We start from the raw sequence: 128,507 nt of genomic DNA, 5'->3' as shown, positions 1-128,507 counted from the left end.
GTTAGTTAGTTAGTTAGTTAGTAGTTAGTAGTGGTTAGTTAGTTAGTTAGTTAGTAGTATATATTTGTTATATTATATATTGGATCCGAAGAAGTACGTCACTATTTGTTATTCCAGTATTCGATCCAATTCTAAATCTTTCATATAAAGAAATCGTCTTTTCCTTACACGCTCGTCTAATCTGTAGTCTTCATTTATAAAAAAACTTCATAAATTTTCTTTTCAAATTATGAAAATGTTCTGTATTTTCTTTGTCAGTCTTTTCTTCCACCGTTCTTCGTGCAAATTCAATTTGTTGTTACAAATTGACTATCATTTGATTTACATATTTTACATAATTTTTACATATTGTCAAGATTTACATTTACATGTGTTTGCAAGCATGTAATACGAGCATAAACAAGAACACAATCGCACTTCTCATATTTAGATATACAGGATGCAAAACGTTTGTTGCAATTGTTTACTGTTGTCGTATCAAAGCGATACTGAACAATGTAGATTTAAACCGTAGGGAAAGAGAAAAAATAGAAGGCCTTTCAGTGGGCCAAATGTGGCTCGTTTTTTGCAATACTTTCTTATAGTATAATATCTGGGCAAACTTAAAGCAACATTTTGTATAGGGGCTGGATGAATTCGTTGATCCACATTGCCTATCTTCAATACCAACGCTATTGTGCTTTCAACAGATCGTTTGAAAATCTTATAAGAACCCAGGCAGTAAAGGCCTTGACTATACTATACCTTGTTGATATCTATACTCATACACGTTGGGTTTACTAAACAAAAAAGTGATAGATAAAAAACTGTATATAATAATGTTGCCATATAGTTTTTTACAATTGTTAAGTGTCTGCCGAAAAGTATGCAATACTATTTTTTCATATTTAAACTGTAAAACAGTGGGACAAATATAAAAAAAAATAAACATTAAAAATTTACTTTTATATTTTTTAATAGTCTTGTTTACACTATTTTCATAGTGTAAACAAAATGTAAAATATGTATAAATTGAAAAAAATTTCAGTTGCATTTTATTTAAGTAAACGACCACTGTTCTTATGCAAAAATGCAATAAAATATGAATTTACAATATGAATAACACGACAAAAACATTGACACAATCAAAAATAGTAAAAAAACGGAACGAAACAACAATTTAAAGATGTAAAAAATGTGTTTATAAAAACCATGCCACAAGTGTCAAATGGAAAAATAACAAATTTTGTAACAAGAAAATAAAAGTATTTAGAATGACCAGCAAAATGTTTAATTCAAAATGTAATAAAGTTAAAATCTGTTGAATATTTAAGTAAAAACGGTAAATGAAAAAGATCCTAGTGTAGATCTTAAGAGGAGCTACGAATTATAATCCTAGTACAGTTACCCAAACTAATTTAACACTCTGAGGTATTTAGTCCCATTGTGATAACCTCAAAATGTTCTCTAATATACCTATAAGAATCATTTCCTTAAGAAACAGGGTCAAAGTAATGCAATCAGTAATCGTGGAAAATCTGAGTTCGTCTTTCACTCCTTCGGCGATCGTTTCAGACACCGCTGATAGGGAAATAAAACTATTGCATTGCGCAAAAACAATTACATAACTGTTTTTAAATCCCCTTGAACTCGACAAAGTGTCGCCTGAGTTGACATAGGGAGTAAATACGATCGAGAACAAAAATGTCGACCATTATACGTTGAAGTTGTTAGATGCAAAACTGTCCTCGTATATATCGAGATGTATTACTGAGATACTCCTCGATGGAGTAAAGCCGACAATTTTTTAACCCCGGTATGCCAAAGTATACTTTTCCAAAGAATTGAGTCACGCTGAATCTCAGAACCTCAGCCTGTGTTGTCAAGATTGTAAAACAGGAGAACAAGTTCACCGCTTCGAAAAAAAGTGTGAGGTGTATAATCCATATGCTGATCTAAAGTAGTGCAACCAACCAATCGTCTGGAAACCAATCATGAGATCAATCCCAATACATACACCAACAAGGAAAAGGCAATCACTGGTTTAGAGCCAATAGTTAGAAGGGGCGTAACCAACATCAGGTTAAAACACCTTATTGATGCTATGAGCAATGCTCCATCTCTAAAACATTCTCATCATCTAAAGACTCACCCCAGTGCATTTCTTAACCTCCTAAAGTCGCACAACTAGACTACAAATATGGCTCTGTTGTTTCGGCGACAGCACCTAGGGACGTAATTGGTGACAAGGTCCTACTGTGATAAGTTGAGCATGTTTTAGAGTAAACACTTAACACACTCAACCATAAAGGAATATCACCGATAAATTAAAGATTAAGATACACCCAGCTCTATCAACCATCTCAAAACCATCAACTCCAGGGCCACACCGCAATTTCAACACAGAAATATCCTCATCCATCGCATATATGTATCCGATGCTACATCAACTAATACCCAATATTTGCATTATCAGCTCAAATCCAACATTTTATTAATCCGCAGCCATACACTTATTCCGAAAAGCTATAATCTCACCGTGCATCCTGAATTTGGAATATAACCACAGCCACTACATGGATCCCGAACGATCCTTAACTAACTGACCAGCAGGCACCTGGCCAACATTAGTACCAGATTGTCTGTTGTTCTGGTTCGAACCCATGTCAAATCCTTCTAAGGTATTAAACTATTTTCCCCGGCATTGCAATAACACCAAGATGTGAAGGGTCATCCAGGTAACAAGCCCCCAGGGGAAATGCTGTAAATCAAGAATGTCTAAGTGCTTAACGTGCCTTTTGTGCTGGTCCGTGTACAAGTACTAAAATACTCGAGCTAGAGAAGTGCTGGTCGAATCATAAACGAGGGTATGGAAGTGCTGGTCGAATCATAAATGAGGGTATGGAAAATCCAATAGATGCACCCGATAAATCCATAATCTCGATGTAACACTGAGATGGCTAATGGTCCATCTTAAGCGTTGTCATGAGCTACGCCGTAGCATCCCCATCCTTTAACGATCCATTCAGGCAGATTTCTCGTAACTTAGTCCCACAACCACATCACAAGCACCTAGAGACGTATTTTGTAGTCCGAAATATCCAGCCAAAAAATCAGGATCCCTCTGTATGTTAAGATAATATGAAAAAGGATGTAGGAATTTCCAATGTCATATTGAACCCAATAATTGCCTCGACAAGTTGAGTTGATGTGGTTCTCAACCATAAGTGGCGTAGCATGAAACATCATGCATCCTGTTGAGATATCAACAGCAACGAGAACTTCCCTGAAGTAAAAGGTCTACTAGATTCGTACTAGCCTTCTGTCGGACAGAGGAGTCTTTTTCGATCGTTCACCAACTTGAGGTGGGTCTCAACCATAAGTCGCGTATCATGAAACAACAAGCATTCTGTTGAGATGGCAACGGCAACGAGAACTTACCTGAAGTAAAAGGTCTACTAGATCAGTACTACCCTCCTGTTGGACAGAGGAGTCTTTCTCGATCGCTCACCAACTTACAACAGTTACATTCTCAGATCATAAAGAACGATCTACAGGCAACTACCAAGGGTCAACCTGAAAATACCCCAACCTAAATACCCTACTGCGCGAAGAGTAAGAGATACTCTATGGGTTCAGGAATCCAGCATAAGTTGCTCTGTCTGAAATTACCGTAATTTGGGTCCCTGCGCATAGGAACTACTATGAAAATGAACAGACAGATGAACTAGCAAGAACGGGATCTGCTCTGGATATCTTCAACGCCGTTTCATTAGCAACTCCTTTAGGTTTTATCCAATATGTTCCCTCAGGCTTTTTCTTTAAAAGGCTGAAAATATATGGAACACTTTAGACACATGTAGATGTGCTAATTTAATGAGGCCTTCTTTCAATGAGAAATGTATTAGGACACCTTTAACCCGCAATATATATCTCCCGATATAGGAGGGATATATGCATGTTACATACTACTGTTGGCAGTAATCACTGAATGCTAGACAGACTTAAAAGGCGGCTTTGTATCTCCTTCAGCTTTGTATCTTCCATCTTTTCTGCGAATGCACTGGTTGTAAACTGAACGACCTCCTGAGATTTCTAACAGCTACATGCTCGATCTGAGGAATCCTGTCAAAATGGAGTATTTTCGAAAATTTTTGCCAAAAAAGAATGCGATGACAATTTTGCTGGGTTATAACTAAAGTTTAATAGTTGTTTTATACAATTTGTATTGTTGTTGTTTTTTTAAGTTAAGCTGCAACTAAAATTTTCTTATTTATTTACAATTTACAATATGACATGGACATGGCAGAGATAGTAAATAAGAAAAATAAAGAAATATATTTACAATACCAACGACATTTGATAGTTGTAAAACTGTATAAAAGATAAACTTTCATATTTTTGCATTATAGAGTTTTTTTCCAAATTATTTTTTGTATATACCCTACAGTAAGTAGCGAAAGAAGGTTAATATTTTAAAGAGTTTAGAGTGCAGATGTAAAAATTAAAGTAGCGTGTTGAAAATAATCGTTAATGATCAATTTTATTTAGCACTTCCTGTTTTTCCTCTATTTTCCATTAATTTTATTTGTATTTTTCTTTATATATTTGCTTATTTTCTAATAAAGCATATCTTTGAGTAACAATAAATTAAAGTATAGTTTAAGGGATTTCCTTTGTTACGTATAAAAATTTATTGATTGCACTTTTATAATAAAATATGTGTTTATCTGTAAGCAATTATTTATTAGCTTTTTTTGTTGAGGGAAAAATTATAAATAATTAATTTATTATTAATTGTTGTGTTTAATTAAGTTATATCTGACCTATGATAAAATATGGTATAGTCATAAATATGTATGTAGTAATTCAATTAACTGTGACTAACTTATTACTTACCACTTAACATTTCTTCGTATTGACCGACAAATTATCTTGATTATATTTTAATGATTAATTGCGGGGAAAATAGGTGTTTAATAGGGATGGAATATTTAGTACTATTGTCATCGAAAAATTCCTCAGTAACACCGCAAATGACTATGTACATCTTCTATTGCAAAAGTTTTTCTAAGTAGTTCATGAATTAGTACATATTCTGGTATATAGATTAGTTGAGAGTTGATTTGGGAATAGAGTTGTCAACCGATTAGTCCATAGACTAGACTTGCCTTATAAATGGGCTAGACCTGAGGCACCGCTAAGGAAGTGCACAACAGGATCGGTGCTAACTAACTAAGTAAGTAAGTAACTAAATAACTAACTAACTACTAACTAACTAACTAACTAACTAACTAACTAACTAACTAACTAACTAACTAACTAACTAACTAACTAACTAACTAACTAACTAACTAACTAACTAACTAACTAACTAACTAACTAACTAACTAACTAACTAACTAACTAACTAACTAACTAACTAACTAACTAACTAACTAACTAACTAACTAACTAACTAACTAACTAACTAACTAACTAACTAACTAACTAACTAACTAACTACTAACTAACTAACTAACTAACTAACTAACTAACTAACTAACTAACTAACTAACTAACTAACTAACTAACTAACTAACTAACTAACTAACTAACTAACTAACTAACTAACTAACTAACTAACTAACTACTAACTAACTAACTAACTAACTAACTAACTAACTAACTACTAACTAACTACTAACTAACTAACTAACTAACTAACTAACTAACTAACTAACTAACTAACTAACTAACTAACTAACTAACTAACTAACTAACTAACTAACTAACTAACTAACTAACTAACTAACTAACTAACTAACTAACTAACTAACTAACTAACTAACTAACTAACTAACTAACTAACTAACTAACTAACTAACTAACTAACTAACTAACTAACTAACTAACTAACTAACTAACTAACTAACTAACTAACTAACTAACTAACTAACTACTAACTAACTAACTAACTAACTAACTACTAACTAACTAACTAACTAACTAACTAACTAACTAACTAACTAACTAACTAACTAACTAACTAACTAACTAACTAACTAACTAACTAACTAACTAACTAACTAACTAACTAACTAACTAACTAACTAACTAACTAACTAACTAACTAACTAACTAACTAACTAACTAACTAACTAACTAACTAACTAACTAACTAACTAACTAACTAACTAACTAACTAACTAACTAACTAACTAACTAACTACTAACTAACTAACTAACTACTAACTAACTAACTAACTAACTAACTAACTAACTAACTAACTAACTAACTAACTAACTAACTAACTAACTAACTAACTAACTAACTACTAACTAACTAACTAACTAACTAACTAACTAACTAACTAACTAACTAACTAACTAACTAACTAACTAACTAACTAACTAACTAACTAACTAACTAACTAACTACTAACTAACTAATAACTAACTAACTAACTAACTAACTAACTAACTAACTAACTAACTAACTAACTAACTAACTAACTAACTAACTAACTAACTAAACTAACTAACTAACTAACTAACTACTAACTACTAACTAACTAACTAACTAACTAACTAACTAACTAACTAACTAACTAACTAACTAACTACTAACTAACTAACTAACTAACTAACTAACTAACTAACTAACTAACTAACTAACTAACTAACTAACTAACTAACTAACTAACTAACTACTACTAACTAACTAACTAACTGACTAACTAACTAACTAACTAACTAACTAACAACTAACTAACAACTAACTAACTAACTAACTGAGGATGCTCTTCATCCTGTTGTCGTTGAGGTCACTTCAGAGGATTTTAGTACTCCTACCTACCATTCCACTGTCCATCAGGTTAAGTTAACCTCCTTATACCACCTTATAACAAGTACATTCGCTTTTATTTCCGAGTGACTTAATACTCATATGATCCGGAGCTTAACGCTAAGAATTCAATTATAGATGTCTGGAAGCTAGTGATTAGGAGGACGGATATATATTTCGATGTAGATCACCAGACTTCTTTTCCCAATTTAAAACTATCCGTGTATTAATATATTCCCATAAGGGTTTGCCCTAATGTTCCACGATCTCTTATCTTTAATCATGGTCCCGCTTACGCCCAAGAAACATGTAAGCTGATGTCTTTGTCCACCATATTAAAACTGACTTTTTGTCTTATAGTTTAACTAAGAACTAACTTCATGCCTATGGTTCTCCTACATCGATATTTAGATAGTCGTTTCCGATCATGGAATGCGCCTAGGAATTTAAACCTGTCGGTCACAGATATTTTCCTACCAGCTTTTTATGGTGTTAAGCAGAAAGGATTTATGCGTCGATAAAACGTTGGTGTCGCGTAACTTTTTTGAATTTGGGAAACCGAGTTACACGAGCAAAAAACCATTAAGAATAACACTTTCTGAGACTTCTGCGAAATTTGAACTGAATATTCAAAGTACCAAGAAAAGCCCGAATAACAAGCAAACTTTCAAAATATTTTCTAGACTAAACTTTTTTTTTAAATCAATAGAACTTACTAAAAGTTTCAATTTCTTTGTAAATTTTATAATAAATTCACACTAAAATTTTTTACTTCTTTTTATTATTTTTCCAGATATACACTATTTACATAAAACATTTACGACATCTGTGAATTTATCGATGAGGAGACCAAAGATGGTGGAAATATTGTATAAATTCTTTGATTATATTCATAAAAGTCACGAACATCTTCGTCATCTATTTCATCACTGCAATCAACACCCTCATCCTTATCATTATTGGTAGCTTGACCACCTACCGACTCCTCCTTAGAATGATTTTCATTTTCATACGGTACGGAATGTGTATGGACTTTGTATTTGTGTTCAGTCTTCAAATGAGGTTGATAGCAACTCAAAGAGGCACGTAGAAAACCACTGCAACCGCAAAGATATTCACAACAATGTATTTTCGCATGCCAGGGTTCTTTTACATTTTCCATGTGTATATTGGAATGACATTCATCGGGGTTGGGAGGAAAGCTAGCTGAAGAAGTTGTTTCCTTGTGGGCACCATATTTGACACGATAACAACAGCAGCAGAGTTGCGAATAGCAACAGCAGAGCAGTGAAGAAACTTTGGCTTTAAAAATTAAGGTATATTGTATAGTTTCGGTGAGGAATGTATAAAATAAAGGATTTAAAACGGAACTGGCTAAATTCATTAAACCAAAGACAAAATATAAAATCCAATGTCCAGGTTTTGTATAGCTGCCATACATGCGCATCAGTAGAAAGATCCAGGCGGGCAAACGTAGGAAAACGAAGACAGCCATCATTAGGAGTATAATGGTAAACATTCTCAAATGTCTAGCTTCTCGAGAATTATTAGCGGTAACATTAGAAGTGTTGTTAGTTGTTGCACTGGCACTAGTTGCTGTTGTCACCTTACCACCCAAAGTATTAGTCAAACTACTAGGCAATGTAGAACTGGAGGTGTGAACCGATTTACAATTACAGTTTTTCGTTGAGAGAAAAGAACATTTGGGTTGTTCTGTTTTAGGTGTTTCGATCGTGCAGGGTGCATCGCTACATTTAGCTTGATTTTTTGTTTTCGCCTTAAGAGTTCTCTTTTTAGTAATGGCAGCAATATGTCGACGTTTCCATAATTTTCGGGCTATTATAGAGTTGAACCAAAAGAATGCTCCAATACAGGGTATGAAGATTATAACGAACACAATGGCATAATAGAGAGCGACGTTATTCTGAAAAGTGAAAATGTAATAGAATTGTTTCAGTTATCAGGTGGTAGATATTTCAATATAATACATTATTCGGCTATAAAAGTTTATTGTATAATAAAATCTAATTTATATACATAACATGATAAATCAGGAGATTAGTGTGACAAACATTTTAACAATCGATCGAAGGTCGTGAAGACTTGACTTGCCTTATCCGCTTCACTTCGAAAGGGTAACTGACATTGAAGACGGACAGATATTCTGGCGGCGAATCCATATGATCCATTGGTCGGGAATATAGAACCATGTAAGACTGGCTTGATAGATTCCTCGTATGATTCCTCGGATGACTAGATCTATATTGTATTGTCGACCAGTAGATATAATAACATTCTAGCCTGAAGATTTGTATGGGTCGAAGGTGTTGATTGCCGATTTAATAACATCCTCGCCAATTTGAGTTCCGGCGGATGTTGATAATAGATGTATGGTCTAGCCAATGAGCTGTTCAATGGGACGTTACCAGGAAAATGAGTGTTCATCAATTCTATTAGTAATTCAGGTGCTCTCGTCATCCGTGCTTTTGAATAAAGCTTTTGACAGGATTTTTCGCAAGCGACTGGTCTCACCACTAGAGAAGCTCTTCGAAGATCTACTCTTACCGTTCCTAACCTGGTTTTTAAACCTATTCAAAGAGTACATGTAGAAAAACTATTTCTGGGGATTACTATGATAATTTCCTTTCCTCTTTGGTATAAAGAGGTTCTCAGGTTTGATTGAAGGAGACAATTCAGGATTCAACTTTGTTCAATCCAATTTGTTTCCCTTCTGCTTAGAAAGGTTGGATTTCTTTTCTTTATTCTCTCTATTGAGAATTAAAGATAACCATGATCTGAAAAAGAACATTCGTGCTAAACTTTTCAGTTAAGAACTAAATGAGTACGGTTTTCGATATATCCAATCGATTTGCAATTACAAAATTAGGTTCTGAATCTCTATTTACGAACTGATTATCTCCTAGTATTGTTGTTGTTGTAGCACTGACACGTGTAAAGTCGGTGTAGCTGGTAATATAGGAAGGAATTGGGGTCTGCAACCAGATATGGTAATTTGGATTTACACATTGGCTCTCAGGCCTATTCTAACTTATGGTTGCATTATCTGGTGGGAGGCCTTGATAAAGAACAGTTGTGGGAAAATTATCAATAAAGCTTAAAGGTGTGATTTTATTGGTATTTCTGGTGCCATTAGATGCATTGCACAAGCGACCTTTCTGTTCATTCTGTACCTGTCACCTATGGAAAATTTTGTAGCAGGCGTGGCGGCTAGGAATCTGCTAAGACTCTACGAGACTTCGTTAGTCAAACCTTCACGCGACGACCATACAAAAATACTCTACGATGTAGGTCTGTCTTAATAACAGATTACGAGATTACCACTCTGGACTTCGGGACTTCTCATAGAATTTCCAACTAGGGATGATTGGCTTGTTTCCGATAGACTGTGTGGTGGGTGTGCAGTTTTCACTGATGGGTCCAAGATGATATCAAGATGAAACGATCCTTCAGTCTACCTGTCGAATGCAGTGTCTTCCAAGCAGAGATCATAGCGACCTGGAAAGCGAAGGAACTGAGTCTGTTGTGACAATTTATGTTGATGGTCAAACTGCTCTTAGAGCATAGGCTTGTCACTCGGTACATTCGCGCCTGGTTATAGATTGTAGAAATGCCATTAGGGACATTATGAGACGGTTTACCACTAGGAGTCAGGACATTGCAATCTGCATGTTCTGTTCGAAACTTGATATAAATGGCACAGAAAGGATGGTAAAACCACCCATTTGTCACTATTATAGGCTGATATTCGAGAGAATCTGTGACATAATAAACCAGTCCTAGAAGAACAGATTGGATTGCAAAGTATCAAAGGCCCTATGACCAAAACTTGTTATGGGGACTACCAAAATACTTATAGCACTGTATAAACGCACTCTAAGGATTCTGATGAGAAGAAACATGGTCGATCGAGCATATAATTTGCTTCTGTCCTAAGATCTCAGGCTGGAATGGCTAAGGAATAGGTTCCATGACGAAATGGGGGATATTGCGGTTCTTGACCCTCGCAGTCTACTAGGTTTTATCAAGAGAATTAGTCACTTCTTTGACTGGGCTACCACATCTCTCATCAATAATATTTCTATTTGTGATCGACTGGCCACTCGGCAATACAACACATTTTATAGAAATGCGAAACAGAAGTACTGATATTAGTAGCAGTTTTCCTGGTTACAACACAACGCACCAAGGGTCGGAACCCAAGGGGTCATCACCGGAGTGCTGGTTCAAGGAAATATATAATTAGTCTGGTTTCGTTCACACAGGTCATAAAACAATCGATCTCTTAGTGGTTAGTATTCTAGTCTGGTGACCGAAGGTGTTGGGTTCGATTCCTACCTGAGGCACTGGTAAAAGAGCGTACAATAGACCCCATAGACCCCGTATTTTTCGGATTTGCTATATATACATCCTCCTTTCAAACTAACTTACTAACTCACTATCTTTACATGACTTTGAGGATTATAGAAACTTTTAAAACTGCCTTCGGAACTAATAGTTTCCAGTAAAAGATGTATGAACCTAAAAACATTAAAAAAGTACTAAATAAATACTCACTTGATCCGATACGCACATGTTAACAAGTTTTTGTTCACGCACCAAAGTATAGGATAAATCCTCTAGTGCTGCTTCTATTTCCCAAGGCGATTTAGTTCCTGTTGCTGTTCCTACTGTTGGTAGTAATGATGTTACTGTTGTTGGTGTTGTTTTAGGTGTCTGCGTATTTGTTGTCACGGTAATATTTGGTTTCTTTGGCGTCATAATCACATGACCATTTTCCGTTGGCAACAATGATGAAGTGGTAGTTGTATTTGTAGCTACTGCTTCCGTTGCTGTTGTTGTTGACCAACCTGTCGCATTCATCGTTTCATGTTCTTCCGTCAAAATGTACACCGGTATTAAATCGTAAATAGTGAATACGGGACAAGCAATACCAATGGAAGCCAACCAAATGCATAACATACAGACAATGCAGCTAATTACACTTGGATTCCAAAAACCGATTACGGCCTTCATCACCGCAAAATAACGATCTACGGCAATGCCAACTAAAGTCATGCTGCTGGCTAAAATGGCAGACGTTGTGGCAAAAGGTACAAAACTGCACATCAAATTTCCTAAACGCTGAATGTACAAACAGTAGTAGAGAACAAGTATAATAAAAAAAAGTACAAAATTAGTTATCACACCCACACATACATATGCAGTACACATCCAATCAATTCCATTCAAAGATGTCCTTAATAGGATTCTATGCAAATGTATACATACATATATTTCAATATTTACCCAGATCTGAACGTATTCGGCCGTAAACTGTGACAAATAGGCTGTGGTCAGAAACACTGTATTCATCAAGTCACTGAATGCCAACGATATGAGACATGCCCGAAAGAACGGACGTATTTTACGGCGAAAATTTACAAAGAGCGTACACATATTACCACATAGCGACAGTAAACAGAGTATGGTCAGTGTCACTATAAAGATGTTTCGCTGTGCGGTTGTCAGGGATGTTAACTCTGTATCCAATACACCAGGATAATTAGCTTCTGTATATTCATTACTATTATTATTGTCATCATCCGTTGTGGGTCTGCTGTCGACACTATTGCTGGTGTCGTCATTATTCAATGACGTTCCTCCTAATTGCTGTTGGTGTGCTGTGCCTAAATTCGATTTTCCATGGGTGATTTTTGTGATATGACTAATGTAGGCACCAGCGAATGCCATGAGCTGTGTTTAAAGTGTTAAATTATAAAAAATTTTAATGTTAATTGTTAAGGAAATTTTATATTAAAAAAATTATTAAAAATCAAGATAAAGTTCAATACGTTTTAACTATACGAGGGAAAGTCAATAAGTCCGAAACTTTTTTGGTTTTGGGGCAACTATCTTGTGGAAAGTTTTCTCATACCCAAGCGAACTTTCATATTTGAAACCTTTGTGTTACGTAAGATAACGATCGGACAACTTCATATCGTAAATTGTTTCAATTGCTTCGAGTGTAGAGACTTCAACTATGTGGTTCTTTCCATGATCCTAAAATAACCATTAGATAAGGTTAAATGGGAAATTATGCCAAAATTGGTGGTAATACATTTGATCCATTAAGAAACCCTTAAAATAATCCCTCATGCATTTGGGCGATCTTGTAAAACCAATGGTTATCAATTGAAATAACCGGTATTTCGAACAAATTTGAGTCCTTTCATGGACCTGAACAGGGTCTGAAACACTGGACCATAGCATTTTAGTTGCAAATTGGATACAGTGGACCACGTGAGTTCTGTTTCTTATGTTAATCATTTAGCGTTATCAGCCATATATACTTTAGCGAAGCAGTTTAGAACCGTTCGATCCATTAATTCCGCATTCTTTGGTACATTCAGTTCCTCGAACGCCTTCATGTCTTAGAAGTCATATTAACTGCCATCTGAGTTGACAAGGAGAGCTAATGGCTCCATTAAGCCCTGATAGATGATCGAAATTTTTGTGAAGATTCTTATGTTGTCCATTTGCCGATCAGGCTTCATATCGGCCAGGGGGATATTAATATCAATAACTTTGCGAAACAGTTTCGAATCAATTCCATTTGTTAATTAAGTATTCGTTGAAACTTTCAGTTCTCCGAAAGTCCTCATGCCTTAGAACTCATATGAACTCCCATCTGAGTTAACAAAGAGAGCGAATGTTTCATATCCAGAAACATATATTAACTCGAAATGTCGTCTGATTTGTGAATGCAATTGGAGGTCGGTTTAAATTAGAAGTTCCGAAGTTCTTGTGAAGATTTTATTGGTCAACGTCTCGAGATTGAATTCTCAGATTGTTCTAGCGGCAATATTAGGCGTAAATTTTAGCCGAAAAACGGTCTTTGTCTTTGAATGGTGGACAAAAAGTGTAATAGCAAACTACTACAGGGAGTTCAGCGTAGATGCTGCTTGGGTAAATGTGATGCCATAAGTCAACCAAGGCTCTGGAAACGTTGCGAGATATTCCACCCATTGGAACATATTTAAGATATGAGGCAGTACTTACAGCTCATAACTTTAGGTGAACTGGCCAAAAGCGGTTATACGACACGTCATCAATGTATGCTAGACACATCGGAAGGTTATACACAATCATCGGACGTGCCTGATCGCATACCAGACGCAGAATATGTGGGAAACTTTATCTTTATTATACTGATCCCAGATAGAATGTTTTGGTCAAGCGGAACAATGGCGCAAATCCCCGTAGGAATCCGTTGCTACACGGATGGCTCTAAATTGGGGGACAAAGTGGTACTGGTGTTCTATACTGAAGGCCCGGAAACAGAAATATACCACCGTTTACCTAATCACAAAACCAGCAACCCAATACGTAAATTGTATACGAATAAATATAGCGCCTACAGGGCTTAACATATTTACCGACAGCCAGAAGGCCATTAGGGTAATGATAATGATAATGATAAAGATTTACATTATATGGGTACCAGGCCACTCGTGAGTAGTCGTCAACGAAAGGGCGAATGTATTAGCTTTAAAGAGAAGGGAGCTCGAGGTAGTTAACCTGACGAACGCAAAACCATTCGACGGAACGAAGGTTGAATTAAGGAAAATGGGTCTAATGGAATAATGAAACTGTGGGTAGAACCACAGGGATCCTAATAAGAGCAACAGTAGAAATCTCCTCAAAATAAGCAAGTCTGAGCATAGTATGATGGTACGTATTCTGTAATTTACTTTCATGAAAAGGAGCGCACAACAGGACCAATAGCGGCCCAGGTGTATTTCTTCGGATTTTATGTAAAACCTATCAACATAACCTAAGTATAGCCCAGTCTTTTTGATGGCATTGAAAGTAATTAACAATTTCCTATTAAAGCCTGATGTATTTAGTATACAATTCGCCTGCAACCTCATAATCGGTCTGCTTACTGTTTGAAGGATGATGGCATGATCAATGCAATCTTGTCTTAATGTGCACGATTTCCTAATTCTTACAGCCGATTTAGCAGAAATAATCTTGTAGGTTACGGGAGGGAGAATAGAGGGAGTAGTTTTTCTGGATATTCGATTTTAACCTACTCCCATTGCAAGTAAGAGAAAAGACATTTAGGGGGAAGTTTGTTTCACATGCGGACAGTACGACTCTGTAGTACATTATGCGAACCTCTGGCCAATCGATCACAAATGGATTTAATATTGCTGAAAGACATGTGTTACGTATAAATATGTGAGTTTCGGAAACAAGTTACCTAATTTCAGAAGAACACATTCTATTGTAGTATCGATAGAATATTGGAACACACCACACATTGCGACGGTGCTCCAGAGAATCAATAGAGTTAGATGCCCTACGGTCACCAATAAGTACCTCAGCCCTCTCCTTTACACGGTCGAGTAGCCCCAAAATAGACTTTGAATCACTGACCCATACCTTATTCTTTGTGCAACTTTTAAGGTCTATAGAGGATTGTTAAAAGCCCTCTCAACTAGACATTGTTGCAGTTTTTCCTTTGTAAACACAGTATCTCAACTTTAGAAGTAAATATTATGAAATATTCTCGTAAATATTATTACCAACTTCTAAACAATTCTCTACTTTTTGTATTTACACCACAAATTATTAAAAATTCCGTTTTATTATTAGATTTCTTTTTATTACTTGAATAACACTTTGCCCGTTAATATAAATAATATTCTATTGCCTAACAATATGCTATATTGTTATTTAAATATTACCGCTTAAATGTTGTGCTATTATATCCACCGTCAATTATCAACTAAATTGTGCAATATGTCATTAAGTTCACAAGTTAATTATGGTACGGATGTAGTATGTTAAAAACAATTTAGTTGCTCATTTTGGTTTCTTTTTTTTTTTTGCCATTTATTGTCATTAAATTCATTCACTCACCAGAGGTGGTCTTTATCACATTACGAGTATCTATCAGTTTTTCTATATCTGTAACATTATTTGTTGTGGAACAGTTTGAAAATAATGAAGAAAAGATAATGCGTATATTCCATAATTTTTGTTATATGATAAAAAGTGTTATTGGTTTTAGGTTCCATAGGTTTGGTAGAATATCATGGTCGCTAGACAAAACCATGGTCAACAATATGTTTTTGGAACTATTAGAGAAACAGTTAGGTTAGAATCAGATCCAATATGATAGAGCCTGTATTATGCTTCTTTTCATTGATAAAGTATTATATAGTTTAGGTAGCCAAATAGATCGCCAAAGTAGGCCGATCCAAGGCAGGACAATCAATGTCAAGGCAGGACAATCACAGAAAAGATGAGATATAATCTCTCCTTCATCCTCATTTTGAACGGAAAGCCAATGCATCTAGCATGGCTACCAAATTTACAGTGTCCAGTAACAATCGATACCAGCCTATCTAGTTGTGGTTTTTGGAGATCAAGGAGATATTTAGACCTGCATGGATCTATATGTGGTCACAGCGCTCTAGCTATTGAACACATGAGCAATAGAGTGGCAGTTTTCAGTAACCTGCCTCTTTATTACAAGAAGTGGGGCACCGAAAAACTGATCTATTTTCAGTACGCTAAGTATGGTGCCAGCTTTTGCCAAGATGTCAGCAGTATTATTGCCATAAGAACTCCCGAGTTTTCTGACCCAAACAATTCTAGATTTGGAAAACACACCAATTAGGAAATTTTGATATCCCTGTTAGATATCCGATAGTACTTTAGCCAATTCGACGGCTTCTTTATCTCTGATATTTCAGTTTGAAGGATACTACAGTCATCATTGAGTCGGAAAGAGATTTTCAAACCAAAATTCCTCAATGAATATGCCACCATCAACTCCTTTCGGAGGCAATTATTTGGCGGAAGGAGAGATTTTTGAGACTCCGTAGAGATATAATACTAGAATTGTCTCATTAGGGAGGATTCTGGAATACAATAATCATCAGCATACTGATGACTCGAAATCCTGATATCCCTCTTAGATATCCCATAGTACCTTAGCCAATTCGACGACCTCTTTATCGCAGATATTTCAGCTTGACGGATAGTACAGTCATCATTGAGTCATACCAAATTCCTCAAGGAATATGCGACCATCAACGTCGCCGTCTTGGATCCGTCTGTGTACACACGGAAGCAATTGTTTGGCGGTAGGACAGATGTGGTATCATAGATGTAGTTTCTTAGAATCTTCCCAATCAGTATTCCTGAGGTTTGTAAAATCTGGAATAAAATCTTTACTAAGATATTTGGATCTATTTGGCAATGATTCACAGTTATCCCGTATGCTCTACATTCGTCTGAATCTGTTCATCCCTCAAACACTATTATGGGTACCGACGGACATGAGAATTTTCTTCGAAGAGCTTTGGTCTTCATCAGATCGTATCTCCAGATTGGCATATTTCAAGGCATAACAACCTTCATTTTTATTTCCTTGCCAATTTAAGTACAAATATTATAAGTAACTGAAACTACCAACCAACTAATTGTACATTCCTTTAGTTATTTTCAAATTGTTATCATTATATTTTTGGCGTCAATTTGGATTGAACTATTTATTTCGCCCATCAGTCTTGTGGTAAAACTGTGTTATCGACTTAAGTACATAGTTCTATTTTTTGTTTGAGTTTTATCACAATTATTGTTTAACGTTCTGACAGTTTTTGTTGGTTTTTATCTCAAGTATCTTTGTTTTTCCCATTTTGTTAAATGCCTATCAATTCCTATATGTACTGTAATATGTTTCACGTTGATTTTTTTTATTGCTAACTTTTATTTGCATATGTTAAGGCTTGTTTGTAATTGAATACCTTTAATACGCCTAATTGTTTTCGATTTGTTACCAAAATTTTACTTTTTATATAACAAAATAACAATTTATACGAATAATTAAGTTATAATTGAATACAAATTATTCTGCTACATACATACATATGTATGTATGCATTTGTATTAAATATGATATCAGGTTTAAGATAATAATTATTATGTTATTTGTTTATGTGTAATTTTCATATAAAAAACATATTTTTTTTGTTGCATTACATATGCAATGTATTGACATGTAATTAATATTTTAACTTTTATTATAAAACGATATCTTGTTCGCTTTAAATCTACTATCACAGTTAAAATATATAAACTATTTTGTATTAAATACTTTTATTAAAGAGGGTTGCCATGTTTTCCTAGTAGAATAGAAAACAAGTAAGAAATTATAGTCGGTCGAGGCCGACCATATAATACCCTACACCTTTGACAAAAATATAATGTGATTTAGTTGCCATAATAAAGCATTTAAATTGAATTGTACCTTGCCTCAGATATACATACTTAAGCCGTTTATTGTTGAATAAAATTGTGGACATTTAAGTGAAATTTTGATGGGGGCTTTTCATAGGAGCTAGGGTCATATGAGGACCTATTATTATGGAATTCGTGAGGGTCATAAAATCTTGTATAGAACTTGGTTTTTGCAGCTTTTTGTCGAGATATGAGTATATTAAACATAATTATGAACTTACAAGCCCTATTCGGCGGGTTCAGTTGTATGGGGGCTAGGTGAAATAATGAACCGATGTAAACCATTTTCAACAGGCTTCATTTACGGTACCATAAAAGATCCTGTGCCAAATTTCATTGAATTATCTCCAAAATTGCGACCTGTAGTTTGATTACAAAGTTTAAAAGCCCTATTCGGGGGGTTCAGTCGTATGGGGGCTAGGTGAAATAATAGACCGATGTTAACCATTTTCAATAGACTTTGTCTACAGTACCATAAAAAATCATGTGCCAAATTTCATTGAATTATCTCCAAAATTGCGACTTGTAGTTTGATTACAAGGTTTACAAGCCCTATTGGGAGGTTCAGTTGTATGGGGGCTAGGTGAAATAATGCGATCTTAACCATTTTCAATAGGCTTCGTCCCTGGGACAAAATTCATACCAAATTTCATTGAATTATCTTCAAAATTGCGACCTGTAGTTTGATTACAAGGTTTACATGGACGGACGGACAGACGGAATGATTCTGAGCCGATTGGTATGCTTTAAGGTCGGTATAGGACCAATATTATTGTGCGTTACAAACATCAGCACAAACCCAATATACCCTCCCCACTGAAGTGGTGTAGGGTATAAAAAGTAAAAAATTATACTCCGACCATATAAAGTATATATATTCTGGATCCTTATAGAAAGCGGAATCCATTATGCCATGTATGTCTATTGAAATCAATTTTCTGAAGATATCTTTGGGTTCCAAATTTGCAATAATTCTATCACACATGCTTTCAAGAAGTTCCCTATTTAAAATCAGTGAAATACGTCCACAAATAATAGAGATATGATATTTTATCAAAAAAAAAAAAAAAAAAAAAAAAAAAAAAGAAGTAGGAAAGTACAGTCGGGCATGGCCGACCATATGATACCCTACACCACTGAGTATGTTAAAAATGTGGATTATTTTTAATAACAAAGCATTTAAGTTGTTTACCTAAATTCCGTAATATTTTAACAATTTGTTGAAAAAATTGATTTTCTGAAAGTGGAGGCAAGTGTAAATATGGGCCTATCCTTATAAATGTTGGTACATGGCTTTACGTTTACATTAGAGTTACGTGAATATATTATTGACCTTCAAGTCATTTTCTGAAGGGGACTTTGTATAGGGTCAAATACAGTCCGATAATTACGAAAATCGGTAGTATTATTAAGACGTATGTAGAGCTAAGTTTTGCCGATTTTTCTAGAGATACTACAATATTTAACATAATAAATCGAAAGCCCTTGTTGTAGGGGGCTAGGTGACATAATGGACCGATTTCAACCATTTTCAATAGGCTTCGTCGTATGGTTTAAATTTCATCAAAATATCTTGAAAATCATCAGCACAAACGTATAATACCCTCCCCACTATGGTGGGGTTAGTTAGTTAGTTAGTTAGTTAGTTAGTTAGTTAGTTAGTTAGTTAGTTAGTTAGTTAGTTAGTTAGTTAGTTAGTTAGTTAGTTAGTTAGTTAAGTTAGTTAGTTAGTTAGTTAGTTAGTTAGTTAGTTAGTTAGTTAGTTAGTTAGTTAGTTAGTTAGTTAGTTAGTAGTTAGTTAGTTAGTTAGTTAGTTAGTTAGTTAGTTAGTTAGTTAGTTAGTTAGTTAGTTTAGTTAGTTAGTTAGTTAGTAGTTAGTTAGTTAGTTAGTTAGTTAGTTAGTTAGTTAGTTAGTTAGTTAGTTAGTAGTTAGTTAGTTAGTTAGTTAGTTAGTTAGTTAGTTAGTTAGTTAGTTAGTTAGTTAGTTAGTTAGTTAGTTAGTTAGTTAGTTAGTTAGTTAGTTAGTTAGTTAGTAGTTAGTTAGTTAGTTAGTTAGTTAGTTAGTTAGTTAGTTAGTTAGTTAGTTAGTTAGTTAGTAGTTAGTTAGTTAGTTAGTTAGTTAGTTAGTAGTTAGTTAGTTAGTTAGTTAGTTAGTTAGTTAGTTAGTTAGTTAGTTAGTTAGTTAGTTAGTTAGTTAGTTAGTTAGTTAGTTAGTAGTTAGTTAGTTAGTTAGTTAGTTAGTTAGTTAGTTAGTTAGTTAGTTAGTTAGTTAGTTAGTTAGTAGTTAGTTAGTTAGTTAGTTAGTTAGTTAGTTAGTAGTTAGTTAGTTAGTAGTTAGTTAGTTAGTTAGTTAGTAGTAGTTAGTTAGTTAGTTAGTTAGTTAGTTAGTTAGTTAGTAGTTAGTTAGTTAGTTAGTTAGTTAGTTAGTAGTTAGTTAGTTAGTTAGTTAGTTAGTTAGTTAGTTAGTTAGTTAGTTAGTTAGTTAGTTAGTTAGTTAGTTAGTTAGTTAGTAGTTAGTTAGTTAGTTAGTTAGTTAGTTAGTAGTTAGTTAGTTAGTTAGTTAGTTAGTTAGTTAGTTAGTTAGTTAGTTAGTTAGTTAGTTAGTTAGTTAGTTAGTTAGTTAGTTAGTTAGTTAGTTAGTTAGTTAGTTAGTTAGTTAGTTAGTTAGTTAGTTAGTAGTTAGTTAGTTAGTAGTTAGTTAGTTAGTTAGTAGTTAGTTAGTTAGTTAGTTAGTTAGTTAGTTAGTTAGTTAGTTAGGTTAGTTAGTTAGTTAGTTAGTTAGTTAGTAGTGTTAGTTAGTAGTAGTTAGTTAGTTAGTTAGTTAGTTAGTTAGTTAGTTAGTTAGTTAGTTACTTCGTAGTTAGTTAGTTATTTAGAGAAAGATACTCTTCCATATAGACCTGGTAACTCTGCAGTATCATCCTTACATTTTTACTAGTGCTTAATTATTATGCCAATTTGTCAATTCCAACAATATGACAACTACAATATTTTAAATATGACGTTAGAGAAAAAATCTGACTAAAATGAAAGCCTATTTTAAGGCTCTAAAACATGTTTTTAACAGCCCCACACATTTAAAAGTGCATAAATAATAGACATGTGGCATTTTGTCGTAACTTTTTTTACTGCAATTTTTTTAAACGAACAACGACAGAAAACTAATTTTCTATACGATAAAACTGTTAATTTAAAATGTTGATGATGCACAACAAATTATCACACCAATTTTCAAATATTCGTTCATTTAACTGTACACATGCCTACACATTGCAATTGGGTATTAGGTTGGTACAATTTCTACAGGACTGGAATTCTTATGAATGTACAAACGGAAGATGAAAGCGTGATAATATTGTCCATCTGTTCATGAAGTTTGTTTTGCATTGTAGATCGAATCCTTGGTTTCTTCCTCTCTTGTTTTTAATTTCATATATTAATATTGCATATATTGTTTGCGCAATTTGACGCTTCAAATACGTACGTTCTGAGCTTCTTATTGTAGGTACTAGTCCCTGTATAACAAAAGTTTTAGTTTTTTATGGAATGCTTGTCTAAGGGAGCTAAAAACCTAAATTTTACCATATTTTTATGAAGAAGTCTAATGCATTTAACTAACCGTTTGTGTGTTTTTACAATATCTGGTTAGTTAACTAGTCAGTCATTTAGTTGGTTAGTTCGTTGGCCGGCTATTTGGGCAGTGTTCTTTGGTAATCGCAATTACTCTATGAATAGTGAAAATATATATGGGAATTTCCCTGAAAATGTTAACCACCGATTGCAGGTATCAATACAAGTAGCCCATCGGGTCAAAGTATAAAGAGTAAAAAAACATAATTAAAATTTTTTAGAAGTTAATTTTAAGTACCAAGAAGAAAATATTACATCTATGCGACTTAGAATTTTATAAGGACAAATATCCGTACCATTCTATATAATGGCATGGAAATGCCCATATACTTATATTTTAGTTTGTGAATAAAATTAAACTATTTAGTTTTAATATCCTTTTCCTTTTAATTTTATCATCATGCCTAAAAATTTAGAGTATATTTTAGGGAGTTCATTTGAACAATGGGGAAATATAATTTGAAAAACACCAAAAATCTCTTTATGGTACTTTCCTATGTTCCTCAGCAGTTAAATACTCTTGAGGTATTATACCTCTTTAAGCGAGATATTCTTAAGAATAAACCGTTTTGTACTCCCCGAAATTCAAAATCGTAATACCCTAAAAAAACGTATTCGTTCTACTGTTAATGTACAATTTTCCTATGATAAATTTGCAAAAAAATTTACCAAGTTTTTTTCGCAATTGTTTTGTTATTGTTGTTTTCTGGGTTTGTTTTAAATAAAATATTTGTCACACAATTTTACATGTAAATTTTGTTGTAAAAGGACAAATTCATTTCTCATTAATCAACAAATGTTTCAAGTTGTCGTATTGTATTTTATTTCTCTTGTATTGTGTGCGATTGTAATAAAAAATAAATAAATTTTACAAATTTTTTTTGTTGTATAAAATTGTATATGTAATACATGCATACGTGTTTTTTTGCAATTGTGTGAATTTTTATAATAAATAAAAAAGGAAACATATGTATATTTTCACCTGTAAAAAAAACAATTTTTTTTAATATCACTTACGAAATATTTGTGTTATGTTGTGTGTGTGTATGTGTAAGTATGGTGATGATTTATTTGAAAATAATTGTTAAATATTTATGCAGCAATTGAATGATTTTTAATCTGTGTTTGTTTCTAATAAATAATGTTTATCGGTAAGAGAGATTTAGCAAATAACATGTTTGAAATTAGTTAAAATACATAAACAATTTTATAAATATGTCAAAGGATATACCATACGGGTATAAGATTAGCAAATGTTTGCACTTTATACAATTTCAAGGGGTTAGAATTTCAATCAGGGAGAAACGCAGAGACCACAAAAGGGGGGAAGAGAAAGAGAAGAAAGCGCGGCCGGCCGGAACGAACGGACGAACGAAAGAACGAACGAACGAACGAACGAACGAAAACGAAACGAACGAACGAACGAACGAACGAACGAAGAACGAACGAAACGAACGAACGAACGAACGAACGAACGAAGAACGAACGAACGAAACGAAACGAACGAACGAACGAACGAACGAACGAACGAACGAACGAACGAACGAACGAACGAACGAACGAAGAACGAACGAACGAACGAACGAACGAAACGAACGAACGAACGAAGAACGAACGAACGAACGAACGAACGAACGAACGAAACGAACGAAACGAACGAACGAACGAAACGAACGAACGAACGAACGAACGAACGAACGAACGAAACGAACGAACGAACGAACGAACGAACGAACGAACGAAGAACGAACGAACGAACGAACGAACGAACGAACGAACGAACGAACGAAACGAACGAAACGAACGAAAAACGAACGAACGAACGAACGAACGAACGAACGAACGAACGAACGAACGAAGACGAACGAACGAACGAACGAACGAACGAACGAACGAACGAACGAACGAACGAACGAACGAACGAACGAAACGAACGAACGAACGAACGAACGAACGAACGAACGAACGAACAAACGAACGAACGAACGAACAACGAACGAACGAACGAAGAACGAACGAACGAACGAACGAACGAACGAACGAACTACGAACGAAGAACGACGAACGAACGAACGAACGAACGAAACGAACGAACGAACGAACGAACGAACGAACGAACGAACAACGAACGAACGAACGAACGAAACGAACGAACGAACGAACTAAACGAACGAACGAACGAACGAACTAACTACTACTAACTAACGAACTAACTAACACTAACTACAACTACCTAACTAACAACTAAAACTAACTAACTAACTAACTAACTAACTAACTAATGACTAACTAACAACTAACTAACTAAGTAACTAACTTATTACTTTTTAATACAGACGATAGTCCGAAAGAAGTACAGAGTGTCATGTCCCGGTGTATTACAAACGGAATGACGAAAACCACATTGACTAGAGGAGGAAACGTAATGTTGAGAGTCAAAAGCCCAAGACGTCTTTGAAAACTTTTGGAATGAGATGGAACCTTACATTGTACACTAGATGTACAAAGCGCCAAGAACTCAACTCAACAGGTCAGACCTAAGACAATACAAATCTGTTTAGTCAACACCAAGGCTCAAAGTGTTGGGTGTGTTAAAACAAGATCGAACCGTTTACAAAAAGGTTGATATGAAGATTTTTCCCAACTTCACATCAAATTCAGATCCTCTACATTTACTGTTCTTAAACTGTTGATTATCTTGTCGAGTAGTCGATTCTGTAGTGATGACACAACGTAACTTGATCGATACATGCTTATACAGTATTAGTATAAGTATAGTTCCATATAGCTCACTGAGGGCGGATATAGCGTAGTGCATTCAAAGATTTTTTTATGGAAATGTACGGTCTCATGAGATATATAGAACGGGATCTGCTCTTGATATATCCAAAGCTGTTTCAGTTTCAATGAACTAATAGAGAGGCCTAGTTAATGGGATCTTCTTTCAATGAAAAACAAGAAAGCTCATAACCATGAATAGGCGAAATAACTGTATACTAAGCTGATATTGGATTCCCCTTTAATTAAAACCATCACATCTGGGTCTAAGCTTAATGACCTCCGGCTACAGGCAGGATCTAATATTATTGAATACTACATCTGTTGAGTGGGGTAGTTGTGGCAAAATGGAGTCCTTTTGACTCTCCCTGTTCTTGCGAAGTGAACTACTACGATAACCAACCATCATTGTCCCATTCCTGATGAGTCTGAGGATAGTACTTTTAATAGATCCCAGCGCAATTGCAACTAAAGTTGCACTGAAAATATTCAAAGTAGATCTAGTTTTGGTTGGATAGCCTTGACTGATTCCTTAATACTTAATAAAGAGTTTTTTGAATAGGGAATTTTTAGAAATGTTCGCGAGATATCAGACATTCTTTATACATGTTAATAGTAGAAGGTTCAAGGTTTAATGCATAGATTCTACTGAGGCAATATTGACGAAGTAAATTTTAACCTAAAATACGGTGCAAACGTTAGGCAATCTGATGAAGACCTTGAACTGTAATAGTAATGTTATGAGTACAATATTTTAGGAATTTTAATTCTGAGGGTTTCTAGAACCCCTATTATGGCCTTATGGATTTAGAATATCCCAATATTTTACTCTTACTTATTTATAATACAATTTGTATATTACTTACCTGTTTTAGGTAAATTAAATAAGTAAATATGTTTTATATACTGAATATATATGTATTTATATCTGTTTATTTATTTAATTGTATACAATGAGCCATAAAGTAAGTAATTAAATAATCAATGTTTATTTATTTAGTTTTATAACTTAATTTGCAATACTAGCTAATTTTTTGTAATCATTTTCAATTCTATTACATTTTCATTATAGTATTTAAGTCTTGGTAATGATAAGGAATATTTGTATATTTATTATTTGTTAAATATGTTCACAAGATTAATCGATGGTTAGATAGTAAATACATTATTTAGGAAATCTGTAGAATATAAACTTACATATGATTTTATAAAATATATCAGATAAAATAAATTTCTCAATTTTGGCTCATAATTTTAGATTTATTTTTGATAGTTAAACAATATTTCGGAAGCCTTAATTATGTCTTGAAAACATACTTTTAGCATTAAAAAATATTACATATTTATATAGGTTATTGTCCATTTTTATAATTTATTTATATTATTTTTATTATTATCATTTTATTTGACGGTAGGCAATTTTGTTGTTGTTCAACTTTAAATTTTCTTATTAAAAATATTGTATTTAAAATGTAATTTAAATATAAACTGAAAAGATTAAACGCTAACTAAATTTACATTAATATTATCAGTTTATTTCAACAATGAACGTTTAACGAAATACATTTCTGAAGTATCAGTGAATCCGAGGAAAACTGATCTAGTTGTATTCTCCAAGAGATACAAGATTTCTCATTCCTTATCGAAGTTGAATTAACTCTCTCTGATAGTGTAACAGATGTGACCATTGTACTAAGTATATACTAAAATGAAACTTGAAAGTCCAGGTAAAAAATTTAGGGAGGACCTGGGTCATTAGGAAGAAGATTGCGAAATAGTTATTCGACATGTCTAGTGGACAGTGGAACCCTCAAAAAATCAACCTACAGCAATAGTATTTAAAACATTATTATATTGGTTGCTTGACGACCTTATCGCCAAACCATTGGCCCTCAGACTTGACGCTACTGGCATCTGGATGTCTAACCATATCGGTCATGCTTTTATTTTGGAATATATGACATATGTATATTCCCTTCAATATTTGTACGATATTACAATTTTTACCTGTTATTAGATGAGTATCTAATGTCTACACGACAGACATCTGGACTTGAGATGTCGAAGCATAAGAACCTAAAACTGCTCCTCATACTATGTCATTCAAATGTACCTGAAAATAATATAACGGACGATATGGAGAAACCTCGGCTCTAGCATAAACAAAAGGGGAAACCATACTCCTATCTTCTGCTATAAATTTCTTATGTATCGAAAACAAATAGTCAAAACTGATCACTTCCTTAATATCGAAACAGAACTGATCTCTCAATTATGGTCGCTAAACTTCAGCTCTACAGGGCACGAAATAGTTGGTGCACATGAAGAATAGATCTTCCCATTAAGGAGTAACTTAGGAGTTGCCATAACAAGGACGAAGAAGAGACATTTGTGAATTTTCCTTGACATCCAATTAGTCTTCTTCCTCTTTACTTCTATTCAACATCTTAGAAAAGACTACTCGACTTATATATTAGGCAACGACTAGACGATCTTAATGGTCGTTTTACAGATACAGCTCTACAAAGGGTTTTCCGAGTTGTATTTCAACTCAAGACATTGGAAAGTCTCATTGACTTACATATTAGGCAACGATTAGGTTTGTCAAGTAGTTAACATGCCTACCATATGATCGATCTACAGTGGCAGCACTTAACTTTGTCCGAGATATGGAAAATCGCCTGAACTTAAACTGTTAGACATAGAAGTTGCTTACAACAAGGTCTTACTAATCTGGGCGTTGAAGAGAATATCAACAACAATGTAGATATCTAGAATAGTTATAGCTAGTCTTGGTAGCAGCATTAAGTCCAAGCACGTGAACGAAGCATAACTGGATACTTATAGAGAGATACAAGTTATTGGTTATGCGAACGATGTTGTAAAACTGGTATCAGTAAGGTTTTCAGGCGTGATTGATTAACGCTTTGTTGCTATTCAATAACTGGACCATAAACAGTAGTCTATATAAGCAAAGCATAACTGGTACCAAAACCAAGCTTCGATTCGCCGCGATTATAGAACGACCAATTTCCCTTATGAAATAATGTTTAATATCTGGGAATTATCATAAATCATGGAAACTGAACATTCAAAACAGAGTCAAAAAAGCAACAGTTGCCTACGGTACCTTTCGTAAGGCATTCGTACATGACGTTGTCTGAACTATAGAGAAGGCACTTGACATAAAGGAGTATGTTATGGCATCTTTCTAGGACATATTCGTCGCATATGCTGACGACGTTGTGCTTCTTATTCAAGGGAAATTTCTTCGCACAATAAGTGAACTCAAGGAATCAGCCCTCAGCGTTCAATTATCAAGTGCCAGGGAAAACAGTCTGGGTGTCAACCAGGCGAAAACCAACAAAGTAGGATTGGGCCGCGAACACTATCCTAAGGGATGATTTGATCTCAATCTATCGCTCAAAGACAGAAAGGGGAATCTTCTCCGAAAAACTGAATCGGGAACTAAATTACGAAAATTCGACTATACATATAAATATACTTGGACAGCCTTGCATCAATCAAGGCTCTTAACTCCAATGTTATTAAGTCGAAATGTCTTCTCAATTGTATTCAATCATTGGCACAACTGACACAACATCATGTTGAGTTGATATGGGTTCCAGGACATGAGGGCATCCGGGGAAATGATATATCTGATGAATGCGCAACCAAAGTGTCATCCTTAGACTTAACCCTTGCACAAAGGGATATTCACACTCCCCTGGTGACCCCATTAAAAATAGATAGATGACTGGGCTTTGAGTAAGATGGAACTCAGGTGGTCAAATATCGAGACTGCTCTGGCCCACTCTGACAACGTATAGGACTAGAACTCTCTTGTCTCTTAGTAAAAACTCGATTAGGCTTCTAACGGGAATAATTACTGGGTACTGTATGATTGTATATATGTCAGAACGTATGGGCTACACACGTTATAGCTACTATAGATCTGTTTTGGACAACTTTAACGTTGTTGCAGTAGCAACTCCAGTGTACTAACTTTAGATTCTTTCTTCAAAATGCTGAAAATAGATGAAGTAATCTAGAATAGAGTAGAGGTGTCAAGTTGTTTCAATGAGTAATGCAGTAGGTAACTTATAGAGCGATATAGGCGGTATATATCGGAGTTGCTGGCAGTAGTTACTAGTTACTGGCGGCTTGCTCTCCACTTTAAACAGTTGCAATGACAGGGATGAAGATGTAATGGTTTTCCACCTTATCTGTAAAAGTCTGTCTTAGCTGTCAAGAAGATCTTGCTTAACTATGTGGTTCCAGACTTAATGACCTTTTTAAATACCTCACAGTAGTTCGTCCATGCCTTGGGATGGATCGATTTTATATTGAACTTTTACATGTTATCTCCCGCTTATGGCTAGAGACAGAATCCATTTCTTGGGTAATACAGTGTGAATAGCTTATGGATGTAAATGTCGTGCAAGTGGGTTGATACAGGATCCATTTTTGGCTTATACTAGTGGAACTTGTTATGTCCCGCTAGAGGGGAAGACATAGGGCCCAAATGCCGGCATATGATAACGATCGAAATCTCAATAGATTCTAAATGGCCCCGGATCCATTTTTGAGTATACAGTAGGACTAAATTATGGATTCAAGTGATTACTTATTCAAGTAGTTCTACTGCCTCTTCAATCTTAAGTACTTATATATTAAGCTGGGCAATTTGACAATGATTTTCAGTTAAAAGTGTAGAGCAGTTTAAAGCAGTTTTCACATTAGGAATCAGAGAGTCTAAATGTTTGTCTAGTGGCTTTCAAATTTTTTTTGTTGAAATAAAAAAATTAAAATTTTTAAATATATTTACAACATTATATTTAGTTTTATTAAGTTTTTAAAGCAAATTATTTAATAATATACAAAACTTAAAAATGTTATAAACTTAGATTTAATAGTTTTAGTTACGTTTTACTTCTCTTAAACTTAAAGTAGAAAATTATAAAAAACGAACCTAATTAAAGCTTAAGATTAAAACTTATAGTTTTAAAAAGCTTAAAGCTTAGTAAAAATTAATGTTATATTAATATTACTTACTTAATATATTTAAAAATAAATTTTAGTTTAAAACAAATGGAAAAAATGTTTTTTTTGCTAATGTTTTTAAAAAAGCTTACAAGGAAACAAATAGAAACAAAATGCTTTTTTTATTCTTTTAAGGTAAAAGCTTTTTTAAACTTAGTTGTAATTAGTTATATAATCAAGTGTAGTTATAATGTAGTATTTTCATGTAATTAATGTATGTAAAGTATGTATATAATTGATGTTGGTAAATGTATTTATGTAAATAGGCAAGTTTATAGTTTTTTTATTTGGAATTTCATTTAAATTTAATAGTTAATCACGAGTTTAAACTCAATGCTATTTTCAGTAGTAAGTAAGTGGATCTCTTGAATCGATGCCCAAATTTTCATCGGGACAATTTTTAAACATTTTCACTTTTAATGATTGATAGGGCAGTGGTTTACCTTCACTTAAATTGGCAGTTACATAAATTAAATATGTCTCTCCGGGCGTTAAATTGAACACAGTATCAGTTTCCAAAGGTAGGGGACTGCAAACAGGGTTTTATAAATAAAACAAATTCAGCAATAAATAACAAATAAAATTTGATTTCAAAAATTTATAATATTTATTTAAATGTTTAAAAATTTTAGAAAAACTATTTATTTCTTCCACATTTATACCCTCAACTGCTTTTGTCATATTTATTTAACAAATACTTACTTTTTAGCTTTTTTAGGACATTTTATCGAATGAAATTGTTCATGTTTCATAATACGTTTGCCAAAATCCATACAATAATTTGTATAATCGATCGAACTGCGATTACGTTGCGGTAAATTTAGCACAATTATGCAGTAACTGTTCCCATACACACGTAAGCATTTATTTATGCACAAGCATTGTTGCAAATCCAGGCCACACACATATGGATAGAGTACATTACACACGAACACACACACACACAGTTTAGTCAGAATAGTTAAAATTTGTCATCAATATCCGAGGAACGACATCATTGAATTTTCATAAATTTCATATTCACATTTTAAAATGTGTATGCCACATATTGTTGTTGTTGTTGTTTTTTATGATACATGTAAGAAGAGAGAAAGAGAGAGAGAGAAAAATATTTGAAACTTTATTGTAGATTTCGGTACCCTACACCATATAGTTTAGCTGAGAAATAATAGTCCTACACCCACTCTGTTAGAATACTATTCTATTCAGAAACAATATTTTCAAGGCCCAATAGGGTTAAGGTCCTTCTCTACATCTTCAGAACATTTCGAAAACCTAGGTTCTATTTTTCTTTTCATCGATCATGTTGGATAATGTGTCCAGGACCATCGCTTAGTTAGTATTTTTATTTCTCTGAATGGCTTCATGCTCTGGAACCGATATCAGTATCGTCTGAGTTCTGACAGGTACTAATAATGCTTCTTAAAAGATGTTTCGATTTCAAGTAATAGTAGTCTGATGTAGATCAAAAGGAAACCCCTAATCCAGTACACTTAAATAGTTTCATCCCAGAAGTTAGTGATTGCATCCCCGTCTTTTCTAACAGATGTGTAAGGTCCTGTCAAAGCCTGGCTTATAAATACTAAATTTAAACCTAAATAGATTTTGTAATAAGAATCGGACTCAGAGTGTCTTGTTAACAATGACGTCGACTATTATGTCCAGGCTGGCAAGAGGGTGTCGAGTTCATATAATAAGTTAGTCACCATTTCTATGAGAATAATATAAGATACCAAGCGTCTTAATCATTCGACTCTCCACATTACGTTATGTTAAGAAGTTTGATGGAACAAATTGGCGAAATTCCACTCGGTGTACACTGAGGTCCCTTGTGATTCCTTTCAAAGAAATCGAAGAATCAAGACTAGAGAAGAAGTAAGAAAACGTAGAGAACAGAACCAGGCTGAGCCCCAAGTAATTCTACCTGGATCCTGAAAATAAATTGTCTGAGACTCCGAATGAAGAAAAAAATAAGTCGAAGAAACGGGTAATTCGTGCTCTGAAACCGATATCAATGTCGTCTGATATGATATCGATGTGAAAAAACGTTTAAATCTCAGATAATAAGTAGTCCGATATAGGTTAAAAGGAAATACTCGAACCAGTACACTAAAATATAGATCGATTCATCCCAACACTAGCTTGGGCGTCCCAATATTTTCTTACTGATGTCGAAGGTCTTGTCAAAGCTTCCCGTTAGAACTATATACATAATCCGTCTGTTACCTCAAATAAAGCCTTATCGGTACCATAACCAACGCTGTTATATCATGAAACATCGGGCAATCTGAGTCTGTCCAGACTGGCTAGAGGCGTCGACCTTATAGATTAAGTTGGTTACCATATCTTTGCGAAGAACAAAGAGGGTAATGAACGAAAGTGCTGTAACTCCACACGGAGTTCACAGAGGTCTATTGTGATTTCATTCAAAGAAATAAAAGAGTCAAGAATAGAGAATAATTATCTGAAAAGACGTCTCAATCTCAGATAATAAGTAGTCAGCATCCCAATCTTTTCTTGCTGATGTGAAAGGTCCTGTCAAAGCTTGTCGTAAGAACTACAAACATAATCTCAAATAAAGCCTTATCGGTACTATAACCAACAGCGTTCATATCATAATTAGCAAATACATAGAGTATTATGTCCAGACTGGCTAGAGGCGTCGACCTTATAGATTAAGTTGGTTACCATATCTTTGCGAAGAACAAAGAGGGTTATGAACGAAAGTGCTGTAACTCCACACGGAGTTCACAGAGGTCTATTGTGATTTCATTCAAAGAAATAAAAGAGTCAAGAATAGAGAATAATTATCTGAAAAGACGTCTCAATCTCAGATAATAAGTAGTCAGCATCCCAATCTTTTCTTACTGATGTGGAAGATCCTGTCAAACCTTGTCGTAAGAACTATAAACATAATATCAAATAAAGCCTTATCGGTACCATAACCAAACAGCGTTTATATCATAAAACATCGGGCAATCTGAGTCTAATTAGAAAATACGTCGAGTATTATGTTCAGACTCGCAAGTGGGCGTCGATCTCATAGATTAAGTTGATCTATCCGAAGAACAGAATGTATAAATCGTCTTTATCATTCGTCTTTCCACACTACGTTAAAAGGGTATCAGAGGGTATCAGAGGGTATCAGAGGGTTAGAGTTATAAGACTACTTCTATCTAGTCCAATAAGTATCCTGGTTTCTTTCGCATCAAGATACTGTTCAATACATTCTACTATTCCAGGACTGATTGATAATATTGCGGTATATTTCCGTTATACACCGTATATCAATCGTCGAGAATCTGATGGACCCTTCTATGTATGTCGAGAGCATAAAGGACCGGAGTCTACGGTCACTATCCACCTAGGATCCATCGGTAAATACTGCACTCGATTCCAACAGTTAATCAAATCCAAGCTAATCGTCCCTAGTTGGAAATTCTAGTAATGTTGTAATCCCCAAATCGAAAGTCGTTTTATTACTTGATCTGTGTATATGGGATATAACATCGTGCAAATATATGCGACCATTTCTGTGATGATTGGTCCACAATTTCCTCTAATTTTTATACAAAAAATTAATCATTTTTTTAATTTCTTCACAATTTGCTTTATATCTAATCTGATGCCCCATTTAGGGCTTTCTACTGGTTTAACTAGTGTTCTGGTCTATCAGGTAAAGAAGCATACAGCAGGCTCGATATTGGCCTAGGTGCATATCTTCGGATCTGATGTAGATTACTTTCATATTAGTTTTCAGACCCGATCATTTTATGACCTGTTAGGTGTGGGCTATTACATTGGGCCCGATTTTAATTTCTCATTTGGTTCAACTAAAATTTTTTACCTCATAGTTCGAATTTCCGGTGCGCTAAACCAGGCGATTTTTGTTGATCGACATCTTGTTCGTACTTCGAACACGGTAATATTTTCAGGTAATTCAGGTAATTGACTAAATACTTTATTTGTAGTAACAGCGAGCTGGAGTAATAAATTAAAAGTACAAATTATTTCAAATGAAATGGTTCGGAAAATTAGAACAAGTGAGAATAGGAAATATTTCACCGATTATAGTTCATTTTTACAAACGTAATTATCACTTACCGCAACTTTGTTTGCTCGTAAAACTTCATCATCATTACTGGGCTTAAAACGAATCATATAACGTTCGCCTTCGCTCACCGGAGACATTGTTAAATAGGTCGGTCTATAGATGTTACTAAAGGTACCCACTAGTTTTCGTTGTTTTAAAATTTTGGCATCTACTTCACTGCCACCGCAGGGTAAAACTAAATAGCGCAAATTTTGATTTGGCTCATAGGAGGGAATCTGTAAATAATAAATAATCTGAAAGTTAGTTTAGGAAAGGAAACTATATCTTTCGAAAGCATGCATAATTTCAATTCCAAAACAATAACATTAATAGTTAACTAAAACAATAGAAATATGTGTATTTGTGTTTTTGAGAAGTAAAGAAAATTTTTTAAAATTTTTATTTGCAATTCCATACCAAGCCAATAGCCAACAAATTATAAACTCAAAAACTGTATTTACCTTAAAACTAAATACCTGAACACCATGCATTCCCGAAATTTTCACTATATTTAAATTGTTAGCTCTCAGAACGGCTGGGTGTGTGCGATTAAAGTGCATGGTCGAGGATGCAATGTGAAATGTGAGATTTTGTCGTTTCGTATGAACACCAAAGATATCTAAATAGTAAATGTAGTTGGGAGCCAAGCCTCGTATTAATTGTTGAGTACGACTGCCAGTGCAAATTACATTTGTTATGTGGGGTGCTAAAATGGTTTAAGGGATGAGAGTGAGAGAGTAAAGATATACATTTTAATAGAATTAGTGAATACATATTTTGGACTGATTGGTATCAATTCGTGGAGAATTTTTAACATTTGCTCCCACGCTTAATTAGTTTAGGTTACTCGGAACGCTCGAAATTTTGCTAGCAGGCCATTTGGCCTATCGTGAATTCCGTGTTCCCCAAGGACTTCATACTTACTTATTCGTTGAGATTTATGAACGAATTTCCTATGGAGGCACTCGCCTAATATGTAAAGTACGACAATCAACAAACTAACTAACTAACTAACTAACTAACTAACTAACTACTAACTAACTAACTAACTAACTAACTAACTAACTAACTAACTAACTAACTAACTAACTAACTAACTAACTAACTAACTAACTAACTAACTAACTAACTAACTAACTAACTAACTAACTAACTAACTAACTAACTAACTAACTAACTAACTAACTAACTAACTACTAACTAACTAACTACTAACTAACTAACTAACTAACTAACTAACTAACTAACTAACTAACTAACTAACTAACTAACTAACTAACTAACTAACTAACTAACTAACTAACTACTAACTAACTACTAACTAACTAACTAACTAACTAACTAACTAACTAACTAACTAACTAACTAACTAACTAACTAACTACTAACTAACTAACTAACTAACTAACTAACTAACTAACTAACTAACTACTAACTAACTAACTAACTAACTAACTAACTAACTACTAACTAACTAACTAACTAACTAACTAACTAACTACTAACTAACTACTAACTAACTAACTAACTAACTAACTAACTAACTAACTAACTAACTAACTAACTACTAACTAACTAACTAACTAACTAACTAACTAACTAACTAACTAACTAACTAACTAACTAACTAACTAACTAACTAACTACTAACTAACTAACTAACTAACTAACTAACTAACTAACTACTAACTAACTAACTAACTAACTAACTAACTAACTAACTAACTAACTAACTAACTAACTAACTAACTAACTAACTAACTAACTAACTAACTACTAACTAACTAACTAACTAACTAACTAACTAACTAACTAACTAACTAACTAACTAACTAACTAACTAACTAACTAACTAACTAACTAACTAACTAACTAACTAACTAACTAACTAACTAACTACTAACTAACTACTAACTAACTAACTAACTAACTAACTAACTACTAACTAACTAACTAACTAACTAACTACTACTAACTACTAACTAACTAACTAACTAACTAACTAACTAACTAACTAACTAACGAACTACTAACTAACTAACTAACTAACTACTAACTAACTAACTAACTAACTAACTAACTAACTAACTAACTAACTAACTAACTAACTACTAACTAACTAACTAACTAACTAACTAACTAACTAACTACTAACTAACTAACTAACTAACTACTAACTAACTAACTAACTAACTAACTAACTAACTAACTAACTAACTAACTAACTAACTAACTAACTAACTAACTAACTAACTAACTAACTAACTAACTAACTAACTAACTAACTAACTAACTAACTAACTAACTAACTAACTAACTAACTAACTAACTAACTAACTAACTAACTAACTAACTAACTACTAACTACTAACTAACTAACTAACTAACTAACTAACTAACTAACTAACTAACTAACTAACTAACTAACTAACTAACTAACTAACTAACTAACTAACTACTAACTAACTAACTAACTAACTAACTAACTAACTAACTAACTAACTAACTAACTAACTAACTAACTAACTAACTAACTTACTAACTAACTAACTAACTAACTACTAACTAACTAACTAACTAACTACTAACAACTAACTAACTAACTAACTAACTAACTAACTAACTAACTAACTAACTAACTAACTAAACTAACTAACTAACTAACTAACTAACTAACTAACTAACTAACTAACTAACTAACTATACTAACTACTACTAACTACTAACTAACTATAACTAACTAACTAACTAACTAACTAACTAACTAACTACTAACTAACTTACTAACTAACTAACTAACTACTAACTAACTAAACAAACTAACTAACTAACTAACTAACTAACTAACTAACTAACTAACTAACTAACTACTAACTAACTAACTAACTACTAACTAACTAACTAACTAACTAACTAACTAACTAACTAACTATAACTAACTACTAACTAACTAACTAACTACTAACTAACTAACTAACGTAACTAACGAACAAACTAACTAACTACTAACAAACTAACAAACTACTAACTAACTTACACTAAACTAACTAACTAACTAACGAACTAACCTAACTAACTAACTACTAACTAACTAACTAACTAACTAACTACTAACTAACTAAGTAACTAAACTAACTAACTAACTAACTAACTAACTAACTACTACAACTAACTACTAACTAACTAACTAACTACTAACTACTAACTAACTAACTAACTAACTAACTAACTAACTAACTACTAACTAACTAACTAACTAACTAACTACTAACTAACACTAACTACTAACTAACTAACTAACTAACTAACTAACTACTAACTAACTACTAACAAACAACTAACTAACTAACAAACTAACAACTAACTAACTAACTAACTAACTAACTAACTAACTACTAACTAACTAACTAACTAACTAACTAACTAACTAACTAACTACTAACTAACTAAGTAACTAACTAACTAACTAACTACTAACTAACTAACTAACTAACTACTAACTAACTACTAACTAACTACTAACTAACTAACTAACTAACTAACTAACTAACTAAGTAACTAACTAACTAACTAACTAACTAACTTTTACTTAGTCTTTTAATGGATACCACTAGATGGCCGTCTCTACAAGGAGTGGTCAAAAAAAGTGAGAAAGAGGCAACTTTTCCAGGTCTAGGAATAACATATTTTTTTCTTGTAGGCTACTACACTCTTACCATAAGGACCCACGTTACGCTAGATCTTAACCTGGTACCAATACGCTCCATATTTTGACTTGCAGGTAAAACCTAATTATATAACACTTTGGAATGTCAGTCATGGCTTTCGTGATTCGGATTGAGATCAATAACATATATTTCTTAGTAACATTGAGCTCTTAAACGACGTTTGTAAAGATAGGTCTACTATAGATACGGGTTCATAATACAATCTGCCATAGTTTTTATAACTGTCGATATCGTGGGATTCGATTCATATTTATCTCAAGATCAAAATAATTTGTATAGCTAATCATATGGTCTGACTATCTTACCAATCTTTTTAGCCCTTTCCGGGGGTCTAGAAAATATCGTCTCTATTGTAGCTGCCGGCTGACAATTTGCTGTTAAACTGCGGCGATTTGTAAAGGGTGAAGACATTGAGGTTAGATACTCCTCAACCGCTTGACAGAAATCCAAATGAGCATTTTTCGTACTGACTACCAAACAATAATTGACGGCATGAAAATCAAATTTACTAAAAACGCAAATAAAGAAAATAAATAAAAATATTTGTCATAAACAAATTGCAGTTAAATTAAAGCCAGACCCACCTTTTATCCCATTTAACAATCATTTGTCGTTTTCTTACACGATTTTGACTACGTATACTAATACGATGTGTACGATTCAATAGTGGCCAATTGGCCTGAGGATGTAAAGCTGTAGCCTCTATTTTTACAGAACCTCTATGGCGTGCTTGCACAAAAATATCATATTGGCCTCGTAGAGCACAAGTCAAGACCACAGAACGTTGGTCGATTTTAACGGCTCGCAATAAATTTGCTGTTTAAAGCAAAAATTTTGAACGATATTATAATGAAGTCATTCATTCGTTATAGTCATTTATTTGTTCATTTAAGTTTTTCCCATTAAGTATGCCAGTCGTAATTATCCAGAATGAAAAAAAATAATGCAAAAATGGGGAAACAATTTGTTTGGGTTTTATAAAGTTGTAGTTAATATTTTATATTATTTTTTGTATAATTATTTCAATTTGGACTTCTTTGGCCAATAAATGTTTGAGTGAATGGCTACTTACCCGTTTGATTAAAATATATTTTACGTGCCACAATTTGTGAGAAATTTATATTTAAGGGAGCCGATGAATTCAAATGTAATACAAATCTGAAAATAAAACGAAAGAAAATTATGATTTTTATTTAAGAATTTATTTACTGGAAATAATGCTATAAAATGGTCGGTAGGAATATTTTTAATATAAAATGTTTGTTAGACATTTCCATCTATATCTAGGAGGCCTGTTGTGATTGCCCTAAAATAATCCCTTCCCTATTTTGTTCTGTATTATAATTACCCTCAACTCGTCCTTTTAAAGCAACTGCCTCTTATTCCTATCGGCCTTACTGCTTTAACCAATCTTTATTGCCTGTATAATTCATCAAAAGAAAGCCCAAAAAACCAGGATATTATTACTCATGTTGTAAATTATAAAATATAGTATATTTTTAACCACTTAATTATACCGGAAATTTGTATGCCTTAATGCATTTCTACTTATGACTGCAGCCAATTAACTTGTTGAATTTCGTTCTTTTATTCTTGTTATGAAAAGAAAACTCATTTTTTTTACAATAATTTTTCAAATAATTTATGCCCCACATAATTTATTCAAATGAATTATTGTGAAGAAAATTTAAGAAAATATTGCGTAAAATTTTAACTCCAGCCACACTTTTAAATGCAGATACAAGTAGGTATTGACATTGCACTATGGCAAGTGGTTGGGGAAATTTAAAAATGTATGCTGTTAGCTTAAAAGGAAAGTCCTTGCAGCTTAAATCTAATAATGCTTAGATTAATCTTAACGCTAATTATAACACAACATCAAAAATATGTTTATATGTATATGTAGTACCTATATCGAAACATTACTATTATACTCTCATCTAAGTATGTTTTCTCGTCTATAGTTTAGATTAGTTACCTGGTCTCGCTTAAGTCTAGCCTACAGTCAATGGAAGTTTATTGTTTAGTTTACAACTAGTTTGTAGTCTAGTCTATAGTCCAGTTTATAACTAGTTTATAGTCTATTCTATAGTCTATTCTTAGTCCTTCTTTAGTCATCTTGTTAGTCTATTCTTAGTTCTATTCTGTAGTTCTATTCTGTAGTCTCTTCTCTAGTCTAGTCTATAGTCTAGTCTATAGTTGTCTATAGTCTAGTCTATAGTCTAGTCTATAGTAGTCATAGTCTGTATAGTCTAGGTCTATAGTCTAGTCTATAGTCTAGCTCTATAGGTCTAGTCTATAGTCTAGTTATAGTCTAGGTCTATAGTCTAGTCTATAGTCTTAGTCTATAGTCTAGTCTGTAGTCTAGTTCTATGCGTTAGTCTAAGTTTAGTCTAGGTAGTATAGTCTAGTCTCTAGTCTAGTCTATAGTCTAGTTTATAGCTTAGTCTTATAGTCTAGTCTATAGTCTAGTCTATAGTCTAGTCTATAGTCTAGTCTATAGTTCAGTCTATAGTCTAGTCTATCGTCTAGTCTAAGTTAGTCTAGTCTATAGTCTAGTCTATAAGTCTAGGTCTATAGTCTAGTCTATAGTATCTAGTCTATAGTCTAGTCTATAGTCTAGTCTATAGTCTAGTCTATAGTCTAGTCTATAGTCTAGTCTATAGTCTAGTCTATAGTCTAGTCTATAGTCTAGTCTATAGTCTAGTCTATAGTCTAGTCTATAGTCTAGTCTATAGTCTAGTCTATAGTCTAGTCTATAGTCTAGTCTATAGTCTAGTCTATAGTCTAGTCTATAGTCTAGTCTATAGTCTAGTCTATAGTCTAGTCTATAGTCTAGTCAATAGTCTAGTCTATAGTCTAGTCTATAGTCTAGTCTATAGTCTAGTCTAGTCTATAGTCTAGTCTATAGTCTAGTCTATAGTCTAGTCTATAGTCTAGTCTATAGTCTAGTCTATAGTCTAGTCTATAGTCTAGTCTATAGTCTAGTCTATAGACTAGTGTATAGTCTAGTCTATAGTCTAGTCTATAGTCTAGTCTATAGTCTAGTCTATAGTCTAGTCTATAGTCTAGTCTATAGTCTAGTCTATAGTCTAGTCTATAGTCTAGTCTATAGTCTAGTCTATAGTCTAGTCTATAGTCTAGTCTATAGTCTAGTCTATAGTCTAGTCTATAGTCTAGTCTATAGTCTAGTCTATAGTCTAGTCTATAGTCTAGTCTATAGTCTAGTCTATAGTCTAGTCTATAGTCTAGTCTATAGTCTAGTCTATAGTCTAGTCTATAGTCTAGTCTATAGTCTAGTCTATAGTCTAGTCTATAGTCTAGTCTATAGTCTAGTCTATAGTCTAGTCTATAGTCTAGTCTATAGTCTAGTCTATAGTCTAGTCTATAGTCTAGTCTATAGTCTAGTCTATAGTCTAGTCTATAGTCTAGTCTATAGTCTAGTCTATAGTCTAGTCTATAGTCTAGTCTATAGTCTAGTCTATAGTCTAGTCTATAGTCTAGTCTATAGTCTAGTCTATAGTCTAGTCTATAGTCTAGTCTATAGTCTAGTCTATAGTCTAGTCTATAGTCTAGTCTATAGTCTAGTCTAGTCTAGTCTATAGTCTAGTCTATAGTCTAGCCTATAGTCTAGTCTATAGTCTAGTCTATAGTCTAGTCTATAGTCTAGTCTATAGTGTAGTCATATCTAGTCTATAGTCTAGTCTATAGTCTAGTCTATAGTCTAGCCTATAGTCTAGTCTATAGTCTAGCCTATAGTCTAGTCTATAGTCTAGTCTATAGTCTAGTCTATAGTCTAGTCTATAGTCTAGTCTATAGTCTAGTCAATAGTCTAGTCTATAGTCTAGTCTATAGTCTAGTCTATAGTCTAGTCTATAGTCTAGTCTATAGTCTAGTCTATAGTCTAGTCTATAGACTAGTCTATAGTCTAGTCTATAGTCTAGTCTATAGTCTAGTCTATAGTCTAGTCTATAGTCTAGTCTATAGACTAGTCTATAGTCTAGTCTATAGTCTAGTCTATAGTCTAGTCTATAGTCTAGTCTATAGTCTAGTCTATAGTCTAGTCTATAGTCTAGTCTATAGTCTAGTCTATAGTCTAGTCTATAGTCTAGTCTATAGTCTAGTCTATAGTCTAGTCTATAGTCTAGTCTATAGTCTAGTCTATAGTCTAGTCTATAGTCTAGTCTATAGTCTAGTCAATAGTCTAGTCTATAGTCTAGTCTATAGTCTAGTCTATAGTCTAGTCTAGTCTAGTCTAGTCTAGTCTATAGTCTAGTCTATAGTCTAGTCTATAGTCTAGTCTATAGTCTAGTCTATAGTCTAGTCTATAGTCTAGTCTATAGACTAGTGTATAGTCTAGTCTATAGTCTAGTCTATAGTCTAGTCTATAGTCTAGTCTATAGTCTAGTCTATAGTCTAGTCTATAGTCTAGTCTATAGTCTAGTCTATAGTCTAGTCTATAGTCTAGTCTATAGTCTAGTCTATAGTCTAGTCTATAGTCTAGTCTATAGTCTAGTCTATAGTCTAGTCTATAGTCTAGTCTATAGTCTAGTCTATAGTCTAGTCTATAGTCTAGTCTATAGTCTAGTCTATAGTCTAGTCTATAGTCTAGTCTATAGTCTAGTCTATAGTCTAGTCTATAGTCTAGTCTAGTCTAGTCTATAGTCTAGTCTATAGTCTAGTCTATAGTCTAGTCTATAGTCTAGTCTATAGTCTAGTCTATAGTCTAGTCTATAGTCTAGTCTATAGTCTAGTCTATAGTCTAGTCTATAGTCTAGTCTATAGTCTAGTCTATAGTCTAGTCTATAGTCTAGTCTATAGTCTAGTCTATAGTCTAGTCTATAGTCTAGTCTATAGTCTAGTCTATAGTCTAGTCTAGTCTAGTCTATAGTCTAGTCTATAGTCTAGTCTAGTCTAGTCTATAGTCTAGTCTATAGTCTAGCCTATAGTCTAGTCTATAGTCTAGTCTATAGTCTAGTCTATAGTCTAGTCTATAGTCTAGTCTTAGTCTAGTCTATAGTCTAGTCTATAGTCTAGTCTATAGTCTAGTCTATAGTCTAGTCTATAGTCTAGTCTATAGTCTAGTCTATAGTCTAGTCTATAGTCTAGTCTATAGTCTAGTCTATAGTCTAGTCTATAGTCTAGTCTATAGTCTAGTCTATAGTCTAGTCTATAGTCTAGTCTATAGTCTAGTCTATAGTCTAGTCTATAGTCTAGTCTATAGACTAGTCTATAGTCTAGTCTATAGTCTAGTCTATAGTCTAGTCTATAGTCTAGTCTATAGTCTAGTCTATAGTCTAGTCTATAGTCTAGTCTATAGACTAGTCTATAGTCTAGTCTATAGTCTAGTCTATAGTCTAGTCTATAGTCTAGTCTATAGTCTAGTCTATAGTCTAGTCTATAGTCTAGTCTATAGTCTAGTCTATAGTCTAGTCTATAGTCTAGTCTATAGTCTAGTCTATAGATAGTGTATAGTCTAGTCTATAGTCTAGTCTATAGTCTAGTCTATAGTCTAGTCTATAGTCTAGTCTATAGTCTAGTTTATAGTCTAGTCTATAGTCTAGTCTATAGTCTAGTCTATAGTCTAGTCTATAGTCTAGTCTATAGTCTAGTCTATAGACTAGTGTATAGTCTAGTCTATAGTCTAGTCTATAGTCTAGTCTATAGTCTAGTCTATAGTCTAGTCTATAGTCTAGTCTATAGTCTAGTCTATAGACTAGTCTACAGTCTAGTCTATAGTCTAGTCTATAGTCTAGTCTATAGTCTAGTCTATAGTCTAGTCTATAGTCTAGTCTATAGTCTAGTCTATAGTCTAGTCTATAGTCTAGTCTATAGTCTAGTCTATAGTCGAGTCTATAGACTAGTGTATAGTCTAGTCTATAGTCTAGTGTATAGTCTAGTCTATAGTCTAGTCTATAGTCTAGTCTATAGTCTAGTGTATAGTCTAGTCTATAGTCTAGTCTATAGTCTAGTCTATAGTCTAGTCTATAGTCTAGTCTATAGTCTAGTCTATAGTCTAGTCTATAGTCTAGTCTATAGTCTAGCCTATAGTCTAGTCTATAGTCTAGTCTATAGTCTAGTCTATAGTCTAGTCTATAGTCTAGTCTATAGTCTAGTCTATAGTCTAGTCTATAGACTAGTGTATAGTCTAGTCTATAGTCTAGTCTATAGTCTAGTCTATAGTCTAGTGTATAGTCTAGTCTATAGTCTAGTGTATAGTCTAGTCTATAGTCTAGTCTATAGTCTAGTCTATAGTCTAGTCTATAGTCTAGTCTATAGTCTAGTCTATAGTCTAGTCTATAGTCTAGTCTATAGTCTAGTCTATAGTCTAGTCTATAGTCTAGTCTATAGTCTAGTCTAGTCTATAGTCTAGTCTATAGTCTAGTCTAGTCTATAGTCTAGTCTATAGTCTAGTCTATAGTCTAGCCTATAGTCTAGTCTATAGTCTAGTCTATAGTCTAGTCTATAGTCTAGTCTATAGTGTAGTCTATAGTCTAGTCTATAGTCTAGTCTATAGTCTAGTCTATAGTCTAGTCTATAGTCTAGTCTATAGTCTAGTCTATAGTCTAGTCTATAGTCTAGTCTATAGTCTAGTCTATAGTCTAGTCTATAGTCTAGTCTATAGTAGTCTATAGTCTAGTCTATAGTCTAGTCTATAGTCTAGTCTATAGTCTAGTCTATAGTCTAGTCTATAGTCTAGTCTATAGTCTAGTCTATAGTCTAGTCTATAGTCTAGTCTATAGTCTAGTCTATAGTCTAGTCTATAGTCTAGTCTATAGTCTAGTCTATAGTCTAGTCTATAGTCTAGTATAGTCTAGTCTATAGTCTAGTCTATAGTCTAGTCTATAGTCTAGTCTATAGTCTAGTCTATAGTCTAGTCTATAGTCTAGTCTATAGTCTAGTCTATAGTCTAGTCTATAGTCTAGTCTATAGTCTAGTCTATAGTCTAGTCTATAGTCTAGTCTATAGTCTAGTCTATAGTCTAGTCTATAGTCTAGTCTATAGTCTAGTCTATAGTCTAGTCTATAGTCTAGTCTATAGTCTAGTCTATAGTCTAGTCTATAGTCTAGTCTATAGTCTAGTCTATAGTCTAGTCTATAGTCTAGTCTATAGTCTAGTCTATAGTTTAGTCTATAGTCTAGTCTATAGTCTAGTCTATAGTCTAGTCTATAGTCTAGTCTATAGTCGAGTCTATAGTCGAGTCCATAGTCGAGTCCATAGTCTAGTCTATAGTCGAGTCTATAGTCTAGTATATAGTCTAGTCTATAGTCTAGTCTCTAGTCTAGTCTATAGTCTAGTCTATAGTCTAGTCTATAATCTAGTCTATAGTCTAGTCTATAGTCTAGTCTATAGTCTAGTCTATAGTCTAGTCTATAATCTAGTCTATAGTATAGTCTATAGTCTAGTCTATAGTCTAGTCTATAGTCTAGTCTATAGTCTAGTCTATAGTCTAGTCTATAGTCTAGTCTATAGTCTAGTCTATAGTCTAGTCTATAGTCTAGTCTATAGTCTAGTCTATAGTCTAGTCTATAGTCTAGTCTATAGTCTAGTCTATAGTCTAGTCTATAGTCTAGTCTATAGTCTAGTCTATAGTCTAGTCTATAGTCTAGTCTATAGTCTAGTCTATAGTCTAGTCTATAGTCTAGTCTATAGTCTAGTCTAGTCTATGGTCTAGTCTATAGTCTAGTCTATAGTCTAGTATAGTCTAGTCTATAGTCTAGTCTATAGTCTAGTCTATAGTCTAGTCTATAGTCTAGTCTATAGTCTAGTCTATAGTCTAGTCTATAGTAGTCTAGTCTATAGTCTAGTCTATAGTCTAGTCTATAGTCTAGTCTATAGTCTAGTCTATAGTCTAGTCTATAGTCTAGTCTATAGTCTAGTCTATAGTCTAGTCTATAGTCTAGTCTATAGTCTAGTCTATAGTCTAGTCTATAGTCTAGTCTATAGTATAGTCTATAGTCTAGTCTATAGTCTAGTCTATAGTCTAGTCTATAGTCTAGTCTATAGTCTATTCTATAGTCTAGTCTATAGTCTAGTCTATAGTCTAGTCTATAGTCGAGTCTATAATCGAATCTATAGTCTAGTCTATAGTCTAGTCTATAGTCGAGTCTATAGTCTAGTCTATAGTCTAGTCTATAGTCGAGTCTATAGTCGAGTCTATAGTCTAGTCTATAGTCTAGTCTATAGTCGAGTCTATAATCGAATCTATAGTCTAGTCTATAGTCTAGTCTATAGTCGAGTCTATAGTATAGTCTAAAGTCTAGTCTATAGTCTAGTCTATAGTCTAGTCTATAGTCTAGTCTATAGTCTAGTCTCTAGTCGATTCTATAGTCGAGTCTATAATCTAGTCTAGTCTATAGTCTAGTCTATAGTCTAGTCTATAGTCTAGTCTATAGTCTAGTCTATAGTCTAGTCTATAGTCTAGTCTATAGACTAGTGTATAGTCTAGTCTATAGTCTAGTCTATAGTCTAGTCTATAGTCTAGTGTATAGTCTAGTCTATAGTCTAGTCTATAGTCTAGTCTATAGTCTAGTCTATAGTCTAGACTATAGTCTAGACTATAGTCTAGTCTATAGTCTAGTTTATAGACTAGACTATAGACTGTGTGTACGGTATTTTTTTTTTTACAAATTTGGTTCTTTTTAGCAGTAAACGGGTAAAAACCATATTTTGGTACTTTCGTGGACCTTTATCTTTCTAAATTTAGAAGTAAAATATATGTCACGTTCGTACTATATTGAGAAATTACGATTATATAATTGTTACTTTGAAATATACGAGCGTTTAAAAGGTAAAAATCGTACTTATTTTTGGTACTTTTTAAACAACATTTTTTATTCATTTATGACTGCCACTACGATATTGCAGTTTTTGGAATAAGTACAAAAAATGCATAAAAATGTGAAATTGAAATTTATTCAAACTCATTGAGCCAATTTCGATTAAATTTTACACTAAGCCTACTTAGAACCAAATTCGGGCGAATAATATGGTGCTTTTTTTAAACGTACTTTTGTACGTCAAAAGCAGAAATTACAAGAATTTTAAAATATTTGGTGCCGATTGAATGAGGGTATACACTTTTTTGATGTTTTCCTAAAGATATCTATTAAAACTAAATAGAAAACATTATTTTAACGTCATTTATACAGTATGTGCATAAAAATGAATGCACTAGTACTTATGTTAGTAGTTTTTTCTATTTCTTTGTCGAAATAAATAAATTATTATTTATATGTACATGCATATGTATGTAAGTATATCAATGTCTGTATGTCTTGGTCGCATTATTTTTATATTCCATAGAAAAAATAAAATAAAACTTACACAGAATATAAATAATGTGTCTTCTAAAACAAGGAGACAAAAAAGTAGCATTTGTAGAAACAAACATGGTAATAATCTTTCCTGGCTAGACATTGAAAGCAATTTAGTTGAAAAATAATGACTATAAATAAACAAAATTATAGCTGGGTAATGAAAATGTGAGTACAAGTGTAATTCAAAAACAAACAAAAAATGGTCGTAAAACTAAAACAACAACAAAAAAAAAAACAAAGATCCAACCCATTCAACAACGCCAACGCTCAAAAATTAAAAGCGAAAACAACAGAAAACTATGAATAAATGTCCATTAAAATTATTTATTTTGTTTCTAAACAATGGCGGCAAGAGTTATTTTTATTTATTTATTTAAACCTTCTGTTGTCTTAAGAAATGAAGGAAAAGAAAAACCCATAATTTTAATAATAAACTCGTGACATATGGCAGTTGATTGTGGCGTAAAAACTTTGGAGAACCAATGAGCTTGCTGTTTCAAAACAAATGTTTTCTAAATTTAATTATAATAATAAAGTTATTTAGATAAGACTTTAGACAAATGTCACTTTAAAATCCTAAAGATACCAAAACTAACCCTTAGTTCTGACTAAGGGCAAATACTCTTTATCGTATAAGTACGTACAATGTACATTATGGTTGACCCGTTTTGCAAATAAGGTACCGATGTTGGCACCTAAAATGAAAGCTTGGTTCATTCCAAGATATTGATTATAATTAAAAATTTTGCTCTATAGTTTAGTCTATAGTCTAGTCTATAGTCTAGTCTATAGTCTAGTCTATAGTCTAGTCCGATAGACTAGACTATAGACTAGACTATAGACTAGACTATAGACTAGACTATAGACTAGACTATAGACTAGACTATAGACTAGACTATAGACTAGACTATAGACTAGACTATAGACTAACTATAGACTAGACTATAGACTAGACTATAGACTAGACTATAGACTAGACTATAGACTAGACTATAGACTAGACTATCGACTAGACTATAGACTAGACTATAGACTAGACTATAGACTAGACTATAGACTAGACTATAGACTAGACTATAGACTAGACTATAGACTAGACTATAGACCTAGACTATAGACTAGACTATAGACTAGACTATAGACTAGACTATAGACTAGACATAGACTAGACTATAGACTAGACTATAGACTAGACTATAGACTAGACTATAGACTAGACTAATAGACTAGACTATAGACTAGAACTATAGACTAGACTATAGACTAGACTATAGACTAGACTATAGACTAGACTATAGACTAGACTATAGACTAGACTATAGAATAGACTATAGACTAGACTATAGACTAGACTATAGACTAGACTATAGACTAGACTATAGACTAGACTATAGACTAGACTATAGACTAGACTATAGACTAGACTATAGACTAGACTATAGACTAGACTATAGACTCGACTATAGACTAGACTATAGACTAGACTATAGACTAGACTATAGACTAGACTATAGACTAGACTATAAACTAGACTATAGACTAGACTATAGACTAGACTATAGACTAGACTATAGACTAGACTATAGACTAGACTATAGACTAGACTATAGACTAGACTATAGACTAGACTATAGACTAGACTATAGACTAGACTATAGACTAGACTATAGACTAGACTATAGACTAGACTATAGACTAGACTATAGACTAACCTATAGACTGGACTATACACTAGACTATAGACTAGACTGTAGACTATACCATAGGCCAGGCAATAGACTGAGTTATAGATTAGACTATAGACTGGACTATAGACTAGACTATAAACTAGACTATATACTAGACTATACACTAGATTATAGACTAGAATATAGACTAGACAACATTACTGTTTTGTATGTACATATATATGTATTTATACCAGAAGAAGAAAAATATATATCCTTATAATAGGAACTTAGTTTGATTCTAACTTGAACCTTGATTAATTAAGTTTTTTCTTATACAAACTAATTTAGGTTATTTAAGTAAAAACTCTTTCAATTGCATATATCTACTAAAAAAAGGCATTAATTAATTTCATAAATCCTGTTTAAAATTTAATTTAAATTTATATTCTGTATCCTGAAATTACAGTATAAGGTTGCATGTTGAAAAGAAAACACCTTACCACCACAACAATAACAATATTAAAATCTATGAAGAGTGCTGGTTGTTGGCTTAAAGTGCTCTTTTTTTATGTAACAGAAAGGTCAGGTCAAAATTTATATCCTACTCATTTTATTTAATGTTATCCACACCTTTTTACCCCATTTCAACAAATACACACACACAGAAACATTGAAAGGACGGCCTTAGTGTTTGTCTAATGTCATTTTTATCTGTGTGTATGTGTTGCAAACAGAAACAAAACGTTGCAAAATAGAAATGTTGAAAAGAATAAAATAAAAAGCAGCTTAGTTAAGTCACTCTATGGCAACAATTTAATTCAATCCATTTAGGTTTTTGTGTGTTTTTACCATTTCTTCTGTTAGTACTTTAACTTTAACATTTTTAGCAAATAAAATGAAGTAAAAGGGCTAAATGTCCTTTATTTTTGTTGTTGTTGTTGTTGTTATATAAGACCACAATAATAATGGTAAAGTTTTATGCCACTTGTTATAAAATACTTATACACATAGAGTAGAATGAAACAAAATATTTCAAGTTAAAATTAATAACACTAGACCTTACAGTGGGACTAATGAGGTGGGTTACAAATGTGTCTAATTATACTCAACATCAACACATGAAGCGCACTCTCTGGAATTGAGCAGTAATTTTAGATAAGTAATAGCAGTTAAATAGCGCTACAGGAAATCCGGGATAAGTGTGGGGATCCTGGTAGTATCTAAGGTTTTCGACTAGACCTTTCAGATAAAGTGGATATGGGTTCGATACATGACACAATGAAAATGTATTTCCTAAAGCAGTATGTGATCCAATTGCCTTGTGAATTTTTCAAATAATTTCTAAGCCAAATATAAATTTTGTTTTGTTTATTGCATGCATAAACATGCACCAACAATAATATTCTCTTTTTTAAATTATCTTAAAACAATGACCTATTAAATTACACAGATTATAGTTGTTGATTTGCCAACATTTAAAAAAAGGGGTTAAAAATTTGCAACAATGTTGTACAAATTAACGAAATAGTACGGAACAAAAAATCTGAAATTTTTTTTAAAGATTTGCATATTTTGTTGGCTTGCAAATGACGACTGACACTTAAGTGAAAACTAAAATTGAAAAAAAAAAAACACAAGAAAACTGTCAAAATATTGAATGACATTTTGTCAGCTAAACAACAAAAACTACAACAGCAGCAGCAATGTGTATCATCATCATCATCATTTTAAAAGCACATGATATGCGACAAATTTCACAAAATCTGTTATAAGAGACAAAAAACGCCTTGTAAAACATGACAAGAACAAGATAAACAATTTGGACCGTGAGCGTTTTTAATGACGAGCCAGAAATTAAGATCTCGGTCATGTCCAACTCTGTAGGACCTTACATTATATATGAAAGGAATTCAATTGCTATTTTGCATTAATTATGAAAATTTCTATTTTAATTGCAAATCTCTCGGAAGCCACTCTGAGGTGATCAGTATTTGTCATTCAATTTCTAACTCGTCGAAATATTGTTCGTAGACCACATGTCCGTCTGTCCATGTTTCTGTGGAACACACAATCGGTAACTGAGAAATGTCGTTCATAATTGGCTAAAATACAGAATAACAAAATTTTATAGGAAGATAAATTTGTTATTCTGTATACGCATATAAAAACCCCCAACTTAATTTTTTGAAGCTCGGACCGTACTTGAACCTGACCTTCATATTAGATCCCCTTAAGAGAACGCTTATAACTGGCTTAAAATTAACGGTATAGGAATATAACTATATACGAACGAGTGTTAATGGAAACAATTAATTTAATAAGGAGAGCTCCATCATGGACCCTAATCCCCATATAAATCACCCAGATGATTTACAACTAGCTTTTAATGTCCCAACTTTATTTGATAATCATCGGTCCATAGTTTAATCTACCGTCCGTATAAGGTTTCTTTCAGAAAAAGATGTTAATGCTTTTAACAATTTTTTAGTCAGTTAGTTAGTTAGTTAGTTACTTAGTTAGTCAGTTAGTTACTTAGTTAGTTAGTTAGTTAGTTAGTTAGTTAGTTAGTCAGTTAGTTACTTAGTTAGTTAGTTAGTTAGTTAGTAGTTAGTTAGTAGTAGTAGTTAGTTAGTTAGTTAGTAGTTAGTTAGTTAGTTAGTTGTTAGTTAGTTAGTTAGTTAGTTAGTTAGTTAGTTAGTGTTAGTTAGTTAGTTAGTAGTTAGTTAGTAGTTAGTTAGTTAGTTAGTTAGTTAGTTAGTTAGTTAGTTAGTTAGTTAGTTAGTTAGTTAGTTAGTTAGTTAGTTAGTTAGTTAGTAGTTAGTAGTTAGTTAGTTAGTTAGTTAGTTAGTTTAGTTAGTTTAGTTAGTTAGTTAGTTAGTTAGTTAGTTAGTTAGTTAGTAGTTAGTTAGTTAGTAGTCAGTTAGTTAGTTAGTTGGTTAGTTAGTTAGTTAGTTAGTTAGTTAGTTAGTTAGTTAGTTAGTTAGTTAGTAGTGTAGTTAGTTAGTTAGTTAGTTAGTTAGTTAGTAGTTAGTTAGTTAGTTAGTTAGTTAGTTAGTTAGTTAGTAGTTAGTTAGTTAGTTAGTAGTTAGTTAGTTAGTTAGTTAGTTAGTTAGTTAGTTAGTTAGTAGTTAGTTAGTTAGTAGTTAGTTAGTAGTTAGTTAGAGTTAGTTAGTTAGTTAGTTAGTAGTTAGTTAGTAGTTAGTTAGTTAGTTAGTTAGTAGTTAGTTAGTTAGTAGTTAGTTAGTAGTTAGTAGTAGTTAGTGAGTTAGTTAGTTAGTTAGTTAGTTAGTTAGTTAGTTAGTTAGTTAGTTAGGTAGTTAGTTAGTTAGTTAGTTAGTTAGTTAGTTAGTTAGTTAGTTAGTTAGTTAGTTAGTTAGTTAGTTAGTTAGTTAGTAGTTAGTTAGTTAGTTAGTTAGTTAGTTAGTTAGTTAGGTAGTTAGTTAGTTAGTAGTTAGTTAGTTAGTTAGTTAGTTAGTTAGTTAGTTAGTTAGTTAGTTAGTTAGTTAGTTAGTAGTTAGTTAGTTAGTTAGTTAGTTAGTAGTAGTTAGTTAGTAGTTAGTTAGTTAGTTAGTTAGTTAGTAGTTAGTTAGTTAGTTAGTTAGTAGTTAGTTAGTTAGTTAGTTAGTTAGTTAGTTAGTTAGTTAGTAGGTAGTTAGGTTAGTTAGTTAGTTAGTTAGTTAGTTAGTAGTTAGTTAGTTAGTTAGTTAGTTAGTAGTAGTAGTTAGTTAGTTAGTTAGTTAGTAGTTAGTTAGTTAGTTAGTTAGTAGTTAGTTAGTTAGTTAGGTAGTTAGTTAGTTAGTTAGTTAGTTAGTTAGTTAGTTAGTTAGTTAGTTAGTTAGTTAGTAGTTAGTTAGTTAGTTAGTTAGTTAGTAGTTAGTAGTTAGTTAGTTAGTTAGTGTTAGTTAGTTAGTTAGTTAGTTAGTTAGTTAGTTAGTAGGTAGTTAGTTAGTTAGTTAGTTAGTTAGTTAGGTAGTTAGTTAGTAGTTAGTAGTTAGTTAGTTAGTTAGTTAGTTAGTTAGTTAGTTAGTTAGTTAGTTAGTTAGTTAGTTAGTTAGTTAGTTAGTTAGTTAGTAGTTAGTTAGTTAGTTAGTTAGTTAGTTAGTCGTTAGTTAGTAGTTAGTTAGTTAGTTAGTAGTTAGTTAGTTAGTAGTTAGTTAGTTAGTTAGTTAGTTAGTTAGTTAGTTAGTGTTAGTTAGTTAGTTAGTAGTTAGTTAGTTAGTTAGTTAGTTAGTTAGTTAGTTAGTAGTTAGTTAGTTAGTTAGTTAGTTAGTAGTTAGTTAGTTAGTTAGTTAGTTAGTTAGTTAGTTAGTTAGTAGTTAGTTAGTTAGTTAGTTAGTTAGTTAGTTAGTTAGTTAGTGTAGTTAGTAGTTAGTTAGTTAGTTAGTTAGTTAGTAGTTAGTTAGTAGTTAGTTAGTTAGTTAGTTAGTAGTTAGTTAGTTAGTTAGTTAGTTAGTTAGTAGTTAGTTAGTTAGTTAGTTAGTAGTTAGTAGTTAGTTAGTTAGTAGTTAGTTAGTTAGTTAGTAGTAGTTAGTAGTTAGTTAGTTAGTTAGTAGTTAGTAGTTAGTTAGTTAGTTAGTTAGTTAGTTTAGTTAGTTAGTAGTTAGTTAGTTAGTTAGTTTTAGTTAGTTAGTTAGTAGTTAGTTAGTTAGTAGTTAGTTAGTTAGTAGTAGTAGTTAGTTAGTTAGTTAGTTAGTTAGTTAGTTAGTTAGTTAGTTAGTTAGTTAGTTAGTTAGTTAGTTAGTAGTTAGTTAGGTAGTAGTTAGTTAGTTAGTGTAGTAGTTAGTTAGTTTAGTTAGTTGTTAGTAGTTAGTTAGTTAGTTAGTTAGTTAGTTAGTTAGTTAGTTAGTTAGTTAGTTAGTTAGTTAGTTAGGTAGTTAGTTAGTTAGTTAGTTAGTTAGTAGTTAGTTAGTTAGTTAGTAGTAAGTTAGACGTAAGTTAGTAGTAAGTTAGTAAGTAAGTTAGTAAGTAGCTCTTTACGAGATTGCCTAGGAATGGTCCATAATTCGGCGCTCCTTTCTGTTAACAGTACTTTTTGCTCTGATTAGTTAAAATTAATCGCCTTGACATTATTTAATTTCTATAAAATTTTACATAATAGAATTACTAAAAATGTATAAATGTTGCTTTTTATAATGCACATATTTTTAATAAAATAATTTGCAATTTTCAATTATCTTTATACTTAATCTGAGAAATAAAACATCTTCAAATTATTGCAGTAAGTAGCTGAATAAAATATGCCACCAACGCAAAATTCAATTTTATTTTGCATTGGCCTGCGAACAAGGAAGCTACATAACCAACAGAATAACATTTAAGGATGTGGAAAAAGACCCACTCCCATCGAATTATACAAACTAAAAACCATTGAAGCAAATCCTTAATAAACTAAACAAAATAATCAGCATATTAATATAAATTCTTGTTTAAAAATGGTATGAGTAAATACATTTATCCATAAGTTTGTAGAGGAATAACGAAAATAATAATATTATGAAAAAGAAAGAAACTAAATATAACTAAAGATGTTGTAAATTGTAAATAATTTAACATTTAACACCCACTACTCTAATCATACTGGAAATAGCTAGAGCTTAAGCATTATCCTTGAGAATGGCGACGACGATGGCTGCCGACCAACAGAGGAAGTCGGGAAACAAAAACTAAATAAATTGAAAATAAGGAAACCACTGCAGCAGCTTCTGTTTGTTTTCTTAGAATTCTAGTCTTTAGGAATGTAAATTTGTTTAAGGAATGTTTTGCAAGGAATGTTGTGTGTGTCTTTAAAATGTCAGCAGCTTTTTGTTGGCAAACATAACTACATTTTCCTTCTGTACGTTTAATTTTAAATAAATAACGATAAGAATTTATGAGCAACAAACATAAATTAGCATTTGTATTTGAAATTATTGCAAATTATTAAACTAGACAGCGGGTGGTGTTAGAGGAACCAGTTGTTTGATGATGATCTACGAATATTATTTAAAATCTTTAAAATAATAGACTATAGACTGAACTATAGACTAGACTATAGACTAGACTATAGACTAGACTATAGACTAGAATATAGACTAGACTATAGACTAGAATATAGACTAGACTATAGACTAGACTATGGACTAGACTATAGACTAGACTATAGGCTAGACTATAGACTAGACTATAGACTAGACTATAGGCTAGACTATAGACTAGACTATAGACTAGACTATAGACTAGACTATAGACTAGACTATAGACTAGACTATAGGCTAGACTATAGACTAGACTATAGACTAGACTATAGGCTAGACTATAGACTAGACTATAGACTAGACTATAGGCTAGACTATAGACTAGACTATAGACTACACTATAGCCTAGACTATAGACTAGACTATAGACAAAGACTAGACTACAGACTAGACTACAGACTAGACTATAGACTAGACTAGACTATAGACTAGACTAGACTATAGACTAGACTAGACTATAGACTAGACTATAGACTAGACTAATAGACTAGACTAGACTAGACTAGACTAGACTAGACTAGACTATAGACTAGACTATAGACTAGACTATAGACTAGACTATAGACTAGACTATAGACTAAGACTATAGACTAGACTATAGACTAGACTATAGACTAGACTATAGACTAGACTATAGACTAGACTATAGACTAGACTATAGACTAGACAATAGACTAGACTATAGGCTAGACTATAGACTAGACTATAGACTAGACTATAGGCTAGACTATAGACTAGACTATAGACTAGACTATAGACTAGACTATAGACTAGAATATAGGCTAGACTATAGACTAGACTATAGACTAGACCATAGGCTAGACTATAGACTAGACTATAGACTACACTATAGACTAGACTATAGGCTAGACTATAGACTAGACTATAGACTAGACTATAGGCTAGACTATAGACTAGACTATAGACTACACTATAGACTAGACTATAGACTAGACTATAGACTAGACTACAGACTAGACTATAGACTAGACTATAGACTAGACTATAGACTAGAGATAGATAGACTATAGACCAGACTATAGACTAGACTATAGACTAGACTATAGACTAGACTATAGACTAGACTATAGACTAGTCTATAGACTAGACTATAGACTAGACTAGACTATAGACTAGACTATAGACTAGACTATAGACTAGGACTATAGACTAGACTATAGACTAGACTATAGACTAGACTATAGACTAGACTATAGACTAGACTATAGACCTAGACTATAGACTAGACTATAGACTAGACTATAGACTAGACTATAGACTAGACTATAGACTAGACTATAACTAGACTATAGACATACATAGACTAGACTATAGACTAACTATAGACTAGACTATAGACTAGACTATAGACTAACTATAGACTAGACTATAGACTAGACTATAGACTAACTATAGACTAGACTATGACTAGACTATAGACTAGACTATAGACTAGACTATAGACTAGACTATAGACTAGACTATAGACTAGACTATAGACTAGACTATAGACTAGACTATAGACTAGACTATAGACTAGACTATAGACTAGACTATAGACTAGACTATAGACTAGACTTTATACTAGACTATAGCCTAGACTATAGACTAGACTATAGACTAGACTATAACTAGACTATAGACTAGACTATAGACTAGACTATAGACTAGACTATAGACTAGACTATAGACTAGACTATAGACTAGACTTTATACTAGAATATAGACTAGACTATAGACTAGACTATAGACTAGACTATAGACTAGACTATAGACTAGACTATAGACTAGACTATAGACTAGACTATAGACTAGACTATAGACTAGACTATAGACTAGACTATAGACTAGACTATAGACTAGACTATAGACTAGACTATAGACTAGACTATAGACTAGACTATAGACTAGACTATAGACTAGACTATAGACTAGACTATAGACTAGACTATAGACTAGACTATAGACTAGACTATAGACTAGACTATAGACTAGACTATAGACTAGACTATAGACTAGACTATAGACTAGACTATAGACTAGACTATAGACTAGACTATAGACTAGACTATAGACTAGACTATAGACTAGACTATAGACTAGACTATAGACTAGACTATAGACTAGACTATAGACTAGACTATAGACTAGACTATAGACTAGACTATAGACTAGACTATAGACTAGACTATAGACTAGACTATAGACTAGACTATAGACTAGACTATAGACTAGACTATAGACTAGACTATAGACTAGACTATAGACTAGACTATAGACTAGACTATAGACTAGACTATAGACTAGACTATAGACTAGACTATAGACTAGACTAGACTAGACTATAGACTAGACTATAGACTAGACTATAGACTAGACTATAGACTAGACTATAGACTAGACTATAGACTAGACTATAGACTAGACTATAGACTAGACTATAGACTAGACTATAGACTAGACTATAGACTAGACTATAGACTAGACTATAGACTAGACTATAGACTAGACTATAGACTAGACTATAGACTAGACTATAGACTAGACTATAGACTAGACTATAGACTAGACTATAGAATAGACTATAGACTAGACTATAGACTAGACTATAGAATAGACTATAGACTAGACTATAGACTAGACTATAGACCAGACTATAGACTAGACTATAGATAGACTATAGACTAGACTATAGACTAGACTATAGAATAGACTATAGAATAGCTAGACTAGACTATAGACTGACTATAGACTAGACTATAGACTAGACTATAGACTAGACTATAGACTGACTTATAAACTAGACTATAGACTAGACTATTAGACTAGACTATAGACTAGACTATAGACTAGACTATAGACTAGACTATAGACTAGACTATAGACTAGACTATAGACTAGACTATAGACTAGACTATAGACTAGACTATAGACTAGACTATAGACTAGACTATAGACTAGACTATAGACTAGACTATAGACTAGACTATAGACTAGATATAGACTAGACTATAGACTAGACTATAGACTAGACTATAGACTAGACTATAGACTAGACTATAGACTAGACTATAGACCTAGACTATAGACTAGACTATAGACTAGGACTATAGACTAGACTATAGACTAGACTATAGACTAGACTATAGACTAGACTATAGACTAGACTATAGACTAGACTATAGACTAGACTATAGACTAGACTATAGACTAGACTATAGACTAGACTCTAGACATAACTATAACTATACTATAAGACTAGACTGAGACTAGAACTATAGACTAGACTATAGACTAGACTATAGACTAGACTATAGACTAGACTAAGACTAGACTATATACTAGACTATAGACTAGACTATAGACTGACTATAGACTAGACTAATATACTAAACTATAGACTAGACTTAGACTAAACTATAGACTAGACTTAGACTAGACTATAAGACAGACTAGAGACTAGAACGATAGACGAGAACTATAGACTAGACTATAGACTATACTTATAGACTAGACTTATAGACTAGACTATAGACTAGACGATAGACGAGACTATAGACAGAACTGACTAAGACTAGACTATAGACTAGACTATAGACTAGACTATAGACTAGACTATAGACTGAGACTATAGACTAGACTATAGACTAGAGCTATAGACTAGACTATAGACTAGACATATAGACTAGACTATAGACTAGAGCTATAGACTAGACTATAGACTAGACTATAGACTAGACTATAGACTAGACTATAGACTAGACTATAGACTAGACTATAGACTAGACTATAGACTAGACTAGACTATAGGTCCCCTGGTATTTGAGTATTTGGCACTCTGGTTTGACTCCCGGTCAAATCATTACAAGAAAAGTCCGAGGCTAGATTTGATATATAGTTTACTGATAAAGTATATATACATATATTTATTCCGAGACCTTATTGATCTGTCAGTATGTTTCAATCTGCTTTTAGAATACCTTAGATAACAGCCAGTAATTCTATCAGATATGCTTTCGTTAAGTTTCCTTTTTATAATCAACAAAATCGGTCCAATAATGAAGTAATTTCTTAAATTCATGGGACATATAAAAGTCATACTGAACAGATATACTTAACTAAAATAAACTTATTAATAAATAATTAGGTAGGTACAAATTATAACAGAATAAATATACTGATGTGTTATTAGTATAAGATATACTGCGGATCTTTTAGTACAAGGTTTTTTAAAAGTATATGTTAAAAGAAATGTCGAGAAATGCTAACTACTTGTTTGTCTTTGGAATAACTAGATGATATGAGGAACTATGTTATGGTCCCACAATAGCAAAAACCTTGCTTTGTAGCAATTACTTAACAACTCTTATATGAAGAACCCTTTCTATAAGGTAAATATTTATATAAATGTTACATAGTCCTTTTTCATTAATTTTTCAGACAACACACACGAACAACAAATTCATTCACCCTGACGTGATTTTTAGTTTTGTGGAATTCTGCGTCAACTTTAATTATCTCAAGTAAATATTGTAACTTTTTTTACTTTTGCATTTTTTTTTGTATATAACGAACGACCAAACAAATAACGGCGTTAACAAGCCCACCAGGTCAAAGGCAGGCAAAAGTAAACAATGAGGCATGCACCTAAAAACAACAACGACGACGACAAAAATGTTCATACAACCGGAGGCAACCACAAAGGAAACGAAATGAAATTGCATTATAAAAGTCTATAAAACACAGAGAATCAATTTAGTATCCTGCGACAGCGGAAGAGTGTAAATATTGTGGTTGATTTGCAGAACAACAACTTCAGAGCATCATAATGATGTTGATGAAATCAATTGAAATTTTACTATATTTGCTGGTTTTAGTGAAAATGGTGGAGAGTATTGTAAATCCGGATAATGAAACTGCTCGCATGGTTATTTATTTGCAAAAACCCACTGATTTGGGTCCACGCACTTGGCTGGCGGGGATAAGTTGTTTGGATCGCTTTACCGCCATTTACTTTAAGAAACGTGAAGTTATGACTCGCCCACCGAACATAGTCTTGACCAGTGTTTTTAATATGTCCACACCAGCTGCCCAAATACAAGAGGGTTTCTTAAAACTTATGATGGAGGCCATCAGTGAAACTCCACCTAAACACAAGCATTATCAATTTCGCATAGTATCGGATTCTTTGATATATTTACGCATACCCATGTCTCAGAGAGAACTAGTACTGGCAGATTATTATATAATTGTTGTGGATTCTGTAACACGTTTGAAGGCTTTAATGCGCAATAATGTGAGTAATATGTTGTCCTGGAATCCGGGTGCCCGATTTATTATACTCTATAATAATGTCAATAATTATCACAAAGAAATGGAAACAGCACGTCTTATTTTCGAAGAAATGTTATATAATTTCTATGTTCATCGTGTGGCTTTGATGTATGCCACTTCGTCAATTAAGTATTCGGTGCTGTTAATGGATTATTATAATGAGACATCGTGTCGACACTTGGAAATAAAATCATTTGCTACGTGTCAAGAGGGACGTTTTAAACCGGAGAATATAGCTTTATTAGATTTACAATTGCAAAAGTTTGTGAACAGTATTACACTGAATAATTGTACATTTTATATGTGTGCTTCCATAGCGGCCCCGTTTATTGAGGCCGATTGTTTGTCTGGATTGGAGTTGAGAATTATTGGTTTCATAAAGAGTCGCCTGAAGTTTAATGTGAGTATTAAATGCAATATTGTGTATTTATTAAGGAGGGTGGCCCATGATTATGTTATAGAACTATTAATACACTAAATGCCTTTACTATTGCGGATATTGTAGAATTAGATATGTATGTATTCAAAACTTTTAGTGCCGCAAGTTTCAGTTTTATTATCAAGCCGTTGCATAAATATCATTGAATAGTAGGAATGCAGGGCCAACGCTGAACATCCAAAATCAGGATGATTCAATATACCTAGTGGCTCTAATCTCTCAAGATTACATCACCTTAAATTATGTTCGACCTGCAGTGATGGTCTGTTTTCATCTCTTTGGAGTTTGAAAAAGTGGGATGTGAGGGTTGTTACCATGAGTCTCCGGATTCTGAAAACAATGCACTTACCACACTGCAAATATAATAGTAGGAGTTTCAAAGCTAATGCTTAATCTAGGAATGACTAATATCATACCGGGATACTGCGCTTTTGACTAATGAAAAAGAGCTTGAGGCACAAATATAACTTTAGCATATTTGTCTAACCATACAAAGGAAAATCTGATCGAGGGAAGGTATGCGAACTCCACAAAACTTGGATCGTAAGCTAATACCGGATCGATTAAAACCCAAAAAGGTTATTAAGTATAATACCAAGAACACAGCTTACGATTTTCTATACTAGTTGATCTTCGAGCTGCTTAGGGTACTGAAACTCTGCCTAATATAGCTACAAGTAGCTATCATAGAGAGTAGTTTCTAGTAACTAGTTTTTGCGAGTTAACGAACTCGTACGTAGTGAGTATGATAACTCTGATGCATGGTTTTACACTTTTGAACGATATCCTGAGATTTGGTTCGAAATCCCACCGTATCGCACGTCCCTCTCAACATGATTTTGATCCAAAGTCTTTGGCTTGTAGGCGATTAATTTCGAGGCATTAGATTACAAAACTGTTTGCATTCTTTTCAATCAATGAAGATAGAATAAGGAGATGTATTTTAGGGCACCAACACTCATATAAATATCGGATTATTTAACTCACGATGAGTAAGATCCATCCTTAAAGGTCATAAATTGAAGTGCTTTACGTGAAGAACTGCTGTGTTGGCCTTATTCCACGGTGTAACTTTTACAGACACAGGGTGTGCTAATTACACGCCAGTCGAAATTTTTGTACATGGTTCAGTCGAGCTATCTAATCTCTGACCATTACTGCCCCCTGGTATCATTTGTATAAGACACCTTACATCCATCACCACTCAACCCAGCACTGATCTCATTCATCCGACATACGAACTCTAAGTATGCAGTTGGGTGAGGCCCTCATAACTCTACATCCATCCCTATTATATACACTTGACACCAACTCATTTCCAATGCTTAATCCCACAAACACTCCTCTGAGGGGTATCCGTGCAGCCGAAGCGGCCTCTACAATAATCCGGACAAGACAAAGTCCGAAACGCTACCCTGAGGTCTCAAATCATTCCAAGGAAATTATAGTCCCGAGAGACTATCTGTATTGATAGCACATCTTCTTTGCGATAACACCGAGTACAAGTGTCTTGAATACTCTTTTTCCACCATCTTGAAGATCCTGCGGGCTTGATAAACTCATATATATTGTGAATAATAACATCGATGCCGAATCATACTTAAAAATTAAATAACAGCCGAAGAGTTAACTTAAAATCCCTGTGTCTCTTAGTTCCCCATCATCATGGACCAGTTTGGAGACATTCGGACATGAAATTTATACATCTTTCTCAAACCAATTTAAACAGAGAAATGGGGATATATTTTGGGATACCGACATATAGTTGTAGTATATAACTCACGATGAGGAGCATCCATTCTTAACATTAACTCAGTTCTCCACTGGAGAGTATGTCTTGAATCAGGGCTTTGAATTCCATAGCTCGCATTGAATATCGTCTGATATTCCTTGATATTGCTTTGAAGGTAAAGGTTTAACTTTGATGAGATAAATAAACTATATTCTGGTCTAAAGGTTTGAAATCAGAGTAATTGCCACAACGAAATATTAGACTGCTGGGATTGATATATATATATATATTTTGGGCCACCAAATATAATTTTATCCATTTTTATGAAAAATTCTTACAATTACTAAATTTTGTTAATTTACTCCCCAGATCAATCAAACATGCGAAAGAGAAAGTCGTGGTGTTGAAGAGAAAGACGGCAATTGGTCTGGTCTATTGGGTCGTCTTAATGAAAGATCTTGCGATTTTATAGTGGGAGGTTTTTATCCCGATAACGATGTTATACAAAGTTTTTGGGTATCCGATACATATCTAGATGATTCCTATACATGGTTTATTAAACTTGCCGATCCGCGACCTCCCTGGATGGCTCTATATGCCATCTTTAAGAATATGACTTGGTTAGCATGTATATTAATGCTTATACTGACCTGGATCACTTGGTTTATACTTGTAAATTTCCTACCAGAACCTTTGTATGCCAGAGAATTATCATTGACGGGCATTAATAATTTGGCAGTAACAATATGTGTTTCGGCCAATGAGCGACCAATATGTGGAGCATCACGTATTTTCTTTATATTTTTGGCTTTATATGGTTTAAATCTTACCTCGACATATACCTCGAAACTGATAGCGGTGTTTGCGAATCCAGGGTTTCTGCATCAAATTGATAATTTACAAGAAGTTAAAGAGGCGGGCATACCTTATGGTAAGTTAAGAAAACTATATATATTAGACAAATCCATAATGCTTATCTGTTACAGGTGGCTTAGAAGAGAGCCGTGATTGGTTTGAAAACGATGAGGATATGTGGATTTTCGACGATTATAATGATACATCTGACTTTGAACCGACCACTGTGAATTTGGAAGGCGTTAAAATTGGTGAACGCGTTCTTTTAAGTAGCCGCATGTACATACTACAGAATGCTTTATCCGACGATATCTATGCCTTTCCCTATAATGTTTTCTCCAGTCCCATGCAAATGATTATGAAACCAGGATTCCCTTTTCTATATGATTTCAATAGAATGATACGTTATATGAGAGATTTTGGTATATTTAAAAAAATACAAACCGATTTTATATACAACAACACATATCTAAATCGTATTAACAAAATGCGACCAGATTTTCAAGGTAATTGCTAATGGCTCTTAAAGACTCAAACAGTTCAAAATAAATTATCTCTATAATTTACAGAAATTGTTATTGTTCTAACAACACAACATCTTCAGGGACCATTTGCTATTTTAATACTAGGCATTATGATAAGTACAGTACTATTTCTGGGGGAATTATTGACATTCTATATTATTCAACCTTGTTGGCAAAAACATCAAAATAGTACTTTAAATACTGATAAGACTATGGGGGCGAATTCAAAGAAAAAGAAACGTGAAAAGAGGAAACAAAAGAAAACACAAAAATCGAAGAAAATTAAATTAAAGAAACCTTATGAAAGATTGGAAGATGAAATTGTTATACCCTGGAGTGCTGCTATCAGTTATGATGTTCAAATATCGAAAGGCATACGTTTTACACCGTTAAAACGAAGAATTATAGATAATCGTGAAAATATTGTAAAAAGTGATTGAGTTTTAAAAATAATTCTTTTTTGGTTTTATATATTAAATGAAAATAAATTAACTTTAACATCACTTTTATTGCAACATGAACAAATTTGTTTAAAAGGCTTTTGCAAGGACTAAATTTCCTCGATTCCATAAATAAACTGTTATTCTATCAAAATATCAGTTTTTTAAACACAAGTCCTTTTTCTTTGTCCTTTTTTCTTTGTTTGGCAAATAGAAAAAAAACTTAATTTCGTTGTCAGATTTTTGCATGACATTTGCGTGCCAAAAATAGAATGAAAGTTACGAAAAAATAAAGTAAACAAGAATATTAAACCAAAAGGAATTGTATTTTTATGATAACCCTCCATTTAGAGATTTTTTTTTGCATTTTCGTCCTCCAATACATTGTGTTGTTTAGTGGTCATGTTAGCGTACAGTACAGAATATCATAAAGGAAAAGGGGACTAACGAAACATGTCATATCTTGACATAATAGACAATCAGCGAAAAATTGCGAAAATACATTTAATGTTGGGTTTTTGGTAAATAGTTTTTGGCTGGAAAGAAAATACTCCATTTTGTGTTGAGTTGAGTTTGGATGGAATGGTGGAGAATGGGTTGGTAAAGGGTTAGAAATTTAAAGTTGTGTTTAGGGTTGACACTGGCCAGTGAATGTAATATGTAGTTAGTTAGTTAGTTAGTTAGTTAGTTAGTTAGTTAGTTAGTTAGTTAGTTAGTTAGTTAGTTAGTTAGTTAGTTAGTTAGTTAGTTAGTTAGTTAGTTAGTTAGTTAGTTAGTTAGTTAGTTAGTTAGTTAGTTAGTTAGTTAGTTAGTTAGTTAGTTAGTTAGTTAGTTAGTTAGTTAGTTAGTTAGTAAGTTAGTTAGTTAGTTAGTTAGTTAGTTAGTTAGTTAGTTAGTTAGTTAGTTAGTTAGTAGTTAGTTAGTTAGTTAGTTAGTTAGTTAGTTAGTTAGTTAGTTAGTTAGTTAGTTAGTTAGTTAGTTAGTTAGTTAGTTAGTTAGTTAGTTAGTTAGTTAGTTAGTTAGTAGTTAGTTAGTTAGTTAGTTAGTTAGTTAGTTAGTTAGTTAGTAGTTAGTTAGTTAGTTAGTTAGTTAGTTAGTTAGTTAGTTAGTTAGTTAGTAGTAGTTAGTTAGTTAGTTAGTTAGTTAGTTAGTAGTTAGTTAGTTGTAGTAGTTAGTTAGTAGTTAGTTAGTTAGTTAGTTGTTATTAGTTAGTTAGTTAGTTAGTTAGTTAGTTAGTTAGTTAGTTAGTTAGTTAGTTAGTTAGTTAGGTAGTTAGTTAGTAGTTAGTTAGTTAGTTAGTTAGTTAGTTAGTTAGTTAGTTAGTTAGTTAGTTAGTTAGTTAGTTAGTTAGTTAGTTAGTTAGTTAGTTAGTTAGTTAGTTAGTTAGTTAGTTAGTTAGTTAGTTAGTTAGTTAGTTAGTTAGTTAGTTAGTTAGTTAGTTAGTTAGTTAGTTAGTTAGTTAGTTAGTTAGTTAGTTAGTTAGTAGTTAGTTAGTTAGTTAGTTAGTTAGTTAGTTAGTTAGTTAGTTAGTAGTTAGTTAGTAGTTAGTTAGTTAGTTAGTTAGTTAGTAGTTAGTTAGTTAGTTAGTTAGTTAGTTAGTTAGTTAGTAGTTAGTTAGTTAGTTAGTTAGTTAGTTAGTTAGTTAGTTAGTTAGTTAGTTAGTTAGTTAGTTAGTTAGTTAGTTAGTTAGTTAGTTAGTTAGTTAGTTAGTTAGTTAGTTAGTTAGTTAGTTAGTTAGTTAGTTAGTTAGTTAGTTAGTTAGTTAGTAGTTAGTTAGTTAGTTAGTTAGTTAGTTAGTTAGTTAGTTAGTTAGTTAGTTAGTTAGTTAGTTAGTTAGTTAGTTAGTTAGTTAGTTAGTTAGTTAGTTAGTTAGTTAGTTAGTTAGTTAGTTAGTTAGTTAGTTAGTTAGTTAGTTAGTTAGTTAGTTAGTTAGTTAGTTAGTTAGTTAGTTAGTTAGTTAGTTAGTTAGTTAGTTAGTTAGTTAGTTAGTTAGTTAGTTAGTTAGTTAGTTAGTTAGTTAGTTAGTTAGTTAGTTAGTTAGTTAGTTAGTTAGTTAGTTAGTTAGTTAGTTAGTTAGTTAGTTAGTTAGTTAGTTAGTTAGTTAGTTAGTTAGTTAGTTAGTTAGTTAGTTAGTTAGTTAGTTAGTTAGTTAGTTAGTTAGTTAGTTAGTTAGTTAGTTAGTTAGTTAGTTAGTTAGTTAGTTAGTTAGTTAGTTAGTTAGTTAGTTAGTTAGTTAGTTAGTTAGTTAGTTAGTTAGTTAGTTAGTTAGTTAGTTAGTTAGTTAGTTAGTTAGTTAGTTAGTTAGTTAGTTAGTTAGTTAGTTAGTTAGATCGTTACGGGAGGAGTAGCATTAAAAACTCAAACCTACTTTTTGAAGGTTCCCCGCTTCTCATGTGAAAACTTCAACGACTTATTTTAAACCAATCCTCTGGCGTCTGGCTTAAGAGCTCAGCCATTTACTTGGATAATTCTTCTTTTCAGAATGAAGAATGCGTGGAAAATGATAAGATCGTGATGATACCCGGTAATAGTAGGGTATTAAAATTTGGCCAATATATATTGTTTACATTTGCAATACATTGATGTAACCCCACTCAAAGAATGTGCTGCTTTACCCAGCATTAATATTCGATGTTTACACTTTTCTAAAGTACTACAACCACTTCGGGTCATTAAATTTGTTTGCAAAAATAAACAAATCTTCGAGAGCAAAAAAATAAAATAAATAAGAAAATGTAAACAATTCTAAGAAACGTGATATTTTTTTATCGTGACATACGGACTTCTAAGAAATACAAAAACATATAAAATTTCCCCTTCTACTCACTACTCAGTCCGTCTGTCTTACATTCGCTCATACGACAAGTCATAAAATTATAACAACAATAACTTGACTAAATCGTAGACTCAATGAAAGATATACAGACGGACGGACGGCCCACTGCTGTGCTAGTGTTTACGAATGAAAAAAATCAAAACAAAATAAAAATTTACTCGACCATTCACACAACAAAAACACAATCATGCAGGCAGCAACATGTAGCTGCAAGAAAATACGCAAAAACTTAATACTCGTGTTGTGCACACGTTGGAAAAACAAACAGGATCCTCTAATGGATGCCTGCAGCATAATTTCAAGAAAATACTACTATCGCCTCAAGATAGACATGGAAGATATGGAAGGCCTGAACATTTTTATTTTCGTTCATTGGAATAGTAGAACTCAATAAAAAAAATATAAAATCAAAACAAAACCGAAACTAAGCTATTTCGCCTTTTTGTTTTTGAAGTATGAAAAATAATTAAAACGAAACAAATAAAAATGCGAATAACACAAACAAAAACCCAAATAATAATATTCACAATTCACAGCAAATTTTTGTAAACAAATCGTAAATTAAAATTTTACGACTTAATTCGGCATTTAGTGCAAAACTTTAAATGCTAAAGAATTGCGGGGTATGAGAATCGGTAATATACTTGTAGTAAAGTGGTTTGTGTTTTGAAATAACAACAACAATAACAAACCGTTCCATAATTAACCCAATTGATCAATTTCTAAGAAAACATTGTGTAATTTAAGAAATTATGTTGTTCTGTTGGGAACTAGGTGGTTCAATTTTGTTTATAAAAACTTATATCGTCTGACCCGACTTTGCAGCAGAAATTTCGCAAGACTTTGTTGATAGTTTTTGCTTCAATTTCACGACTATATTATGGGATGTTTCTGGATTATACGTTAGTTATTGCTTCGGTCTGTAACTGCTTCTTACAAGAGAAAGTTTTGACTCCTTTCATTCTTTCATTCTCCTCCATAGGGGGGCACGTCCGGAGTTATTTAACACGAATCACTGAAGTCTACTGCCTGATATTCAATATTTCATATAGAGAATATCAGGCAGTAGAGAGAGTAGTGTCAAAATAACGTATGATTTACAAGGTTATTCGACCACATACTAGTATTATAGGACCATTATGTGCCATTTAAAATCTGTGGCCAAGTGGTATACGGAATGTTGCGTATACAAATGAAAGTTCTCGTGTTGGAGTAGCAGAAGTAATTGTTTGAAAGAACAGTTACATCAACTTAAATAGTTACTATGAAAAGTTCGAAATAAACCTCAAAGATCTGAAAATATATTATAAGAATCAACTAATAAGGTCTAACAAGGGCGAGTTATTGTAGACACGCTGCAATATCCATTACTGATGACAATTCAACGTGACAAGTTTTGCAACCTTTCCAACAGATTCATTTCGTAAAAAGTCGTACAGGAAATTTCACACCGACGAAGAACACAAGATCTCAAACTGATTTGAATTTGATGAATTTGGACTCGCTTCCGGACAAAACAGTACATCATCACTTGTTCGTTTATTGGATTTTTGCATATTGGGAAAAGGAAGATTTTGGTCCGGAGATATCATTGCTTAGTATTTTGCCACTATTTTAGCTCAATTGATATACGATCGAGGACTTACATGTTAAATGAAAACCAGAAAAACAACATTAATTGATATAATGGACCACCGTAAAAGTAAAAGCTAGGACCTATCCTATAATGGAAGCAACCGCTTGTTGATTCTGTCTAGAAACAATTCACTTTTATTTATGCCCTAAAAACTGTTTCCTTTACAACTTTCCACGACCGGAATCGGGGAATGTTGCTTTAGTGAATTCTTCCATCACTTTAATGTTCAACCCGATTTTCTAGTCTGCCACGACTAAAACTAGATGTTACAAACAATGGGGTCATTTGAATTGCAATTCGACCAGAACACCTATCACCTACCGAAGTCAGGACCTGCTACTTTTGTCAATTCTTCCATTATTTTAATGTGCTACCAGAATCTCTAGTCTGCCGGGGCTAGAAATAGATGAGAAAAATGACTCATCGGGGTCATTTCACTTGCAGTTCTACCAGAACATATATAGACGGGCTTTACTGGCTATTGGTGAGTTGAACTCCAAATCGGGAGTTAAAATGCTAATGCACTATAAACCTAATATTTCGGTATAAATTACTTCGGATGTTGCCAACTTAAGATGTACCATCATGGATGGAGTAACTGTGGGACTATTTGGAGAAGAATCAATTAATATTGCAATAACAGATACTTGTTATGGATGCTGGTGTGTGAGAAGAAGACATGATGATGGAGTGACTGTGGAACTACCTGGAGGAAAATGAGTTGATATTATAAAGACCCATCTTATCTAGAATTACGGAAACCAGTTGCCCGCAAGATTGTTGCCTTTACAAATTTCCACATCCAAAGTCAGAACCTGTTAGTATCGTGAATTCTACCATAACTTTAATGTAATACTAGAAACTTTGAATGTTGTCGACTCAACATATACCATCATGGATGGAGTAACTGTGGGACTATTTGGAGAAGAATCAGTTGATATTGAAAAGACCTGATAATGTGCTTGCAATGGATGCTGGTGTGTGAGAAGGATACATGATGATAGAGTGACTGTGGAACTACCTGGAAGGAAATGAGTTGATATTATAAAGGCCCATCTTATCTAGAACTATGGAACCCAGTTGCCAGAAAGATTATTCCCTTTAGTATTTTCCACGTCCAAAGTCAGGACCTTCTAGTTTCGTGAATTCTTTCATCACTTTAATGTGATACTAGAATCTCTAGTCTGCTGGGGCTAGAAATCCTTCCACGTCCGAAGTCAGTATCTTCACTTTATAGTGCTTCCAGAGTTGATATTATAAAAACCTATCTTATCTGGAACTACTAAAACCAGTTGCCCGCAAGATTGTTCGCCTTACAAATTACCACGTCCGAAGTCAGGACCTGTTATCTTTGTGAATTCTTCCATCACTTTAATGTTCTACCAAATTCGCTAGTCTGCCAAGGCTTAAAATAGATGAGAAAAACGACTGGCTATTGGTGAGTTGGAATCCAAAACTATGAAGCTACAATTTCATTATAAGTTGCCTGAAAAGTTCCGGACTCAACATATGCGATCATGTATGGAGTAACTGTGGGACTATTTGTAGAGAAATCAGTTCATATTGCAAAGACCCGACAAACGTGCTTGTTATAGATGCTGGTAAAGGATACGTGGTGATGGAGTGACTGTGGGACTATATGGAGGGAAATGAGTTGATATTGTAAAGACAAGATATAGTGCAATGGGGTTTAATTATAGGAGCATAGGTGGTTTCTGTCGGAGATTCATCTGAATGACCTTGGTCTTGATCTTTGTTCTATGAAATAACTTCTTCTTTTTAGTCCGCGTGTGTGGAGATTAGTTAAATTCAAAGAGTTCATGGGATTAGACCAATATGTAAAATACTTCAGCAATTGCGTTCCTCATACCCTGCATTACTTTGTCTAATGGATTTACGGTGAGAAGACAAGAAATGTGAAGTTTTCACTTACACTAGTGCTATTTTCATGATCATATCTGTTAAGATATGCTTTCATATATTAATTCTGAAAAGTGTATATAACATGTAAACATGTCTATTTGCGTATTTTTGTTTCATCGGTTTTTAATGGCAAATGGTAAAAAATAATAACACAAACAACCAAAGCGTCGGTGGCGATCATCAATGATGTTGTTGACGGTGATGATGACGATGATCATGTTGTTGATATTTTCACGATGCACTACTGAACGAGTTTATTTTAGTATGTCTATGTTTATCAGAGTGTGCAAAGAGTAAAATCAGAAAGTACTTGTATATGAAAGCATTGGTTCCTGTTTCAATACAATTATGTTAACATCTGGGTTATAATTGAAGCTGTTCTTGTGGAGATCCGGTATTACACTCTGAAGGTGAAATGAGATTTTCTATGCCACTAATTCCATAAGAACATCATCATCAGATTGTAGAGTTTGAAATCAGATAAAACTTTCACAATCAACATTGAGAGTTATAGGGAATTTCATCTTCCCTGAAAGCTTACAATGTTATGATAATTAAAGAAATTTGACGTGATCAAACGGAGATGAAATCATAAATTCAACATTGATTGTTGATGAATTATGTAAAGTTAGGTTATAAGGTTAAATATAAGATCGTATTCGAGCCATAACCGAATACTCTTTCAGAGATATTGTACAGTAAAATGGACATAACCGAATACTTTTCCAGCGGTGAGTTTCACAACATAGGGGTACCATTCCACTCGAGATTATCGTACATAAAAGAGCAAATGTATATACTATAAAGGAAATGGAACTCGAGGAAGTTAACCTGACGAAGTCAAAACCATTCGACTTAACGAGGCCTTAATTAAAAACATGGACGCAAGAATGTCGCTTAAAATTATGAAATGCTGTTTAGAACCACAACGATCATAAAGAGCAAGTCCGATGGTACGTATTCTGAGTGGACACACGAGCGCAACTTTACAAAATTGGATGAACAGATTCCGACATGGTAGAGTATAAAGAGAGAATGGTGAAACTCTGGAACTGAAAGAACTTCAGTCTAAATTAGATCCAAATATACTGAAAGCGGTGTTATTCCAGATAAGTATTACATACCTCATGAACACTAAATCGAAAATTCTAAGGAACTACTAGTTTCGACGAGTATTTCATTATCTTCCCTACATGCTCCACATTGGTCCGAATCATTTGGTCAAAGAAACTCAGTTTCCTAGGCTGCAGAACCTGGTGCGTAGAACAAGAAAGATCCTATAGGGTAATCTAAGCAAGTATGTATGCACAGGATTTAATTGGACGAACGTATTCAGACGAATGTAGAGCATGCAGAAAGAATATGAAACTGAATATGAATATGATCCAAATATCTTAGATAATTCGAAAATTCTAAGAAACTACTAGTTTTAACGAAAGTCTTCTCTGTTCCAATATTTCACTATCTTCTCTGCATGCTCCATATTAGTCCGAATCATTTTGTCCAGGAAACTCAGTTTTCTAGGCTGTAGAACAACAAAGATCCTATATGGTAATCTGATCAAGTCCGGTGGTATGTATTCTGAGTGAACACTCACGATTTCGTTCAGAACCATTCATAATCGGTCGAACGGATTCAGATGAATGTAAAGAATGCATAGAGGAGAGTAAAACTATGGAACTGAGAGGACTTTCTTCAAAATGTGGTTCAAATATCTTGGAAGTAATATCATTCAAGATATTACATTCCTCAGGAACACTAAAATTCTAAGGAACAACGGAAACTGAGTTTCCTAAACGGTAGAATCTGGTGGGTAGAAGTACAAAGATACTATAGGGTTATGTGCGCAAGTCCGATGGTATGTATTCTGAGTGAACACACAGGATTACGGCTACAACTATATAAAATTGAACGAATGGATTCAGACGAATGTCGGGTACGAATAGAGGATTGTTTAACTCTGGAACAGACCTTCGTCGAAATTAGATCCAAGAATCCTATTAACCATGCAATTCCAAATATAACATTCCTGAGGAATGCTAATTTCATCGAATTTAGATCCAGATATCTTGAGGACGATGTTATTAAGATATTAAGTCTCTCAGGAACAATAACTAATTGGAAAATTCTAGAGAACTACGTTCCAAAATCTGATTTTCTAATCATCGAATGATAATATCTTGATAGAGCACTATATGAGGTTGTTTCCACCAACAGTTTCCTCGTAAAGAAGCGAACAGCAAGCCCCATAGTAAAGCATCAGTAATAACCTATTATTTGATGTCGCCATTCCTTTGAGTAACTGCCAGTAGTAACTAGCAGTCGTAGTAGTATTTTATTGTAATGATCGTCAGACTTTAGAACCGAACACGGCGTGTGGTTGGCGTTTGTTATTGTAAATTTGAGAATTTGTTTGTTTATGTTGTTATTCTTGTATAAGTAGTATGCGGTTTGTTATTATTGCTATTTTTTTTTGTTGTGTTGCCTCCATCCATACTCGTACAAATGTCATTCATTCATGTTTTCCTTATGATTCTTACGATCTGATTTTTATTTTCGGTTTGTTTTTGTAGCTGGTGGCGGCAATAACACTATTTTTTTTTTTTTTAATTACTTCGACCCGTTTTAACGATATACAAAATTTCCAAGTGTATTTGCAACTGTGTTTGTCAGAGTGTATGCTAGAGTGTTTATGTTTATCATTTGAAAATATGGCAACACTACCTTTTACGAGCAGATTGTTGAATGTAAAATGTTGCTGCTATTTTGGTTGTTGCAAAGTGCATTAATATTTTTATGGCTTAAATTCGTGTTGTTTTGTGTGAAAAGTTATGTTTTCAATAATCTTGAATGTGTGTTTTTTTTTGTTGTTGTTATCGTTTTGTTTATTTTTATGTTGTTTGTATTTTTGGCGGAATTATTTTTCGTATGGTTGGTGGGTTGAGTGTCTAACCGTCCGGCTGCTGTAATTATGTGTATTATGTATTTAATTTAAGCATTTATTGCAATTGTAAACAAGAACAACAACAACATTTAAACGGATTTTATTTTTATTATTGTATAATTATGTATACTTTAAGCTTTTTCTAGAAAATATTAACAAATTGTGTTTTAATTTGAATTTAAAATTATGTGTTAAGGACAGCAGTCAATGAAATTTTTGATGTAAAATTAAAAGTCTGTAAATATTTTTAGTAATTGACTGACATTGATGTAGTCTAGATCCCGAAAGGAGGTCATACATATATATAAATGTTAGACTTCTATACATTTGTAGAATCCAAATTTGTTTTGGTACTTTTTGGTCAATATTCTTAATGTCGTTTTAACCTAATATTGACAAAGGCTTGGTAATGACCGATAAAGTTTTCTGGTCGAATCTGGTCAAATGTTATTGTTGTTTCCGTAGTCCTATAACAATCCCAGTTAGAAAACGAACCATAAAACTAACTTCGGACTTGCTTCCACTGAGGAGAATCCTTGTTCTTTTTCAAAGCTTTATAGTCCGCTCTGTTTGCCTCGAAGGGTTTTTCATTGGTGATGTTAACTTCTTTAAGATCCGTGCCCATATAATACAGTCTTACAGTATAAATATAGTTACACTTAACATGAACTTTTGCTATAGGAAAATTTGTTTACATGTGAGCAGATGTAGATTTACAATTAAGCCCATATCAGTTTATCCGGTGATAGAGGTGCTGCAAGTAACTCTGATCTGTCGGGACCTTAAACTACTTGAGTAGTCTATTATGATCTGAACAGAGTATTTTCCTCCTCAACCTGATGTTCGGTAAGTTAATATAACGGGATAAGTTTCCCATGCTGTAGCGGACTTAAGAGATACCACTATAGATGGATTAACTGTGGTATTATATGGAGGGAAGTGGGTTGATATTGGAAATATCAGCAGAAGTGTGCTGGTTTGATGTATGATGACGGACACTGAATAATGGAGTAGATAATGTCAAATAATTTATGGATGTCGTACAAGTGAGGTTTTTTTCCCGGGGGAAAGCCTTGATGAAACCCCCATTTTGGTGTATTATAATCGCGGAGAAAAGATGTACTACCAATAACTCTAGTCTGCCGAGGCTATAAACGGGAGATGATAAAACATATCCTCGATCTTTCCTTGGAATGTTTTGACATGAGGTCAGACTAGAGAACTACATGATCTGGTACCATGGCAACCGGTAGCACACAAGGTAGAGTTTCGGACTTTGTCTCGCCCCGGTTATTGGAGAAACCCAAACTCGCGGGAAGAGAATGTCATTTAAAAGACTGATAAACGGTAATGTCTATAATTCGGGATAAGTTCGGTGCTGTTGACGGGTCAACAGATACCCCGCAAAGAAGTGACTGCGATACTAAGCGTTGGAAATGAGTTGGTGTCAAGTATATATGATACGAGATGGATGTATGGGGAATGCGGGCCTCACCTATTCGGATATCTAGAGAGAATTTTTTCTAAGTGAGTGTGTCGGATGAGTGAGAAGTGTACTGGGTTGGATATAACATATCTTATACATTGAATTTTTCTTCATTGCCCGGGTATGTTCAGGGCTTACTCTGTTTATATCAGAGGCATCGGATTATTTGATCGATTCGTAATTCGATCTACCGATTACTTCCCTAAATGTTGTTGTCGAATCAACAGAGATCATCACATCTGTGTGGTTGTAAACGGAAGTTGAGCAACGGGGCAGCAATGGTCAGCGATTAGATAGCTCGAGTTCTTAAGCAGAGATAATGATCGATAATTCCAGTTATTGCACAAAACACATCATCTAAAGCAAGAGAATATGTATATAGTTCTAGCACTTGGGTATGGTGCTTATGTTTTGAAAAACACCACCGTTAATGCAACACGATAGGTACACACGTAAAGGACTCCGGAAACTATTATGTAATAGTGTGGAAACTTGCATTGACATTTTTGGTTTCTGCGATGGCTTGATGTGAACGTTTGGGAAACCAATTTTTTTAAACATTTTACATTTTGACGATTTTTTTCGGCATTTTTAAAAGTATGTTCTGAAGTTAGATACCCCTTAACCAAAGTTATCAAAAAAATAATAAAGATTTTCATAAGTGTGATCCAGATGCACTCAAATTAAATCAATAACTGCATCACAATAAACTCAAAATATTAATAATCATTTTAATATTTTAATGATGTTTGCTTAAGAATGTTAAAAATATACAAACACTTTTTTCTTTATAAATAAAATTTGCATAAATATGCATAATTATAATTTTAATTGTTTTGTTTTTCTCAAAGTTATTTAATTAATAAAACTAACTTTTATTAAAGTTATTTTAACTGGTTAACATAAGTAGTATTTGCACCACAGGTGGTCATCTTAAACAATGAAATCTTAATGTAATTTTGTTTACAAATATTTAATTTAATGTAAGAAAAACAAAATGAGTCAGAAATTGTAAACAGATTTTATGACTTGTGACATTAACAACCTGCAGCATAATTTGTTAATGACACTAAATTGATTAGGAAATTCCTAAAATTGTTTAAAATGTAAATTATATTAATAAATTACCATAAATGTACTTTATTATATAGTTTGAATTTTATGTTACTTAGTATAATGGTAAAACTAGACTATAGAATATACTATAGCCTAGACTATAGAACAGTCTATAGGCTAGACTAAAGAATAGTGTATTGGCTAGACTATAGAAAAATTAAAGAATAGTCTATAGGCTAGACTATAGAATAGTTTATAGGCTAGACTATAGAATAGTTTATAGGCTAGACTATAGAATAGTCTATAGGCTTGACTATAGAATAGTATATAAGCTAGACTATAGAATATTCTATAAGCTAAACCATAGCACGTTCTATAGGTTAGATTACAGAATGTTCTATAGGTTATACTATAGAATAATCCATAGGATAGACTATAAGATAGTCTATAGGCTATATTATAGAATAGTGTATAGGCTAGACAATAGAATAGTCCATAGGCTAGACTATGGAATAGTCTATAGGCTAGACTATAGAATAGTTTATAGACTTGACTATAGAAAAGTCTATTGGCTAGATTATTGATTATGTAAAAATACAGAACAGTCTATAGGCTAGACTATAGAACAATTTGTAGGCTAGACTATAGAATAGTGTATATGCCAGACTATAAAATAGTCTATATGCTAGACTATAGAATGGTATATAGGCTAGACTAGATAATAGTACATAGGTTAGATTATTGATTATGTAAAAATACAGAACAGTCTATAGGCTAGACTATAGAACAGTTTGTAGGCTAGACTATAGAATAGTGTATAGGCTGGACTATAAAATAGTCTATATGCTAGACTATTGAATAGTCGATAGGTTAGACTATACAATAGACTGTAGGCTAGACCATAGAATAGTCTATAGGCTAGACTATAGAACAGTCTATAGCCTAGACTATAGAATAATCTACAGGCTAGACTTTAGAATAGTCTATATGCTAGACTATAGAATAATCTATAGGCTAGAATATAGAATAGTCTATAGGCTAGACTATAGAATAATCTATAGGCTAGACTATGGAATAGTCTATAGGCGAGACTATAGAATAGTCTATAAGCTAAACTATAGAATATTCTCTAAACTAGACTATAGAATATTCTCTAGGATAGACTTTAATATGTATAGCTATAGATTAGACTATAGAACATCTAACGATTAGATGTAAAGGCTACACTACAGAATGAGTGTATAGGCTGGACTATAGAATAGTCTATAGGCTCGACTATAGAATAGTCTATAGGATAGGCCATAGAATATTCTATAGGCTAGACTATAGAACAGACTATTAAATATGCTATAGGCTAGACAGTAGAATGTGCTATAGGCTACACTATAGAATAGAATAGTCTACAGGCTAGACTATGGAATAGTCTACAGGCTAGACTATAGAATAGTCTATAGGCTAGACCACAGAATAGCCTATAGGCTAGACTAAAGAATAGTCTATAGGCCAGACTATAGAATAGTCTATAGGCTAGACTATAGAATAGTCTATAGGCTAGACTATTGAATAGTCTATAGGCTGGACTATAGAATAGTCTATAGTCTATACTGGAGAATACTCTATAGGCTAGACTATAGAATAGTCTATAGGCTAGACTATAGAATAGCCTATAGGCTAGACTATAGAATAGTCTATAGGCTATAGAATAGTCTATAGACTATAGAATAGTCTATAGGCTAGACTATAGAATAGTCTATAGGAAAGACCATAGAATAGTCTATAGGCTACTATAGAATATGCTATATGCTAGACTATAGAATATGCTGTAGACTAGACTATAGAATAGAATAGTCTATTGGCTAGACTATAGAATAGCCTATAGGCTAGATTATAGAATGGTATATATGCTAGACTATAGAATAATCTATAAGCTGGTCTGTAGAATAGTCTATAGGATAGACTACAGAATAGTCTATAGACTAGACTGTAGAATAGTCTATAGGCTAGACTATAGAATAGTCTATAGGCTAGACTATAGAATAGTCTATAGGCTAGACTAAAGAATAGTCTAAATGGTAGACTATAGAATAATCTATAAGCTAGACTATAGAATAATCTATAGGCTAGACTATAGAATAATCTATACGCTAGACTATAGAATAGTCTATAGGCTAGACTATAGAATAGTCTATAGGCTAGTCTATAGGCTAGACTATAGAATAGTCTATGGGCTGGACTATAGAATAGTCTATAGGCTAGACTATAGAATAGTCTATAGGCTAGACTATAGAATAGTCTATAGGCAAGACTATAGAATAGTCTATAGGCTAGACTATAGAATAGTCTATAGGCTAGACTATAGAATAGTCTATAGGCTAAACTATAGAATAGTCTATAGGCTAGACTATAGAATAGTCTATAGGCTAGACTATAGAATAGTCTATAGGCTAGACTATAGAATATTCTATAGGCTAGACTATAAAATAGTCTATATGCTAGACCATAAAATATAGTATAGGCTAGACTATAGAATAGTTTATAGGATAGACTATAGAATAGTTTATAGGCTAGACTATAGAATAGTCTAGACTATAGAATAGTCTAGACTATAGCGATTGCTTACAATTGTCATCCCTAGCTTTGTCTTTATAGAAGTAAATTTTTCAACCCCTATTAAGCTTGACAGTTCCAATGTTGATTTGCATTGTACCTGCCTATTCTCAGACACATGTCATTGGGATAGTTGAGACTTTCAAGATATTAGAGTCAAATATAGAGTATTTACACACCATATACTTTATTAAATCATCAATATATATTTTTTCCGAGTCATTTGGTTGGCATAGGACCGTTATCTTTATGCACTACAAATATCAGCAACATATTGTACTGAGTAACAATATAGTGTATTTTTCCTTCGGGGTGAGGGCAAATGTTTGTCTAAGAATATCAGTGTATGTATGTAGTTGTGCATATGTATAGGCAGATATATGTTTCATAGTTTTGCAATAAAAAAGTTTTATATTTTTATTCCTCGAAAAAAAAAAGAAATAAAAACACAAAAATAAAACCTACTAAAACTTTTTCACTAAGTTTAAACCACAATAACAATCATTGCAAAAGTCAAAATTATAAAAAATAATATAACGACTATAACTTGGTATTGGAGTACAATTTATCAAAGTAAAACATAAATTTTAGACGCCAACAACTTTTTCTTTCAGTTTAATATGAAAGTTAAAAAGTCTTGCCACAAGAAAGTAGAAAAAACAAAATGGCAATGCGGCATTTTTAAAGTATAAACTCTACACCAAGTGGCAAACAGACAAATACACAGACATTTGCAGCAAAAAGAGAAAATAAATTTAAAAGAAACAATAGTTTTTTTTAGTTTCACTAATGTGAAGACACATGCTACAAATGTGATCACGTAAAGTCATCATAAGTATTAAAAAAATAAAAGGAAAAACATTTAAAACACACACACACACTGAAGGAAAAAAAATTGGTAAAAGAAAAGCTACTGCCACTTAAATGCGTTTTAGGGTTTTCCCAGTAAAAAGGAAAAAATTTTAGTTACATCATTAGAAAAAACTTAAAGGGACACCCTTAAAAAGCACAAACACACATTGATGCTTATACAAGGACTTAAAAATGTCTATGTATGTTTGTATATGTGTACCTATTTCCTTTTTGTCTTTTAGTTTATATTGGTTGTTGTATGTTTTTCTTATAGTTTTTTCTTCTATTTCCTAATAAAACTTAAACATTTTGCTGACAAATTGCTTCTATTAGTGGTGAAGACATGAGAAGACATCGAAATAGAAAGGCATTTAGATATTCTGCGTTTCTTTAGTAAAATAAAAAAATTCATTTTTCTAAATATGACACAAAAAGTGGCTGCTGTTGCCTTGAATATTGTTAAGAAGTTTGGTTGGTTGTTTGGCTGGCAACGTTTTGCGTTGACATTTCTTCTTCATTCAACTTGACACCAATAAATTCTATATTTCGTGCTTTACGTTAGACAAGAAATTTAGTGTAAAACAAAATGTTTTCTTTTCTTTTTGCTGTTTTTTCTTCCATTCAATATTGATACAAATAGACAAATTGCCCTTAGCTCTAAAAGGAAAATGTAATGAGAACAGACATCGATGGAGAGTGTGCCTAAGAGACATGTCATTTAATATGACATGTGTAAAAGTTATTGTGTATTGTATGTAGATTTGATCTAAAAAAAACTTCAATGTCAAATTTTTGCTTAAAAGTTTTGATAGACTTTTATCTGAAGGGGAGTTGAAATTCAAGGATTTTTATTTTAATAATTTTACAAATTTAAATTAAAGAATTTATTGAAATGTAAGAGTGGAGGCACTTGAAGAATTTCAGTGCCAAGTTTCTTCCCTCTATCGTATAGAGCGATATGTTAGAGTCTCATATGCGCTAGTGCCTCATTTTAAATACTCACAAGGTAACCCTAGATATGGACATCTTGGACAGATAATTATGGTATTTATTGCCACGATTCATTCCTAGATTCTGCTTTCTGTGAAGAGTACTATTCATTTGTACAAAAAGTACGTTTTATAAAAAGTACCCAATTATTCACCTAAATTCGGTCCTTGGAATTTGAGTACCAATAAGCACACCATTTACTGTAACTAATTTGTAACATTTTGTAAAATTTCATCAAAATTGGACCATTGAGTTTGAATAAATTTAAAATTAGCATTTTTAACTCCTCTTTTTTGTACTTTTTCTCCCCCTAGCAAAGTGTTAACAATTTTGTTCTAAAAATAGTAACATTCTAGGTTAGTTAGTTAGTTAGTTAGTCAGTTAGTTAGTTAGTTAGTTAGTTAGTAGTTAGTTAGTTAGTTAGTTAGTTAGTTAGTTAGTTAGTTAGTTAGTTAGTTAGTTAGTTAGTTAGTTAGTTAGTTAGTTAGTAGTTAGTTAGTTAGTTAGTTAGTTAGTTAGTTAGTTAGTTAGTTAGTTAGTTAGTAGTTAGTTAGTAGTTAGTTAGTTAGTTAGTTAGTTAGTTAGTTAGTTAGTTAGTTAGTTAGTTAGTTAGTTAGTTAGTTAGTTAGTTAGTTAGTTAGTTAGTAGTTAGTTAGTTAGTTAGTTAGTTAGTTAGTAGTTAGTTAGTTAGTTAGTTAGTTAGTTAGTTAGTTAGTTAGTTAGTTAGTTAGTAGTTAGTTAGTTAGTTAGTTAGTTAGTTAGTTAGTTAGTTAGTTAGTAGTTAGTTAGTTAGTTAGTTAGTTAGTTAGTTAGTTAGTTAGTTAGTTAGTTAGTTAGTTAGTTAGTTAGTTAGTTAGTTAGTTAGTTAGTTAGTTAGTTAGTTAGTTAGTTAGTTAGTTAGTTAGTTAGTTAGTTAGTTAGTTAGTTAGTTAGTTAGTTAGTAGTTAGTTAGTTAGTTAGTTAGTTAGTAGTTAGTTAGTTAGTTAGTTAGTTAGTTAGTTAGTTAGTTAGTTAGTTAGTTAGTTAGTTAGTTAGTTAGTTAGTTAGTTAGTTAGTTAGTTAGTTAGTTAGTTAGTTAGTTAGTTAGTTAGTTAGTTAGTTAGTTAGTTAGTTAGTTAGTTAGTTAGTTAGTTAGTTAGTTAGTTAGTTAGTTAGTAGTTAGTTAGTTAGTTAGTTAGTAGTTAGTTAGTTAGTTAGTTAGTTAGTTAGTTAGTTAGTTAGTTAGTTAGTTAGTTAGTAGTTAGTTAGTTAGTTAGTTAGTTAGTTAGTTAGTTAGTTAGTTAGTTAGTTAGTTAGTTAGTTAGTTAGTTAGTTAGTTAGTTAGTTAGTTAGTTAGTTAGTTAGTAGTTAGTTAGTTAGTTAGTTAGTTAGTTAGTTAGTTAGTTAGTTAGTTAGTTAGTTAGTTAGTTAGTTAGTTAGTTAGTTAGTTAGTTAGTTAGTTAGTTAGTTAGTTAGTTAGTTAGTTAGTTAGTTAGTTAGTTAGTTAGTTAGTTAGTTAGTTAGTTAGTTAGTTAGTTAGTTAGTTAGTTAGTTAGTTAGTTAGTTAGTGTAGTTAGTTAGTTAGTTAGTTAGTTAGTTAGTTAGTTAGTTAGTTAGTAGTTAGTTAGTTAGTTAGTTAGTTAGTAGTTAGTTAGTTAGTTAGTTAGTTAGTAGTTAGTTAGTTTTAGTTAGTTAGTTTAGTTAGTTTAGTAGTTAGTTAGTTAGTTAGTTAGTTAGTTAGTTAGTTAGTTAGTTAGTTAGTTAGTTAGTTAGTTAGTTAGTTAGTTAGTTAGTTAGTTAGTTAGTTAGTTAGTAGTTAGTTAGTTAGTTAGTTAGTTAGTTAGTTAGTTAGTTAGTTAGTTAGTTAGTTAGTTAGTTAGTAGTTAGTTAGTTAGTTAGTTAGTTAGTTAGTTAGTTAGTTAGTTAGTTAGTTAGTAGTAGTTAGTTAGTTAGTTAGTTAGTTAGTTAGTTAGTTAGTTAGTTAGTAGCCGATTTATTACACCGTTACAATTCGAACCTTCTAAAAATCACATGGTGGTTCAGCCGTTTAAGTGGTGCGATGATCAATAGATAGATTTTAGGAAAAGAGCCTTTAATGGGAACTGTGGACTAAACTGTTTGAAAAGCATGATTCTTGAGGCTCTAGAGGTCAGGCTGTGTGATGATCAATCAGTTAGTAACGCGGATCTTTAATACGTACATATGTGTAATTAGATAGATCTGCGGAAAAGGGCATTTTATGTAGCTTGGAGTCAATTGTGGACCAACCTAGAACTCAATCGAAAGAAATATACCTACGTCACTAGGGAACTAGTTGTAAGTTCCTTTAAATGGAGAATGTTAGTGGAATAAATCTTATGTAGTCCTTTTATTAAAGTGAAATTTAGGTTTCTCAGTTTATGAACTCCTTACCATGTTCCCATCAGTGTTAGTGAAGTTAAGTTTGATCTGCTCTAATGTTAAGTTTGATCATGATGTTTGATATCTGTATCTCAAATTTCCCGACCATTCCTGACACTTCCGATATTTGTATATATCCTTCCAATGTACCCAGTATACAATGATAACGTGATCTATAAACACTTTTGGTCAATTCGACCGATCCGCATTACTTTGCGATATAATTACCAGGTACATGAAACTGTCTTATGCAAAATTTTATTACAATTGTTGCATAATCAACACATTTATCATAGTTTAATCCGTATTACTATACAGCTAATTTTGGAGGGGCTAGATGAAATCATGGTCTAAGATTGCTCATTTTCCATATCAAACAATCTTGAGTCAACCCTAGCTAGTTTGGAGCCCTATGGAACATTTCACAGATGGATATAGGTAGATCGTTTCTGAATCTTAAAAGGATTCAGGAAGGTTTCAAAATTAATGTATGTACAATGTAATGTTTAAATTTATCTCCAAAATTTTATGCTGTTTATCCACTGTACCTTGTGAATTAATTTATATATTCTCATATTTACATAAATTATATTTATGTTTGTTAAACACACAAAGCGAGGGATAAATTTAATTCAAATTTGTTTAAGCTGAGTTAATATTACTACAACATTTGAATAGCAAGTACATAAGTACAATGCAAAACATATAAAAAACTCTGCCACCAGTACAATATAAAGTTGCAACATTTATATGGTCAGCAATTGTTTAAACAATAATTAAAAAGTTGTTATTTGATCTGCAGTTAATTAAAACAAACAAACATGATGTTTGCAATAAAAATAAATCACGTACTTTAAACTTTATTTCAATTACAGTAGTTTTGAAAATTATTTTAAAAAAATATGCTTTTCTTTAACTTAATGTACATTTACATAAAGTAAATTTAAATTTATTTACATTTTTTTACATAAATATTTGAAATTAATTTTATAAAATTTAATTAAAACAAAAAAAAAAAAAACTAAAGTAAAGAAAATTATTTTTATTTAAAAACTAAATATAAATAGATACTAAAGAAACGCATTTTTAAATAAAAAAATTAAGAAAAAAAACTATAGCATTTCTGTTGCATTTTGCCGACTGCATTAAATGTGAAATCAATGCAGTCAATGGACGTTGCATGAATAAACAAAAAATCATTTTGAAAAAAAAAAAACTTTTATTTAGTTGTTTTCAATGAAATTGTTGTATTTTCTAAAGATATTCTAAATTCTGTTGTATATTTTTTAGTAGACATACTAAAAGAAAACAACAAATCAGCAAAAAAATCCCAAAAAATCATTGAGTTTTGTATTCAAGTCTTCTTATTTTGCAACAAAATTTACTTGCGTCAAATAAAGAAAAAACTAAAAAAAAACGAAAAAGAAAAAACGCAAAAAATTAAATTGAGATCACAAACAAGTCAGAAATTGTACCCGAGCATATGATACCCTACACTAGTCTATAGTCTAGTCTATTGTCTAGTCTATAGTCTAGTCTATAGTCTAGTCTATAGTCTAGTCTATAGTCTAGTCTATAGTCTAGTCTATAGTCTAGTCTATAGTCTACTCTATAGTCTAGTCTATGGTCTAGTCTATAGTCTAGTCTATAGTCTAGTCAATAGTCTATTCTATAGTCTAGTCTATAGTCTAGTCAATAGTCTAGTCTATAGTCTAGTCTATAGTCTAGTCTATAGTCTAGTCTATAGTCTAGTCTATAGTCTAGTCTATAGTCTAGTCTATAGTCTAGTCTATAGTCTAGTCTATAGTCTAGTCTATAGTCTAGTCTATAGTCTAGTCTATAGTCTAGTCTATAGTCTAGTCTATCGTCTAGTCTATAGTCTAGTCTATAGTATAGTCTAGTCTAGTCTATAGTCTAGTCTATAGTCTAGTCTATAGTCTAGTCTATAGTCTAGTCTATAGTCTAGTCTATAGTCTAGTCTATAGTCTAGTCTATAGTCTAGTCTATAGTCTATAGTCTAGTCTATAGTCTAGTCTATAGTCTAGTCTATAGTCTAGTCTATAGTCTAGTCTATAGTCTAGTCTATAGTCTAGTCTATAGTCTAGTCTATAGTCTAGTCTATAGTCTAGTCTATAGTCTAGTATAGTCTAGTCTATAGTCTAGTCTATAGTCTAGTCTATAGTCTAGTCTATAGTCTAGTCTATAGTCTAGTCTATAGTCTAGTCTATAGTCTAGTCTATAGTCTAGTCTATAGTCTAGTCTATAGTCTAGTCTATAGTCTAGTCTATAGTCTAGTCTATAGTCTAGTCTATAGTCTAGTCTATAGTCTAGTCTATAGTCTAGTCTATAGTCTAGTCTATAGTCTAGTCTATAGTCTAGTCTATAGTCTAGTCTATAGTCTAGTCTATAGTCTAGTCTATAGTCTAGTCTATAGTCTAGTCTATAGTCTAGTCTATAGTCTAGTCTATAGTCTAGTCTATAGTCTAGTCTATAGTCTAGTCTATAGTCTAGTCTATAGTCTAGTCTATAGTCTAGTCTATAGTCTAGTCTATAGTCTAGTCTATAGTCTAGTCTATAGTCTAGTCTATAGTCTAGTCTATAGTCTAGTCTATAGTCTAGTCTCTAGTAGTCTATAGTCTAGTCTATAGTCTAGTCTATAGTCTAGTCTATAGTCTAGTCTATAGTCTAGTCTATAGTCTAGTCTATAGTCTAGTCTATAGTCTAGTCTATAGTCTAGTCTATAGTCTAGTCTATAGATAGTCTAGTCTATAGTCTAGTCTATAGTCTAGTCTATAGTCTAGTCTATAGTCTGGTCTATAGTCTAGTCTATAGTCTAGTCTATAGTCTAGTCTATAGTCTAGTCTATAGTCTAGTCTATAGTCTGGTCTATAGTCTAGTCTATAGTCTAGTCTATAGTCTAGTCTATAGTCTAGTCTATAGTCTAGTCTATAGTCTAGTCTATAGTCTAGTCTATAGTCTAGTCTATAGTCTAGTCTATAGTCTAGTCTCTAGTCTAGTCTATAGTCTAGTCTATAGTCTAGTCTATAGTCTAGTCTATAGTCTAGTCTATAGTCTAGTCTATAGTCTAGTCTATAGTCTAGTCTATAGTCTAGTCTATAGTCTAGTCTATAGTCTAGTCTATAGTCTAGTCTATAGTCTATAGTCTAGTCTATAGTCTAGTCTGTAGTCTAGTCTATAGTCTAGTCTATAGTCTAGTCTATAGTCTAGTCTATAGTCTAGTCTAGTCTAGTCTATAGTCTAGTCTATAGTCTAGTCTATAGTCTAGTCTATAGTCTAGTCTATAGTCTAGTCTATAGTCTAGTCTATAGTCTAGTCTATAGTCTAGTCTATAGTCTAGTCTAGTCTAGTCTATAGTCTAGTCTATAGTCTAGTCTATAGTCTAGTCTATAGTCTAGTCTATAGTCTAGTCTATAGTCTAGTCTATAGTCTAGTCTATAGTCTAGTCTATAGTCTAGTCTATAGTCTAGTCTATAGTCTAGTCTATAGTCTAGTCTATAGTCTAGTCTATAGTCTAGTCTATAGTCTAGTCTATAGTCTAGTCTATAGTCTAGTCTATAGTCTAGTCTATAGTCTAGTCTATAGTCTAGTCTATAGTCTAGTCTATAGTCTAGTCTATAGTCTAGTCTATAGTCTAGTCTATAGTCTAGTCTATAGTCTAGTCTATAGTCTAGTCTATAGTCTAGTCTATAGTCTAGTCTATAGTCTAGTCTATAGTCTAGTCTATAGTCTAGTCTATAGTCTAGTCTATAGTCTAGTCTATAGTCTAGTCTATAGTCTAGTCTATAGTCTAGTCTATAGTCTAGTCTATAGTCTAGTCTATAGTCTAGTCTATAGTCTAGTCTATAGTCTAGTCTATAGTCTAGTCTATAGTCTAGTCTATAGTCTAGTCTATAGTCTAGTCTATAGTCTAGTCTATAGTCTAGTCTATAGTCTAGTCTATAGTCTAGTCTATAGTCTAGTCTATAGTCTAGTCTATAGTCTAGTCTATAGTCTAGTCTATAGTCTAGTCTATAGTCTAGTCTATAGTCTAGTCTATAGTCTAGTCTATAGTCTAGTCTATAGTCTAGTCTATAGTCTAGTCTATAGTCTAGTCTATAGTCTAGTCTATAGTCTAGTCTATAGTCTAGTCTATAATCTACTCTATAGTCTAGTTTATAGTCTAGGTCTATAGTCGAGTTTATAGTCTGGTCTATAGTCCTAGTCTATAGTCTAGTCTATAGTCTAGTCTATAGTCTAGTCTATAGTCTAGTCTATAGTCTAGTCTATAGTCTAGTCTATAGTCTAGTCTATAGTCTAGTCTATAGTCTAGTCTATAGTCTAGTCTATAGTCTAGTCTATAGTCTAGTCTATAGTTTGGTCTATAGTCTAGTCTATAGTTTAGTCTATAGTCTAGTCTATAGTCTAGTCTATAGTCTAGTCTATAGTCTAGTCTATAGTCTAGTCTATAGTCTAGTCTATAGTCTAGTCTATAGTCTAGGTCTATAGTCTAGTCTATAGTCTAGTCTATAGTCTAGTCTATAGTCTAGTCTATAGTCTAGTCTATAGTCTAGTCTATAGTCTAGTTTATAGTCTAGTCTATAGTCTAGTCTATAGTCTAGTCTATAGTCTAGTCTATAGTCTAGTCTATAGTCTAGTCTATAGTCTAGTCTAGTCTAGTCTATAGTCTAGTCTATAGTCTAGTCTATAGTCTAGTCTATAGTCCAGTCTGTAGTTTAGTCTATAGTCTAGTCTATAGTCTATTCTATAGTCTAGTTCTATAGTCTAGTCTATAGACTAGTCTATATTCTAGTCTATAGTATATTCTATAGTCTAGACTATAGTCTAGTCTATAGTCTAGACTATAGTCTAGTCTATAGTCTAGTCTATGGTCTAGTCTATGGTCTTGTTTATAGTCTAGTCTAAAGTCTAGTTACAAAACATCCCCATGAACTCGTAATATCCCCTCCAAAGCTATAGTGGTAGCATAGTTTATATAAAAAACTCAAAATTTATTTTTATTAGGGTTAATGTGAATGTATGCGACTTGCATTTGTTAGTGTAAATGAATGTATGTAATTTTTATGTAAATGTAAAATGTTTGAGCCAAATTTACGCCAAAATTTGACGCCTAAATGTCTACGCTGGCTAAATTTAGTTAAACAAAATAATGAAATAATTTTAAGAAACACAAACACACACAGTGTTTAACCAAACGACACGGAGAAATTTTTTACACACTTTATTATTTCGATTATTTGCTGCAATGTTAACACGAAGAATGGAGTTCGAGTGCAATTTCCTTTCTCAAATTGTCTAATTAGCATAATGTGTTTGTTTTTTCTTTGTTGTTTTTGTTGCTGCTCAAATCAGCAAAAAGATAAATAGCATTTAATGCTTAAAATCTAATTGACAATTAGACAATATAAAGATGGACTAATTTTAGCAACATGGATTTTGTCTGCAGCAAGTAGTTGGGTGATGTGTGTATATCATTTGAATAGGGAAAGAAGAATATATTGTTAATGAATATCGTTTTTGTATAAAAATAGCAGATTTATGAACTTAATAATATACAATATTTTGAAAATAAATTTTAGAAATTATGCGATAGTTAATGAAATATTGAAATGTCGTAACGAAATTTCATATAGTCGGAGTGTACAAGATAAAAATAGAAACATTAAAGGGACATATTCCTATATAAACTAGACCGATTAAAAGAAAATTGTAAAACGACAGCATGTAAGTACACAAAATATATTTTCAATAGTCTAGTCAACAGACAAGCTAATAGACTAGTCAGCAGAACAGTCAATAGAGTAGTCAATGGACTAGTCAACTGACAGGTCAGCAAGCTGTTCAATAGACTATTCAACAGATTAATCAATATAATAGTCAAACCGACTAGAAGGTACATTAGCTACTAGACTACTCAACGGACTAGCTAATAGACTAATAAATAAACTATTCAGCAGACTAGCCAATAGAATTGTCACGAGACTTGTTACCAGAGTAGTCAATAGGTTTGTCAGTAAACTAGTTCATTGATTAGTCAGTAGACTAGTCAATAGAATAGTAAATAGAGTAGTCAATAGACTTGTCAATATACATATCAGCAGACTAGTTAATACACTAGTCATAAGGCTAGTCAATAGAATAATTAGCAGAATAGTCAGCGTATTAGTCAATAGCCTACTCAACAGACTAGTAAGGGACTAGTCAATAGACTAGACAATAGACTAGTCAACAATAGTTAATAGACCAGTCAGTATACTAGTCACCATAATAGTCAATAGACTTTTCAGTATACTTGTCAGTAGACTAATAAACAGACTTGTCTATAGACTAGTCAATAGCCTAGTCAACGGACTAGTCAATATACTAGTTAGCAGATTAATCTATCTATCTATTAGATCTATCAATATACTTGTCAGTAGACTAGTCAACAGATTAGTCAATACACTAGTCAGTAGACTTGTCAAAATACGAGTCAGTAGATTAGTCAGTAGGCTAGTCAATAGACTAGTCAATATACTAATCAACAAACTAATAAATAAAGTAGTCAATAGACTAATCGAAAGACTAGTCATCAAACTAATCAGTAGACTAGCCAACAGATTAGTTAACAGACCAGTCAACAGATAAGTCAATAGACTAGTCAATAGAATAGTCAACATAATAGTCAACAGAATAGTCAATAAACTAGTCAATAAACTAGTCTATAGTTTAGTCTATAGTCTAGTCTATAGTCTAGTCTATAGTCTAGTCTATAGTCTAGTCTATAGTCTAGTCTATAGTCTAGTCTATAGTCTAGTCTATAGTCTAGTCTATAGTCTAGTCTATAGTCTAGTCTATAGTCTAGTCTATAGTCTAGTCTATAGTCTAGTCTATAGTCTAGTCTATAGTCTAGTTTATAGTCTAGTCTATAGTCTAGTCTATAGTCTAGTCTATAGTCTAGTCTATAGTCTAGTCTATAGTCTAGTCTATAGTCTAGTCTATAGTCTAGTCTATAGTCTAGTCTATAGTCTAGTCTATAGTCCAGTCTGTAGTTTAGTCTATAGTCTAGTCTATAGTCTATTCTATAGTCTAGTTCTATAGTCTAGTCTATAGACTAGTCTATATTCTAGTCTATAGTATATTCTATAGTCTAGACTATAGTCTAGTCTATAGTCTAGACTATAGTCTAGTCTATAGTCTAGTCTATGGTCTAGTCTATGGTCTTGTTTATAGTCTAGTCTAAAGTCTAGTTACAAAACATCCCCATGAACTCGTAATATCCCCTCCAAAGCTATAGTGGTAGCATAGTTTATATAAAAAACTCAAAATTTATTTTTATTAGGGTTAATGTGAATGTATGCGACTTGCATTTGTTAGTGTAAATGAATGTATGTAATTTTTATGTAAATGTAAAATGTTTGAGCCAAATTTACGCCAAAATTTGACGCCTAAATGTCTACGCTGGCTAAATTTAGTTAAACAAAATAATGAAATAATTTTAAGAAACACAAACACACACAGTGTTTAACCAAACGACACGGAGAAATTTTTTACACACTTTATTATTTCGATTATTTGCTGCAATGTTAACACGAAGAATGGAGTTCGAGTGCAATTTCCTTTCTCAAATTGTCTAATTAGCATAATGTGTTTGTTTTTTCTTTGTTGTTTTTGTTGCTGCTCAAATCAGCAAAAAGATAAATAGCATTTAATGCTTAAAATCTAATTGACAATTAGACAATATAAAGATGGACTAATTTTAGCAACATGGATTTTGTCTGCAGCAAGTAGTTGGGTGATGTGTGTATATCATTTGAATAGGGAAAGAAGAATATATTGTTAATGAATATCGTTTTTGTATAAAAATAGCAGATTTATGAACTTAATAATATACAATATTTTGAAAATAAATTTTAGAAATTATGCGATAGTTAATGAAATATTGAAATGTCGTAACGAAATTTCATATAGTCGGAGTGTACAAGATAAAAATAGAAACATTAAAGGGACATATTCCTATATAAACTAGACCGATTAAAAGAAAATTGTAAAACGACAGCATGTAAGTACACAAAATATATTTTCAATAGTCTAGTCAACAGACAAGCTAATAGACTAGTCAGCAGAACAGTCAATAGAGTAGTCAATGGACTAGTCAACTGACAGGTCAGCAAGCTGTTCAATAGACTATTCAACAGATTAATCAATATAATAGTCAAACCGACTAGAAGGTACATTAGCTACTAGACTACTCAACGGACTAGCTAATAGACTAATAAATAAACTATTCAGCAGACTAGCCAATAGAATTGTCACGAGACTTGTTACCAGAGTAGTCAATAGGTTTGTCAGTAAACTAGTTCATTGATTAGTCAGTAGACTAGTCAATAGAATAGTAAATAGAGTAGTCAATAGACTTGTCAATATACATATCAGCAGACTAGTTAATACACTAGTCATAAGGCTAGTCAATAGAATAATTAGCAGAATAGTCAGCGTATTAGTCAATAGCCTACTCAACAGACTAGTAAGGGACTAGTCAATAGACTAGACAATAGACTAGTCAACAATAGTTAATAGACCAGTCAGTATACTAGTCACCATAATAGTCAATAGACTTTTCAGTATACTTGTCAGTAGACTAATAAACAGACTTGTCTATAGACTAGTCAATAGCCTAGTCAACGGACTAGTCAATATACTAGTTAGCAGATTAATCTATCTATCTATTAGATCTATCAATATACTTGTCAGTAGACTAGTCAACAGATTAGTCAATACACTAGTCAGTAGACTTGTCAAAATACGAGTCAGTAGATTAGTCAGTAGGCTAGTCAATAGACTAGTCAATATACTAATCAACAAACTAATAAATAAAGTAGTCAATAGACTAATCGAAAGACTAGTCATCAAACTAATCAGTAGACTAGCCAACAGATTAGTTAACAGACCAGTCAACAGATAAGTCAATAGACTAGTCAATAGAATAGTCAACATAATAGTCAACAGAATAGTCAATAAACTAGTCAATAAACTAGTCAATAGACTGTTTCATAGACTTGTCAACAGACTAGTCAAAAGACTAGTTCATGGAGTAGCCAATAGACTACTTAATAGACTACTCAATAGACAAGTCAGTAGAGTAGACAATAGATTAGTCAATAGACTAGCCAGCAGACTTGTCAACAGGCTACTCAATAGGCCAGTCAACAATCTATTCAATGTACTAGTCAATAGATTAATCAACAAACTATCCAATAAACTAGTCAATAGACTAATGCAAAGACTAGTCATAAAACAAGTCAACAGGTTAGTCAATAGACTAATAAATAGAATAGTGAATAGACTGTTTAATTGATTAGTCAATAGACTAGTCAACAGGCTAGTCAACAGGCTAACAAATAGACTAGGCAACAAACTAGTCAATTGATGACGCAACAGACTAGTCAGTAGACTAAGCAACAGACTGGACAATATACTAGTTAACAGACTGGACAATATACTAGTCAACAGACTGGACAATAGACTAGTCAACAGACTGCAGAATAGATTAGTCAACAGACTGGACAATAGACTGGTCAACAGACTACTTAACAGACTAGTCAACAGACTATCCAACAGACTAGTCAATATCGTAGCCAATAGACTAGTCAACAGACTATTCAATGGACTAGTTAAATGACTACTCAACATACTAGTAGACATACTTGTCAATAAACTAGTCAACAATTTAGTAAATACACTAAATTGACCAGTCAATAGGCGAGTCAATAGACTAATTAAGGAATTTGTTAATATACTAACCAATATACTAATAAACAGACGAGTCAATTGGTTAGTCAACAGATTATTAAACATTTTTAGAACTTTATTAAATATTTTTCTAAATTGTTAAACATTTAACATCTATTTCGGTAAATTTCTTTAAATGTTTCATTTAAAAAATTTAACTTTTTGATAAATGTTTTCTTTTAACTGGTGATTTTTTTTGCCATTATAAATATCTATAGAGTTAATGTGGTAGTTTATTTTTATTACTCATACGCTGTGGTGGCAAATGTTTAATGTACAATAGAGTTTGAAAAAATTTATTTCTACTACGTGGAATTTAATTCACCGGAAAAGAACACAATTCCTAAAATTGTTTCATTGTAGAATTAAAATGAGATTTTTTTATTGCATTGCTTTTAGCCAACACAAAAGAGACAATGAACACTAACAAATGATTCTAATCAATACAGTTGCCTTTTATATTTTTATATGTTGGTTTCAAGTAAAAAAGCAAGATTTTTTTGTTGTTGATATTTTAGAAGAGAATGATGTACTTACCTTTTCCTTTGACGATTATCGAATGCAATATTCACTGGCACGTCCAATTCTAAATCTTCAACATCATCGATTGTTTTCGCCATGTTATTGAATTTACGTGACGAACAATGTGAAGCTGCACCATCGAAATTATTTAACAAAGCACTGATGCTGCCGCCATTAATGGCAGAACCTGCATTGCCACCACCGCCACCTCCACCGACTCCAATGCTGCTGCCACCCAACAGAACACCGGAAATATCTGAAACCGAAGAGATTTCCGCTTGAATGCCATGTTGTTGCACGATACAAATGAAAAGGCAACAATAGCAACAAAGTAAAAATGCCAACAACAACGTTGATAATTTATAACACGACTATTTGTTGCAGTTGTTGTTGTTGTTGTTGCTGTTACTACTGCATTTGGTCTTGTTGTATTAAATGTGGATGTTGCTGCTGTTGTTGTTGAGTATGCTCTTTTTGTTGCTCTTATTGTGGGGTTTGTTGTCAATGTTGTTGCTACTGCTGTTGTATTTGTTAAAGTTAAAATTGCTGTTGAATTTGTTGTTGATTTGGCTGTTTTAGAATTTTGTTTCAGTTTTGCTGTGTTCACTGTAGATCTGGCTTTTGACAACATTTTCTTTTTGTTGCAAACTGTTTTTTAGCAGAATATTTTTTTTTTTTGTAACTTTTTGCTTTATTGTAGCTTTAGTAATCAGGATTCTCTGTGAGTAATCAATTCGCATAAAAACATTTCTCTTTAATGTGTATACAGACAATTAAAGAACAAACATTTTCAATAAAAAAATATCTTCAACAATACAATGTATTACAAAGTATGACTTCTTCATAAATTTATTTAACTTAAACTTTTAATTAAAGTTTCTCTTTCTTTTTGCCGAAAAATTGTCAATTAAATTTCTTTTTTCTTAAAATTTTAATTTTTTTTCTGGTTTCAATTATCCATCAGGGCGACCTTTTACTTTGCACAATCATCATTCTCTTCATCATCCTTAGCATCTGTTCGTTTTTATTTGGTTTTGAATCCTGTCAATTGTCAAATATTTTGAACTTGTCACTTGAATTTTGACAACTTCTTTGAAATATGCACACACATACATACACACACACACAGTGGTACACAGCAAAATGCAACAATTCAATTGAAATTAATTCGCTTCAGTTAGAGAGAACCCTTCAATCAAGTTCTTTGTAGATTTTTTTGTATTCAGATCGAATTTTAGAAGAGTATAACAGGTTCATCAATATGTTGGTTGACTATAATGGACTACAATATAGACTAGACTATAGACTAGAATATAGACTAGACTATCCGATATGGCCGAAAAAGTCTTAGCAGCACTAAAGATGGCTTGTGATGCGTCCATGCAAAGAAAGAGATCAAACCATAGAAGGAAAGAAAACTACTGGTGGAATGATAATATATCAGCCCTTAGAAGCGAATGATTGAAGAGTAGAAGAAAATACCAAAGAAGCAGAGGCAGACCAGACTTCATAGCTAAAAGGGAAATATATGACGAGGCCAGGAAAGGCCTACAAGAAGCCATTAGACGTAGTAAATCCGAGTGTTTTAAAGAACTATGCAACTAAGCCGATGCAAATCCCTGGGGTAACGCATATCGAGTTGTAATGTCAAAGCTAAAGGGGAAGAGGTCAGCCCAAATAACATGCCCTAACCTTATTAGAGAAATAGTATCAGTTCTATTTCCGAAAGGAGAACCGTACTCAGAGTCGTATTCAATCGTGCAACAAGGCGAGATAGAAGTGACAGAGGAGGAAATAATAAACCTCTGTGCAAGGATTGGCGATAACAAAGCTCCAGGCATTGACTTCATTCCGAATAGGGCTTTAAAGTTCGCTCTAAAATCAAGACCAGAGATTTTTACCAGACTGTTCAGCTGAAGTCTCAGAGAGGGAAAATTCCCCGAGATCTGGAAGAAACAAAAACTAATTCTGACACCAAAACCAGGAAAAACATTAGGTGAACCACAATCATACCGACCAATCTGTCTTCTCGACACCTTAGACAAATGCTTGGAACGAATTGTCTATACAAAACTGTTAAAGGCAATAGAAGAAAACTGTGGGCTATAGGATAGGCAATATGGATTTAGAAAGGCTAGATCAACAATTGATGCAGTGAATTTCGTAACTGAAACAGCTAAGAATGCAATCAATGGAAAAGACAAGAATAGATATTACTGTGCCATAATTACACTAGATGTTAAAAATGCTTTTAACTCTGCGGGATGGAAACACATTATTTCCACGTTAAGATCTCTTAATGTCCCCGACTACCTTATTGCAATAATAAAGGATTACTTCTCAAACAGAACACTGTGGTTCGAAACTGACAATGGTACGGAATCGTATAATATTACATCAGGTGTCCCACAAGGATCAGTCCTAGGACCACTCCTGTGGAATATTATGTACAATGGCATATTTGACTTAAGAATCCCAGAAGAAGCAACCGTTGTAGGATTCGCAGACGACGTCGCAATTCTTGTCAGAGCACGTCACCTGGATGAAGTCCAGTTATATGCAAACGAATCAATTGCAATTATTAGAAATTGGATGAAATATATGAATCTGAAACTTGCAGAGCATAAAACGGAGGCAGTGCTTATAAGCGGAAAGAGGAAGAGAGAGACTCTTTCATTTACTGTGGGGACAACTGAAATCAAATCGTATGAATCTATTAAATACTTAGGTATAATGGTTGATGATCGCCTAAACTTTAAGAAACACATAGAATATACATGTGAGAAAGCAACAGCTGTATCAAATGCCTTAGCAATAATGATGCCAAACATCGGTGGACCACGTCAGAGTAGAAGAATTTTAAATTCAAGGGTGACGAACTCAGTTATTCTTTATGGAGCACCAATTTGGGAATGCGCAATATCTGAAGCATTTAGAAAAAACATTTCTGCAATACATAGAAGAAGCTGCCTAAGAGTATGTAGTGGTTACAGGACAATTTTTGCAAAAGCAGCAAATGTAGTAGCGGGCATAATACCTGTGGACTTAGCAGCCAAAGAACTATCGGCTGTCTACGAAGAGAAACTTAGAAACCCAGATATCCCAAAGGCGGAAATAAGCAGGATAGAAAGGGAGAAACAATGAGGGAATGGCAGAGGAGATGGGAAAGTACAAGTAAGGGCCGATGGACCTTTCAACTAATCCCAGACATCAATACATGGATAAATAGACGCCATGGTGAGCTGAACTACCATTTGACGCAATTCCTTACAGGACATGGTATCTATAGGAGCTATTTACACCGGTTTGGCCATGACAACTCACCAAGATGCCCGAAATGCCCAGAACTAGAAGAAACAGTAGAACATGTCGTTTTTAATTGCCCACAATTCTCTGGACTACGAAGCAGGTTGGAATCGTGCATTGGCGAACAAATAAGGACAGACAATATAAAAGAAGCAATTTTAAAATCAGAACATAACTGGTCATTGGTGAACATGTACATAACTTCAATAAATATAGCTCTGCGAGATGCAGAGATTATTCGCAAGGCCCAGAACGTGGCCTAGGAGACGAACTCTGAGAGTTAAGGAAGTTCAGCGACAAAGCTGACCACCCCGCGAAGTAGTACCTGGTGGCAGTTCCGCGGAGTGTGGTGTTGACGATGGAGGTGGTTTTAGTCGTTAGGAATACAAAAAAAAAACTAGACTATAGACTAGACTATAGCCTAGACCATAGACTAGACTATAGACTAGACTATAGACTAGACTATAGACTAGACTATAGACTAGACTATAGACTAGACTATAGACTAGACTATAGACTAGACTATAGACTAGACTATAGACTAGACTATAGACTAGACTATAGACTAGACTATAGACTAGACTATAGACTAGACTATAGACTAGACAATAGACTAGACTAGACTATAGACTAGACTATAGACTAGACTATAGACTAGACTATAGACTAGACTATAGACTAGACTATGGGCTGGACTATAGACTAGACTATAGACTACACTATAGACCAGACTATAGACTAGACTGTAGACTAGACTATAGACTAGACTATAGACTACACTATAGATTAGACTATAGATTAGACTGTAGACTAGACTATAGACTAGACTATGGGCAAGACTATAGACTAGACTATAGACTACACTATAGACTAGACTATAGATTAGACTGTAGACTAGACTATAGACTAGACTATGGACAAGACTATAGACTAGACTATAGACTAGACTGTAGACTAGACTATAGACTAGACTATAGACTACACTATAGACTACACTATAGACTACACTATAGACTAGACTATAGACTAGACTATAGACTACACTATAGACTAGACTAGACTAGACTATAGACTAGACTATAGACTAGACTATAGACTAGACTATAGACTAGACTATAGACTAGACTATAGACTAGACTATAGACTAGACTATAGACTAGACTATAGACTAGACTATGGACTAGACTATAGACTAGACTATAGACTAGACTATAGACTAGACTATGGACTAGACTATAGACTAGACTATAGACTAGACCAGCGGTTCCCACCATTTTTTACTTCGCGGACCCCTTGAGGAATTTATTTAATTTCACGGACCCCCATACATATTTTGATATCTTATTGTTATAAATAACACTGTGATACAAACGTGAAGAAAAATAAAATGCAGGCGTTCTCATATACCAATTCTATTTCGTTATAGTCCATAGAGTACGAATATATTTTTAGTTTTCCCCTATCACTTCGTTAACTTACTTTTTAAGAGCAAAAGATGCGAAAAAGAGCCATTTTTGAAGTTTTAAATTTGAAAAATCATAAGTTTAGTAGTTTTCATCCGATTTTCAAATCCGATTTTTTTTTTTAATGATACAAGTGTCTTTTAATCCAAAAAAGAAATCCAAATTTACGGTCGTTTAAGTAAAAAAACTCACACTTTTTTAAAAAATTTTCATTTTCATCATGCTCTACTTTGACCATGAGGCAGTGAGTTCATCTTTTATTACTTTCCTGAAGAATCACATAAAGGAAGGTTTCTAAAACTTATTTCATAAAAATCTATGAAAAACTGGATAATTTATGCCAATTTTTCTAATAGCATGTTTCTCGAATTTTTGGTTTTCTCCATACAAATTAATTTTTGTATAAAAATGTTTATAAACATTTTTTAAACTTGTTACAAAGAAAACCAGAAACATGAACGTTTTTGTATGGAAGAAATATGCTATATTTTTATAAAACTTAGCACAACTCATAACCTTTTTCATCGATTATCATAAATTGACCATCATTGGAAACCCAACTTAATGTGGCTTTTTTCAAATGTAATAAAAGCTAAAGTTATTGCTTCATGGCCAACGTAGAGCAGTATGAAAATTAAAAATTGTGAAAAAAGTGTGAGTTTTTTTACTTAAATGGCCGTAACCAAGACATTAATCATAAATTTTGGATTTATTTTTTTGGGTTGAAAGACAACACTTGTATCTTTAAAACAAAATATCCAATTTGAAAATCGGTTGCAAACTACCAGACATATATTTTTTTAAAGTTAAAACTTCAAAAATAGCTCTTTTTCACAACTTTTGCTCTTAAAAAGGAACTAAACGAAGTGATCGGGAAAAATTAAAAATAAATTCCTACTCTATGGACTATAACGAAATGGAATTGGTATATGAGAACCCCTGCATTTTTTTGCTGTATCACTGTGTAATTGTTCGAAAATTGTCTTAGTCCTGGTCCATAAACCCTATAAAATATTCCCGTACATTGAGAACATTTAGTATTTCGGAGATGTTTTCAATTTCATGGTTTTAAATATAGAATGACTTCTAACATGATGTTTAATTTTATGATCGTGAGAGCTTTCATGTTCATTTCTCGTCAAGGTAGAGAAAAGGTTTCTTTAACAAGTATTGTCGACATGTGCTTAAAGAGTCATGTTTCTAAATTTTTTTGCGATTGCATAGGAGTGAGCTGAGTATGTAAGCTAAATTTTCGGGAAAATATGTGAAAGTTAGACTTCTTCGATGTTGTTGCGGAATGCGTTACCCACATAAAATATGACTTGAACTCTTTGCGAATGTACTGTGAATTTGGATCTTAAATTTGAATTTTAAAATACCTACGAATTATTTTACTGCGTGGTTTTGACTATTTACGCAAAACGCTATGAATTTTCTGATGCTGATTTAATAATATTGGACAACAAAATGAAGTTAAAATCTGTGTATCACGTTGGAATGGAATATTTATATTTAAAATTAACTAGATTAACACTTTTGCTTACAATTTAAAAAAATATTATGAAATGTGACCTAACTTCATATTCCGGGATACTAGTATCAGTATTTAATTCTAAGGCAAATCATTATCCGTCTGCTATAAAAACATTTATATTTATAAAAATTACAAATCACGTAATACTTTACTTTATAAAGTGAAACAATAAATTTGTAGCGCCTAGCTTCATCCTGATAAACGACCGAAACAATAAAATTCAAAGAGTCACCAACAAATCTGGGATTATTGAATAAAAATTGTGTATTTAGTATTATGAAAAATTTGGAGATATTTTTAATATTTTTGTAACATATAGAGAATATTTTTTATTCATGATTTTTTTCGTTCGTCTTCGCGGACCCCCTAGGATTTTGCTACGGACCACTAGGGGTCCGCGGACCCCCCTTTGGGAACCGTTGGACTAGACTATAGACAGACTATAGACTAGACTATAGACTAGACTATAGACTAGACTATAGACTAGACTATAGACTAGACTATAGACTAGACTATAGACTAGACTATAGACTAGACTATAGATAGACTAGACTGACTATAGACTAGACTATAGACTAGACTATAGACTAGACTATAGACTAGACTATAGACTAGACTATAGACTAGACTATAGACTAGACTATAGACTAGACTATAGACTAGACTATAGACTAGACTATAGACTAGACTATAGACTAGACTATAGACTAGACTATAGACTAGACTATAGACTAGACTATAGACTAGACTATAGACTAGACTATAGACTAGACTATAGACTAGACTATAGACTAGACTATAGACTAGACTATAGACTAGACTATAGACTAGACTATAGACTAGACTATAGACTAGACTATAGACTAGACTATAGACTAGACTATAGACTAGACTATAGACTAGACTATAGACTAGACTATAGACTAGACTATAGACTAGACTATAGACTAGACTATAGACTAGACTATAGACTAGACTATAGACTAGACTATAGACTAGACTATAGACTAGACTATAGACTAGACTATAGACTAGACTATAGACTAGACTATAGACTAGACTATAGACTAGACTAGACTATAGACTAGACTATAGACTAGACTATAGACTAGACTATAGACTAGACTATAGACTAGACTATAGACTAGACTATAGACTAGACTATAGACTAGACTATAGACTAGACTATAGACTAGACTATAGACTAGACTATAGACTAGACTATAGACTAGGGACTAATAGACTAGGACTATAGACTAGACTATAGACTAGACTATAGGACTAGACTATAGACTAGACTATAGACTAGGACTATAGACTAGACTATAGACTAGACTATAGACTAGACTATAGACTAGACTATAGACTAGACTATAGACTAGACTATAGACTAGGACTATAGACTAGATATAGACTAGGACTATAGACTAGACTATAGACTAGCTATAGACTAGACTATAGACTAGAATAGACTAGACTATAGACTAGACTATAGACTAGACTATAGACTAGACTATAGGACTAGACTATAGACTAGACTATAGACTAGCTATAGACTAGGACTATAGACTAGACTATAGACTAGACTATAGACTAGACTATAGACTAGACTATAGACTAGACTATAGACTAGACTATAGACTAGACTATAGACTAGACTATAGACTAGACTATAGACTAGACTATAGACTAGACTATAGACTAGACTATAGACTAGACTATAGACTAGACTATAGACTAGACTATAGACTAGACTATAGACTAGACTATAGACTAGACTATAGACTAGACTATAGACTAGACTATAGACTAGACTATAGACTAGACTATAGACTAGACTATAGACTAGACTATAGACTAGACTATAGACTAGACTATAGACTAGACTATAGACTAGACTATAGACTAGACTATAGACTAGACTATAGACTAGACTATAGACTAGACTATAGACTAGACTATAGACTAGACTATAGACTAGACTATAGACTAGACTATAGACTAGACTATAGACTAGACTATAGACTAGACTATAGACTAGACTATAGACTAGACTATAGACTAGACTATAGACTAGACTATAGACTAGACTATAGACTAGACTATAGACTAGACTATAGACTAGACTATAGACTAGACTATAGACTAGACTATAGACTAGACTATAGACTAGACTATAGACTAGTCTATAGATTAGACTATAGACTAGACTAAAGACTAGACTAGACTAGACTAAAGATGAGAATGTGTCATAGTCCTCCATCTTCTTTGTAGTGTATCTTGAATTCGTTTCTGCCTATTCCATTATACTATATGTGTGTGTTAATTTTGTTTTGCTGTATTTGACTTTACAAAGACTTTTATTGATGAAACAATCAAATTCAGTTTCGTTTAGTTTTAGTTCTTTGCTGTTTGATGGGGGTGAGGACATTCACTTTTTGTAAAATGTTTGAGATTTCCAAGAATTTTTTGATCAACTAATTGTTAAATGTTTTATGCCTTTATCATCAGCTTAGTGCCGAATTTAACGTGGGAATATTTTAACAGGTCTGCAATTCCATTTAAGCAAATTGCGATAGGGTCTAAGGGAAAGAATGCTGAAATTTTTATTTTCTTATAATGAATTAAAGAAATATAAAAAATCGTTGTTCCAATATATCTTATACAATTGTTGAGACTAGTTAAAGGGTTCAGAAAATGGTACTAAGGGATACAAATATTTTCAAAATATTCAATAATTAAAATGGGTAAATTCCGTGTTATCAAAGCCCTATATCTACTACTGTTAGCAAGGGTCTAAGGCCGATTTTATATTAAATTACAACTTTTGTTATATTTTTAGTCAGCGTTGACTTGCTTCCTTCACCTAAAGCTAAATGCTTTGTTAAATAGACTTAAAATATATCGACCTCCTGCTCTCAACCGAACATAGCTCTTTCATTCATTAGTTGTCCGTAGCTTAAATGTTTTCCCCTCTCATTGGTTTCTATACCAATGTACATAGATAAAGTACCATCATTCATCATTCACCTCTTCTGGTGATGCTATTTGTGTGTCTGGGCTATGTATGTGTTTGTGTGGGTCAGCATGTCTATTTATTTTAGTCCATGGCTGTATTTGTTGTTGTATCTCTTGGTTTTGATTAAATATTTTTTCTTTTTTTAGAAAGGGGTTGGCTTTCATTTCAATTAATTGCTTTTGTTTTAGGCAATTAATTCGTTTGGTAATTTTTGGTTTTAATTTTATACAAATTCTTTTATTGGAAGGTTGTAGAATTAAAAAATATAAATAAAATATAAAACTTTAAAGTTTATTCGATCTTTTGTTAATTTGGGTTCAATGTTCAATTTAATGTTTATTATTTATTGTAATTCTAGGAATTTTATTTATTAAGTCATGTTTTGTATTTCTAATCAGAGAGAAAAAGTAATTTATTTAATTGTCAATATCTAATTGATGGAATCTAAAATTGTTGTCAGAGTAACAATATTTCTTTAATTATTTAATATTACAAAGTCTGCACAAGGGCTTTAAATTTAATGAAATTTTTAAAATAACTGTATATTTTGAATATATTTTTTTTCTCGCAAATAATAAATGACACTTTTTTACTTTGACATTAAAAAAAACGCTAAACTCGTTAATAGAATTTTTCAAATAAACATTTTTCCTATTTTCTTTATCCTCAAACTTCTGCACATTTTTCCTATCAATTTCCATAATGGCTGCAATAAACGTGGCATATATTCTCATAAAATAACAAAGTTTTCTTTTTCTACTTATTGCCTTCTCCAACTAATAAAATTCATTTTTTTCCAGCAAAAAAAAAAAAAAAAAATGTTGAAAAAGAACTAAAAACAATTAATGTCAAATAAGGAAATATTTTGCAGAATATTTAAACAAAAAACCAAAATGAAATGTTTTTCCAGCTAAAATACTGCTGGAAAAAGCGCAAAAAAACTAACAAATCCACTTAATGTTAAATATACTAAAACTATAAACATCAAGATGAAACAACAACAAAAAATATTTAGTTGCTGAAAAAAAGGATAATAAAAATGAAAAAGCAACAATCAATTTCCATCAACATAATCTAATAAATTACAAAAAAGGGAGTTAAGTTTAAAGCTAATTAAAGTTAAAATATTTTTTAAAATTGAGAAATTGATGGAAATGGAACTAGAGTAGCTCTATAAACATTTCATATATATTTAAACTTTCCATAAAATTAGCCGTAGAATAGGCCATAGACTAGTTCATAGAATAGTACATACACTAGTCCATAGATTAGTCCATACAATAGTCCATAGACTAGTCCCTAGAATAGTCCATAAACGAGGTATGGTAGGTAGGTAGGTAGGTAGGTCCGGACTAGAGTAATAGACAGACATAATATATAATAATACGACGTACATAGCACTCCTTTATAGTCTAATACTAATTAAACTAACGAAACGAACGAACGAACGAACGAACGAACGAACGAACGAACGAACGAAACGCGAATCGTAACGAACGACCGAACTAACGAACGAACGAACGAACGAACAGAAACGAACGAACGAACGAACGAAGCGAACGAACGAACGATACGAACGAACGAACGAACGAACGAACGAACGAACGAACGCGAACGAACGAACGAACGAAGACGAACGACGAACGAACGAACGAACGAACTAACGAACGAACGAACGAACGAAACGAACTAACGAACGAACGAACGAACGAACGAACGAACGAACGAACGAACGAACGAACGAACGTAACGAACGAACGAACGAAACGAACGAACGAACGAACGAACGAACGAACGAACGAACGAACGAACGAACTAACGAACGAAGAACGAACGAACGAAACGAACGAACGAACGAACGAACGAACGAACGAACGAACGAACGAACGAACGAAGAACGAACGAACGAAGAACGAAAGAACGAACGAACGAACGAACGAACGAAGAACGAACGAACGAACGAACGAAACGAACGAACGAACGAACGAACGAACGAACGAACGAACGAACGAACGAACGAACGAACGAACGAACGAACGAACGAACGAACGAACGATACGAACGAACGAACGAACGAAACGAAGAACGAACAACGAACGAACGAACGAAACGAAAGAACGAACGAACGAAACGAACGAACGAAACGAACGAACGAAAGAACGAACGAACGAACGAACGAACGAAGAACGACGAACGAACGAACGAACGAACGAACGAACGAACGAAAAACGAACGAACGAACGAACGAACGAACGAACGAACGAAACGAACGAAGAACGAAGAAACGAACAAGAACACGAACGAACGAACGAACGAACGAACGAACGAACGAACGAACGAACGAACGAACAACGAAACGAACGAACGAGAACGAACGAACGAAAGAACGAACGAACGAACGAACGAACGAACGAACGAACAACGAACGAACGAACGAACAACGAACGAAACGAACGAACGAACGAACGAAACGAACGAACGAACGAACGAAACGAACGAACGAACGAACGAACGAACGAACGAACGAACAACGAACGAACAAACGAACGAACGAAACGAACGAACGAACGAACAACGAACACGAACGAACGAACTAACGAACGAACGAACGAAAACAACGAACGAACTAACGAACGAAACGAACGAACGAACGAACGAACTAACGAACGAACGAACGAACGAAACGAACGAACGAACGAACTAACTAAACGAACGAACGAACTAACGAACAAAAAACGAACTAACGAACGAAAACTAACTAACTAACGAACGAACTAACGAACTAACGAACGAACTAACTAAATAACTAACTAACTAACGAACGAACTAACGAACTAACGAACGAACGAACGAACGAACTAACTAACAACGAACTAAAAACTAACGAACTAACGAACGAACGAACGAACGAACTAACTAACTAAAACGAACTAACTAACGAACTAACTAACTAACGAACTAAACTAACTACTAACTAACTAACTAACTACTAACTAAACTAACTAACTAACTAACTAACTAACTACCTAACTAACTAACTAACTTAGAATAGTAGTCTAACCCATAGACTAGTCCATAAACTAGTTATTACTCTAGTTCATAGGCTAGTTAATAGTCTAGTTCATAGATTAGTTAATAGCCTAGTCCATAGATTAGTTAATACTCTAGTCAATAGATTAGTTAATAGTTTAGTCAATATAAAAGGTAATAGTCTAGTCAATATAATAGGTAATAGTCTATTCCATAGACTAGTTAATAGTCTAGTCAATATAATAGGTAATAGTCTATTCCATAGACTAGTTAATATCCCAGTCCATATACTAGTCAATAGTCTAGTCCATATATTAGTTATTAAGTTAGTTTATTCACTAGCCCACAGACTATTTTATATGGATCCATCTCTTACAGTTAACGGACTAGTCCATATATTATATATACTTAGTTCTGTACATAGGAATATGACACTCTCAATAGGACCTACAGAACCCAGCAAAAATTTTCATTACCTAGTAATCTAGAAAGTAATATTGGAATCACGTGGAAACTAATTACTTTTGGGGTGAATAACTAATTATTTTTGTTCGACGAGGTTCAAATAATATGTACCTACCTTAAACAAATTAATAAATGGTTACTAATTTGATTACAAAAACTTTGCGAAATAACTAGTTACAAATAAGCCTACAAATATGTTATGTGATAGCTAGTTATTTGGGCCGACTTTGTATGTAGAAAACAAAAAATAAAAAAATTCTCGGCCGGGATTTGAACCCAGGCATTCAGTTGTTTTCTGTGTTTCTCACTCCAGCCGCTTACTCGATGCTCCATTAACATGTTGCTTTTTGTAATTTTGAGGACGGCATTTTACAAAAATATATAAATGAATGTCATTTTGAAAAAAAATAAACAGTATCCAGCAGGGATCGAACCACGAACCCCCTGTTTGTTAAATAAACGACCTAGACAATTGAGCCATAACAAATCCAAATTGTTTTGTTCTTTACCAGTAATAACCTATTCAACTAAATAAAATAATGTGGATGATAATGAACACTCATTACCAAGTAATGTATGAAATAACTACTGGCTATTACCAAAAATTTCAGATTTTTTGCTGGGAAGGTTTTCATTTACACGGTATATTCGCTTTAATTTTATATCACAGCCAGTCAGATTCTGATGTCAGTGAAAGATTCCATCATAGATACATATATGTAATATCAAAAACTACAACCACTGTTATGTTTGGGAACGAACTTAATTGTTCCTGGGAAGTTCTATTAAGATTGCAGTTCTAAAGTCTGTAGTCATAACCATTTTCGAGAAAGCTGTTTTTCTTCTTTATTCTTTCTCATATTCACGCAGTGTACTGGAATCTAATTATATGAGTGTTTCAGGTCTCTCGTAGAGTGACTGCTACTAAAGCCATACTAGCGTCCTTTGAGTAAATAGTTGGACTCTAAAATACTTATACATGTTAAAATTTATTTCTATTACATTTCCGTTTTCAATCTTATATATATGTATGTATAAACTTTTAAAGTTCCGCCACTGTCTATAGCTATATCCAGTTAAATGATTAGACAGACAACCACCTTATGTTTCTTTTGAAATTAAATATTTTCATTTTATATGGATTACTTATGTCGTCTTTATTAGTCCACAATTAAGTGCGTTTATTGATTCATATTTACGAGCAGCACTAATGGAAAAAACCTTCTTACCAAAAACTCAAATATAACATGTAATAAAATTAAACTTTTTTTTTCCCCCTATTGTCTACGCAACAACAATTTTACACATTTTAAGCATTTCTGTCATTTCATTTGATTTTATTTTTGGAAAAATGGTTGAATTTGATGCTACTTAAAGTTACTTATTTAATGGTTTGTGTGCCTTAGAGCATGTGGTTATTTGTGTGATTTTACACATGGATGTGCAGATACATTTATTGTCAAAAGCAAAAAAATCCATTATCTGTTAAAATAAGTTTATGAAAACCAAATAAGTAATAGTAGTCAAAGTCGTCTAAATACATTATTTTTTGTTGATACATTACAGTTAGAAAGGATATTGTTGTAATGAGGGTTTGAGGAAATCTCATGAACATTAAGAGTTAAGATAAAATGGGGAGATATATAAAATTAAAGTTAGTTAAATCGTTATGTAGAAATAAAACTTCGAATACAGAGAAGAGATATGATATAAGATGGGCAATAGTCCATCCTATAGGCGAGACCATAGTCTGTTATAATCGGGACTATAGTCTGTTTTATAGTTGAGACTATAGTCTGTCCTATAGTCGAGACTATAGTTTGTCCTATAGTCGGGACTATAGTCTGTTCTATAGTCGAGACTATAGACTGTTCTATAGTCTGCTTTATAGCCTGTTCTATAGTCGAAATTTATAGTCTGTTATACTGCCGAGACTATAGTCTGTTCTATAGTCAAGATTATAGTTTTTCTATAGCCGAGAGTATAGTCTGTTCTATAGTAGAGACTATAGTCTATTCTATAGTCGAAACTATAGTCTATTCTATAGTCGAAACTATAGTATTTTCTATAGTCGAGACTATAGTCTTTTCTATAGTCTCGACTATAGTCTGTCCTATAGTCTGCTCTATAGCCTGTTCTATAGTCGAGTCTATAGTCTGTTATACTGTCGAGACTATAGTCTGTTCTATAGTTAAGATTATAATTTTTCTATAGCCGAGAGTATAGTCTGTTCTATAGTCGAGACTATAGTATTTTCTACAGTCGAGACTATAGTCTTTTTTATAGTCGAGACTATAGTCTGTTCTAAAGCCGAGACTATAGTCTTTTCTATAGTATTTTCTACGGTAGAGACTATTGTATTTTCTACGGTAGAGACTATAGTATTTTCTATAGTAGAGACTATAGTCTGTTCTATAGTAGAGACTATAGTCATTTCTATAGTACAGACTATAGTCTTATCTATAGTCGAGACCATAGTGTTTTCTATAGTCGAGACTATAGTCTGTTCTATAGTCGAGACTATAGTCTTTTCTATAATCGAGACTATAGTCTGTTCTACAGATCTCCTCTATAGTCGTTACTATAATATAGATGAGTTTATAGTCTGTTCTATAGTCGAGACAGAGTAACAGACTCTGTTACTCTGTTTTATAGTCGAGACTATAGTCTGTTCTGTAGTCGAGACTATAGTCTGTTCTATAGTCGAGACCATAGTGTTTTCTATAGTCGAGACTATAGTCTTTTCTATAGTAGAGACTATAGTCTGTTCTACAGATCTCCTCTATAGTCGTTACTATAATATAGATGAGTTTATAGTCTGTTCTATAGTCGAGACTATAGTCTGTTCTGTAGTCGAGACTATAGTCTGTTCTATAGTCGAGACTATAGTCTGTTCTATAGTCGAGACTATAATCTGTTCTATAGTCGAGACTATAGTCTGTTCTATAGTCGAGACTATTGTCTGCTCTATAGTCGAGAATATAGTCTGTTCTATAGTCGAGACTATAGTCTGTTATATAGTCGAGACTATAGTCTGTTATAATCGGGATTATAGTCTATTCTATATTCGACACTAAAGTCTGCTCTATAGTTGAGTATATAGTCTCTCGAGACTATAGTCTGTTCTACAGTCGAGACTATAGTCTATTATATAGTCAAGACTATAGTCTGTTCTATAGTCGAGACTATAGACTATAGTCCGTTCTATGGTCGAGACTATAGTCTGTTCTGTAGTCGAGACTATAGTCTCTTATATAGTTAAGACTGTAGTCTGTTCTATAGTCGAGACTATAGTCGAGAGTATACTCTGTTTAAAAGTCGATAATATAGTCTGTTCTATTGTCGAGACTATACTCTCTTCTATAGTCGAGACTATAATCTGTTCTATAGTCGAGACTATAGTCTGTTCTATAGTCGAGACTATAGTCTGTTCTATAGTCGAGACTATAGTCTGTTCTATAGTCGAGACTATAGTCTGTTCTATAGTCGAGACTATAGTCTGTTCTATAGTCGAGACTATAGTCTGTTCTATAGTCGAGACTATAGTCTGTTCTATAGTCGAGACTATAGTCTGTTCTATAGTCGAGACTATAGTCTGTTCTATAGTCGATACTATAGTCTGTTCTACAGTAAATACTATAGTCGAGACTATAATCTGTTCTATAGACGGGACTAAAATCTGCTTTATAGTCTAGTCTATAGACGAGTCTTTAGTCGAGACTATAGTTTGTTCTATAAACGAGACTGAAATCTGCTTTATAGTCTAGTCTATAGTCGAGGCTATAGTCAGCTCAATAGTCGAGTCTGTGATCTGTTCTAAAGTCAAGACAAAAATCTGCTTTATAGTCGTTACTATAATATAGATGAGTCTGTTGTATAGGCGAGACTATAGTCTGCTCTAAGTCGATTTTATAGTCGAGACTACGGTCTGACTATGGTCTGACTTTGGTCTGACTTTGGTCTGTTCTATCTTGGAGCCTAAATTTTGTTCTTTCGTGCTCTCCTTTAGATGGAAAATGTTAGCGGAAAAACCTTTTCTTTTTAGTTCTAGAAGAAATCTTATTAAAACGCATACTTCCCATATTATGCTAAAAGTGCGTAATAAATGCCACCCCATATGTCTATATCATTTTCACTCATTTACGCCACATTTAAATTTTACAATTTCAATTAACACTACATTTTTCATGTGTTTTTAACACGGCGCACAGCACAGTGTTTTCGAAATTGAACAAAATGTTAGGAAATTTTTCATAGTTTTTATATCCACCTAGGAGGAGGGATTGTAGATTATTTTCTATTCTTTTGAAATATAACAAAATATCGGTAATTGTTGAAAGTCTAAAGAAGTGGATTCCCAAACAGATAGTTAATTCGGCTCTGTTCCAAGATACTTTATCATTCAACAATATGTTGCAACATTGCCCAAACTTAATAACGCTTAATAAATAACGTTTCTCACTGAACACATATCTCTATACTGAACATACTTCACATTACACCTATCAACATGTCGATTACCGGAAATAGTCTTGCCAACTTAACATTGAAAAAACAAAGAATTTCACTATATATCACCGCAAATGATTCAGTTATTTTAAATCTATTATTAAGCAATTATTCATAAATACGTAAACACATTTAATCAATTTAATTAATTAATTAATGTCATTTTTGCAAATTCATTACAAAAATTCCTTTAAAATTCTTTCACAAAATTTTTGTACATTATTGGTAACATCTGTTGTAAAAGTTTTAAATGATTTGTTGTTGCACTACTGTGCATTGTGAATGCATCTTTTACAAATTAATAGAGAATTAATTACGCACAAATAAAAAGTCAAATGGTTAAAATAAAAATAAAATATATTATTTGTGTAGAGAATAACAAGAAAACAAACAACAAAATTAGTATTAAACAATTTACTCACACTTTTTTAAGAAAGAAAAATGACAGGTAATAGATTTTTCAGGCAAATAGTAGAATACCACACGGATTTTATATATCAGTGGTGTGCAACGACTTGGATGAAGTGTATAGTACTTAATAAGTAGATTTCGTTTATAGTCGTGATGTCAGTCCAACGAATTGTATCTAGTACTCAAGAAAATTGTTGAAGCATGAGTATAGATCAGATATCGGTAATGAGTTCTTTGATAAACTATCTTGCTGTCATAAGTACGTACAAGACGATATATTTGTTTACACTTTCCAATAGATTCGATATGGGTTTGATTTTAATGTTCATTCAAAACTCGATCTGGTTACCGGATTAGGTTTTAAGGCTATGTTTACTTAACTCCTACTAATGCTCGGAAAAGTATCAATACATCCAATATCTAAAGATTTAAAAGTAATTCTCTCCGCACTGTGAGAGAATCAGTGCTGTAATATACTCTACAACAAGTCATTAACTTCCTATGTAGCGTACCCAAAGAAACAATTACAACAAAGACACTAAAGAACAAAAAAACGCACAGTAAAATTGAAAATAAATATGCAAATGGCAGCAAGTGAATAAGCCAAGCAGTCTGTCTGTTTGTCTGGCTGGCTAACAGGCAACATCCACCTGTGGCATCAAAAACACTAATTAACCTCAATTGCATACACTTAAACACACACACACACACACACAAACGCTTACATACTCACTTAAGAACGCACTCCCATGCTCAGTTGCAAACAATGAGCAAAAGTTTTTTTGTCCCTCTTCAAAAATTAGCCTCCTATTAGTGAGAAGGGGATGAAATTGTAAATTGGGAAAACTTAATAGAAATATGGAATAGAATGCAGGTTTCTTGTCTACTTAGGAAAGGGTGTTCAAACATGGTGACAAGTTGATTCATGCTAAATTGAAAACGTATAGAGACATTTAGGTTTTAGATTTTTATCTCATGCCGCTATAATAAAACTTTTTTAATGAGTTTGTCAGAGCATTTGCTACATTATTATATTAGAAAAGCAAGTAGCGGACATGGCCTATTATGTTGCGGGCCAGTGATTATGTTACAAATTTTGACCATTTTGTAATAATAAACACGGACGGATGGATGGATGGATGGATGGACATAGCTAAATCGACTTAGAAAGTGATTCTGAGTCAATTGGTATACTTTAAGGTGGGTGTATGACCAATATTTTTGGGTGTTTCCGAGTTTCTCATAGGTATTAAACATAAAGAAAGTTATATGATATCAAAAAAGTACATAAATGCAGTTTATTACTAAAAAGTACCAAAAGTACCTTCCTGCTTACTTTTCTAATAAACAACGAAAAGTGTAACATTATTTTTATACCCACCATCAAAAAAGATGATATATAGAAACATCGCTCGTAGACCCCATAAAGTATATATATATATATTCTTGTCCTTGTATAATTCTAAGACGAATTAGACATATTCATCTGTCTGTCCTTCTGTTAAAGGAACGATAGAGATTAGGGGATTGGAATAGGAATTAAAAGTTTTCTCAAAATATTCTACCTTGATCAGAAATATTGGTTATTGAAAATTGGAAATATCGGACAACGCTTCCACATAGCCCCCATACAAGTGAAAATGCGGAATAGAGTTTAAATCGTCATAAAAACGTTAATTTGGTATTTTAAGTGATGAAATTTTGCACAAATTAGTTTCAAGTATCCATAATCTATTCTATAAAGTATGGCTGACCTATAACTGATCCTACTACCAATACCAGGCCCTCATTATAAAATGACTTCAACGCTCACAACTGTCCTAAAAGTACTAGTATAGAAATAAAATTCGATGTAAGTATGTTTTATAGGAACATCAATCGTCTTACTTAAGAATCGTACTATATTTGATATTAATCCTCCTATAAGATTATAAGAATACTTTCAAAAAATTGCTGTATAGCTATTAACTTTATATGAACTAGATTTATGGGAACTAAAATCTCTGCAGATCCTACCCGCCTTATAAGGTCCTCTTCCAAAAATTGTTTTAAAGCTCATAACTAGCATAAAAGTAATAGTATTGCAACTAAATTTTATAAGGATAGGTCCATAATTGACACTACTCCTATAAGATCCCCTTAAAAAAACTACCTTACTGCTTACAACCAGCTTAAAAATAACAATACTGCAATGAAATTCAATCAAGGCTCAAGGTAGTTACTTGAAAATACCAGTGTAGAAACAGAACTCATCCCAAACAAGTTTCATAGGAATATATGTAAGTATATCTCTGTGGCAAATTGAACCTAAGAACCCATATAAGGTCCGCACTCAAAAACCACTTAAGCGCTCATAATTTGTTTCAAAAATAATGTATAGCAATGCAATTTTACATAATCAAGTTTTAAAGGATTCAAAATCGTCTTTAATATATATAATATCTCAATAAATGATCCAAACATTTTGGTATTATGATATATAATTCGAAAAAAAGGTTTTATTTAAAACATTAATCGGTTCATGACGCAAACCCACCATCCCCCTCAAAGTTTGTAACACATCGAATATTCGTCTAAGACCCATAAAAGTATATACATTCTGGGTCCTTATTAGATTCAAAGACGATCTAGCCATGTCCGTCCGCCTGTCTGTCTGTTGAAAACACGATAGCGTCCAAACGGGAACAGCTACTGAGCTAAAATATGTTTTATAGGAACCTAAATATGTTTTATAGGAACCTAAATCTCTTTGTTAAATTTTATAAGGATCGGCTCATAATTGACCCTACCCGCCCCTTCAGAATATGACTTTACGCTCATAATTGGCTAAAGGAAGCATCTATAGTGGTGAAATTCAGCATAAAGATATTTTATAGGAACCTAAATTTCTTTCTAAAATTTTATAAGGATCGGCACATAATTGACCCTACCTAGGTCCCCTTCAGAAAATTCTAAAAAGAGCATCTATAGCGGTTTGGCATAAACATGATTTATAGGAACTTAAATCTCTTTGTCAAATTTTATAAGGATCGGTACATAATTCTGGCTCCATGAGTAATATTTTTCAGTTTTACAAACAGAATGACAAAATCAATATTCCCCGCATCATTTTTGATTGTGGATTTAAAAATGTCTTAAATCTTCTTGAAGAAAGAAATTTTCTCCCAAAATGGGTCATTATACCATATAACCCAGTATCGTGGGAATAGTACTCTGCATTTGTAACACACAAAAAGATTGATTCTACATTCATCTTAAATTATATCAATCGCTTGAAAAGCACTTTCTGTCCGTCTGTGTGCAAATCTTGTGCGTACGCTACAGTTCGCAGTTTTCCAGATAATTTGATGAAATTTTGTATAAGAACTCTTATATGTATATACTCTTAAAATATTTGTAACTTCATTGGAAAGAAAAAGGATCAATAAGAAAAAAGTACCAATGAACAGAAATCCATTGAATCAGTTTAGTTAATTAAGTCTCTGAGATAATATTGAATTCTTTATATTAAGGGGGGAGAAAAAAAAGTATCAATAAGGGGAAAAATGGGAAATTTTGTAAAACAACGAAATCATTTGGAATTCGTGTGCAAAAGTCTATCAGGTCTGTCACACATTCCGATCGGAATGGCTTCAATTCCGTATTATTATTCCGATCGTTTTTGTTTTAAGCTTCTCCAAATTCCGAATTATTTCGTAAATTGACAAAAAATGAATAAAATTATATAGATTTCATTTAAAATTGTTCCTGTTTAGCTAATCAAAGCAAGAACCATGTTTTTAGTAAAGGTTCTTATTATTAAAACTAAGAAAAGCGTTAATTACATACAAATATCAATTCCACTTCAAAAACTGAAAGTGGTTTCATTCCGAAAGAATTTTTCGTTTTCTTTTTAGAAGAAGCAAAAATACGGAAATAATTCCACTTTCGATCGGAATGAAATTCTGTGACAGGGCCTGTATATAAAACCGAATTCGATTATATGGAACTAAGTGTTTAAACATAATTTTTCTTGAGCAATTAAATCCCGATTTATATCGTAAGTTTTCTATGTTTCAAATAATACTTTTTTACTTTATTATACCAAACTTCCTATTAATTAAACCAGCTATCACCAAATTCAGCCTAAAAAGTCACTTTTATGTTTTGTATTGATCTTTAGGTAAGGGTTAATAGTTATTTATCGGAGAAACTCTTTGAACAGAAGTCATACTTTGTAATAGAAAAATTATATTATTTTAGTGTTTATAAAGTATTGTTTTTTTTTTTTCAAATTTCTTAAATTTATAAATCTTTGAATGTTTATATAACTTTACCGTTAGGCTGTAACACACAATTATAACAAAGCCAGTTAGTAGTTCTCTAATTAACCGTTTAAATGTAGTCACTATAAAGACTTTACTTGAAGAAACCTCTCTTGTAATTATAATTTTTTGTATTTACACTTAATTTTCTTGTAGTTGTTGTTGTTGTTTTTACATTACACACGCGTTACCGTTATTTTAATAAAAACAAAAAGCACGTGAATTACACAAACACACTAACATTAATAAATAAATATTATCACTCATTCGCTCACTCTCACTCATACTTTTTTTTTGCTGATTAACTCTCCATATACAACATTTTAGGTTTTTATTTGAGTGTGTGTGTGTATGTGTGTTTACGGATATTACAATTTTACTTTTATTCCTTTGGCGTTTGATTAATTTCCGTTAACACTTTGTTGGATTTTCTTTTAAATACATTTTAGTTAGGGTTGTTGTTGTTTTATACAATTTTTTCTTTAGTTATTGTTGTTGTTGTTGTGGTCCTTTTGTGGAGCGTAAAGTTAAGTTGTTGCAAAGTAAGATGTGCACGGTTACGTATGTTAAACAATACTCTCGTCACATAAAGGAAACAGACGAAGATTTCCTGCGTTTTTCTTTATATTTTATTTTATTTCACTTTTCTTCCATGTGTCGTTTCTTTTTTATTTTCCTTATAGTCGAAAACGACACATTTGCTTCAACACTCACAAGCACTTGTATATTTTACCGAGACAACCCGATGAAGCCGAAAACTTTTCCTCGATTTTCTTTTGTTACGTACTTTTTCCCGTTTTTTGTTGTTATTTATACGTTCTTTTTACTATTTTTTTGTTGCAAAATTTGTATTTTTCGCTTTTCTTTTTATTCACGAAAATTTTTGTATCGCAAAAGCAAAAAAGGGAGAACGAACGTGCGACCAGTTGCTGTGAGTAGCACGTTGCATCTGTGCTCACGAAACGAAGAAATCTTTTTGATTTCTGTTCTGTTGTGTGGTGTTGACTTGGTTGGTTGTTTGCTGCCTGCCTGCCTGCGAGCCAGTCAGTGTTTCTTTCTACTACGACACCACTGCTCCACTTGCCCATCATGCCAATACTCAATTTGTAAATGTGTGTGAGTGTGGGTTTATATCTGTGTGAATGTGTAATTTTTCGAGTTTTGTTTTCATACAATTGCTGTCGCAGCAATAGCAGTAGTTGCTGCTGACTGCTACTGCCTCAAACGACAATGAATGACAGTCAGCCAGCCAGCAAGGCAGCCAGCGAGCGAGCCAAATTCGAACAACAACAACAGCAACTATAAAACAAATGTCTATAAGACAAAGTCGACGATTACGTTAACGCCAAACGACACATCGCAATACGACCGACAACTTTGATAATAATGATAAAGACCATCAATACAAATGACGATTATAATGATGATTAACATAAATTTAATGACGATGACAACAATGACTATGAAGCTGATTATGATGATGATGATGTTCATTATGTTTAATAATGATGACATTGATGTTTGATATATAAAACAAAACGAAACAAAATATTTTGTTCAAAAAATCCGTGCAACATTATTTAATCTCAAGAGTAAAAGCATTCCTTTTTTTAGGCGTAGACATAACTGTAAGTATGACTCCCATTTTTTATTTAAAAAAATGTCCTTTTTGTTTTCCATTAAATCTAATTTACAGATCTCCATCGAAATATTAAAAATTACCCACTTAATGATGTTCTATATTAATAACTTTGATATAAAATTCTGTTCCAAATAATATGTGGAACTTCCAAAGATTGAAGTTGGAAGATGGACAACAAAAATTCTATTAAAAGAGATATCTCAGTGTCCCTGGACCCATATAAGGCTAACATTTTGAGCTATTCGTTAAAACTTCAATAAGTGAAACACTCGTTCAAATCTAGTTTAGTTCTAGTTCAGTTCTAGGTCCGTTCTAGTTCAATTCCACTTCAGTTCTAGTTCAGTTCTAGTTCAGTTCTAGTTCAGTTCTAGTTCAGTTCTAGTTCAGTTCTAGTTCAGTTCTAGTTCAGTTCTAGTTCAGTTCTAGTTCAGTTCTAGTTCAGTTCTAGTTCAGTTCTAGTTCAGTTCTAGTTCAGTTCTAGTTCGGTTCTAGTTCAGTTCTAGTTCAGTTCTAGTTCAGTTCTAGTTCAGTTCTAGTTCAGTTCTAGTTCAGTTCTAGTTCAGTTCTAATTCAGTTCTAGTTCAGTTCTAGTTCAGTTCTAGTTCAGTTCTAGTTCAGTTCTAGTTCAGTTCTAGTTCAGTTCTAGTTCAGTTCTAGTTCAGTTCTAGTTCAGTTCTAGTTCAGTTCTAGTTCAGTTCTAGTTCAGTTCTAGTTCAGTTCTAGTTCAGTTCTAGTTCAGTTCTAGTTCAGTTCTAGTTCAGTTCTAGTTCAGTTCTATTTCAGTTCTAGTCGATTTAATCGAAGGTATGTATGTGTGTAAGTAAAAAAGGTTATCGACCCTTAAATGATTGACCTTAAAAAGTTATGGGCAAATAATAAATTAGGAGCCTTGCTTAAACACACAACTACAATGTATTTCACAATATTGATTACCGCTTATTTGATTCTTTACTTAAATCATGTTGAGTTTTGACCAATTGCCGCTGCATTCTTAGATTCATATAAACATTCACACATACATATTCCATCTTATAACATGAGTATTAATAAAATCATTCTTCAATTTCATCACGATTTTTATTTTCTTCAAACATCATCATTATTATGTTCGCTATCATTATCATCTTCATTATCAATGACATTATTATGTTTTCAGTTCGAACTGATTGTTGTTTGAAATGATTTTAATGTTGTTGGTTGTTGATGTACATCGTTCTTTGTTTCTTTGCATTTGACGTTTCATTTATGAATGAGCGAGGAGCTGCTGTTGCTTCAAACAAGTGTAATGTCTGTTTAGTTCTTTTGTTTTTGAATGATTTTTTTTCTTGTTTTGCCCCATTCTCATATGTTGGGGTAGTCTTTGCTGCTGTTGTTTGACAAATGACTGTTTTGTTTTTACATGCATACTTACAATTTCGTTTATAAATACAAAACTTATATACAAACATAAGTATATGTATATGTACTAGCAAATATGGATTATACTAAAATATCATGAGGAATAAGAGTAACATATGGGCCACTCAACGACTAATTGAATGAATGCAGACTTCCGAATTGAACGAAATGCTATATCATGTTTGACAATAGAAAAGCTATTCTGTATTCAGGACTATATAGCAGTATGTATCATACTTCAGATAGATTATGCCACAATTTTTTTCGTTTTATGTACTTCCTAAAAATTTCCTTTACTATATTTTATACTTTTCACTGTCACAATGCTTTGGAATTATTAAAAATGTTCTAAAAATTTCTTAAAAAGGAAAATATGGAATTTTCCAAAATTTCAAAAAAATAAATGTACATAACTCACACTTTTTCTTTAGCTCCTAGAAATGGCTTACATTATCTAAAATACCTTTCTAATACATATGTATGTATACAAAGTTCTTTTAAACAAAGAAATACATACAAACATAATATATATACACAAATATAAGAGAATCAAGGACATTCAGGCTTATTTGATAATGGCAGCTTAAATTCAAACAAAGAAACATCATCATCATGTTTAAGTGACAAATCCTTATATACATACATCCATACATAAAAAATTTAAGGTTCGAACATTATTTCAAACAACAGCGTATTATGACAAAAACAAAAAATGATATCAAACTAGTGTAAGGCGATTTTTGATGTTGTAAAGACACAAATATTTAATAGAAATAAACACAAAAGTTTTATATACCCATACTCATAACAACTATAGGAAATAAATTACTTTTCAAAACATCAGATATCGGAGCTCATATATAATTCTATAGATCAATCTATAGTATGGATTATAGATCAGTCTATACTCTTGACTATAGATTAGTCTATAGTATTGACTACAGATGAGTCTATAGTCTTGACTATAGATTATTCTATAGGCTTGACTATAAATCAGTCTATAGCCTTGTCTATAGTCTTGACTATAGATCAGTCTATAGTCTTGACTATATATCAGTCTATAGTCTTGACTATATGTCAGTCTATAGTCTTGACTATAGATCAGTCTATAGTCTTGACTATATATCAGTCTATAGTCTTGACTATAGATCAGTCTTGACTATAGATCAGTCTATAGTCTTGACTATAGATTAGTCTATAGTCTTGACTATAGATCAGTCTATAGTCTTGACTATAGATCAGTCTATAGTCTTGACTATAGATCAGTCTATAGTCTTGACTATAGATCAGTCTATAGTCTTGACTATAGATCAGTCTATAGTCTTGACTATAGATCAGTCTATAGTCTTGACTATAGATCAGTCTATAGTCTTGACTATATCAGTCTATAGTCTTGACTATAGATCAGTCTATAGTCTTGACTATAGATCAGTCTATAGTCTTGACTATAGATCAGTCTATAGTCTTGACTATAGATCAGTCTATAGTCTAGACTATAGATCGGTCTATAGTCCTGACTATAGATCGGTCTATAGTCCTGACTATAGATCAGTCTATAGTCCCGACTATAGATCAGTCTATAGTCCTGACTATAGATCAGTCTATAGTCCTGACTATAGATCAGTCTATAGTCTTGACTATAGATCAGTCTATAGTCTTGACTATAGATCAGTCTATAGTCTTTACTACAGATCAGTCTATAGTCTTTACTACAGATCAGCCTATAGTCTTGACTATAGATCAGTCTATAGTTTCGACTATAGATTATTCTATAGTCTTGACTATAGATTAGTCTATAATCTTGAGTATAGATCGGTCATTAGTCTTGACTATAGATCCATCTATAGTCTTGACTATAGATCAGTCTATAGTCTTGACTATAGATCAGGCTACAGTCTCGACTATAGATCAGTCTATATTCTGGACTGCAGATGCGTCTATAGTTTTGAATATAGATCAATCTATCGTCTTGACTTTAGATCAGTCTGTAGTCTTGCCTATATATCAGTCTATAGTCTTGACAATACATAGATCAGTCTATAGTCTAAACTATAGGTCAGTATATAGTTTTAACTATAGATCAGTCTATACTCTTGACTAGATTAGTCTAAACTGATTTGTAGTATGTACTATAGTCTGGTTTATAGTCTTGACTATAAACTGATATATGGTCTGGACTAAAGATCAGTTTATAGTTTATATAATAGATCAGTATGTAGTCTGGAGAATAGATCAGTCTGTGGTCTGGACTATAGATCAGTCTATAGTCTGAACTTTATATCACTCTTTAGTCTAGACCATAAAACTGTCTATAGTCTGGACTATTGTGTAATAGCAACATAAAAGTATATATATGAAGTTTTTCTTTTCTACATCATAAGAGCATTAAACGTTTTCATTGGTTGGTGCTTCCAAATTCAAACATTATTTGAGAATGTGTCAACAAGCAAGATGTTTTGGCAAGCAGCCAATTATTTATAAAAAAATGGAAAAATATCGACTTATAGCACTCTAAACATTCAATTGATTTCTAACATAATGCTAAATCTAATGAAATTCTAAAAAAAAATAAACAAAATCATATGAATCATTGTAAGGACTAAAACGACAAATTGCTGAACTACCAAAGGAAATTTATAGAAATAACGAGAATATATACAATGTATTTCTAAGCAGGTGCCATTTTTAACTGTTTTTATTTCCTACAAAACAAACATAAACTTTATCTAATAACATTGTTTTCTACCATAAATTAACTTTTTCGTAATTTTCTTGTATGAATTGCAAATTTCTCAGTTTTCATTTCGTCATGTTTTGCTCACTACAGAGGCGTATTTTTTTTTGTTTCGTTTCCAAATAGTTAATTATATGTAACTAGACTTTAAACATGAATAAATTTAGCAACAATTTTCTCAACCGGAATTTGATATTCTCGCAAATTTTGCATTTTAGTTTTAAGGTGTTGAAGTTGGTGTTTTTCATTTTAGCACTTTTTCAGCCACAACAATAACAACAAACCTAGAGAATTTTTCAAGCCAGACAGACAAAATTGCAACAGTAGAAAAAAAAAAAGAAAAACAAAACACAACATAAAGTAGGGATTTCCTGGAATTTAAAGGAAACGACAATCATCGACTTTTATTCAATTAACGGTGTGAAGAAATAAGAAAGTATCTGTCGATATAGAACGGCAGAGAAGTGAGCTATAACGTGATATGGGGAAATTTAAGTGGAACGCTTATTGCAAAATCTCAAAGTTGACTCAAAGTATGGGTCGTATACAAATATATGTCTATCTTGTAACTAACTAACTAACTAACTAACTAACTAACTAACTAACTAACTAACTAACTAACTACTAACTAACTAACTAACTAACTAACTAACTAACTAACTAACTAACTAACTAACTAACTAACTAACTAACTAACTAACTAACTAACTAACTAACTAACTAACTAACTAACTAACTAACTAACTAACTAACTAACTAACTAACTAACTAACTAACTACTAACTAACTAACTAACTAACTAACTAACTAACTAACTAACTAACTAACTAACTAACTAACTACTAACTAACTAACTAACTAACTAACTAACTAACTAACTAACTACTAACTAACTAACTAACTAACTAACTAACTAACTAACTAACTAACTAACTAACTAACTAACTAACTAACTAACTAACTAACTACTAACTAACTAACTAACTAACTAACTAACTAACTAACTAACTAACTAACTACTAACTAACTAACTAACTAACTAACTAACTAACTAACTAACTAACTAACTAACTAACTAACTAACTAACTAACTAACTAACTAACTAACTAACTAACTAACTAACTAACTAACTAACTAACTAACTAACTAACTAACTAACTAACTAACTAACTAACTAACTAACTAACTAACTAACTAACTAACTAACTAACTAACTAACTAACTAACTAACTAACTAACTAACTAACTAACTAACTAACTAACTAACTACTAACTAACTAACTAACTAACTAACTAACTAACTAACTAACTAACTAACTAACTAACTAACTAACTAACTAACTAACTAACTAACTAACTAACTAACTAACTACTAACTAACTAACTAACTAACTAACTAACTAACTAACTAACTAACTAACTAACTAACTAACTAACTAACTAACTAACTAACTAACTAACTAACTACTAACTAACTAACTAACTAACTAACTAACTAACTAACTAACTAACTAACTAACTAACTAACTAACTAACTAACTAACTAACTAACTAACTAACTAACTACTAACTAACTAACTAACTAACTAACTAACTAACTAACTAACTAACTAACTAACTAACTAACTAACTAACTAACTAACTAACTAACTAACTAACTAACTAACTAACTAACTAACTAACTAACTAACTAACTAACTAACTAACTAACTAACTAACTAACTAACTAACTAACTAACTAACTAACTACTAACTAACTAACTAACTAACTAACTAACTAACTAACTAACTAACTAACTAACTAACTAACTAACTAACTAACTACTAACTAACTAACTAACTAACTAACTAACTACTAACTAACTAACTAACTACTAACTAACTACTAACTAACTAACTAACTAACTACTAACTAACTAACTAACTAACTAACTAACTAACTAACTAACTAACTAACTAACTAACTAACTAACTAACTAACTAACTAACTAACTAACTAACTAACTAACTAACTAACTACTAACTAACTAACTAACTAACTAACTAACTAACTAACTAACTAACTAACTAACTAACTAACTAACTACTAACTAACTAACTAACTAACTAACTACTAACTAACTAACTAACTAACTAACTAACTAACTAACTAACTAACTAACTAACTAACTAACTAACTAACTAACTAACTAACTAACTAACTACTACTAACTAACTACTAACTAACTAACTAACTAACTAACTAACTACTAACTAACTAACTAACTAACTAACAAACAAACTAACTAACTAACTAACTAACTAACTAACTTGATTTCGGCGACGAGTTCGTCTTCGGAATATCATGCTCGCAGGATTCTGACCTTAGATTCCTTTGTCTTCGACTGTATATTAGAAGACGCAGTGATCTTTGTCTTTTTAAGTTTATTCTCAGTTGTTAACCCCATGGAAGACCTTATTTGTTCTTCTTCAACTTCCTCCTGAGCGCTTCAGAAAGCAAAGTAATAGGTACATAGGTTAGCTATGCTATCACTTGCCACTTCTATTAAATACCTTTTGGGTATTCGCTATAATGGTGTGGTTATTATGTTTTTAGGATTCAGAGTCGGAACCCTCACCTATGCTTAAAGGCTGAGATAGCGTAGAGCTCTCTCCGAGTACATCCTTATCTTTCATCCCTACGTTTTTGGCAATTTCAAATTTTAGGTCGGAGGTTGAAATTCTTGGTCTCTTAGATAATGTGAAATAATAACTACCCATTTCGATCGTGGCGTAGAGGTGTTTAAATATTGACCAACTAAGAATTTTTTTTCGTTTTTTTATGGGAAGTTAGTGTCTGTTATAATTGCTATAAAGAAACAAAAAAAAAAAAAATGAAAATAAAATTGTAAAGGGAGTATTAAATTTCACCGTTTATAAAGACATGCCAGACATTTATTTGTCCATAGAAATATTTGTGTGTTTGTTTCATTCGTTTTTTTTCTAATTCGTATACAGGTGAATTGAAATCGACTTCTTCATTGTTTGCATTTTGATGATGTTTTACAAGTACAATTACAACATAAATACTATTGTTACGCGGACAGACAGTCAGATATACATATGTATGTATGTACTTTTTGCTGCCAGACAATGAGGCGAGTTGTGTATATGTTTGTAGTATTGTGTTAAGTGTCATGTTTTTTGTTTTGCCAAATGTGTTTTACTATCTGGATAATTGGAATTTAAACATTGTGTAATCTAAGCTTTTGACTGATTGCCTTCTTGTGCTAAACCTTCTTAGCAGTAGTAATTTATGATCTATTTTCTAAACATTTTTTTAATTTACTCATATATGGGTCAATTACCGCTAACAAATAGATGAATGATATTATTGGCAAACAAATGTAAAAAATAGGTGAAGTTGTAAAAATGAAATGCGTTTTTTGTTCATTTAATTAAATTAGAATAAGTGCGTATATAAAGAAAACTTTGTTGTTGTTGGTTATTTACCTTTGAGAAATATGGAAACGAGACTCTTAGGGACTTGCCAGTGAACTGGTAAGAAAGATTAAATACCTACATATACTGAAACGCGTCCATAGTCTGAACTAGTGAGTAAATTATAGTCTGGACCATAGAGTAGACTACTCTATAGTCCAGACTATAGTCTACTCTATATTTCAGACCATGGTCTACTCTATAGTCCAGACCATGGTCTACTCTATAGTCCGGACCATGGTCTACTCTTTAGTCCAGACCATGGTCTACTCTATAGTCCAGACATTGGTATACTCTATAGTCCAGACCATTGTCTACTCTAAAGTCCAGGCCATGGTCTACTCTATAGTCCAAACTATAGTGTACTCTATAGCCCAGACTATAGTCTACTCTATAGTCCAAACTATAGTCTACTCTATAGCCCAGACTATAGTCTACTCTATAGTTCAGACCATGGTGTACTCTATAGTTCAGGCCATAGTTTACTCTATAGTCCAGACCATGGTCTTCTCTATAGTCCAGACCATGGTCTACTCTATAGTCCCGACCATGGTCTACTCTATAGTCAAGACCATGGTCTACTCTATAGTCCAGACCATGGTCTACTCTATAGTCCAGACCATGGTCTACTCTATAGTCCCGACCATGGTCTACTCTATAGTCCATACTATGGCCTACTCTAGTCCAAACTATAGTCTACTCTATAGCCCAGACTATAGTCTACTCTATAGTCCAGACTATGGTCTACTCTATAGTCCAGGCTATAGACTACTCTATAGTCCAGACTATAGTATACTCTATAGTTCAGACCATGGCCTACTCTATAGTTCAGGCCATGGTCTACTCTATAGTCCAGACCATGGTCTACTCTATAGTCCAGACCATGGTCTACTATATAGTCCAGACCAAGGTCTACTCTAAAGTCTATACTCTACAGTCCAAAACTATAGTCTACTCTATTGTCCAGACTATGGTCTACTCTATAGTCCAGGCTATAGTCTACTCTATATTCTTATTTATAGTCAAGACCATAGTCTACTCTATAGTGTAGACTATATAGTACAGACTATGGTTTACTATATAGTCTACTCTATAGCAAAGACTATAGTCTGCTCTATGGTCCAGAATATAGTCGATTCTATAGTCTACTCTATAGTCCAGATTATAGTGTACTCTATAGTCCAGACTATATTATACTTTATATTCCAGACTATAGTCTACTATATAGTCCAGACAATATCCCACTCTACAGTCCAGACAATAGCCTACTCTATAGTCCAGACTATAGTCTATTTTATAGACCATATTATTGTCTACTATGTAGTCAATACTATAGTCTACTCTATAGTCAAGATTATAGTCTACTCTATAGTCCAGACCATAGTTTACTCTATAATCCAGACTATGGTTTACTCTATAGTCCAGACTATGGTTTACTCTATAGTCCAGACTATGGTTTTCTATATACTATGACTATGGTTCAGGATATAGTCTATTCTATAGTCTAGACTATAGTATACTCTATAGTCCAGGTTATAGTCTAACTTAATTAAATATTTTGGATTGAAATTGTTAAATGTAAATTAACATGTAAATAATTGTTTTAGCAGAAATACAGTTATTTGAATAACTGTAAGGTTATATCTAAAATAGGAATTTATTTAATTAGAGTTTGCTAAATATAGTCTATACAGCACTCAACTCTAAGCAGCGTTGGGTTTTTTAAAAAAAAATTTTTGTTACATCGCTCACCACTATGGCTGTAATAGTATGTAGGTATATGAAACTGTTACCCATCACTGTTATATAAATATACAGACTTTGGCATTTCATTGTCTGTGGTTGATTTCTAAAATTAACACAATCACTGATAAAATTCATTCATTCAATTGAAGGATGTAAATCCTTTTTGTTTTCAAATGTGTGGTATTTTTTAGCGACTGTTAAAATTTATGATGTCAATTGTAATTTGCAAGTGTTTAATTGCCAAATACGCAAATGCGGTCAAATGTTGAAATTATTTACACGCACACACACACACACACATATATACATAAGTATATTCATCCAAATTACTGTGGAGGCTGAATTTGATTTATGAGGCTACAGATGATAGATGATGTACAAAGTCATCTAAATATTTGATATTTATACAAATTTAAATTATTTTAAAATATTTAACGGAAAATCGTAGAAAGTCATCAATTAGTTTGTATGAGGTTTATTTCAATGTAATCAAATTTGATGTTTAAATGATTGTTATTTAGAAATGTGCTAGCCTGGCGGTTCTATGTTTATAAGAACTATTTCATCTACTACCATACATCTTCGGCACTTTGAGTAAGTCCATGCTAGTTGAGTAAGTTCTTAATTTTGTCAGTAATAGGTCTGGTAGAATATGTAAAAAATATTGCAGATTAGGGATGTCATGACCTAACTTAACCCACATTAAAATTTACAGAACAAATACTAAACGCGATCAACTTGGTCTACTCTAAAGTCTAGACATGGTCTACTCCATAGTCTAGACTATAGTCTACTCTATAGCCCAGACTATATATAGTCTACTTTACAGTACAGACTATAGTCTACTTTTAAGTCCAGTCTATAGACTACTATATAGTGTACTTTATAGCAAGGCTATAGTCTACTCTATAGCTCAGACTATAGTCTACCCTTTAGTCCAGACTATAGTCTACTCTATAGTCCAGGCTATAGTCTGCACTATAGTCCAGACTATAGTCTACTCTATAGTTCAGACCATGATCTACTCCAAAGTCTAGACTATAGTTTATTCTATAGCCCAGACTATATATAGTATAATCTATAGTCCAGACTATAGTCTACTCTTTAGTACAGTTTACTCTGTAGTCTGCTTTATAGCAAGACTATAGTCTACTCTATAGTGTAGACTATAGTCTGGACAATAGAGTAGACTTTATATAGTCTGGGCTATAGAGTAAACTATAGTCTAGACTATGGAGTAGACCATGGTCTGACCTACAGAGTAGACCATGGTCTGGACTATAGAGTAGACCATGATCTGAACTATAGAGTAGACTATAGTCTGGACTATAGAGCAGACTATAGCCTGGACTATAGAGTAGACTATAGTCTGGACTAAGAAGTAGACTATAGTCTGGGCTATAGAGTAGACTATAAGTAGACTATAAGTAGAGCAGACTACAAGTAGAGCAGACTACAGTCTACACTATAGAGTAGACTATAGCCTGGCTATAAAGTAGACTATAGTTTGCTCTATAGCCTACTCTATAATCAAGACCATATTCTACTCTATGGTATAGACTATAGTCTACACTATTGTCCAAACTATAGTCTACTCTATAGTCCAGACTATATTCTTCTCTGTAGTCTAGACTATAGTCCAGACTATAGTCTACTTTATAGTCTACTATATAGTCCAGACTATAGTCTACTCTATAGTCCAGGCTATAGTCCACTCTATAGTCCATGCTATAGTATACTCTATATTCCAGACTATAGCCCACTCTTTAGTCCAGACCATAGCCCACTCTATAGTACAGACTATATATAGTTCACTCTATAGTCGAGACCATATGTATAAACTATTGCAGATTAGGGATGCCATGACCTAACTTAACCCACATTAAAATTGACAGAACAAATACTAAACGCGATCAACTTGCAACAAAGTTTTAAAATGATATATACAAGGTAATCATTTCACAAAACAATAAATCTACAACAGGGCGGTAAAATATCAAAATGTCTTGATTAATAACCGTAAAACTTACATCATTGCCTTAGTTGTGGACTCTTCGCATATTCGCAAGATGATACATTTATAACGACTCTGAGACGACTCATACAAAATGGAACAGGAAAACTATGCAATGATTGTGTGCAAATATGGTATAAATAAATTGATGTCTTAAAGCCTCAAACTACCTTTAAAAGAAGATCAATCACAAAAAGTGTTGAAATGTTGAATAAAGATTTACATTAACACACATTTTTTCAGGTATTTTCACTCTCTTTTTGTGTTCGTCTCTCTCTCTCACTCGCTCGTTTCAAATTTCCTGGCAATGCAGCAAACGAAGAAAACCAATTGCCAGGAAGTAATTGATCGTGTACTACATTGTAGTAAAAATTTTCAACTCAAAATTGTTCGTCATCATCACTGTCATGACAGTATGATGATGATGATGATGTATTTAAAATGCAACATGCATGGACATGTGCACATGTTTCTATCTCACACATGCGGTACTGGCCTGGCTTGGTCCAATTAATGACCAAGTTTTTGTATTTTTGTTTTTTTTTTCCTTGCACTACTGTCACAACACCATAATGAATAGTTTTTTGCCCTTAAGTCAAATTAATTTTTAAACTTTGTAAACAGTTTTAAAGCAGGAATCTTTTCAAATTACTTGCGAAAGAGTTTGATGATAGAGTGTGTAAAGAGCTGGCATATAAGTTAGAGGGAGG

At 32.7% G+C, this 128,507-nt stretch overlaps 3 protein-coding genes across 3 annotated transcripts; 1 reads left to right on the top strand and 2 right to left on the bottom strand.

The window, feature by feature from the left end:
- Positions 1 to 7,622: 7,622 nt before the first annotated feature.
- Positions 7,623 to 15,587, bottom strand: LOC119601960. The gene is made up of 5 exons (XM_037953267.1): positions 15,559 to 15,587; positions 12,113 to 12,559; positions 11,619 to 11,947; positions 11,381 to 11,474; positions 7,623 to 8,729 (listed from the first exon to the last, which is right to left on the bottom strand). The coding sequence occupies exons 2-5, from the start codon at positions 12,554 to 12,556 to the stop codon at positions 7,623 to 7,625; spliced, it is 1,974 nt and encodes a 657-aa protein (XP_037809195.1). The 5' UTR covers positions 12,557 to 12,559; positions 15,559 to 15,587.
- A 13,764-nt stretch (positions 15,588 to 29,351) lies between these two features.
- On the bottom strand, positions 29,352 to 115,735 carry LOC119601966. Its single transcript, XM_037953271.1, has 10 exons — positions 114,795 to 115,735; positions 92,757 to 93,460; positions 38,466 to 38,551; positions 37,978 to 38,209; positions 37,699 to 37,901; positions 34,127 to 34,371; positions 33,677 to 33,901; positions 33,420 to 33,553; positions 30,275 to 30,412; positions 29,352 to 30,101 (listed from the first exon to the last, which is right to left on the bottom strand). Exons 2-10 carry the CDS (start codon positions 92,837 to 92,839, stop codon positions 29,915 to 29,917), a joined length of 1,533 nt encoding a protein of 510 aa, XP_037809199.1. The 5' UTR covers positions 92,840 to 93,460; positions 114,795 to 115,735; the 3' UTR covers positions 29,352 to 29,914.
- On the top strand, positions 59,256 to 63,721 carry LOC119601970 (glutamate receptor ionotropic, delta-2). The gene is made up of 4 exons (XM_037953276.1): positions 59,256 to 60,131; positions 62,272 to 62,833; positions 62,889 to 63,263; positions 63,327 to 63,721. The coding sequence occupies exons 1-4, from the start codon at positions 59,280 to 59,282 to the stop codon at positions 63,719 to 63,721; spliced, it is 2,184 nt and encodes a 727-aa protein (XP_037809204.1). The 5' UTR covers positions 59,256 to 59,279.
- Positions 115,736 to 128,507: the final 12,772 nt, after the last annotated feature.

The sequence above is a fragment of the Lucilia sericata genome, unplaced genomic scaffold (assembly GCF_015586225.1).
Source record: "Lucilia sericata isolate MDLA Ls3-8-SP2 unplaced genomic scaffold, ASM1558622v1 Contig000202F_arrow, whole genome shotgun sequence".
In the NCBI taxonomy this organism is placed as follows: domain Eukaryota; kingdom Metazoa; phylum Arthropoda; class Insecta; order Diptera; family Calliphoridae; genus Lucilia; species Lucilia sericata.
The sequence above is the reverse complement of the archived record's forward strand: the minus strand, read 5'-3'. Positions and strand labels throughout refer to the sequence as shown.

Coding starts and splice junctions, on each gene's coding strand:
- LOC119601960 (XM_037953267.1), bottom strand. CDS start 12,556: ATGGCATTCGCTGGTGCCTACATTAGTCATATCACAAAAATCACCCAT. Junction 11,475..11,618: donor ACAAATACAACTACCACTTC/ATCATTGTTGCC, acceptor AGCAACAGGAAC/TAAATCGCCTTGGGAAATAG. Junction 8,730..11,380: donor ACATGTGCGTATCGGATCAA/GTGAGTATTTAT, acceptor TTCACTTTTCAG/AATAACGTCGCTCTCTATTA.
- LOC119601970 (XM_037953276.1), top strand. CDS start 59,280: ATGGTGGAGAGTATTGTAAATCCGGATAATGAAACTGCTCGCATGGTT. Junction 62,834..62,888: donor AGAGGCGGGCATACCTTATG/GTAAGTTAAGAA, acceptor TATCTGTTACAG/GTGGCTTAGAAGAGAGCCGT. Junction 63,264..63,326: donor AATGCGACCAGATTTTCAAG/GTAATTGCTAAT, acceptor TATAATTTACAG/AAATTGTTATTGTTCTAACA.
- LOC119601966 (XM_037953271.1), bottom strand. CDS start 92,839: ATGGCGAAAACAATCGATGATGTTGAAGATTTAGAATTGGACGTGCCA. Junction 37,902..37,977: donor ATTGTTAAATGGGATAAAAG/GTGGGTCTGGCT, acceptor TTGCGTTTTTAG/TAAATTTGATTTTCATGCCG. Junction 33,554..33,676: donor TACGAGCAAACAAAGTTGCG/GTAAGTGATAAT, acceptor TTATTACTCCAG/CTCGCTGTTACTACAAATAA.